This window comes from Elgaria multicarinata, chromosome 1 (assembly GCF_023053635.1).
Source record: "Elgaria multicarinata webbii isolate HBS135686 ecotype San Diego chromosome 1, rElgMul1.1.pri, whole genome shotgun sequence".
Classification (NCBI taxonomy): Eukaryota; Metazoa; Chordata; class Lepidosauria; order Squamata; family Anguidae; genus Elgaria; species Elgaria multicarinata.
In genome coordinates, this window is record NC_086171.1 from 180,958,440 (window position 1) to 181,082,828 (window position 124,389).

The 124,389-nt window shown below is 41.3% G+C and overlaps 2 protein-coding genes across 4 annotated transcripts; one reads left to right on the top strand and one right to left on the bottom strand.

Annotated features, from left to right (window-relative positions):
• The first annotated feature begins 9,136 nt into the window (after positions 1-9,136).
• On the top strand, positions 9,137-87,490 carry ACSS2 (acyl-CoA synthetase short chain family member 2). 2 transcript variants are annotated; one of them, XM_063144988.1, is made up of 19 exons: positions 9,137-9,362; positions 13,395-13,590; positions 42,366-42,457; positions 45,939-46,042; positions 46,721-46,793; positions 47,657-47,732; positions 49,118-49,232; positions 55,307-55,345; positions 61,686-61,823; positions 62,688-62,858; positions 63,622-63,755; positions 65,735-65,867; positions 66,980-67,036; positions 67,591-67,671; positions 69,807-69,915; positions 71,901-71,969; positions 77,163-77,339; positions 84,682-84,756; positions 85,386-87,490. In XM_063144988.1, the coding sequence occupies exons 1-19, from the start codon at positions 9,233-9,235 to the stop codon at positions 85,511-85,513; spliced, it is 2,097 nt and encodes a 698-aa protein (XP_063001058.1). In that variant the 5' UTR covers positions 9,137-9,232; the 3' UTR covers positions 85,514-87,490. The 2 variants fall into 2 exon arrangements, with proteins under 2 accessions (XP_063001058.1, XP_063001066.1); XM_063144996.1 differs by lacking the exon at positions 55,307-55,345 and having other exon boundaries at positions 9,138-9,362.
• GSS (glutathione synthetase) lies at positions 87,481-109,991 on the bottom strand. Of its 2 annotated transcripts, none has more exons than XM_063145016.1 (13): positions 109,940-109,991; positions 105,782-105,941; positions 104,389-104,534; positions 100,105-100,180; positions 99,437-99,576; positions 97,502-97,618; positions 96,683-96,763; positions 95,033-95,110; positions 94,315-94,381; positions 93,143-93,337; positions 92,786-92,867; positions 91,324-91,513; positions 87,481-89,963 (listed from the first exon to the last, which is right to left on the bottom strand). In XM_063145016.1, the coding sequence occupies exons 2-13, from the start codon at positions 105,908-105,910 to the stop codon at positions 89,840-89,842; spliced, it is 1,425 nt and encodes a 474-aa protein (XP_063001086.1). In that variant the 5' UTR covers positions 105,911-105,941; positions 109,940-109,991; the 3' UTR covers positions 87,481-89,839. The 2 variants fall into 2 exon arrangements, with proteins under 2 accessions (XP_063001086.1, XP_063001077.1); XM_063145007.1 differs by lacking the exon at positions 109,940-109,991 and adding an exon at positions 109,546-109,567.
• Positions 109,992-124,389: the final 14,398 nt, after the last annotated feature.

Genomic DNA, 124,389 nt, shown 5'->3' on the forward strand with positions numbered 1-124,389 from the left:
GAAGATACCTGAATCATGGGAACATTCAGTGATAATTCTGATCCCAAAACCAGATAAAGATTTGACTAATCCCGATTCTTATAGACCTATTTCTTTAATAAATCAGGATGCTAAAATTTTTACATCTATTATGGCCAAACGACTAAATAAATTTTTGGCAGAATATATAGGAGCAGATCAATGTGGGTTTGTGGTAGGAAGACATATGCATAATTTAGTGGGTAGAGTTTTAAATGTAATAAATGTAATAAAAAAAGCAAATATTAAGGCAGGTATTATGGCATTAGATATTTTTAAAGCTTTTGATTGTGTGAGCTGGCAGGCACTAAAGAGTATTATAGATAAATTGGGATTTGGAAATAAATTTAAAAATGTAATAGAACAGCTATATTCCCAAAATACGGCGGTAGTGGTGGTAAATGACGGACTTACTGAAAAGATACGACTAGCCAGAGGAACAAGACAAGGATGTCCGCTCTCGCCGGTCCTTTTTGTAATGGTTATGGAAGTTTTGGCGAAGGCACTAAGGGAGGATAAAGAATTAGAAGGAATTGGAGAGGTAAGGGAAATAAAGCTAAACATGTTTGCGGATGATACTTTATTGACCATTAAGAATCCATTAAGAAAATTAGAAAGAATTAAATATCAGTTGAGGGAATTTGAGGAAATTACAGGGTTAAAAATAAATTGGTCTAAATCAGAGATGATGTTGTTTAACTATACTAAGAAGGAAGAAAAGGATTGGGAATTTAAGGGAATGGAATTGAAAGTTAAGAATGAGATTAAATATTTGGGAATTAAAATTACAAAAAATCTAGAGAATTTAGAAAGGGAAAATTTAACGAGGTTAAAGAAGGAGGTACTAGAGAAATTGGAGAAATATAAAAGATTAAATTTATCTTGGTTTGGGAGAATAGCTTTGATAAAAATGAAGATATTAGCTAAAATTAATTTTGTATTTAGGATGCTACCTATAAAAATATCAGAAACCGAGATAAAAAGTTGGCAAAATATTATTAATAAATATTGTAATGGAGAAAAGAGAGCAAGAGTGAATAAAAATAATTGGTACCTAAGCCAAAAAAAGGGGGGAATGGGTCTCCCAAACATAAAATTATACTACGTAGCAAATAGATTAAGACATGTTGTAGAAGCAATTATGGGAGTAGGAGATTTATATTGGATGGAAGAAAAAATCATAAGTAAGGTAGAGATGAATCTGGAGAATGTTTTTTTTAAAGATGGAGGAAGAAAGTGGGTTGGAAGTATAGATAATCCACTCCTGAGGACTCAATGGGAAATTTGGAGTAAATTTAAAGGGAAGCTGCTTCCGAGCAACTCTCCCTTAGCACCGATAATAATGTTAAAGAATTTCCCAGAGGATCTAAAGGGCAGATTATGTAAAATATTAAAAGAGAAAAATAAAATTAAATTAAAGGATTGGGTAAGAGATATTAAAACAAGAGAAGATATGGAAAATTTGTTAAAGGAGAAGAAGCTATCTTGGCTAGAATATGGTCAATTAGAACAATGGAATAAAAAGTGGATTAAAGATAATAGAATGTGCAGAAAGATGACGAGGTTTGAAGAATTAGTAGTAAGTAAGGAGAAAGGAAAAGGAGGTAGTATAGTTTCAAAAGGATTAATGAGTGAAATATATAAAATATTGTTAGAGAAGGAGTTTAGAGAGAATACAGAGAAAATGATTTGGGAATCAGATTTGAAGATACAAATAGGGCGACAGAGCTGGGAGGGACTATGGAAACAAAGAGTGTTGAGAAGTTTATCAGTAAGAATAAAGGAGAATTATTTTAAAATTTTATGGAGGTGGTACCTAACCCCGGTTAGATTGAATAAGATAAGTGATCAACATTCAGCAAATTGTTGGAGAGGATGTGGGGAAAAAGGAACGTATTTACATATGTGGTGGCAATGCAAATATGTACAAAGATTATGGAAGATGGTGTTCTCAGAAATTGAAGAAATAGTGGGAATGAAAATAGAACAAACACCAAAAATAGCATTGCTGTCACTATTTGAAGATATAAAGTGTGGAAAAGGAACTATAGAGCTGATATCGAGTTTGTTGGTTGCAGCACGATTGATGATAGCTAGGAACTGGAAGATCCAAGGGGAATATTCTATTGAGGAATGGTATAAAGTAGTATGGGACATAGCCATTAATGATAAACTGACATGCAATATTAAGTGGAGAAAAGGCGTAACTAAAATAAATGAGTTCGAAGGAATCTGGAAACAGTTCCTAGTGTTCGTGTTTACTAAGGGAAGTGGGAAACCACCAGCAGAAGAAATGATTAGATTTTGGACTCAAGAATGATCCCGAGGTGGGGGGTGCACTTTTATGTTAAGAATGAAGATGTTGTAGTGTGATAAGGCATATGTAATAGTTTTTGATATTTGTACTCAACAATTATTCAATATGTATGCAGCAGATATTTGATGTATTTTTTTTCTTATTGTGTTTGTTTCAGTTATATTTTGGAAATGTTTATCTATGTTTATATAGTGTTGAAAATGAATAAAAATTATTATTAAAAAAAAAAAAGTATGATATGGACAGTTTTGTTTTGATTCCTTTCCTAATGATCATAGAATCATAGAATAGCTGCGTTGGAAGGGGCCTATAAGGCCATCGGGTCCAACCCCCTGCTCAATGCAGGAATCCACCTTAAAGCATACCTGACAGATGGTTGATCCCCAACATGGAATGGTTGATGGCTATTAAAATGAAGTTTAATCTGGATAAGACAAAAGTACTATAGGTTGGGCAATCTGCACATCTGGATGGAGGTACAGATCTGACTCTGGATGGGGTCACATTCCCCCTGCAGGGCTAGGTATGCAGTCTGGGAGTGCTCCTGGATGCAGCGCTTTCTAGGGAGGTGCAAGTGATACCAAGTGCCAGGAATGCTTCTTGTCAGTTTAGGCTGGTTTGGCACTTATGGTCCTATCTAGAAAAAGCTGATCTAGTCAGTGACACATACCTTGGTTACATCCAGATTAAATTAGTGTGATGTACTCTATGTGGGGCTGTCTATGAAGTTGATTCAGAAACTGGTACAGAATGGCACTGGTACAGAATGCAGCACTTAGTACACTTGTAGGAGCTAGATGCCCAGATCATATTACTCCTATTCTGTATCATTTATATTGGCTGTCTGTTAGTTTCCAGGTCCAATACTGGTTTTGGCCTTTAAAGCCATACATGGCTTGGGATCACATTATCTGAAGGGTAGACACCTGAATGAGTCTACCCAAGCATTAAGATCAGCATCAGAGACCCTACTTTCAGGACCACCAGCAAGAGTCATTACGCTGGTGGGTACTGTGATAGGACTTTCTCAGTGGTGGCCCCACACATTTGGAACTTCCACATCAGAGATGTATGTATGACTTCATCACTGCTGGCTTTAAAACAAAAAACTGCAACAATCCCTGAAGACTAATTTATTCCAGTTTGCTTAAAAGCATTAGCTGGGGCTATTACTGGTGTGTAATTGTATGTTCATATTTTTGTAATATTATAAGCTGCCCCTTAAATAAATATAAATAAATAAACTCCCACATCTCTTTCCTGCTCAGTCACTGCCAGCCAATCTTAAAAAGAGGTTCAGGAAGTCAAATTACATGGCAGACCTGGAGGTGTGGCCTATACACTGCCATGGTTACAGACTACCTCACTTACGACACTGCTGTCACCAGTGTTGTGCCGTGCTGTGCCTCCCCACTCACATTGAGTATGCCAGGAGACATCCTTTAGTAGACTGAACCTGTATCTAAACTGATGTTGAGTAAACATGCAGTTATTTTGGGCTGAGAAGTCAAGTGGACATAGGAGAGTTTGGCTCAGATTTTTGTGAAGCAAATGATCTCAACCTCATAGCATCTACTACCAATTCTCCTTCTTCTTGTATGTCTGTTATTTTGTGAACTATTGCCACAGAGTAAGAAATAATCCCTTGAAGGTGGCATAAATTCACAAGATCGAAGTAAGAAAGCATTATTTGAATCACTATCACACAGCTTGTGCTCAGAATGACAAAGAGAGGCTGCTACGAACTCTTGCATTTGAGAACTGAGTACCTATTACACTTGTCCAACTCACAGTTCCTTCAATTCCAACCTAAATAGTAGCAATACCAGAAAAAATATTGGGGGTGGGGTATTTCAGGGGGTATTTCAGCTTTTTCCCATGTATAATATTTCTGAAAAATAAATAATGGTATATCTTGCTTTAACACTTCCTTCCTAAACAAATTTTCTCTTAAACAAGTCCTGTTGATTTTGATGGTGTTAACTTTCAAGTAAGCATGCTTAGGTTTTCAACTTTATTTTAACTTCTAGTTTATAATTCAGTTATAATTTGTATGTAAAATGTACCTTTCCTTCAAGTAAATACAGGCATCCAGCAATGGGGGGGGGGGGGGGAGAGAAGGAAGGGTACAAACTACTTTTTGCACCACCTCTGAACCTAACTAGCATTTCCTGTGCATTAATATTTCCCAGGTTTCACCAGGCTGAAATCTAATTTGCTCCAGCAGGTGGCAGATGCTTAGCATTGTGTTGATGTGTCAAAGTTTATCAGGGAAGCTGACTTTGGCCATGCTGTTCTGGAGATGGCTTTTGAGCATGTGTATGTGGTCACTGGGTTTGACAGACATACAGAAAAAGGTAAAGGAAAACAGTGGAGTTACTTTCCCTGTTTCAAATACAGAGTGAGTGATTGACTAGTCAGACAAATACATGAGAGACAACATTCTTCTTTGGCTTGCCAGAGTATTTCTGGCAGCGTTTGGTTTCTGACAGATGATGGATAATAGATGGTGCTGCTACCATTATCTCTAAGAGGCTGATGCGACTGGCCTAAAAATGGAAGTAATTGCAGAGACACCCCCCCCCCTGTTTCTTGGCATATGTTGCTTTGGAAAGTGCCATGTAGAAACCAATGGTGTTAATTAAATGGGACTGGAATGACGAATCTGCTCCATCATAACCAACAGGCAAATCAAGGACTGAACAGGAGAGCTAGCCCAATAACCTGTATTTTTTGAAATTCTCGTAACTGATATCCAACCATTATGGAGAAGCTTTGTAACCCATACTGTTGAAATGTACAGCTATGATAAATAGTACACAACCATCAAGAAAAAGCACAGAGAACAATTAACAGGATTAAAATATTGTTCTACTGGCTTGATTCCTAAGCAAGAAAGAGTGTCACAAAACATTTATCTCTAATCCTAGCATGATTCCATTCCCTATGAATAATTTGAGGGCAGCATATCACAAAATGAGGTGTGATATTAGACAGAGCCTATGTAGCCAAATGTTATCTCCAGGCAAAGACTTCTCTGGGTCTAAATATATTTACCTTGGAAGACGTCCCACTGATTTCAGTGCAATGTGCTACCACAAAATAAGCTAGATCCAAATATAGTCTAACCTACATATGGTAGAAATGAAAATATAAATAATAAATGTCCCATTGATTCCAGTGGATCTGCTCTAAGTATGACTAAGTCTGGATCCAATCCAATGTGGGTTTTTTTTTAGGTTCATGGTGTAAGTCTGCTAAAATCCTAGACAATGCCAGATTGATAGGCTGGTTTGAAATTCACACAGGCAAGTTCATATCCTGGTGACTGCAACATCAAGTGATAATTTGCATGTGTGAACATTACAGCTCTAATCTCTTTCAGATCATATGATACAATCTCAGATGCAATGCTTGCCAACTGAGCCAGCTTCATGTGTAGAGTAATTTAACTTGACAGAAATCAAGCAATATACTCAGGAGGCTGATTTACCAACGCATGTACCACACTTACTTAATTCTAGCAAAGGTCATTTGGAGAAATGTTTCAGAACTCCTTCCATCTTATTACTTGCCCCACCCTTCTCCCTCTGCCACTTTTAACAATTCCACACAGTAACAGTTGCAGACATTTTTTTTGTGAACCGCCCAGAGAGCTTCGACTATTGGGTGGTATAAAAATATAATAAATAAATAATCACACAGTGGTACATTCTGCAATTTATTCTGCTGCTCAGATAAATCTAGAGCATTTTTCAAGAAAGCAGCCTGGTATTTAATATGTTAAAACCACTAGAAAGTGTTAGCTAGCACTGTAGTACAGGAGGATAGGGAGGGCATCAAGAGAAGCCAAAATAAAATTCCTCTGACTGAAGTCAGCATTTTGTGATACGATTCTGTATGCCCAAGTAGGGGATGTTGAAACTTGCCAATATCTTCTCTTATCCAGTTATTTCTGCCCAACTTCAACCTGGCTTTGATTGCAAGGAAGTTGATGCCAGAGTCTCTATTGTGGGAAGAAATTTCAAATCCTGTTCTTTGTAGGTAGCAATATTGGGATGTCCCTCCCACAAATTATTCATACTGTTGCTGAGTCATAGTTCATAGAAGATTAACTGTGAGAGTTCCTGGGAGAAGGCATTAGTGTCATGTGAATTCTTGAGTGCAGCTGCATGGGTATGCTAGCTACAGTGAAAGAGGCAATTTCCATAGGTGGTGCATTGGAATAAGTTAGTTGTCAGACTAAGTTAGTTGCAGTTAGATCCCATTGGAACCCATGTGAAAAGTTAGTCATCCCTTTAAGTCCCATTTATTTCAGTGGGAACTAAATACAATTAACTTAGCCTGGATCTAACTTATGCTTGGTGTGGAGAATGTGCATAAGGAGACATTTTTCTCCTTTTCCCATAATACTAGAACCCAGAGTCATCCCATGAAGCTGATTGGTGGGAAATTCAGGACAGATAAAATGAAGTATTTCTTCACACAGTGCATAATTGAACTATGGAATCCCCTACCACAATATGTGGTGATGGCCACCAGATTGGATGGCTTTAAAAGGGGGGTGGATGAATTCCTTGAGGAGAAGGCTATCAATGATTACTAGTCCTGGTGGCTAAGTGCAACCTCCAATATCAGAGGCAGCAAGCCTGTATACACTAGTTGCTGGGGAACAAGGGTGGGAGCATGCTGTTGCCCTGTGTCCTGCTTGTGGGACCCTGGTCACAGCTGTTTGGCCACTGTGTGAACAGAGTGCTGGACTAGATGGACACATGGTCTGATTTAGCATGGCTCTTCGTATGTTCTTAGTTTCAACTTTTCTTGTCTATAATGGTGTTTGTTTTTATGTGAGTCTTAAATCTTATGTTATTGATTGCGTGTGTGTGTGTTATGAACATAAAACCCATCTCTGTTGGTTAAAATGGATGTCCAACTTAAAAATGGCTCTCTTCTATGTTTTATCATGCATTCATAACATCCAAAATTGACACAAATAACAGGAGAGGTTCAAACTAAAAGGCACTTCAAGAGAGTATCCATGTTAGTATGTTGCAGTGAAAAAAAAAAATATAATCCTGAGGCAATCTAACAACTGCATTTTTCTCTCTGCACCTATCTATATATTTGCTAACTGAACTCTACTCCACACAATTTTATAGCATAATAATAACTGCAATCCTATACATGTTTATGCAGAAGAAAGTCCAACTGAGTTGAATGGGGCATACTTATGAGTAAGTGGGTATAGGATTGTAGTCGTACTGTGCAATTCTACACATATCTGCTCAAAAGTAAGACCCATAGAGTCCTGTGGGGCTTATTCCTAGGTAAGTGTGTATGGAATTGATATTCTAACTTTCTAAGCCCTAAAGGTGCCACAAGACTAATTTGTTGTTGTTTACCCTTTTAAAGGGACTAGTGTGAGTACCTGTATGTTTTGCTCCATGGAGCAAAGAGCAGTTTATGGGCCCATGGTCAGTTGGGACACTCATGTCTCCTCTCACATCTTCATTTCTCCTTTCAGGCAAATTAAAGGTACAAGATCAAATGTGTCCACAGACACCTCTCTTGGAGCCCACCAGGCTCCTTACCCCTCCTGATTTTTATTTTATTTTAAAAGGTTTTATTAAAACCATGTTTGTTTTTAACTGGGAAGCTGACTTACTCCAAAACAGAGGGCTGCCCTCCTGTGCCATCTTTATTTGGGTTCAATTTTGGCAGTCAGTTTCAATTTTGACACTTCTGCTTTGTACTTAAGTTCTTGCATAAGTTACTTTTCTTCTAGATTTGACTTCTGGGAAATCAGTTTTATGATCAGCCGTGCCCAACATGGCAGCTATTTTATGAATGGGCAAGGACCTCCATGGCAGCCATTTTGTGAGAGCACCCATGACACTCAAAATTCAAAATGCGCCCACGGATCCAAAAAGATGGGAGAACCCTGATTATTAATTCAAAGGAAACAGCTGTGGATACCTGGGGGTACCAGTGTAACAAATCCAAAGTAAACGTGTCCGGGGGCTCATCTACACCAAGCAGGATATTCCATTATGAAAGCGCTATATAAAAGGCAGGATCTACACTACTGCTTTATAGTGGTATTGAAGTGCACTGCAGGATCTACACTACTGCTTTATAGTGGTACTGAAGTGTACTGGCAACCGTTGGGGCCCATGACACATCTACACCAAGCAGGATATAACGCTATGAAAGTGGTATGAAAACAGTATAATATGGTATATGTCAAGTGCTAACAGCTGTCAGTGCACCAATACCGCTAAAAAGCAGTAGTGTGGCTCCTGCCTTTCATATACCGCTTTCATAGTGGAATATCCTGCTCGCTGTACATGAGCCCCGTATCTTTTTATTTATATCGGGACAGTGGAGCCTTTGGACAGGACTTTGGGGATGAAGTCCAGCACCCCACTCACCGAATAAGCACTAAGAACGCCGAGATCAGGGCTGGTTGAGTACACACTGAAGTAAATGAAGTAATACCCATTACCATCTAAACAGGAGGGGCCACCTAGGACTATCAAATCCAGAGTCTAAAATTACCTCACTACTCCACCGTATGGGGAGAGCAAGCGGCTGCTGACGCGCAGCGCGGCTGCGCTACTTGCGGGGTGTGAATAAAAAGCGGCGGCGGCGGCGGCCGCGGATGCCAAGCGCGTCCCTCTCGGGCCAAACCACCGAGCCGCGGCTTCAGGCCTGGGCGGCGCTTGGTTTAGCTGGGCTCCCTCCCCCTTCCCGCCGGTGCCTCCCCCGCTCCGCCCCACAGCCGGAGCCTGACGGAGGCGGCTCCGCCGGGGTGTTTCCCAGCTCAGTGCCCCGCAACTGGTTCGCAGGGCGCCAGCCGCAGCCTTCCGTTCCTCTCGCTCGGCTGGAGCACGGAGGATGGTGCTGCCCGACGAAGAGCCCGCCGCCGGGGTCTACCGGGCGCCCCCGGAACTAGTGCGGGAGGCGCATGTGCCTTCCTTGGAAAAGTACCGGGAGCTTTACCGCCGCTCGGTGGAGGAGCCGCAGGGTGAGTGCCAGGCCACTCTCGTCGGCCGTGGCGGGCTGGGCGGCGCGCGTTTCCCGGAGCTTCCAGGCCCGCAACAGCCTGGGCTTCCTGGCCGTGCCAAGGGCGGGGAACAGCCCTCCTTTGCAGGACACAGCCTGGGGCTGGCCAGGGCAGCAGCGCTAAAGAATAAAGTCGCGGAGCATGGGACATGTTGTGCGACTCAAGGGCGTGGGACCCGCCCGGCTCCACATCTTTTCCTTTGCTCTGCCATGTGCTTGTATGGCGCTGGCTCTCTCCTTCCCCCGTGCAGGGTTGGTGCCAATTCCTTGTCTACGTTCAACAGTGGCCCTAAAGGCAAATCCGCCGCCTTTCTAAACCCCACAGGGCTTGTTTTAGGCGGTGTGCATTTTATCAGCTTCAAGTCGAGGCTTTTGCAGCTGTGTGCACACAGTCCTTCGCTTCGCCTTAGTTATCGGCTCTGTCAAAATACGGGGTAGATCCCTCTTCTGTTATTGGCATGCAAATGGAGAATGTGAAGCAAGCGGTGTGTCTAAGCTACTGTTGACAGTCCAGCAGCCCGGTATAGTAAAAAGGTACTGGGTAACTAGGTTATACCAGAGTTGGAAGCGGTACTAAGCAGTTTGGAGTTGCCAAGTTGTGCACAGGACTTTTCCTTGTAAATGCATATGCTTTTTTGGACACTGTTTTTCCAGCATGCCATGCTTAGCAGAGACTTCCCTAAATTTACAGCCAAAAGTACTGTGATAACATGCAGTTCTGACCTAACATTGCTTGCTTTTTATCCAGATAATACGCATGTTAGCACAAGTGCTGAGTATTTAAGCACAACACCCCAGATATCTGATCAAGGGCTGAGATGTCTTTGCATATGAAAGTAAACGCTCGTGTACAGTGGAAGAAGGTGGCAACACCCTAGCAATTCTGCACCAGTTTCAAGGCAGGATCTTCTGTGAGACCTAGAGTATATTCTTGGCCTGTATTGTGCTGGTGTTTGGTTTCTAGTTTTCAACACGGTTCTCATTGCCATCAGTCGTGAGGCAAGGTTAGCTAGCAACAGCACCTGGGTCACATTTTGCTTGTTCTGGGGCTGCCAGAGAGTTGCCCAGGATTAGTGGCACTATCCCAGTGTTTTCTAGGGACCAGTGGGTGGATGGGTCAGCCAAGCAACCAGGGTTTTATGTCTGCAGGAGAAATTCCTAGGACAGCAATAATGTTCCCAGCATGTCATCCATGTAGGGAAGGATGCAGGTCTTTAAGCCAGGGGCTAAATACAGCATTCCTCAGGTGATCACAGCCCCTTCCTTTGGCCATGGTTCTAAAGGGTAGAAATGCTTCTCCTAAGTCTTGGTTACTGGTAGTAAGAGCTTTAAGCTAAAATATTCTAGTATTTTTGGCCCCACCATTTTTGCCTTCAGTCTCGCTCCCTACTGGAGTGCAGACCCCAATAACTTCTCCCAAATGGAACTCGGTTCTTGAGCTGAAGGAGATTCAGCAACCCAAACAGGAGCAATAACTTCTGCAATGCCTACTCAGTTCACTTGCTAAAACATTCTGGCAGTACAGAAGGAAAGTGCTGGAATAGACTATTTTTCTTTGGTAGCATAGTACAAATGCATGATTAGGGCCGGTTCCACTCTGTGTAGTGCTTCTGCCTTATCAAGTGGCTTTTAGACCAATCCAAGAGGGTGCACACACATAAAAGTCTGACAAAACATTTTTATCAGTTATACAGCTTGTTCAAAGACAGTCCTGTCAATTTGGTTGTGAGTAGAGGCCATCTATAGGATTGCCTCTGAGAAGACCTAATGAGTGGTGCATCCTCTTCTTCTCCAGATCTTTTGTTTGAATGCTTATTATCAAACTTCCTACTTCAAGCTCCAAGAAATTCTTGGTGTTTCTTTGAGACCTATGGATAAAAAGTTGCCAGTGTACTTTAAGAGGAAGATGGCCTTCTCTTACTTAATGGGAAACTGATAATTTTTTCTGCACTGAAGTTTTACAGAGAAATGAAAGAGATCAAGTAGTGCTGATTTAGTGAAGAACAGGTGAGCCCATGGAGAGGCATTATAGGAAAAATAATAGATGTGGTGTATTTTTCTGTAGTTTGAGAATTTGGCGCTAACTGTACCAGGAAGTGCTCTAAATAAATGGCTGCTGTCCTTTTCTTGATTTATGCAAATACAACAGTAATGCTTTCTTTAAGGAGATAACAAAAATGAGGAAGTTAACTGTATATGTTTCAGCCGTGTATCTTTTAAAAAATAAAGAGGGACTGAAAGACTATGATATAAACTGATTAGCATGGGTAAGCATTCCTGGATGCATCCCAATAGACCCAGAAGTAACTGTGCTGTCCATTTGCTAATGCCTCAAGCATCCAGGTATATTAAGAAGAGAAAATGCTTTTAGAAGATTTCCATATGCAACATTTCTCTTCATTTCACCATTAGAAAATATCAATGGCTCTTTGTGTGGTATAATCTAGTATAGAAGTTGTAGTGTCCTGTGACAGTGTTCTATCAATTGTATCAACGCTTCTGTAAATGGTTGTCTTTCTCAAGCTGGCACTGACAGTGATGTTTCCAGTGTGTTTCCAGTGACCATGAAAGGCATTTTATAAATCAGGTTTTATTGGGCACAATTTCTGGTCACAAATACACTTAGGAATTTTCAAACACAAAAACTGGTCTTCCAGCATCGTAAATTAAACTAGAATTTGCTTTACTCACATTTGTTAGCCTTTAAGTTTCCAAAATGCTCTTTTTGTCTGTGCATTAAATCAAAGGAACCCTTCTGGATATGGGGAAATATCCACATCTCAAAGCCTTTCTGCATTAAAATAGAAGTCTTCTCTTAAGCATGGTCATGCTTTAGCTTATTTATTTATTACATTTATATACTCAACATCTAAGTTCCTACTCTGAGTGCCTACTCCGAGGGACGCTCAGAGGATGGCAACAAGGGAGAGGGCCTTTTCGGTGGTGGCCCCCCGACTGTGGAATGATCTCCCCGATGAAGCTCACCTGGCACCAACACTGTTATCTTTCAGGCGCCAGGTCAAGACTTTTCTTTTCTCCCAGGCATTTAATAGCATTTAACAACGCTAAGTTTGTTTTTTAACGGACCCCAGAACTGTTGTTTAAATGGATACTGTTGTTTTTATATTGTTGTTTTTATGATTTTGATGGTTTTAAATTTTGTATATTTTTAATGTTTACTGTTTTTAACTTTTGTAAACTGCCCAGAGAGCTTTGGCTATGGGGTGGTATATAAATGTAATAAATAAATAAATACTGCCTCATAGCCGAAGCTCTCTGGGCAGTTTACAAAAGTTGAATCCATTAAATAAGTGTGTGTGTATGTGTGTGTTTTAAAGCACAGCCTTGCAAGTTTGAAATTTGAAAGAAGCCAGATAATTGAAAATGAATATATCTACCTACTATACATACTAGGATGTAAGTTCTACTGAATGTATGAACCTGGTTGTATGCACCTTCCAGGCATAAAAGTAGTATGCATCTGAAGATCATAGTTGCTGGGGAACAAGAATGGGAGACGACCATTGCTTTTCTGTGCTGCTTGTGAATTTCCTAGAAGCACCTGGTGGGTTACTGTGGGGAAAAGGATGCTAGAGTAGATGGGCTTTGGTCTGACTTTGCAGGGCTCTTATGAGCTTTTCTCTAAATAAATATAGTTAGGATGGGAATGTAAGTCCACCATCATGAAATAATCATTTTTGTGCCATTGTCTGCTGGCTTTAAGATATTCCTAAGAACATGCCCAGTGCATAAGCATGGCAAAATGTTCATATTTTCATCACTAATTTCTTCTCTTATTAACAATGTAATCCTAAACATGTTTACTGAGAAGTCCCACTGTCTTTAGTGGGCCTTACTCATGTGCATAGGATTGTATTCTAGGTTTCTTTCTTTAAATAAGTCTAACTTAGGTTTTGCATTGTTTTGATGTCATCTTGTGTCATTTCACATGGTCTTAAGTCTGAATATATTCTCCCCCCTTTTTTTTGTGCAGAATTTTGGGGTGATATTGCCAAAGAATTTTACTGGAGGAGCCAACACACTGGACCATTTCTGCAATACAACTTTGATGTCACGAAAGGGAAAATCTTTATTGAATGGATGAAAGGGGCTACAACGAACATTTGCTACAATCTGTTGGATAGAAATGTCTATGAGAATAAACTTGGGGACAAAATAGCTTTTTACTGGTAATGTTCTGCTTTTTTCTACACTGTTTAGAAACCTCTGATATCAATTTAGAATTAAAGAAATTGTTGTGGCGTTAGATTATTCTGTTCTGGCAACAGTGTAAGGAGACCTGAAAAGTGAATGATAGAGATTAAGTATCATGTCATTAGAGCTGGCGTTCATTTGAACTTCTGAGAAACCATCTGCAAGGCACACTATTTAAAAAGGGAAATTGCCTTCAAATGCTTCCAGCTTCTCAGGTTCCATACAATATTAAGACTCAAGTCAGCAATGCCCTCTCAAATAATTTTGTAAACATTTCTGGTGCTGCTCTTACTTTGGCCTTATCAGAAATTTGTGTACTTCAAAAAGTCGCAACAAGCACTGAACAGTTTTCTAAATAGATGCCTCAATAGAAGGATCCTGTCTTTAGAGGCAAGTACTAGGTTGCTAGCCAGGGCATGGATGACATTTTTCAGCATGGTGCCTTTGAAATGCCACCTCTCTCCCACTCATAAACTGATTCTTCAAATGGTCTCAACTTCAAGTGAAGTTTAGATATCTGATCACAGTGCAAGAACTTCAATGGAAGGTTTGGCAGTATGTGGTAGTCCAGGGTAATACTCGTAACCTCCAGATATTGTTGACTACAACTTCATAATCTCTGATGATTAGCTATGCTGGCTGGGGTGTATGCAAATTTCATCCAAAACATGTGTTTAGTCCAAACATTAGTTTGCTTGCAGTGATCTATATAGGAAGGATCAGTTGTATAACAGCTGCCTGCTGCAGCTTCTCCTATGATCAACTTCATTAGCATTCATTACAGCTCCTGTCCTTATTTTTGATCCTTTTTCAAGGAGACCCATAAATATGATATCATTGTTCTTCTTTTGCATGCAATTCCTTAGTCTTCTGTGTGTGTGCGTGTATGCCAAGGGACACTCATATAATTTATTTCCTTTTCCTGCCAGTTCTAGTTCCCTTATCTTTCATTAGTGCTTAACACTTTACAGAGCAAAAGAAGAATCAGGAAATGCGGTCTGAATCCTATCTCTGTTCACTAGGAAGCGAGTCCCACTGGTTTCACTGGGACTGTGTTTTAACTGAGTGTGCCTGGATTTGCAACTGTAGCAAAATTTCTTGTTTCAGATGCAAGCCTTTATCTCCTAAACATGCTTCTGGGTTTAAGTAGTCGCCTGTTGTTAACGACTTCAGTTTGGTCGTAGAATTTTCTGACTCTTTGGAATCAGTATGGGAAATATAAATGGGCTGCAAAAAATATCTTGTTTAAAGAAGCAGATGAAGCCGAATCTGGATTTCATATTTGTTCCAATGCTGGACTTATTGCAACTTGCTAGGCTCTTATTTTTGAGGCTTTATGGCATATCTGGTGCTGGACATTGAGATAGGTTGCAGAAAGTGGGTCTGTATTAGCCATTCCGGTGTTTTAGAGTTTCTTTCGGGGTGTGTGTTATAGTAGGTTCTGCACCATTCTGTGTTGCCTCATGAATATTTGTGCATGGATTTGATGGTGTAAATTCTGTAGCAGTTCTTAGGTCTGAGGACTGCCGCCAGCGTTGGGAATTTTGACATGCTGTAAGCAATGGTCTCAGGTACTGAACTGAAAATAATATTCTAGTTTTCGGGATGCTGAAAATCTCCTTTTACCCTTTTGTAGAAGCTAGCATAATCTAGTTAAGCAAATATTGGTTAACTAAAAGTTCTCTGAACCAGAAATAAAGGGTGAAGAAGAGAAGCACACTGTGAATTCATGAAGCTAGCGAGATGCATAGGAGATTGGCTTTCCAATGACAGGAGACGACGGATGAGTTTTGAGAAGGCAAAAGTTTGTGTCTGACAGCTGAAAGATGCACCCCCACCCCCAAATTTAGTATGTTTCCACCTTGACCAAGAAAAGAGAGACCTGCATTGGAAAACACATAGCTCCTTGCTTCTGAAATGTTTCTTTTTGTTGCCACTAACTGCTTTTCCAGCTATAAAAATTAGAACATAAAAAGGCTGTGCTAGATCATACCAGGAGTTTAATGATCCCAGAATCTTGTTTTCAGTCGTAGTCAGCTGGACATTCTCTGAAGGCCCACAGCCCTAGCGCTGAAGTGACAGACATGGCCTGTGGCTTGCTCCCCAACAACTGGTGTTCAGCTGTACCTTGCCTTCTGAACCCAGATATTCCATTTAGCTGTCATGGCTAATAGTTGTTGGCAGGTCCATTAATTTGTCCAAGCCAGTGGCAATCACCATTGCTTCTGGCAACAAATTTCACAAGTTAAATTATGCTTTGTGTAAAGAAGTGTTTTCTTTGGTTCTTTGTCCTAAATTACCTGCCAATCAGTTTGATTGAATGACGTGGAATTCTAGTGTTGTGGGATTCTCTCTCTCTCGCTCTCTCCTTTTTCAATACCATACATAAATTCCCTCAATCTCTATCTTGTGGAGCCGGGGGCAGGAATGTATGGCCCTCCGGATGTTGCTGGACTGCAACTCCCATCTGCCTTAGCCAGTCATAGATAATGGTGGAAGAGGATGGGAGTTCCAGTCCAACAACTTCAGAAGGCCCACATGTTACTCATCCCTGCTCTGACATGTTTCCCTTGTCATCTTTTTTCCCTCAATTAAGAAGCCCCAAATGCTTCTGCCTTTCCTCATAGGGAAAGTATTCCAGGTTGAAAAACACCAGTTTAAGGCTTATTCCAAGTCTTTTAAGCAAATCATAAACATGTCAATCATAATCTGAGGTGCATCATCTAAGGTCGTCCAGATGACATACTGATAGGAATCAGAGTCCAAAAATATCTGGGGTCACAGGTAACCCACCCCTGATCGAAATTTAGATGTTCTATTCCATAGGAAGTACTTGCAATCAGATTGCATCACAGCACATCAAGAACCCATTTTCAGCTGAAATACATTTAAACACTGCGTAAGTGCACAAATGTTTACTTAGGGCACAATCCTGTGCATCTTTACACAAAAAGTCCTACAACTCCCAGCCAGCATAGCTGGTCTAAACATGCATTTTTCTGTCTAAGCATGCATAGGATTGCACACTTAACACTTCCATTCAGGTCCAGATCCTCCTCCATTTTGGGGTGAGTGGACAGCTTTGAGGGAGCCTAGCAGAATTTGGCCAAGAACACCTCTCCTCTTGCTTTCAGTTTTGATTCTTCATTTTCGTACTCCATTTTTGTGTTACCTACTATTACAACAGAGGCATTGCAGGCAGTTCCAGGCTTTCAGCAGGACAGAAGTTGCAACTAGTGGTTGCTGCTGCTTGATGGTAAAATTCATTGGGGAAATCACAAAAAGGTTTGCAGCTATTTTAGTTTCCAGTGGCTACAGGCAATAAACTCCACTAAGTACTTTTAGTTAGTACTTGAGATGGATTTACTATGAAATGATGTATTGAAATGAGGTATCCTCTGGGATATGGCACTTCATTAGGGATGTGGAACTTCTGGCCCCTGGAGCTTGGCTAGCAAGCCCCACCCCCTGGAGGAATCGCTGCTGTTATCTCTGATCTCATAATTGGTGATAACAACAGGGATGTGGCCGGTACTGGGAGGAGTTTCAGGGTTACCAAGTCAGGGACGTGGCGCACTGTGATTCTCTTAGCAAGGGAAAAGCAATGGGGGCAGGGTGATAACATCAGCGGATGTGACCAGGACCCACTGATGTCATTCTGGTCTATGGACAGCCCAGCTGGGCAATTCGGCCTTATACCTCAAAATGAACTTCAGAATGCTAATTTTGTGTTTCTGTGTCTTTTAACACAACCTTTTGTTGAGAAGGTTGGTCAGTTCTGAGTTGCTCAGTATATCCTTCCTGTTTTGTGTTTATTCTTGAGACTGTGGCCTTCAACAGGCTTTGAAAATAAAATAAAAAATGTGTCCTGCTACCCAAGGCAGACTTCATGTGCAACAATGGCATCCAGTGAAAGCAATTTGACATCGACTTTCATTGTAGCTGGAGAATTAATGCCTGTCTCGGCTGCTAGTGTAAGCAAGTATTTACTAATGAGGCCAAGGAAATGCTTCAATTTTGGGATTAGTAAGGCGCTCCCGCAACTACAACAAGTTCATTTGCCATATCAGCCAGGATATGTTTGTGTTTGTTCTTCTTTATTGTGAACCGCCCAGAGAGCTTCAGCTGTGGTGTGGTATATAAATGTAATAAATAAATAAATAAATAAATAAATATTTATATAGTACCATCTTTTTCAGGGTTAGGCAGCCTTGTGCTCGCCACATATTTTGGAATACAACTCCCATAAGTCATCATCAATGGTCAGGAATTATGGGGATGTAGTCCAAATTATCTAGAGGTTACTGGGTTGTCTACCCTTGATCTATGTATATGGCAGTTTAGGGAGAACAGGTGTGATAAGTTCCTTCAACCAAGGGGTTTGCAATCTTAAATAGACACAGAGAAATGGAGGAGAGTGGAAATGGAGGCATGGGTAAGAAGGGGGGCCATATGGGATTACCTTAATTATGCAGGGGTTGGCAGCCTGGTGCCCTCCAGATATTTTGGACTATAGCTTCCATCATCCCTTACTATTGGCCATGCTGGCTTGGTTTTATGGACACTGTGGCCCAAAACTTCTCCTGGAGGGCACCAAACTGCCTACTCCTGGACAAGGGTAATGATCTAAAGGTTTACCAGGAAAGGTGAGTTTTGAGAAAGAACTTAAAGGAAACAAAGGATGTGATTGCATGGAGGCTTAAGAAGAAGAAAGGGAAGGTAGGTGGAGTCATTCAGGGCGTAGTTTCAGATTCTCAAAAGGCTTGGTAATTCACTATTTTACTTATACATGTTTTGATATTACATAATATACTAGGGCAGAATATCCTCTACCTTTTGGTAAAGTTGTAAAGAGATGAGCTGAAAGCCTTGATGATGATATGGGACATGTTGGGACATGTTGGTACTGAGTTTGTGGATGTGCGTGCATGTTCACATCTGTCATATGGCTGCATAAAATCAAAATGCATACAGGTAAGGATTAGCATTTGCTACCATGAATTGTTAGCCAGACTAAAGCTTTTTTTTACTCTTGTAAGGAGATAAGATGCCTTTAACTTTAGCTGGAAGGAAAATTGTCTGTTGAAAGGAATGCTGTTGAGGTGCAATATGAAATCTGGGAATTTATATCAGAGCAAAACAAACTTGGAGCCCAGCCAGAAAACAGCTTCTATTCTTCTACAAAACTGAAAGTGCCCTGATAACAGTTCTTCTGTTTGTAAACTGGATTGCTGTATCCCAGTTCCACAAAGTGACTTGCAGACCTTATCGCTTTCCTAGATCCAGTTTTAGGGCTTGTTAGTTTTGCAAACACATGAAGATTCTGCAAGTTTGTAGAGAAGGTGTTTCTTAGTTTCAAAGTAGGTCATAACTGAAAAACTGTGCGTGAACAGTTCCCCACCACCACCACTACTGTGTTCCTAACTGGGTTGTGTGTGTTTTTTATCATTGAAAAGCAGCATTGAAGGTGGAGCGTAGGCATTTATACACTTAAAACTGCTCTCTCTAAATTGCTTTCCTAACTGTGGAAGAAAATATATGTTTTACCTTGTAGAGGGAAAAGCAGATTGGGGAGGGTGATTTTGAATGGATAAGTGGAAGGAGGGGAAAGTGTTTCTCAACTCCTCTTCCCCCCCCCCCCCCCCCCCGCCCGCTCCCACCAGTCCTCTGCTTAAAAGTAGCACCCTCCCACTACCAGGAGTCTGTTCACATGTATAGTATTATAGCCATTAGTGATTCTGTTTACTGTACTTAAAGAGGCCCAGCGACAGGGTGTTTTGAAGGAGAAAAATAGTTTTGTTGCCTACTAGTAATGTAGAATCAACTCATTGTTATTAAATAAATGCTCCTCTTTCTCAGTCCTGCTCATGTGGCAATATAGGGAGGGTAGAACTTGCAACCGGTTTGTGAACCGCCCAGAGAGCACTGGCTATTGGGCAGTATAGAAATGTAATAAATAAATAAATAAATAAATAAATAAATAAACAAACCATTCTACTCTGGGTTCCACCCTGTATATTTGAAGCTCTTTTGTGTAAGGATGAGCATTAAACCCATGTAGGATTTTGTTGTGTGGCCATCTACTTGTAGAGAGGTGGGGTTTTTTGGGGTCAGCTACGTATACATGCTGGTTTCCCTGCATGTATACACAAGCTGTATTCATAGCTAAAACGTGCATAGAATTGCCACACATTACAATATATAAGTTTGTTTCATATTGCTAATTCTTGAAACAGTCATTAGTTGAGACTTTACATTGATTAGACCCTTAAGCAATGTATAAAGGCAAATTTCAATATTCTTCCCATTTTTGCAGATATGTTTTAAGTTTTTATTTTAGCCTGAAAAGGAAACATTGTTTCCCATAGTGTTTGAGCCACAGATTTATTAAATACTGCTTCCTGAGGATTCTGCATGTGCCAGAGAGTTGCCATTTAAGCCAGACTTCCCTAACCTTGTGCCTTCCAGATATGTTGAACTACAGTTCCCATCCTCCTCATCCATCATGGCCAACAATGACTGTACTGGCTGGGGATAATGGCATTTGCAGTCCATCATATTTGGAGGGCACCAGTTTAGGAAAGGCTGATTTAAGCAGTCAGGAATTCTGGCTCAGTTACTTATATTTATTCAGCTCTCACTTTTATGCATGTGCTTTGAGCACTAACAATAATTTGACGTTTAACTTGGTTTATAATGGGATGTTCCTGATGCCTTGGGTTGCTACAATGTTATAGGCATAAGAATTATGAGCAGTTACAGTAGATGAATCTGGCACAAAGATGTCTTCAAATATAGATCTGGCACATGGGTGTCTTCAAATCTAGATGTTCTCCATTATCAATTTTTGTTGTTTGCTAGGCAATGTAAATGTGAGTTTCTTTTACCATTTTTTTTCAATTGGCAAAGATCTCAATGTCCATCTGCATTCTGTTCATACAGTGGCCAACCAGCTGCCTGTGGGAAACCCACAGTATGACATGAGTGCAAGAGTATCCTCCTGTCCATGTTCCCCAGTAACTGGTACACATAGACACATTGCCTGTGATATTGGAGGTAACATATGGCCATCAGTAACCACTGATAGCCTTCTCCTCCATGAATTTGTCTAATCCCTCTTTAAATCCACCCAGATTGGTGTCCATCACTACATCTTGCAGTAACAAATTCCATAGTTTAACTATGTGCAGTGTGAAGGTGCTTCCTTTTATCTGTCTGGAGTCTCCCACCAGTCAGCTTCATAGGATGACCCCAGTTATATATATATATATGAGAGAGAGAGAGAGAGAGAGAGAGAGAGAGATGTAATTTTGTACACCTCTAGCATCTTTCCCCTTACTTGCTTTTTCTCTAAGCTAAATAATCCCAGATGTTGTAATCTTTCCTCATGGAGGAGTTGCTACAGCTCCTTGATCATTTTAGTTGTCCTTTTCTGCACTTTTTCCAACTCAACAATATCTTTTCAGGTGTGGTGACCAAAATCACACCGAAACTCCATGCTTTAAATAGAAACAGTCTTGAGTGAGATCAGAGTATGGAACCATACTCTGATCTTAAACCCACTGTTTACTGTCACTAAGGCCTGTCATGTGAAACTAGACGTTGCCTAAAAACTATCAATGGTTACTAGTCACAGAGGCAATATGCTACCTCTTGGATAAGAGGTAGTATGCCTCTGTATACTAGTTGCTGGGTAACATGAGCAAGTGGGTGCTACTGCACTCATGCCCTACTTGTGGGCTTCCCACAGACATTTGATTGGCCACTGTGACAACATAGCTCTAGACAAGACGAGCCGTTGGTCTTATCCAGCATGGCTTGTCTTATGTTTTTATGAATAGGCGAGCCTAAATGAGAAAGTTTCCTTCTGTTTGCTATTTTGTACTGTCTTATGATTTTAGTAGCGGTACAATGTTTTTGCCATCAAGCTAGGACCAATATAAGTCAAAGAGTGGTCGATTGCAGACTTATGACACTTTCAGATGTTACGGTTCTTATCAGTCAGGAGTGCAAGGCTAATTGCTACACTCTTTATGCTGGACATTTCATGCTTACTCTCCAGCCACCTGATCTGCAAGTCAAATAGTGGCTGTGTTCTCCTTCTTTGCCACAGGATATTGCAGAAGTGCATTGGTAAACTGTCAATTGACTTTCCCCCCATCTTTCTTGTCCCTTTGAATCCTTTTCATATACTTATCATTAATAAATGTAATAAATAGAACGGTAATGTTTTTTCTTATCCAGGAGTTTGCAGCCTAAAGCTCTAGATTGCTGTCTTTTAGTTATGCTTTATAAAATGTCTGGGTTTGTTTTTGTATGTTTTTGTGGTTTTAAATTGTATGTTTTTGTGATTTTAAACTTTTGTATATTGTTTTTAAGTGTTTTTATCCTATGTAAACCTCCCAGAGAGCCTCGGCTATAGGCCGGTATACAAATGTAAATAATAATAATAATAATAATAATAATAATAATAATAATAATAATGCCTTCTCCCAAAGGAATGATTTTCATGTGTGACTGTGGCACAAATGGGGCATTGGATGTATAACACATGATCTGGATAATATGTTGACTGTTCCGAAGTACAAATATTGCCTGCAACTTTTATGTGTTTGGCATACATTTGCTCCCTCTTTCTCTTCCTGATGGCTGTGTTAGAGTCATAGTTTTGCAAGATTTAATTTCATAAATTGCATTTCATCACTGGTGATATCTGCCAAGATGGTAATTGAGTAAGAAAACCAGACAGACTATGCAATAGGCTCAGGAAAGTAGATTTGTTCATAGTCTGATTAAATTGGAGATCCAATTCAATTAGTAGAAGCATGCACTGGATGCAGAAACTTTCCTATTAGACAATCTTTCTTTTACGGTCACATAGCTAATTAACTGAATATGAGATAGCTGTGTGATGCTCTGATAATGGATGTAACATCAAGCATGAGGAGTTGAACTTCTATGGCACTGGTAAAATCTTTATCATAATGCTAAAACCAACTTAAGTGGGCAGCATGCTAAGAATTATGAGTTCTGATGCACTTGATTCCAATGTCTAAAAAATCGCGGATTTGCAGAAATTATAGAAGGACCAAAACTTGTGCCAGCACTTGAACATTATAACATCAGTTCCATCAAACGCGTTCTTAATCCAGCTGTTGGAGTTTCAGTGCGTGGAATCTGTAAATAATAACTACAGGACAAAATTGTAATCTTTATGCTTTGATGTAGAGTTCATTTAGCTTGTGTCTTTTGCAGTGTACGATTCTTATTCCTCTAACAGTTCTCAGTCTAGTTTTACATGTACTCCATTCATCCTGTCCTATAGAACTCTTCTTACTATATGTTTGGCACCTACGTTGTGCTTTTACCAATGCCAGGTAAAGACCTTTTTATTTTCCCAGGCATCGTAGGGCTTTGCTAGACCTACCTGTTAATCCGGTTGGGAGTAGGGGCAAGCCCGCGCTGCAGCTAGCACGGGCCGTTGCCACAGTCTACATGTGACATGCGACGGGGTAAGGGAGAGCCCCGTCGCATTGGCCATTTCTTTTTTTAGGTTAAAGGGACCATGTGCGCAGGAGTGCACCAATGATAAAGGTAGGTTTTGTTTTTTAAAAAAAAGGGCTCCGCGCTCCCCCTGCCCCCAATTCCCCCCCTGTGATCCCCCCCGCCCGCCATGTCCAATCCCCCTGCACGCCCCCGCCATGTCTGATCCCCCCCATCGCCCCTGGGCTGCGATTCCCCCCCCCGATGTCCCCTGGCTCTGCTCTTCCCCCCCCATCTCTCCTGTCGGGTCTGCTCATCCCGACCCGGCCCCTATCTCCCTCCCCTCCGCGATTCCCCCCCCCCCGGCCCGATGGGCACAGCTTCTCCCAGCTACTCGCAAGTAAGCTGCGTAGCTGGGAAAAGCCGTGGAACCGGCTAGACTTTCCGCAGCCCCAGGGCTGTGGAGGGTTTAGCCGGGCTGACCCCGGGGATCCCCTGTGCGTCATCTGGACACACAGGGGTGAACCCAGGTATCAGCCCTGGCTAAACCCTCATCTAGCAATGGCCTTTGACTTTCAGTTCTGTTGTATTAAAGCTACTATTGCATTTTAAATATCTACATTGCTGCTAGGTTTTGTTGTGGTTGTTCTTTTTTACTGTAGTTTTAAGCTTTTATATTTTATATTGTATTTTATGCTTTATTTTGTAATTTTAGTTTTTGTAAACTGCCTAGAGAGCTTTGGCTATTGGATGGTATAGAAATGTAATAAATAGAACAATGGTTTTTCTTATCCAGGATTTTGCAGCCTAAAGCTATAGATTTCTGTCTTTTAGTTATGCTTTATAAAATGCTTTTATGCATTCTTATGAGTCCTAAAGATAGACTCCAGAAAGATCTTTGGGGAATCTGGCAATGTTGCCCTAAGAATGTGAAATATTTATCCAGTGCTGTCTGTGATTGTCTTATTGTCCATACATTTCAAAGTATGCTTAAGGAATCTGCATCTGACATAAGGGCTATGATAAGTGGCAGCATATAGAGATTGCATAAACCCCATTTACTTTCATAATAAAAATCTGCAGAGCATGGGAACATGCACAATCGCAGTGCTTCTATTAATAACTGCTTTAAAACAGTTTTCAGAAAGCCTGTATTTTGAGGTCAACGCTTGAGCACCCCTTTTGCTGCTATTGCTTTTGCATTAAAAGGTAGATCTGGCAGCTGAGGGCTGGGTATTGCTGACATACTCTATGTGTTTTGGCCTGTGCACCAGAGAGCTGGACTAGATGGACCCTTGGTCTGATCAGGCATGGCACTTCTGATGTTCTTTTCATCATAACCCTTATTTGTGACTTATGTGTCTGGTTTACTGATTAGAGGTTTTCAAGTTTTACTCTTAAGTTATTGTTGTAGATAAATTCATAGGAAGAATTTCTTCCTTGCACCTGACCATCAGTCAGTCTGCTAACATGACTGTGTGTGTAACCACAACTCACAGGAAATTTATGGGGTGGGGGAGAAATCTTTTCTTTATTCTTAGGGTGCTTAATCCATAGTAAACTCTATTTGCTCAAGCCATGTTGAAATGAATGGGAGTTGCCCAAGAGTGCAACTATGTGCTTGGGCAATTTCCATTCATTTTTAGATAGCTTGCATAAGATAAGTTCTCAGTAGGTTCTCTATGTGCAAAGAATTTTTCAGTGTTAAAAAATGATTAATGTTTAAGTGTCTAAAAATAAAGTAAGGTTTTTGTGGATTTTTTTTTTGCTTCCCATTTTATAGAGTAAAGACTAGTAACATGCCTTTGAAGTTAGGAGATCTATTTTTCAGTTCAATCAGTGCTTTCTTAGATGTTTAGTCTGTGCTAAACAACTATAGTGCTTAGGATGTAGGAAACCTTTAAATCAGGGCAGGGAACCTGTTGCACTTCAAATATTGTTGAACTCCAAATCCCATCAGCCCCAGCCAGCATGGCCATGTTGTAATCCAACAGTGGGAATTATAGTCCAACAACATCTGGAGGGCCATAGATTCCCTGCTCTTCCTGTAGATAATGCTTGCAGTAATTCATTCTATATGCATTATTGTTCTTTACCAATATCAAATTTGCAGGTAGTAATATGGGTTTTCCAAGGAAGTTTGAATCAGATGTTCTGATGCCCAAAATGGATTGGGATCTGATCAAACATGTTTGGATTATGTGTACTTCTGGTTTTAATTGACTCCCTAGTTTTAATTTAGCACACACCCACGTTACAGATAAACATTATGTAATACATATATAAAATCTCCCCAGGGATAGAGACCTAAACATGTTATTTTGGTTTTACATTGGACATTGTTCCCCCATGATTTTCATGGAAAGCCCAAATTTCAAGATTGGTTTACTAAGGCAGGGCATTGCATGGACTGTTGTGTGGTTGAGAAATCTGAACCCTGTTACAGGAGTAGTTAAGGGTATTTCACATCCCTTTTTAATCATTAAATTTAGATGTAAAATGGTTGAAATGTGGGCGAAATGCCATCTTCTCATTTGATCTAGCTTATTTTTTAGTCTTTTTCAGTTTAGGGTTTTTCAGTTTCTTTTGCTCCATCTGCAGCGCAAAACAAGCTTCAAATTGCAGATGGAAGTTGTATTCAGATGGAATTCTGCAAAACACTTGGAAGGCCCTGTACAGCTGAGATAGAGCATATGGGTCACTGTCCAAAGGGGAATTGTACTTACAAAGGTGATATTTAGGTTACCTGATGATGGGTAAGGGCTGAAGAGAGAGACATCTTGGTCTGCAGTGCATTGTTTAGGTGGTATGACCTTTTTGAGCACTGTCTTTTCAGCATATAAAGTATATTCAGGATTCCTCATGGTACACCCCATTTAAAAATCGATATGATGGGGGCACTTGGGGGAGTTGAAAACAGGGTTTTCTTGTCCTGCAGGAGAAATGTCAGGCTCTGTGGCAAGGAGGCAGCATATAGAGAAAGTGTCCTATACATTCCATCTGGGTTGTGTGCATGAGAGGGTCTACTAGTGATATGTGAACTTGACTTGCAGTATACTTCTAGTAGCTAGAAGTGAAATAGTTCGATCCTACTTGGTGCTAAGCTCCTGTACTACCAGCAGAATTGTAATGTCTGGGGAGAGCACTCTAGATGAATTAATCCTGATGACTGCATTGCTTTTGTTGCCATATCTCACATGAGAGACTTCTCCCTTGCTGAATACTTTCCTTGTGCCCTTGTATACGTTTTTGGAAAGGAACTGCAAGAATCCTTGAGAAGGCTTTGTGTTCTATCTTAGGGCCTTGCTAGACCTACCGGATAATCCGTCTGGGAGGAGGGGTGACGGTGCGCTACAGCTAGCGCGCCCCGTCGCCCTTTTCCAGACGTCAACACGCGACGGGGCAAGGGAAAGCCCCGTTGCGTGCTCCGCGTTTCCCCCCCTTAAAGGGCCATGTGCGCAGGAGCGCACCGCCAAAACAGGTAAGTCTTTTTTTAAAAAAATAAAGGGTTCCCCACCTCCCCTGCCCCTGATTCCCCTCCCACAATGTCTGATGCCCCCTGCCCGCTCACTCGCTCACCCGTCCTCCCCCCGTCCGCCATGCCTTGTCCCCCGTCCCCCTTCTTCTCCCCCGTCCCTGCTTGCCATGCCTTGTCCCCTGCCCGATCGCCCGTGCCCACTTGCCATTCCCGTCCCCGGCCCGCTCGCCATGCCCTGGCTCCGCTCTCCCCCCCATCTCTCCTGCCGGGTCGGCTCTTTCCCCTGGCCCCCATCTCCTCCCCCCTGTGATTCCCCCCCCCCCGGGTCCGATGGGCACAGCGCTCCTATGGAATGCTGTGCCCAGTCCGTGGCGTCTCCCGGCTACTCGCGAGTAAGCAAGCAGCTGAGAAAAGCCACGGACCCTGCTAGACTGGGTCAGGCCGGGGCTGCGGAAAAGCTGGGCCATAAGCAAATCCACTTATCCCGGGTTAAGGGAGGTCTTAACCCGGCCTGACCCCGGAATCCCCTGTGCGTCAACTGGATGCATAGGAGGGAGACCGGACCGCGCTAACACCTCATGTAGCAACGGCCTTAGTGGCCAAGTTCATTTTTTTCCTGTAGAAGTTTGTTCTGGAATTATGGATTAATGAGAATTTTGTTTTGGGGGTGGGGGGAACAAATGCAATTTGCTTAAAAGCTTTGAGCAGCTCTTTGGGTTGTAAACTCTCACAGTGGCCCAGAATTTATGGAATTGCTTTTAATTAAAGTAATTGTTTGGAACCTATTGTGATGAGCTAAACCTTGATGTAGAAGGTGGATGCTAATTTATGTGGTGAAACAGCGGCTGCTTTAAAATTTAACCTTGAGGATGCTGCTCAATTTTGTAAAGTGTCCCTGAAAAGTGAAGACCTATTGCCATCCTCTTCCAAACTCCACACAAAAGTGTGGAAATCTCTGGAACTGTGTCTTGAGCTTGCCTCTTGAAGCACTCTCAATATGGTTGTATTTCAAGTAGTTACATCAGCTGCATTCCTATTTAATGCCAAGCCTTGATTTATATTAACTGTTGTTTCTTTCTTTAGTCATTAATTTTCTTGTAGACAAGGAAACAAACCATAGCCTGGTATCTCTATTTCTGGTTTGTTTCTGTCATGTCCATTTTGCCAATCTTCATAGCAATTTTGTTTTTAGGCTGCTCTTGCCAGACATCTCTGGGTGGACAGTAGCGCAAGCAAACAAGGGATAAGCAACAGTTAGTGTTCAGACATCATGGCAAGGCATGGATTAAACAAGCTAGACTTTGTAAGCCAAATAGAAACCATAACTTCTATTTGTAGCTTCTGGCCCCATTAACAAAACCATTGTTTGTTTGTGGGGACTGGTTCAGAGAATGACAAGCCAAGTTTCAACAAACCATACCATGGCTTAGCATTATGTGCAAACCAGGCCTGTGCCTCTGCTTGTGAACCTTGGGTCTTGTCAGTGCTAAATAAAAAATCATTCACTTCTTCTCTCTTGTCTGCTACCTTTGACTAATTCATCAGAATGGTGCAGTTCTCACCTAAGTCAGGTTGTGACCCATCAATGGGCCAAGACTGCATCAGTTGAAGACCAATGCATTAGTATGTAGGCCTTAGCTAGACCTACCTGTTGTCCCGCGATGGAGAAGGGAAGATCTTGCGTTGTGTTTGACATGAAATCCTTCTTCTGTTTTCACGCGACGACCTCAGAAGGAGAGGTGTCGCGCCTGCCATTTTTTTAAAAAAGGGGCAGCAACACACAAACGCTTGTGCGCAAAAGGTAGGTAATTTTAAAAATTTAAATTATTTTCCCCGCTCCCCCCACCCTACCCCCGATGGGCGCAGTGCTCCAACCCACGGCACCCGGCCACATGTTCCACAGTCTCGGGCTCAGCCCGGGACCGCGGAAAAACCGGGGCCAAAGGGGAGGGCGAGATCCTGGGGCAAGGGAGGGATCATCCCTCCCTGATCCCGGGATCCCCCGTGCATCATGTTGGACACACAGGGACGATCCCGGGAATCGCCCCAGGATTTAGCCCTGTCTAGCTAAGGCCATAGTTTGGGAACTGTCAGGCTGGATCCAGCCCACCAGGCCTTTTCTCCCAACCCAGTGTGCCCTCTCCAAGGCCCTGCCCCCTCGACGGTACAGTTTGCCGCAATCAAAGTGGTTCACTTGCTGTCTTTCTTTCTTTCTTTCTTTCTTTCTTTCTTTCATTCATTCATTCATTCATTCATTTATACACCGCCCCTCAGCCGAAGCTCTCTGGGTGGTTTACAACAGTTAAAAATAGTAAACATTAAAAAGTATACAAGATTTAAAAAACTATCAGAAACATAAAAACAGTATCCATTTAAAAAACAACAATTCTGGGGTCCATTAAAAACAAACTTAATGTTGTTAAATGCTGTTAAAATGCTGTTAAAATGTTAAAATACCTGGGAGAAGAGAAAAGTCTTGACCTGGTACTGAAAAGATAACAATGTTGGTGCCAGGTGAGCCTCATCGGGGAGATCATTCCACAGTCGGGGGGCCATCACCGAGAAGGCCCTCTCCCTTGTTGCCATCCTCTGAGCTTCCCTCAGAGTAGGCACTCAGAGGAGGACCTTAGATGTTGAGCGCAGTGTACGGGTAGGTTCATGTTGGGAGAGGTGTTTCGTCAGGTATTGCGGTCCCAAGCCATGTAGGGCTTTATAGGTTAAAATCAGCACCTTGAATTGGGCTCGGAAATGTATAGGCAGCCAATGCAAGCGGGCCAGAATCGGTGTTATATGCTCAAACCTCCCTGTTCCAGCTATCAATCTTTCTACTGTTTTCTACTGCTACTTTGACTTTCTCTACTGCACTTGGAAGCACTCATGAATTTTCAGGGAGCACTGGGGAATTTGTGGCACTACTCAGCCTTCTTCAGAAGCACTCGGGCTTTTTTGGAGGTGTTCATCTATAATTGGCACCTCTTACATTTGCCAAAGTTGTTTTGGATGTACTGCTTGGCTAGTGAGAAGGTCACACTCCATTTTCCATTGAGATGTTGCCGAAAATTTGTCTTTCCCCTTAATGCAAAGCAGCAGGATCAAATTACTAAGAGATTAAATGCGTTAGTTCAAAGCTTATTTTGGGGTGCATATAAACATGAGTTTTCAGGCTGCTCATGCAGCTCTGTTTTGAATTGTTGAATAAGGAACTGAGAATTAGGAATAAGAAACTGGGAACTAATAACCAACTTCAAATTTGATTCAGATGGCCAATCCTAAATTGGAAGGAAGCACCTGTAGGGGTTTGCCTTTTATTCCCCCCTTATGGCACTTCGATGCTTGTATGGGATAGCAGGCAGGATTATGCTAATATTGGGGAGACTAGTTAAAGGCTTCTCCCTAATTTCCTTTAAATTTAGGCCTTAGCTAGACCTATTGGTCTAGGGCGATGGAGGGGTGAGGAACTCACGATATTGTTATCGCGAGATCTCCCCCTCTGTTTACATGTAGCGTGCGATGGCCTCGGAGGAACAGGATGTCGCGCCCGCCATTTTGGTTTTTATTTTCTTAAAGGAGAAGAGCACGTTAGTGCTCATGCGCAAAAGGTTAGTTTTTTTATTTTAAACTATTTTTCCCGCTCCCCCTACCCCACCGCCGATGGGTGCAGAGCTCTTGAGGAGCTCTGTGCCCTCTGTGCTGTCCCCGGCTCCTTGCGAGTAACTGGGACGCCTGCCCACACGTTCCACAGTCTCGGGATCAGCCTGAGACCACAGAAAAAGTGGGCTACAACTGTAGGGCCATATCCCGGGGAAAGGGAGGGATCATCCCTCCCTGCTCTTGGGATACCCTGTGCGTCATGTGAATGCACAGGGGTGATCCCCAGGATATTGCCCCATCTAGCTATGGCCCAAGATATCCCAAGGCAATTCTTCTTTATTTCCACAGTACTGTGTAAGAACTGCAATTCTGTAGTAAAAAAAAAAAAAAAAAAAAAAGCCGGGCTGGGTGGGGGGAGGGAAGAAATCTAATTATTTAAGCAATTTTTCTTAGTTTGCTCCTACCGGCATTTGTATTAAAAGGTGTGGTTTCTTCAAAACTTTAAGTCAACTAAACATTCTGCAGGTGGGCTGTAAAACCAATACACTACTGTTTTCAAAGCCAACTAAGCATCTTGTTAGTTGGGGGATTGCAGGGGGATTGCATGGATGACGCTTATATTAGGCTGCGAAGGAAAGTAATGTGTACTGGAAAAGTTCTGCTGAGGTCCCAGCAGGACTGAAGCGAAAACAAAAGCCACTTCCCTATCAGTTGCAAATTTGTGTCTATTAGTGGGAGTGCCAAGAGCCAAGGGAGTGCTGTAAGGTATATTTTATAATCACTTGCTAGTTGTGCCAGTGCTGCATCTTAAGCAATTACAGGCAGTTGTGCAATGGTGTTCTTTTGGCACATTGTGGTATGCAGTTTGTGACATTTAAATATGCAATGTTCTGCCTTGCTTAAGTGAGTCAATATAACTTCAGGCATTTGCAGATGTTACCTACTACCACTTTGGTCCTCTCATTAATCCAATTTCTGTCCTGGTTTTGAGACATATAGCTTTGAATTGGTTTGGTCTTGAGATCAACAGATCATCTCAAGATTCTTGATGTTATTGGACCATTACATTTTGATGGTCTACCTCCACAACTTGGTGAGATTAGCCCTGGAATAGATTAGTGCTTGGCACATTCTCAGAAGATTATGTGGGGAGAGAAAGCATGTTTCATAACCCTTGAAGTTACCCTGTGACATTTCCCCCTCAGTCCATTCTCTTTACACTTCAGCTTAACAACTGAGCAGAATCAGCCAGAGTTGTGGTTGAAGGTGTTATTAGTAAGCTGGTGGCAACCACCTCTATTTTTCACTTCTGACCAGACCTGGAGCATCGGTTTCTGTTTTGGAGTCTCAGTACTGTAGGTACCAGGCAAACATTTCTTGTGAGATTATTCCACAGCTGAGGTACCACTACAAAACAGGCCCTATCTCCATTTGCCACCCACCTGACCTCTCTTAAGATGGGGACAATGAGCGGTAAAGCAGCAGTTTCTGCAGCTGAAACTCTCCCCACGGCCTGAGTTCGATCCCAGCGAAAGCTGGTTTCAGGCAGCCGGCTCGGGTCGACTCAGCCTTCCATCCTTGCGAGGTCAGTAAAATGAGTACCCAGCTAGCTGGGGGAAAGGTAATCATGGCCGGGGAAGGCAACGGCAAACCACCCCGCTATAAGGCCTGCCAAGAAAACGTCAGCGAAAGCTGGCGTCCCTCCAAGAGTCAGTAATGACTCAGTGCTTGCACGAGAGGTTCTTTTCCTTTCTTTCAGGATCCTACTATCCCATTTTCTATGTATGTGTGTGTGCATTTTTTCTTTCAAAATCATATCAGGCCTGAAATAAATTCCTTTTCTAGCATTTAACCTTTTCTAGCCTTTATTTTTGCTTGCTATCCCAGCTTTGTGTTTGTTTCGTGTGCTATGACTGACCACATAGTTTTTTTTACCCGCTGACGTACAACAGTCCAATAGCGATGATGATTTTTAGAGTCAAAGTACACATGACCTTAATTGCATGACATGTAGATGAGCTTGATAGTTTACTTTAGTGTAACTGTGTGTGGCCCTGATTTATATTGGGACCAGCATACACTAGGAGGAGAGGATTAAAACTCCTCCCCCCATTTTTCTCCAACCCCTGCCCTTAAGCGATGTTGTTTTTGTTTTTAAGAAAAAAAGCAGGAGGAGGTTTATTTCACCCCTCCTGGTGTGCACTCATCTAAATCTGAATTGAGATTATGCACAGTTATACTAAAATAAAGAAAACTATTGGGCTCAGTTATTTATTTATTGCATTTATATACAGCCCCATAGCCGAAGCTCTCTGGGTGGTTTACAAAAGCTAAAAACAGTGGTACAAAATTCATGTAAGGTGTAGTTTGGCCCTTAGGCACTGGCCAATTAATGATGGTCCTTGTGGAGTTGATGTTATGATGATTGGATTACAGGTGGTCTCCACTCTGTCTGGTGCAATGTCATGATGTAATGGTAACATGCCTACACTATTGAATGGCTTTAGCAAGGAAGAGTGTGTGCAATACTATTTAAGAAAGTATAATAGATGTAAGTGTATTTGCTCAATGTACATATGACAGAGAGGTTTTTTTCCCCAAGTATACATACTGAAACAGCCTTATCTCCTCCCAGTTACTTGTTATAGCCTGCAGGTTTGACAACAAGAGTTCGTGCCATCCTGAAGGTGGAAAACCGGTCTTTCCTCCACAACTGAATGGGGATGGAGTTCCCCTAGAAATACTTTGCCAACACTTTAATCCCTCCTATAAAGAGATTGTAGTCTGTAGGATATGCTGCTGGCATCTTATCATATTTATTTAGTAGGCGCATATATATATTAGTGTGATTGAATTGCTGTCTCTACACAAATATAAATTAAAGATAAATAAAATACTATATATATTCCATTACGGAACTCACAGTGAGTTCCCAAGTGATCTCCCATCTGGGGACTAACTAAACCCAACTCAGTTACAGAAAGGTGGCCTGCATCATGTGCTCTCTGTCTATGTTCTGGGACTGTGGCAACATTTATGCTTGGGACTCAGACATTCTGGACTTGCTGAGTAGTTGCCAAGTCTATTCAACTAGATATCTATTCAACTAGATATTGAAGTCTATTCAACTATTCAACTAGATATCTATTCAACTAGATATTGAATAGCAAGCATCTATCTATCTATCTATCTATCTATCTATCTATCTTTCTTTCTCAATATATCAGTACAGTCAATAGTGTTAGGTAATTTCCCCCTTACTTACACTCAATATGGACATTCATTGAGCACCATTTAGCATTTATGAATAGTTTGAGGGAATTCATATTCAACTAACAATGTTGTCTTGGCATAAAGATCTATCTCACTTCTATTTGTTACTATTTTTACCCCATGTGTTTTGACAGCCTTTGTGTTTGCTGAGTTCCGTTGTTTGCTCTGTATCATTAGGTTCACCTTTCAATTGGGGGAAATACTATCAGTATTTTTTCACCAAAGTGTAGATGTTTTAATCATTTGTTTGAAGGTGTGAAATTGAATCTTATGACTTATCTTCTATCTTGACCCTCAGCCTTTGATAAATCAGGATCTTATCTTATGTGTTCAGATAACTACTTCAAGAAGAACGTGGAGTGTTCTTACGTTCAACATTTAATTTTTAGCTGGTTGGCATCATTTTTTTAAGCTTCACTTACAGAAAGGAGACCTGTCTTTGTTAGATGGTGTGTACATTAGAATTTTCTCTGCTAATAAGGGCCTGAAACCCAAACAATTTGTCTGAGCCTCTTTCACGTTCTTTATTCTTACTTTGTTCACTTTCAGTTTAAAAAATAACAATTCTTTTGCTTTTATTTTCTTAGATATTGTATTTATTGTGGAAACGTTTTTCTTTCTCCAACGCCACTTTCCTACCCTTGTCACAGAATTAATTTAATGTTGTCTTTTGAAAACGCAAGGTACTTTAAAAATTTCACCATCACGATTTAGGGAATGCCTATATATTTTTGATAGCTCTCCCAATGAAGTAGAGAAAATGAATAATGTTGGCTGAGTTTTGAAGGAACAAAATGGAAAAATGCTAAGCTGCACACAACTGTTAAATAATATCAAAGCAACTGGGGTGGTAAACAAACATTTTATATACAGTTATCATAAATGAGAAAACATTTTATATAATAATGATCAAACATACATTTTTAACAAAACTGAACAAATTGTTAACAGAACCAAAATCAAACAGTTATCACACAAAGTGATAACTGAATACTTGAGCTGCAGGCCTCCAGTTTTATTTCTACCTGTTTCACAACAACTGCTTCGTCTGGATCAGAATATCACAAACTGAAAAACATAATTTGAAAATGAAATAAAATGAGAATTACATAAAAAACACGAAGTGGAGGTTACACATCCGTAATGTTAATATATGTCAGCTATAATGTCCATCTAACTCAGCAGTTTAATGTTGCTTATGGTTGGGAAAAGAAGAGGATTTGCTGAGTTATATTCCTCAGGTTTCAACAACGTTTTTAACTCCTCCAAACAAAGATTGACTGTAAAAAGAGATATTCATTTTCAAGAATATTGTCATAAGTAAAAGGAATAGCAAATCCCCAAACCTTGGTTCCCCAGTCAAAAAGACGCGAATCTCCAGGAGTGGTGTGTTCTTGACCAGCTGTAATCATTAAAGACTCAAGGACACTTTAGGTGGATTACTTTCTACATCCCTCTGTAATCAAAATGTTAATTCCAGCTGCTGCCTTCTGCATTGTTGTACTGAGTTTTGAAGGATACATATTTCTTTCTAGAAGTTTACAAACTCCTTTACCATATACCATACTGCCTTGAGCACTGGAGTGTAGAAGTAAGTGCCCTCTTCTGTTTGAGCTTTCAGTTTCTATTAGTTCTGAATAAAGGAGAGCCAGGTGCACAAGTTTTTGTAGTGTTCTGAGAATAGCTGATGGCAATTCTAAACAAAGACCCAAATGTGTCCCAGCTAGTAAAGTAGGGTTTGAAAGGTTTTTTTGCAAAAGGTAGCATGAGCTAGATATCCTTTCCATATCCCTTTCATTATTAATTGAGATTCCTCATTATTGGCTCAAAAAGAAGAAGAAGAAGAAAGCAAAGGCATTAGTATCCAAAATTTCAGACTTCATTGCTTTTTTGTATTTCCAGACCTAGTATACAAAAATATGTATGAATGCATTATGTATGGCCATGATAATGTGCATGCATTGTTTGGGGAAAAGACTATTTGATGTATGCATATTATAGCAGAGATCTTTGAATATCTTGTTAGTATTGTTTGGCAAGGAACATCTTAAAATGGACATATCAGCAAAAGGCAAAATTGCTTCCTCTTTAAGGATGCAATCCTATAGATTCTTAACTGGGAATAAGTCCCACTGACCTTAGTGGGCTTAGTTCTTAGTAAACAGGTATAGGGTTTCAGTGTTAGTGAACTAGCAAGAACAATTCATACTAGCACATGTCCTCTTCTAATTTTTGTTACGCCAGCTCAGTTTCTTGGTCGTTACACTGATGGCTCTCTGCAGAAGGATTGGGTAGAACCCATTTCTCATTGGATGTTTTGCTCTGCCAGGCTCATCCCATCTTACACCATCATCCTTCACCCCAGCCTTGAGCAAATAGGCTTCTTCGGAGAATGTGTGCCTAAGGGAGGGAATGGGTATGCAGTTTGCTGCTATTGTTGTGTAACAGAACATAAATTAAACATAAAACCAGCTTGTGCTTCAATTGGAGGCCAAGCTATCCTTGAATATTCCAACTGCCGCTGTAGCCAGTAATAGAGATTGAGCATTTTCTGGGTTTCAACATGTGTCCTCTAACCAGTAATCCACTTGGCAAGGAAGAATATAATGACCCTTACTGTGAGGGGAAGAGTAATTAATGCTTGTTCTGTTCATTGTGCCATAGTGTTCTGCAACAGATGACTATAAAGGCCTCAATGAAAAGCTCTTGGTTTATGGTAATTGAACCATTTACAAGAACTTTCAAGTCATTTTGGATAGACCTGTCATTAGGGATGCCTAGAGCTAAATGGCCAGTTCAAAATGAAAAACAATTCAGATTTGGCCAAAGTACTGCTTTTTCTTATTTGCGTTTATTTTATTTTGACGGACTATTTGTTTTGGACTCCTTTGAAGAAATGTTGTTATTATTGTGGTCTCAGCAAGTCCTTCAGTGTCATAAATAAAAAGACCCAAAATTGGTACGATGGATGGTCACTTTGTTTGGACAGCTGCTAAAATTGGGATGCAATTTGTTTTTATGTAAAGGTTTGTTACTAATGATGGTTTGTCCATTTCTTTGTACAACTGTCTTCCTAGTAGTACATTAGTTCAGATCACGAACTTCTTATTGCACAATTTAGAATCAAACAAAAGAGAATAGGGAAGACCCACAGATCAGTTAGATATGAGCTCACTAATATTCCTAATGAATATGCAGTGGAAGTGAAGAATAGATTTAAGGGACTAGATTTAGTAGATAGGGTCCCGGAAGAACTATGGACAGAAGTTCGCAACATTGTCCAAGAGGTGGCAACAAAAAACGTCCCAAAGAAAAAGAAAACCAAGAAGGCAAGATGGCTGTCTGCTGAGACACTGGAAGTAGCCCAAGAAAGAAGAAAAGCAAAAGGCAACAGTGATAGGGGGAGATTTGCCCAATTAAATGCAAAATTCCAGAGGTTAGCCAGAAGAGATAAGGAATTATTTTTAAACAAGCAATGTGCGGAAGTGGAAGAAGACAATAGAATAGGAAGGACAAGAGACCTCTTCCAGAAAATTAGAAACATCGGAGGTAAATTCCAGGCAAAAATGGGTATGATCAAAAACAAAGATGGCAAGGACCTAACAGAAACAGAAGAGATCAAGAAAAGGTGGTAAGAATATACGGAAGATCTGTATAGGAAGGATAATAATATCGGGGATAGCTCAGACGGTGTGGTCAGTGAGTTAGAGCCAGACATCCTGAAGAGTGAGGTTGAATGGACCTTAAGAATAATTGCTAATAACAAGGCAGCAGGAGACGACGATATCCCAGCTGAACTGTTTAAAATATTGCAAGATGATGCTGTCAAGGTGATGCATGCCATATGCCAGCAAATTTGGAAAACACAAGAATGGCCATCAGACTGGAAAAAATCAACTTATATCCCCATACCAAAAAGGGAAACACTAAAGAATGTTCCAACTATCGTACAGTGGCACTTATTTCACATGTCAGCAAGGTAATGCTCAAGATCCTGCAAGGTAGACTCCAGCAATTCATGGAGCGAGAATTGCCAGATGTACAAGCTGGGTTTAGAAAAGGCAGAGGAACTAGAGACCAAATTGCCAATATCCGCTGGATAATGGAGAAAGCCAGGGAGTTCCAGAAAAACATCTATTTCTGTTTTATTGACTATTCTAAAGCCTTTGACTGTGTGGATCATAACAAACTGTGGCAAGTTCTTGGTGGTATGGGGATACCAAGTCATCTTGTCTGCCTCCTGAGGAATCTGTATAATGAATAAGTAGCAACGGTAAGAACAAACCACAGAACAACGGACTGGTTTAAGATTGGGAAAGGAGTACGGCCGAGTTGTATACTCTCACCTTACCTATTCAACTTGTATGCAGAACACATCATGCGACGTGCTGGGCTTGACGAATCCAAGGCTGAAGTTAAAATCGCAGGAAGAAACATTAACAATCTCAGATATGCAGATGACACCACTTTGATGGCTGAAAGCGAAGAGGAGCTGAGGAGCCTTATGACAAAGGTGAAAGAAGAAAGTGCAAAAGCTGGGTTGCAGTTAAACCTCAAAAAAACCAACATTATGGCAACCAGCTTGATTGATAACTGGCAAATAGAGGGAGAAAACGTGGAGGCAGTGACAGACTTTGTATTTCTGGGCGCAAAGATTACTGCAGACGCTGACTGCAGCCAGGAAATCAGAAGACGTTTACTTCTTGGGAGGAATGACAAATCTTGATAAAATAGTTAAGAGCAGAGAACCACACTGACAACAAAGGTCCGCATAGTTAAAGCAATGGTATTCCCCGTAGTAACCTATGGCTGCGAGAGCTGGACCATAAGGAAAGCTGAGCGAAGGAAGATAGATGCTTTTGAACTGTGGTGTTGGAGGAAAATTCTGAGAGTGCCTTGGACTGCAAGGAGATCAAACCAGTCCATACTCCAGGAAATAAAGCCAGACAGCTCACTTGAGGGAATGGTATTAAAGGCAAAACTGAAGTACTTTGGCCACATAATGAAAAGACAGGATACCCTGGAGAAGAGGCTGATGCTAGGGAAAGTGGAAGGCAAAAGGAAGAGGGGCCGACCAAGGGCAAGATGGATGGATGATATTCTGGAGGTGACAGACTTGACCTTGGGGGAGCTAGGGGTGGTGACAGCCGACAGAAAGCTCTGGCGTGGGCTGGTCCATGAAGTCACGAAGAGTCGGAAACGACTGAACGAATAAACAACAAAGTACATTAGAACAGAAGTATCATGTTCTTACCTTTCTTTAATGTTTATTTATTATTTATTTGTAACATTTTTATACCGCTGATTATAATAGAATCTCTCAGTGGTTTACAACATTAGATTATAATATTAAAACACAATAATAAAATATACCATAAAAACGCAGCATTTCTAACAACAATAAAAGAGCACTAAAATAAGACAGTAAAATGGAGTGGCATAGTTAACTTATTTAAGGCCCAGGGAAGGCCTGGGTAACACTATTCACTAAGTTGTGACACAATTCCTTATGTCCACTTTATGCTTGCTTTGGCGGATAGCTTTCTGCAATAATCCTGAAGTTGGAAATTGATATGTCATGGAAAAAATGGATTAAAACTGGTGGGACATGTTTTTATAGACTAAAGTTACAATCCTATGCATATATAACTGGGAGTAAGACCCATAGAATGGTTTTATTTTCTCAGTGGTCTTACTTCCTAGTAGACATGAATAAGATTGCATGATAGCGCTAGTTTAAGCTTATGTAGCCAATAGTCCATTACGACCATCAGTGAACTTTCACCCTTGATTTGAGTTACTATATAAAAAGTTCCAATAATTCCTTTTAGTTATTGTTGGTTAGCTAGTGTTAGCTGGTGTAGGCCATGCATTGGGTTCACCTTTCATTTTTAAAAAACGTTTATTTTGTGTTCCGTACTCCATGGCTACTTTCTTCTTCCCTCTCCCAACAACTATGTCTTTGTAAGGCCCACACTGTACACCTGAGTGCAAATAAAATGGAAACTGGCCAAAATATTTGATGTAAAAGCTTCAAAACTTGCTAAGCAGCATTTGATTAGCATATCTCATGCAGCAGCTGGCTACTGCGTGACTTTCATGGTGACCTTTTGTCGCACTCAGGCTGGAACTGTGCATAATATGTAGTAATAGTCTACTTTTTAAGACCACAGCTGAGTGGATTTTGTGGTTTCTTCAGTTGTAACTCTTTAGTTCCCACAACAATTCTAGACACCATAGTGCAACTGGATCACTAGCAGTGGATCACTAGCAGTTACACATGTTTGAAACGGGTTTATTATGATCAAAGATTGTTCTTTGGCCCCTGATACTAGAAGTAATAACATGCAAGGGAACTTCTTCCAAAAAGCCCTAAGTACTTGCACTAATTAATTACCTTGCTGTGTTCTTATAGTTCCATCACTTGAGCCTCAGTGAGACCTAGCAGTCCAGCGGGATGCAGAGGTGAAGATCTCGTGATATTTTTATCACGAGATCTCCCCCTCTGTTAACACGTGGCGTGGGACAACGTCAAAGGGCAAGGACGTTGCGGCCGCCATTTTAAAATTATTCTTAAAGAGGAAGAACGCACGAACGCTTGTGCACCGAAAGGTAGTTTTTTTTAAAAAAATTAAACTTAATTCACCCCCTCCCCCCACTTCACCCCCAATGGGCACAGAGCTCCTGAGGAGCTCTGCACTCTGTGTGTGAATCCCAGCTCCTCACAAGGAACTGAGATAACCCGCGATGCCCGCCCACACATTCTGTGGTCTTGGGATCATCTGAAGACTGCGGAAAAAGCGGGCTCAATGGCGAGGGCGAGATCCTGGGGCAAGGGAGGTATCATCTCTCCCTGATCCCTGTGTCCCCTGTGTGTCATGTGGACACACAGGGACGATTCTGGGGATTGCCCTGGGATTTTGCCTCATCTAGCTAAGGCCTTGGTATGTTCTTGCCTGGAACTGCAGAGAATAAATGCATTCTAATTACTGTTATTGACTGAGTGCTTATTCACCCTCAACAGACCTTTGTGCACTCAATAAGTACACACATTTCTGCTCAAGTTAATGCAGTTACATTCATACTTTCAGGTGTAGCTTGATATCCATACCTGTCATATGTCTTGTTAGAGAGACAAATGTAGCCCTGCAAATAAGTTTATAGAATTCACTAGCTCTCAAGTTTTTGCTAGTCTGCCTGTCATTTGTGGTACGTAAATGGCCTGAAAGAAGAAAAAAATTCAACTCACTTCCAAAATAAAAAGGCTCCCCTGCCTGGTTACCTAGAAGTCAAATGCTTACTTGCCACAGAAAACTAGACAGGAGGTTATTTGGAAGCCTGCCACTTTTTAATGAACACTATGAAGCTTTCACATTATTTAAGCTGCCAACTTCCTACTCCTACGTTAGGGCATGTCTTTTCACAAGATGACACATCCATTTTTACATCTCTTCTTCAGATCCCTGTAGGACTATTTCCTTCCTTAAGCCATGTGGTATAATCCTATACATCCCTACTCAGCTGTAAGTCCCACTAAATTCCATTGGTCTTACTTCTAGGTAAGTGTGCATAAGATTGCAGCCTTAGGGCACAATCCTATGCATGTTTAGACAGAAGAAAAGGCCTGCAACTCCCTGCATTTCCCAGCCAGAGTGTTTTTAAAAAACACCTGAATATCTCGTTGTTCAGGAACCGAAGCTAAAAACCGGCACCAAATCCTATTTTTTAAAGGTGAAAACAAAACAAAAATGAGCCCAATCTGTCCGGTACACAAATAAAACAGCAAAGGTGAAAACAACAAAAAAGAAGATGTTCTCTTTAAAGAGATCATTTAGCATTTCTTTAAGTTTGAGGTTGAAATCATTTGATGTCAGACTCGGTGCTGTTCAGCGCATTCTTTTTTTAAAAAAAAAAACATTTACCATTTTTTAAAGTTTCAGGTTGGAAACATGTGATGGCACTGTTTGGTGTGGAGCAAATAAACCAGCACTGAGCCATAGAGCAATAGGAGTCTGTGAGTGTCTTCAAGCGAGCGTTTTATCGCATGCTCATGACTGGCCACTCACTGATCTTCGCGGGTCGTTTTGATGACGCAGCAATCCTCCTGCGTGCCTCCTGCTTCTTCTCTTGTTTTTTTCCACTTCAAAGTAATACCCGGAAAATCCGTTTCTTCTTGGCCTTGACAATAATTGATGCCATTTCCTGCTGTGTACAGGAGAAGCTGCGCTACAAAAACGCCCACTGAATGGGCCATGTGGTCGCTACTTGCTTCCTCTTTCTTCCCCATGTGAAGAAAGAGGAAGCTGCTCATCCCTATTGTGGTTCAGAAGCAAGAGGGAAATGTGACTCCCCACCCTTGTCTGAAATGCTCTGTGGTGGCAAGCAAATAAACAGTGGAGGCTGGTGGCTCTGATTTCAGTGTGGCTGTGAATCCATTCTAGATTTTAGTCAGAACCAGATAGAACTTCAAGGAGCTATCCAAGGTGTTGAAATCTATCCCCAAAATAGGTTGAACACCTTGAATAGCTCCTTTGGAATTCTGGCTGATTCTAACTGAAACCCAGAATGGATTCATTACTCCACCAAAATCGAAGCCACCACCCTCCACTGCAAATCAATGTACTGTTTTGATATTGAATCTTGAGTGTTGAACTTTTTCAAAATGTTAAATTTTTCACTTTTTAAAAACTGAGCAAAATAATCTGGTGGTACTTTAGTAGTAAGTGTTACAGTAATGTATTTTTATATAGATTCTATTCTATTCTATTTCTTATCTATCTTTGAAGACCACAGTCTTTTCTGCCAGCTCAGCTTTCTCTTTCCATAAAGGTTAGAAATATGACAGTTAAGAAAACTTCCTTGTTATGCTTTATCCTTGAGTGCTTGTATTCATAATTAATCTTTTTATTTATTTATTTTTAATAGGGAGGGAAATGAACCAGGAGAGTCTATGAAAATCACCTACCATGAGTTGCTGAGTAAAGTCTGCCAGTTTGCCAATGTTCTTAAGGAACAAGGTAATTGCCTTAACTAAAATGGTAATACTGAAAGGTGTTTGTTTGGTAGGCTTGGAAATGTAAGAACATAAGCAGTGCCCTGATGCTGGATCAGACCAAGGGTCCATCTACTCCAGTACTCTGTTCACACAGTGGCCAACCAGCCATCGGCCAGGGATGAACAAGCAGGACATGGTGCAACAGCACCCTCCCACCCATGTTCCTGAGCAACTGGTGCACACAGGCTTATTGCCTCGAATACTGGACATGTGCTAAACTAGAGGTTCGCAAACTTTTCAGATCTTCGGGAGTTTGCGAAACGGCTGTGGGCACTACCCCAAACTGGCTCCCATGGAGGATGTGAGGAGTCACATAATGGCTGCCGTGAGGGCCTGGCTATCAAGAGGTGGGGGTGGGGAGAGAAATAGTGAGGCTGGGAGGGAGAGAGAGAGAAACGAAAAGAATTGCTTCCTGGCCCACCCAATCTTCTGTCCACACAGACCTTTCCTCTTCATTTCCAGCCTCTATCCTTGCTATTTCTCTTCTGCATCCCCTTTCCTTGCTATTTCTCTTCCATCCCTGTCCTGAGTTGCCTTCTTTCTCTCCTTTCCTATCCTTACACTTTCTTTCCCTCTCATTCCTTTATTTTGCTGTTTCTCTTCTCTCTCCTAGCCGCTAGACTCACTCTTTCTCTACCCCTTTGCCTTGTCTTCTGTTCCTGCCTGCTAAATAGCTGATTAGTGGCAGGTTCAGGAAGAGGAAGGAGAACCTGGTCTTAATGTTCTTTTTTCTTTTCTTTTTTTGAAGAGGGCAGGAGGTAAAGAGCTATGCAGACACGATTGGAGGTGCTTGCGGGTGCCATGTTGGGGACCATCCAGATCATTGGGACTTCTAAAACTAATATACTATCAGTAGCCCTGTAAGAGTTGCACATTGATTCCAGCATTTGTTTGAACTAAAAATAAAGCTTCATCTTCTTAATCCTAATGTTGCCACCTTCCTTAGCAAAGTTCTTGATTCCTTCCAATTTAGCTCTTATTTTTATTTATTTAATTCATATCCCACCCTTCCTCATAAGCAGCTCAAGGTAGCTAATACCCTACATGAAACACCATACAACACATAAACACCATTAAAATCACAAATCACGAATATAATAATATACAATAAAACTATCAGCACAATCAACAGAAATTTAAACAGAGCACTTGCTTATATCAGCAAAACCTGCACAGATAAAGACGTCTTTATTTTATACCTAAATTACAGCAGAATTAGGGATAGCCAAATTTCTACTAGAAAGGAGTTCTGCAGCCAGGGTCCTGAGAACACCGAGAAGGCCTTGCCATGTGTGGTTGCCCTATTGGACATTTCCTCAAGGACTCCTCAAGCAAAGCCTGCATAGCCCAGGTTATTTGGTACTGAGGAAGTCAGTCCTTTAAGTACTTGATTCTTGAGCTGTTTGGGGCTTTGTAAAGTAGTACTAACATCTTGAATTGGGCCTGTTAGCTTACTGGCAGCCATTGCAGAGATTTCAAAACATTTTACAGTGAGTCAAGTGTATTGTCAGCAGCACCAGCCAGCAGCACCAAATTCCCCAGAACTTTCAGGAATTCTTTGGTTTCCACACATCTCTAGGGGTGGATTAACCTAATCAGTCCCCCACCCCTACATGGGAGGTTAGTCACAGCCAGTCTAAACGTCACAAGACCATCCATGACAATACATTCAACCTCTCTACCAGTGGTTGTCCCAGCCCACTATAGAGCAAACACCAGATTGAGAGTATTACCTGCAATATATATTGAGTCAGTGATGTATTGAGACAGCCCCGTGGTGTTCATGGTGGCCATGAAGTCCTCAGCTAGCCCAGGCAAGGATTAAACAGGCTTTACAGAATTTATTTCAAATTGGATCAGATATTATCTACATCTTTGCTAAATGTACAGATATACAGAATAAAAAGGTTAAAATCGTTGAATGTGTGAAGTCCTTCCCTCTTTATTGTTTACTACAACTTATTAGATTGTAAGCCTATGCGGCAGGGTCTTGCTATTTACTGTGTTATCTGTACAGCACTATGTACATTGATGGTGCTATATAAATAAATAATAATAATAATAATAATAATTTAAAATATACTTGTTTTTTTTTTAAGCGTTCTAGTTTTATTCAGGTGTTATCCTTAAAGTCAACATGTATATAATGGGGCTGAGTGTTTAGTCCCATCCCTGAGGTCATGTGGTTCTGCTTGGTTCCTCATATGTTAAAGGCAAACTTTTGCAGTGGGGAACATTTTGTATCCATGGCAGCTACTTTTGTGATTCAGAATCTTTTCCAGGCCTTTGTCCTGAATGTATGAGGGTTGGGAGTAGTTGTGTGACCTTGGGGCATAGCTAATTGGGTGGCCCCCACTATATCCATGTTGACTTTAAGGGTATCTTTATGGAAATATACAGAATATTCTTCTCAGAAGGGCTAGTTCAGTTATTATAGTGGACCAAAGTTTATATGTGATTATAACAAAGATTTTTTTTTTAAACCCACAAAGTTTCTGACATATGGCATAATGTCCTGGGGACAAAAGATTTAGAATTTAACAAACTTTCTCATCCTAAAGAGATTTTCCCAAGTAGTTCAAATCAGCCCCAGGTAGAGCTTTGCTGTTGTTTAATTTAGTGATATGCATTCAGTAAAAAATGCAATAAGATAGAAATATACAAATGGGAGAATGCAATATCACTGAAAGCAATGAGTACATTGAGAATTAATGCCTTTGTGTGTACTTTAGCAGGTCTTGTTGCATGGCTACTGGAAATATGGGAAGGGAAAGATATGTGTGGCCAAAACAATGTTGTTTTCAGCCATTTAAAAATATATCACAGATAAGGAAAGTAATTTTTTGGTAGTATCGATAAATAATGCTTAAAGTATAGTTATTGCTATGAAATAAAATGATTCTTGAAAAGAAAAATGAGGACATGTAACAATGGCTTGCATATAACATCTCATGTTGGATACATATCCAACATGAGAGAAACCTTAGATATATCTTCTAAAATGTTTAAACAAAAAAAAAATACTTTAGAAACATCTAAATCCAAAATTATGACTGGTTCCACTGCAGGGATAATCATATTTACTTATTACTGGAGCTATTTGAGAATCTACTCATTAGTGTTTGCAAAGCAACAGAGATGAAAAATTACAGTTTGCTTACTCATTACTGTGACTTAAACAAAACCAGAGTGAAGATGTTCTCTACATGCAGGTGCTTCCTGCTTTCCCATCATTGCTAACACCAGGGCAGAGGCTATGGCTTTTACCTAAGTTTCATTTGCCATCTGATCTGTTTATTAGCTTGTATTTTTGAGCCTCACACTTGCTTTCTGCAGTTTTGGCTTTATTCCTTCTCTTGGAATATGGGGCACAAGACACAGGGGTTGAATGGTGAAACTGTTCCAGCTGACTGACATGAGAGACACCTCTTTTTCTTCCACAGGTGTGAAGAAAGGAGACAGAGTTTCTATCTACATGCCAATGATCATTGAGCTGGTGGTAGCCATGCTAGCCTGTGCCAGAATTGGAGCACTTCATTCCATTGTGGTAGGAAGGAGCAATTACTCTTGGAGTGAATTATGTTCTTGTATGTCACAGGCTGCAGACTGAAACAAACAGTGATCATAATAGATAGCGGTTTGAATTAAGCTGGCTTCTTTGCCTTGTGACCTTGAATTGCTTGCGGGGTGGGGGTGGGGGCATGGAATGTCCCTTTTGACTGACCAGATTCTGGAGCAACATTTTCAGAGAGACTCTCAAGCTTCTGAATATTGTAGTGGTTTTTAAACTGTCGGGATCCTTTTCAGGTAAACATTTTTCACACTGACTTGCCTGTTTCTCTTTATATTTGTTACAACACCCCCACCCCCACCCCCGCAATGCAGAGGATTCTGTAGAGTATTCCAAGTTGTCTATTGTGAGCATGTGCGGTGTTAAAAGACAGTTATGGGCAAATTGGCTTTCAGTGACATTTGTATGCAATTCGTGATCTTTTCATTACGCAACCCATAGTAAACTTCTTTTTTAATAATAATAATAATAATAATAATAATAATAATAATAATAATAATAATAGTATCTCTAGGGGTCCCTGGAACAGAATTTTTGAAAACCACTGGGCTAATCCTTTAGAAAACTATCATTGAGTATGTCTCTATTCACATTTGCAAGTGTAATTGAAAATGCTCCAAGCTGAATGATCCTATGTGTATGTATTTTTATTAGTTTGCAGGTTTTTCAGCAGAATCCCTTTGTGAGAGGATCCTTGATTCCCACTGCTCACTTCTCATTACGGCAGGTAAAAAGGCCCTTCCTTAAACTGCAGGCCCTTTGACCTATATATCAAAATAGTTCACGCAAAAGGATGAACAATTAATGGCAACTTTTTATACTCTTCCTCTTTTTGAGAAGAGGAAGGAGTTGATACTGGGTTGAATTACAGTTCAGGAATATGTTCTGTTATTGCATAATCAGCTGGTAATATGCCAACATAATTTCTTGATAAGGTAGAGTTATATTAAAAGAGCTGCTCCATTTGGTGGCTTCTGCTACTATGAGCTGTTCTACTGTTATAAGCAATGCATTTTCAAAGATGCTAATTGGCTTTCCTGGGTACCATTTTTAAGCTGAAATCCTCTGCATATTTGCCTGAGAGCAAGCCTCACTGAAGAAGTACTTCTGAATAGTCATGCAAAGAATTGCATGGTTAATGCTGCTTCCTTAGTGTGTGATTTCAGTTTTAAAATCTCACTTGAAAACGTTTCTTTTTTCAAAAGCTTATCAACCGTAGCATGATGATACCAGCCTATATTTTAATTTCAAGGTCCCCCACCACTGCTGGCTTTTCTCCTCCCTGTCCTGTCTGTTACTGTGTTTTTAGAATGTAAGCCATAACCATGTTCTTTGTAGTACAGTTCTTTCTGATTGTTCCCTAAAGGATGCTTTTGAAAATATAAATTTGTGCCCTTTCCAAGGAGGGGGTTTCAGTGAATTATGTAGTGACTGCTGCTGTTACCCTAATTGGTCTTTGCTCTAGCAAACTTTCCCTTAATTCAGTTCCATTATTCCCAGTCCTTTTACTTTCAACCATTCCGTCCCTTTCTTCTGATGACCTTCAAGTGCTTGCAGGCTCAGTTTAATGATTCACTTACTGTTTTGCAGACGCCTTTTATAGAGGTGATAAGCTGATTAATCTGAAGCAGATAGCAGATGAAGCCTTGCAGAAATGTAAAGACAAGTAAGTCCAGTCTCATGGAATGAAGGGAATTCCCTTTGGAAGCTTTTGTTTCTTTGGGAATGTAACACATATAATTGCGGTTTCACAAATACCATAGCATTCTTGGCATAGAATTGTGGATGCATGTAAAACTCGTGAAATTATGTGCAATGTAGACCCATTCCAATGCTCCTTTTGCTAAAGTATTTAGTCTGGAACTATAATTATCAGTAGGCTATGAAGTTAAATATACCCTCAATTCAAAAGAACTGTGGAAAAGTAAGTTTCTTCTTGCATGCCAACATAATAAAATTATCTTGAATGGAAGTACTCCAGGTGATACAATGGGTTATAAGTAATAATATGAAAGATCCCGCCTGAGAAAACGCATTGCACACTTTTGATGGATTTCTCAGAAAGAAGATTGGCCAGTGCTGCAATTTTGGAATAGCTCTTTCTTCACATTGATGTGGCAATTTTGAAGAAGACCATTACATTTTGACATCTCTTTGATACAAAACATATGGATGGAAGATGTATCTCATGTGATCAGGATTTTATGCATCTCGTTCCTGGCCCAGTTCTATGTATAACTTATTTTCAAGTGCTAGCGTTTGGTAGTTATATGGAAAGGTATTTTGCTGAATATTTTCGGATTTTATGCCTTTACCAGAGATAGCTCTATGTCCTTGTGAAATATGATTAAGAGGTTTTGATGTGTCCATGACAGATTCTTGGCTACTTGTAAATACTTAGAGATGTTCTTTGGAGTACATTTTAATACTCTAATATATTAGGTTTGTCACAAATGTCCATACCATTTATCGTAGATTACAGTTATATTATATAGGCAATTGTGTCTAATATTAACCATGAAACATTGCCTGATGCCCTCTAATATAGGTACCTAGGTATTCTCTCATTGCTGTTACTCCTTTGGTAAGATAACAGGAAACTGAATAGTTGGGTGTGTGGATATGTGTATTGATCTCTGCAATCTGGTGGAATATCTGATGGTTTCGCAGTAGCAGTACAAAACAAGTGAAGAATTGGAAAGTGAGAATTTGGGGGCATTGAACCTAACAGAGGGATAAGGACTCCTGAGTATCCAGTGATGCTCTCTTCCCTTTAGTTGAGCACACCAGTGTGTCCTGCAGTGTCTGCTGAATGGAACCAGAAGTATTCATAGAATAGTAGAGTTGGAAGAGGCCATCGAGTCCAACCCCCTGCTCAATGCAGGAATGCTATGTTTTAGATACAATGTACCTTACATGCCTAATACTTTCTTGTCATCCTCAGAGGCTAAAGTTTATTGAATCAAATGAACCAAAATCTCTGGAAATGTTGTTCTTAGTTTTCATTTAAGTGGTTCCAAGTTCTTGGATTCATCTTTCCTCTCCTTGTAGGGATACCCCTCTGAAAAGGTGCATTGTGGTCAAGCATTTAGGAAGGGAAGAACTGGTGCTAGATGGGCCAAGCAGCAAATCTCCACCTCTGAAGAGAATCTGCCAGAGTGTTCAGGTAAGTTACCTGTGTAAACATGAGGAGAATTTGTTTTAGGTTTTGAGTAATTTTTGTAAAGAGAGAGAGATGATGATGATGACTGCAAGTTTCTAACTCTTCTATTGTAGAATATTGCCTCTCAAGGTTGTGCCTTCATTGTACTGGGCAATCAAGAAAAAAAATCAATATTACTAGGGGTGAGGAATCCTATTTCTTTCCCAGGTAGTCCTTGCATTGCAGTTGAGCTTTTAAATGTGCAATATGGCTGTATAACCATCACAACCACCAATTGGATAGTGCCCATGATATCACTGATGACAGGAGATATGTGCTCCTTTATCAGATAGCAGAAAAGGGGCAGGAATGAATCAACCTACTCTTCTTCCTTCCCTCTCTCCATCCCTTAGCAGCTTTCTACCATTTCAGAAACATTTCTTCTTTAGAATCTGTGTGTAGTTGAAAACATCTGGGCTTCACTTACCTGGGTAGTAAAATTAAGTTACTTCCACAACGGATACTAATCTAAAAGTGAGTGTGGGTGTTGTTCTCCAAGATGTACTGATTATTAGAGTACTGAAAACAGGACACTTTTACATCTTTTCTTGAAACTTGGGGCATGAGTTCTGCTTCCTGGAAGCAGGAAGCACTCCAGCCAAGAGCTAGTCAGGGCACCTGTCTGATGAAATAGAGGGGTGTGGGATTCCCCCATCATATTCTCAGATTGGGGCACAGGAAGTTTCCAGAAATGCACCAGTAGATGCAGAATGTGAGCTGTGTTTATTGTTCTATAGACTTTCAGCTCCATCCGACGAGAGTTTTACCGCACGCTCATTACTGGGCACTCACGAATTACTCACATGATGTTGTCTGCCTCTTGTCCATCTTCCACCTCTTCCGGCCATTATCACGTCGCAAAAAACCCCAACTCATTAAGTTCGGTTGCTGCTCTCTCCTATCGGACTGAACGGGGCTAATTACTTCCTGTTTTCAGGAAGCGACGTGGGATCGGTGACAGAAGAAGCAACAGGAGCCACACATTTGACTAGATGTGATGGGCCTTTTTATTTTCTCTTCGCTGGATGTGTTTCCCCCCCCTTTCTAATTCCTCCCATTAAACAAATAAAGAAAAGAAGTTTATGAGTGGGAAATAAACTACTGAAAGGCTCCCTATCCCTCCCCTTATGTTTATATGGATCTCCAGCTACTGTTGCAGAATGGGTCGCTCATTTGAGCGCAGCTGTGAGAGACTTCCTCCTTTACTGTAGAATTGTCCTCTGGAAAGCCCTTCTCACCGTAATGCTCTTCATTGCTGTTCAGAGTTTGCAGATCACATGCTGCTTGCACCCATCTCATTTATCATATAAATATGTTATAATCTCTGTTGTCATTACCTCCTGTATGCGAATTAGTTTATCTGTCCATTACCCTTGTTGACTTTGTGCTGCTTCATTAACACCCAGTGCTAACTAGTTTCCCTTATCACAGTTTCAGGGGAATAAAGGGGATGTATTCATCCTGGAAGGTTTCCATGAGCTCAGAGGTCCCTGGAGCTGGGCTTCTGTGTTGGAGACATTTCCTGTACAGCTAAATAACCACAATCCTGTTAAAAACTACTGACTCTTATGTACAGATTATTCGCTATCTTATCTATCTGTCTGAATTTTAATGGCCAGTGTGAGCAATATTTGGACTGGAAATTAAGTGGGAGCTTTTGTTGCTTTGGCCATGTTCTCATTGAGGTGGTAAACCTGTCTGTACGGTACTGCTTCAGACTGCAGCGATGCTCCTCAATATGAAAACAATTCCCAGGACATAGATGTCACAGAGCAGAGCTCTAGCACAGCTTTCTTCCCAACATGCTATTTTCTATATGTAAGAATGGAAAGAGAATTCCATCGTGGGAGCCCGCATCAATATACTGAAGCAAAACAGTCTAGATTAGCCTTTTCCAATGTGGTGCCCTCCAGATGTTTAAGACTACAGCTCCCATAACCCTGGACATTGACCATTCAGGTTGAGGCAGATGGGAGTTGCAGTCCACCATTTTGGGGAAGGGTAGTCTAGACAGAGGTGTACCACCTCATTGAGAACAAGGTTTCTGGTGTCAGTCAAAGCTAAAGCTTTTTATGATTTGATTACATGCCTCATATAGGTATCCTTTTTGTGTTAACAACAGCAGTGTATTGTTGACCAGGTATGATCAGGGTTGTCAACTAGTTGGGAAAGACTTGTGTAGTTGACTGTGCCCACCTAGTGTTGAGTTTTGAAATGCTGCAGCAGTGCCGTGAGACGGATCCCTAGAAAAGCAGCTCTGTAACTTATAAAGAGCACAGAGATGCAACTATGTTACATTACCTTCTTCAAATCCAGCTGTCAACCACATTTAGCTCTTTGCCGATGTCCTTCATGCAATGCATCTGTAGGGCAGAGTGGATAAAACTTTTTTTGGTAAATAAATTAGCTGCCTTTGAAGTCTGTTTTCAGATATTGGTGGTATTTTTCCTATCTCCCCCCCCCCCCCCGGTCAATTTTACAGTCTCCTCCATGGACACTTTAGTAGGGGTTGGAATTTAAGATCTTGCTTGGACTGTAAAATGACACTTAAAACAATGCAGTTTTCTTGCAAATGAGGAGTGCTGGTGGTGGGGAATCTTTTATCCTTTTTGCAAAAATACAGTTTGTGATGTAGGAGATAGTTGCATGAGGATGCGTAGTATTGTTGTTCATCTCTTCAGTACCATTTGTGATAACTGACACAGACATTTTCAAATGGCACTCATTTCTTGGGGCTTACAGAGGAGAGTATGTATCTCAAGTCTGTACTACTAGGAAGTGATATGCCTCAACATGTTTAATGTGTGTTTAAAGTGTGTGTATGTGTACACTGTTTACCCAGGCAGCCCATCCTAGTCAAGAGATAAGCCTCTGCCATTCTACGTCCATTTCAGCTCTTTGTAGAGTTGCTATTGCATCAAAGTCTTCCAGTAACAAGATGCAAATGAAGGATGCAAGATGTGAATTGAAGACAGATGCTTGCAATCTTCTCACCAGGTGTTGTTGTTCCTAACTGTTATTGCAGAATTATCTTTCGAGGCCTAGTGATGTTTCCTGGTGCTTACCAGCAGGGCTGTTAAGCAGAGTGATTTAGGTTTGTAGGAACCTGTGGTCTAGTGTCCCCCATTCCTCTAGCACAGTGGTTCCCAAACGTTTTCAGGTCACCGCCCCCTTGGTTCCACAAACTCATGCCCAGCACCCCCCTACCCTACCCTATAAAAATCATTATTCAGAATAGTGGTTTTCAACGACCCACCAAGGAAGATAATAACAATAAAATTCAAAACACTAACAATTAATTGAATACTTTATTCAAAATCCAATTGGTGTGCCCTGCCATGCTGGCTGCAAACAGAGGCATTCGCTCCCTTTTCCCTCCCTCCCTCGGCAAGCCTGGGGCAGGTGCTTCCCATTTAGAGGGGATTCTAGGAGTTGAAGGACTTTTTTCTGTCTAAACATGCATAAAATTGTGCCTTTAACTTATCATGTCAAACTGGCATGAATACAGGAATCAAATAGGATTTCCTTCTTCAGTGGAACACACTTACTTAGGAGTAAGCACCATTTTATTATAGGAAAGGATAATGTATTTTAATTAAAATTTTAAAATAATTATCTGGACCTGGTACAGTGTTTTCCTATGGAAAATCTGGCTGCGACTGAAGTAGAGGGGCACTAATTTTACTGTACTTATTGTCTTTAAATATGGTTAAATATCCCACAGTTACCTTGCTAGTCTATTTCTACAATTCATTTTCTCCTGTCTTTTCTTCAACCTCTCTTCGTTTTCAGGCTGAATCCTATGCACATTTACCTCAGAGTAAGTTCTATTGATCTCAGTGGGGCTTACTTCTGAGTAGACATACTTAGGATTGTGTTGCAGCTCTGTTTTTATGGTGATACAAGATACACACATACCATGTTTACCAAAAGAACGCTTGAAAAAAGGGGGTTGGACACCCTGAAACAAGCAAGGGTAGATAGGAATGGTTTCAGCAAGCATTCTGGAAAAAGGTGATGCTGAATCTTCTTTAGCCAGGAAGGACCTGGGGAATTGCCATTCTCTCTCCCTCCCCCTTTTCTTTTCTCTCCCAATCCTGTTGTAGTCCAGATTTTTTGGGGGGTGGGAGCACACACAGACACACAGCATCTCTCTCTCTCTCTCTCTCTCTCTCTCTCTCTCTCTCTCTCTCCAACCCCCCCTCCCTCCAAGCCCCACCCTCTCTCCAACCCCCCTTCCCCCAAGCCTCACCCCAATCTGCAACTCTTGACAGGCGAAGGGAGCCTGGTGATAACTTGCAGCAGCACAAGCAGTCCTGCTCCCCACCCAGCCTGCCGGCTGACTGCTGTTCTTAGCAGCTGTCTGCCACCTGCCGTCCTCCACATGCTCCTTCCTCTCCGCCACATGGCTGCTGCTCCCGCCTTGTGCAGCAACTATCTCGAGAGGTCTGCTGGGGCAGCTTGTAGAGGGAGCAGCTCTGGCCGAGGGAGCGAGCGAGCGAGCAGGCGGCGGTGGCTCCAGCAGGAAAGAAGCCCTGGGCCCTCCTAGGCAGGAGAAGAGTAGGCAGAGCAGCTGAATTTGCCGCTGTTTCCTGCTCTGCTGCCTCCTGTGGGCGCTTCCCCACCCCCTACTTTTGGTGGGGCTGCTGTGGGCTTGAGATAGGAGGAGAGAGCGGCTGCATGAGCAAGAAAGTCCTTCCTCAGCAGGAGCGGTGTGGGGAGAGCGGCTGAATTTGCCGCTCTTTCCTGCTCGGTCCCTGGGTTTTAGGACCTTCTAGAGAGACTACCTCGAGCGCCCCCCGCCGCCCCTTTGCCTGTTAGCGCCCCCTGCCAGCGCCCCCCTGCCGTCCCTTTGCCTCTTAACGCCCCCTATGCAATCCCACCGCCCCCAAGGGGGCGATACCGCCCACTTTGGGAACCACTGCTCTAGCATGTTGCGGTCAGACTTCAGCATTGCAGGATCTACTTACCTTTGTACTAGAACCCTGAGATTCACCAACCCGAATCAGGTGGGAAATAGTGGGGAATGGACATACTATTAGAATTAATGAATAGAAGTTTCTAAGTACATGCTTAGTCCAGGAATTCGTTTTCAGTTCTAGCACTAAGCTCACTGCCCTTTCACATACCAACCCACTCCTGATTTCCCTTGAGCTTTCTTTGTTTCAGCCGTCTAATTTAGTAAGTGGAATGGGGGTGGGTGGGGGGAGAGAGAAAAAGCCTTGTGGATCTACTGCAGATCACCCAGAAATCTACCAGTAGATCTGCTCTACCTTCTGCCCACCCTTTAGGACATGAGGTCTGCCTGCTGGTGTGTGTGTGTGTTTCTTATCTGGATTCAGTCAAGATCCACAGATTGGTAGCAAAGAGGGATATGTCAGAAGAGACAGTAAAGGTGTAGCAACAGATAGGTTTGCTGTTCGAGCCTATGTTACAGTTTTGATTAAAAAAATGGCAGGAAGTTCTATGGCACATAGATGGAAAGTGTATGAGGGTAAGTCTCTTACAGCTTTTGGGTTTGACCTGGCTGATGGAAGTTTCTTCATAATTGGGGTTCTTTATAAAGCCTGCAGTATTCATAACCAATATTGTGATCATGGATCATGAATAATTATTAGCATCACTATGAATATTATTTCTTAGGCCTTTAATTCCTTGCTACCTATGCTTTTGGTCTTGAACAAGAATCTCCATTCAAAAGCTAACTGACCGGGTAATTTTTTAGGCAAGAACACAGTCTGTGGATTCATGCATTCACACATGCAGGTGTCCCTGGGTTCTGTATGTAGGAAGAAAATCTCTGGAATGGAGCCAGCTGAGAAGAATAGTGAGACACTGATCTGTTGCCTGAGCCTTTGCTTTGCAGTTCTTCTTTTGCGTCCTAGAAGAAGGGCTTTTTCAACCACGACGCACACTGTGTTGGTCTCTCGTAGTGCATATCCCCCATCTTTGCCAGCATGGCATTTTAAAACACGCAGGAGCCCAGTTCAACTTTTCTTCTTCTCAAATCTTATATCCTCTTTGTGGATTTTTAACAGGAAAAAAAGACCGAGAGCTCAAAGAAAATCCATCCCAAGGTATTTACTGTGTAACAGACGTTTTCTCTCGGCGTTCCTTTGCTCTGCTTTCCCCTTCCAGCACTCCTCCTCTCTTTATCTGCTCTTTCACTCTCACTGCACGGCAACGTGTGGCCTCCTAACCCCATTTCCAGCACTTGCATGTTAGTCATAGACATCACTGTCCCAAGGGGTGGAAAGGAACGTCGTGCTACATGCCACTGGCCTGAGACTACTGAGGAGGGACAGTGACTCTGTTGTAGTGCTAACACTTTTTAGCATCTCCTATATTTACCTAGAATTTAAATGTTTTTTTTTTTTAAAAAAAGGTGTGTCTGGCTCTTTAAATTATTACCGTATTTCTTCGATTGTAAGACACCATCGATTGTAAGACGCACACTAATTTCAGTACCACCAACAGAACCCCCCAAGACACACCCGTGATTCTAAGATGCACCCCATTTTTAGAGATGTTTATATGGGAAAAAAAGTGTGTCTTAGAATTGAAGAAATAGGGTAGATCCCTTAGGAAATATCTATTGCTGGAGCTGCCTGCTGGAGTCCTAAAATGAGGTTGATAATACACAGCATATTCATGCTGAATGGCTTGATGCCACTTTCAGGAGTTCAATGTGCTTTGACCTATATCTTCAATTGAGACAGGTTTTTTGGCTTGGGAACTAGCCTGTCTTGTGCTTCCATCCTGGTAATTGAGCCAGCTCTACAGGCATCATACAAATAGCCCATGCTTGATTGTAAGAGGTTGAAATGTGCATTATTGTACTCCTTCCCTGTTATTAATGCAGTTGAAATGATTGCAGGTACTAGTTCCTCTGGTAGTCATGTTTTGGATTCTGTGCTTTCCTGTTCCCTCTTGTTGAGGATAGTCTTATGATGCTTGCACAACATAACAGTACACTGAAAAGCTGGTATTGGGGAAAAAATTGCAGCAAGATCAATGCTAAATAGCACCCAACTGCACAAAATCTGAATAACAGACAAGACAGCAGGGTAGAATATGATAGGAATTATAATATGAAAGAAATTATAACAAGATTGAACTATACAACAATGTCAGTATACATATCAGAGTAACAGTTACAGAAAACAGGTTAAGAACATAAGAGCCATGCTGGATCAGACCAAGGGTCCACCTAGTCCAGCACTCTGTTCACACAGTGGCCAACCAGCTGTTGACCAAGGACCAACAAGGCAGGACATGGTGCAACAGTACCCTCCCACCCATGTTCCCCCAGCAACTGGTGCACACAGGCTTATGAATTGGCAATGAATCGCTGAGCGAGAACAAACTTTGCAGGACTCTGGATTTTACACCACTAATAAGCTTGTGCTGACCATGAGAGAAAGGTGAGGCAATTCTTAAATTGTTTCTTGGTGCCAAAACATCTTTAAATGTCCTCCAGGTTGGATTGACTCAAATCCCAGGCAAATTTCCGGAAAGCTTCAGGGGTGGTGAGTTTTTTGAGCAGCTTTCTCCCATGGCACAAGCTTATTGGTAGTGTAACTATACCAAGGTTCTGAGGAAGCTGCGGCAAAACAGGTGTAAAATCCAGAGTCCTGTAAAGTTTTCTCTCACTCAGCAAATCATTGCTAATTAATGAACCTGTTTTCTGTAACTATTACTCTGATATGTATACTGATGTTGCTGTTCCATATAGCTTGTTGCATAGTTCAGTCTTGTTTTAATTTCTTTCATATTACATTAGTCCTTTTACCCCACTGTGGCCGTAGCTAGACCTAAGGTTTATTCCAGGATCATCCCGGGTTCATCCCTGCCTGAGCGCTGGATGCCCTGTGTGGCACTTAGATGAACAGGTTTGACCCCAGGACAATCCTGGGATAAACCTTAGGTCTAGATACGGCCACAGTGGGGTAAAAGGACTAATGTAATATGAAAGAAATGAGGTCTTGCCTGTTATTCAGATTTTGTGCAGTTGTGTGCTGTTTAGCCTTGCTCTTGCTGTGTTCTTGCAACTGCTGCCTCTGTTTCGTATTTCCATTGGGGAAAAAACTTGTTAAGTATTTGTTTATAGGCATCAATCAACATTGTATATTGCACTGGTACTATGGCAAATCTGAATATTAACTTTTCAAAACTGATGTACTTTGGAAGGAGGGTTGTTTGGTGGGACAGGATGTTGCAATTCACAAGTTAACTGTTAAAGAGAGATTTTTTTTAAAAAAAACACCCAACATGCACTGTATGGGTAAGTTGCTACCTTTTCATAGAGGTGGTTTTGTGCCTCCTTTCCAAAGTTTTATAAGCTTTGGCATTAAATGTTCAAAGGGGGTGGGAGAATCCGACGGAGACTTTCATGCGGATATCCTGTTCCTGGTAGCACAAGTACTGCTGCTCCTTGTACAAACTTTCCATGCAAGCACTTTGGAATGACCCAAGTTTTGTGTGTTCTCTGCTACCTAGATAAGAATGTTCAAAGATGATTCCGTAAATTAAATGGGAATTGAGTCAATAATTCTGTGCTTGTTTCCTTGTTCTGCCTTGTAACTCTCAAAATAAACTTGGTTTGTTCAGACCAACCAACTTCAAACCGATGTTTACGATACTGACTTGTTTGGGTGTAAATAATATTTAGATGTAATAATACTGTGGCTAAACCAGATGTAACTAGGAGAGAAACTGTGGAAAAAATGTTTAATTTACATGTTATATTATGTGCATACTCAAGGATCCACACTCATTGCTCCTTTAGCACTGGCTCTTGCATTAATGTCTGCCAGAGCATAGTAGTGCCACGAGTTAATACATTTGTTAAATAATTAGCAGGACTGTAAGCTCGAAGCATTTGCCCAAATAGAGGCTTCCTGCTGCATCTCTGCCTGATTTACTTCTCTAGCCTGGACTCCTTGCAACCAGTTTCTGCAAGGGAAGCTAATTCTGATGTTTCTCAGTATTAGGTACAATTCAGTTTTGCATCTTTGCATGAGTCTTTGCTCAGGTTTGCACCCTTTTAGTGAAATGGCAAAACTGATGTAAGGGGCTCATGCAGAAATATGAGAGGAGGGGTCCTCTAGAACTGTGTAATTCCTATTCTTGTAGCCAGCCAACTTTACTTTCTCAGCAATAGGAGCAATGTGTGCCTTCAGTTTTAATTCAGAAAAAAAGTGTGCCTCAATGAGCACTCCAGAAAACAGTGGCCTGATGCTTATGCTGAATGGTGCCGCATGAGGTGTTGCCTATGATTGCTTGGCTGCTAAACAGTGACAGCAGAGGTTCCATTGTAATGGGCTTTTTGCTTAGCTTCTAGCTGTCTGCTCTCCTGGCATGTCCATCTCAAAGCTTCAGATGAAAGCTTCATGTGGAAGTCGGCTCCATAGGAATTAATGGCACTTCATTCAGAGTAATTATATTTAGGAATAGGACACTAATGTGCAGAATACTCCACATAAGATAATATCTGGTGCTTTTGGATTTCCATTGGATAGCAAAGTTGCTGTCCCTATATGACTTGGAAGGGGTTGATGATCGGAAAGGCTTTTGATGGTACTGAAGGCAAATGGCTGCATGCCAGTGGACTTTGCAATGGCCTTAAGTCACGGATAAGCACCCTGGGGCTATTCAGATGTTTTTGATTACAACTCCCATCAGACTACCCAATTTAGCCAGTGGTCAAGGATTATAGGAGTTGTAATCCAACACCTTTGGTGGGCACTGGGTTGTCTACGCTCTTAGGCATAAGATTCTCTTCAAGGCCTTATGCAAGAGGAAATTTGTCTCAGGGTGGGACAGCTTATTTGACCACAAAGAGCCAGAGTGGCTCAGTTCAGACAACACATTAGTCAACGCAGTGTGAAAACTCCACTCAGCAGTTGAGTTTTTAGGGGATACTCACCACACAACATGTTCTAACTGCACCATTGTGTGACTGTGGGCTACCATGGAGTTGAGTAAAATTCAACATGATGTTTGAGCGACAGTTCCTCCACCCTCTCTCCTCCTATGGTCCTCCCTATGGCATCCCATCAGCCAATGATGCAAAAAACAATACCGGTGGCTCTCCTAGAGCAGCATACGGTCCTTTCACCGCTCTTGCCAGAGAACTCTGTAGCTAGTGGGAAAAGTCAACTCAACACAACAGAAAACTCCATGGAGCCCAACACGCAACACAACAGTTATGCAGAAACTCTCCTCTGCACAGCGTGGATATCTGCGTGGAGGGTTTTCCAAGAAACAACAACCCTGCACCGTTGTGTGGAGTTTTCATGCCAGACAATACATTTCTCAATTGTGGTGTAAAAACTCCACTGTGGAGTTCTAAAACCACCATTGAGAAATGTGTTGTCTGAACTGAGCCAATGAATGCAAAGCAAGAATGTTTAATTTCTCTATGATATATAATATCATTAAAATGTGCATGCATTTGCATACGAGTGTTAAGGACCAGAATTAGTAATGGACTTGCTGCATGCACTGGTCTTGGAGTGGTTGTTTCCGTTTGGGTTGTAAAACTACTGGGTGACAGTTCTCAGTATGGCTGGAAGCTGATCGTTGAAGAGAACCGTTGTGGTGCGATGGCTCAGAGACTGATCTCCCAGCCTGGACGAATTTTGCGTCTTCCATGAACTGTCTAAGTTATCCATCTCCAACATGCGGTCTTCCAGCTAGGTCAGACTTCAAATCCCATCATTCTCATTGGCATGGCCATTGGCCATGAAGGCTGGGAATGATGGGAGTTGCAGTTCAACTGATCTGAAGGGCACCAGGTTGGGGGAAACTGCTCTGAGTGATAGCCAAACTATTCTCTCTGGGGCTCAGCGCAGTTTCTCTGGGGATGATAATAATACTGCTCTCCTTCATAAGAGTTTGTTTTATTTATTCAAAATATGATATCCTGGTTTTCTATCACAGTTGGCTGCAAGGTGGCCAGCAGGAACAAAAGCGCCACAAATCCAAACAAGTGACAAAAATGCAGCCAATTGAGTTGTTGCAAGGACGACAAAAAGTTATTATGCAGGAAATGTTTTGGACAGTAGATAGTGATTGATACACACACACAGAGAGAGTCTGATTCCTATTGACCTTCATGGGTGAGGTTTTTTTGCTTGCTAAAACTGCACTCTGCTAAAGAGAGGAGTTAAAAGGCATGTTGTGTCTCATTTGCATGTTTCAGAAGAATTTGATTTTCCAAGTCTTTCTTGACTGCCATGTGTAAGCTTCCTTTCCTGAACTAACTGTGTGTCGTATGACCACAGTTGTATTTACGGAAAAATCAAACCAAAGTGGTGTGAGTAATGCTAAATTTGGCAGAGATTGCTTGAGGCGCTCATCTTGAAGATACTGAAACCATTTTTTAAAAACAACAACACAGTCTTCATCTGTTGCTATTTCTATCAATTTTGAAATAAATATTTGTGCATTGAACATTGGATTGGATCCAGATTTAGTCATGCTTTAAGTAGTCCAATTGAAATCAATAGAGCTTAAGTTAACCATGACTAATTTGTCCCATAGATTTCAGTGGGCCTATTAGAAGCATAGCTAAATTTGGATCCAAACCATTGTTGAGAGGAAAATGTAGTTATAGATGGGTGGGGGAGAGGGGGACAAACAATTTAAAATGCTTTAAAATTATGTGAACAGAAAACGAACAGGACAAAAGTAAGAATGCAATAGCATATGAATGCAGGTATAACTATGACATTTTTCTAGTACTAGCCCTAAATATTTACCTTTTACATTCACTAAAGCCAAGTGTGCTGACCTGGTGAAGATTATTGCTGATCCATAGGACTGTTGGTTGACAGAATTCTAGTTTTTTTTAAAAAAAACTTTTGTCACAGACCTTCTTTTGATCTTGGGCAGCCTAGTTCCACATTTGTAAAATCCCTACTTCACTGGATTGTTGTGATGGTAGACACACAGGTTGTGTAGAACTTGCAAATTAAATTTATATGTAAATGATAAACAACAGTTGTAGCAAATACATTTTCCCTATGTTCCTTATATGCACCTCTCAAGCTCTGTCAATTATTCTATAGCTTTATATGTAAGGAAAAAATGCTGCTTTTAAGAACAGGAATATTACTATCAAGGCAAACCCTAGGATACTTAAATTAATGGCATCACAGCTGTAAGTTATGAGATAAAGCAGGTTTAAGCAGATGCCACTGTGTGTTACTCTTTGGTAATCCTTCTGCAGCCAATAAAGAGGGAAAATACTCAAAAATAACCAGAAATGGTGAAATAGAGCTTTGCTTCAAAAAGCAAAATGGGTTAGGGGTTCTGTGACTGTGAAACTGTCTTCAGTTAAAGTGAAGCGATTGCCCCACCCCCTCCAGTCTCTCTCTCTCTATCATGCCTCTTACTGTGTGGTTTCTTCAGATTCCTTGGAATTCAGAAGTTGACCTTTGGTGGCATGACATTATGAAAAACGCTAGCAAGGAGTGTGAGCCTGTCTGGTGTGATGCAGAAGACGAATTGTTTGTTCTCTATACCAGTGGGTCAACTGGGAAGCCCAAGGTATGTTGCTTTATTCTGGGCTAATACCAAAGTGGAGAGTTATTGCTTATTGTCAAATTGCACTCTGTTACCACACTGCTATGTTTTCAGCATTTGTGTATTGCTCAATGGCCTTTATTGTATCAGAATGCAGGAACAGGTTTGGTGAGGGAGTAAGGGTACTGCTCTTGCTTATCTTTGCTATCAGCTTCATCTTTGCACACTCACTCAGGAGCAGCATAGTGAGAATGACGTCTAAGTAAGCATGCATAGGATTGCACTGCGTGTCTCCCAACAAGCTGACAGTTCTCTTATCATCCACCATCTTGAAAGTGTGCCTAAGTATTCTAAGCCAAAATGAAAATGATGATAATTTCATATTGTTTAATAACTATATGTTGTTATTAATTCATTCGTTCATTTGTTTATTGCATTTCTGTACGACCCAGTAGCTGAAGCTCTCTAGGTTGTTCACAAAACAAAAAGCCATAAAATACAATAACAACAGAAGTGTGTGTGTGTGTTTGTGTTTGTATACACATCATTGTATAATGATGTTGTCTAATTTTTGGTTGAACCTGGGGTAGGTGCTGCTATTTCCACATCTTAATTATGAAACTGCAAGTAAACATTACAGAGAAATATCACTTTGTGCTGGTGTTTCCCTGTAAAACATCACCATACTGATTTCCTCTTGTGTCCATGAACTACAATGTAATTAATTATCAATCTAAAGATAGATATTTCTTGCTCTCATTCTGAAGTCTTACAGATGTATATGGCTAGTCCCGTAGTACTTAGGAAAATTAGTGTGGGTGTATGCCTCCCCACCCACATCGGTTTAAACACTGGCTCTTTGTAGACATTGTGTGTTCTGTATTTCAGGGTGTTGTACATACAATAGGTGGATATATGATCTTCACTGCCGCTACCTTTAAGTATGTGTTCGATTACCATCCTGAGGACATTTACTGGTGCACAGCTGACATTGGATGGATAACAGGCCATTCCTACCTCACATACGGACCCTTGGCAAATGGGGCAACCAGCATCTTAGTAAGTTCTGTGATAAGGTGTAGCTGCATGGCAGGCATGGGAAACTCTTTCAGCTTGGGGGTCAAATTCAATTTTGAAGACATTCCCAAGAGCTGCGTTCCAGTGGTGGGCGGGGCAAAAAGGTTGGGGCTGAAAATACAGAAAAGATTAGGATGTTCTAGTTCGAAACTCTTACTACCAGTAACTAAACCTCAGGAGAGCATTTCAGTCTTTTATAATGGAGAAGAAACTGCATAAAAGCCAGAAAATCAGCAGACACTTGGTGGTTGGAAGAAAGGGGATGAAGCCAGGGGAAGGGCCATCTGGGAACCATGGAGGACTGGATTGGGACTTCAGGAGGGCTGGATTGGGGCCTAAGTCCCCCAACCCTGCTATATGGGAAGGGGGTAGCTAGAGGCCTTTCCAGACCTACAAACACCAGGCTTGAATGTCTTGATGGACATTAAAGGCATTTGTCAATCACATAGTATCTTGGTTAGCAATGGGTGAGGGAGCAGCTGAACGGTGTGGATGACTAAAGGTAAGTGTGGCTCCCAGAAACGCATTTTGCACTGAGGTCCAGTGCTGATCAGAACAAAGGAGAATCTTTCCTTGAACTGAAAGGTGGAAGATGGAGTCCCAGGGTGCCTCTCCTCTTCTTTCTGCAATAGGGGTCCTCTGGGCTGAGCCCTCTTATGTGGGTTATAGGAACACTGTAGGGCTGCAAACATATGCTGAAAGCACAACAGTGGAGGCCATGCTAATGACTATGTCTTCTGCTCAGTTTGAAGGGCTCCCTATTTACCCAGATGTTGACCGTATGTGGAGCATCATTGATAAGTACAAGGTGACCAAGTTCTACACAGCACCTACTGCCATTCGCCTCCTCATGAAGTATGGAGATGAACCTGTCAAGAAGTAAGCATGACTCTTGGTAACAGGGGTTGCTGTTTGCTAATAAACTCCCAGAATGTGCATTAGAAGGTGTGAAGTACTGGACCAGGACTGTAGGGCAAAGCAAACAATCCCAGCCCTTTCCCCCAGGCACCTAGTTTTGGGGTACATGTTTATTCCTAACTTGCATTTGCTCTAGATGATGTGGATCCAGGGAAAAGGGGAAAGGAATAAAATTTGGCTGGAACTTACTGCTTAGTTGGAGCAGGGAATGTCTGTTTGAATCTCATCCAAATTACTATACTCGCCATTGCTAGCTCTTGAGATTGGCAACTGCAGTGCCTTAGTGAAGATCTATGGCTCACTGGAAGAGCATGTATTTTTAGTGCAGAAGGTTCCAGGTTCAATTCCCAACATCTTTGCTAGCAGGGCTAGAAAAGGCCTATGATATTAAACAGCTGTTGACAGACACTCCGGGCTTTATCCATCAATAGTCTGTCTCATAGAATCATAGAATAACAGAGTTGAAAGGGGCCTACAAGGCCATCGAGTCCAACCCCCTGCTCAATGCAGGAATCCACCCTAAAGCATCCCTGACAGATGGTTGTCCAGCTGCCTCTTGAAGGCCTCTAGTGTGGGAGAGCCCACAACCTCCCTAGGTAACTGATTCCATTGTCGTACTGCTCTAACAGTCAGGAGGTTTTTCCTGATGTCCAGCTGGAATCTGGCTTCCTTTAACTTGACCCCGTTATTCTGTGTCCTGCACTCTGGGAGGATCGAGAAGAGATCCTGGCCCTCCTCTGTGTGGCACCCTTTTAAGTATTTGAAGAGTGCTATCATGTCTCCCCTCAATCTCCAGGCTAAACATGCCCAGTTCTTTCAGTCTCTCTTCATAGGGCTTTGTTTCCAGACCCCTGATCATCCCGGTTGCCCTCCTCTGAACACACTCCAGCTTGTCTGCGTCCTTCTTGAATTGTGGAGCCCAGAACTGGACGCAATACTCTAGATGAGGCCTAACTAGGGCCGAATAGAGAGGAACCAGTACCTCATGTGATTTGGAAGCTATACTTCTATTAATGCAGCCCAAAATAGCATTGGCCTTTCTTGCAGCCATATCGCACTGTTGGCTCATATTCAGCTTGTGATCTACAACAATTCCAAGATCTTTCTAGTTTGTAGTATTGCTGAGCCAAGTATCCCCCATCTTGTAACTGTGCCTTTGGTTTCTATTTCCGAAATGTAGAACTTGGCATTTATCCCTATTAAATTTCGTTCTGTTGTTTTCAGCCCAGCACTACAGCCTATCAAGATCACTTTGAAGTTTGCTTCTGTCTTCCAGGGTATTAGCTATCCCACCCAATTTTGTGTCATCTGCAAATTTGATAAGCGTTCCCTGCACCTCCTCGTCCAAATCATTAATAAAAATGTTGAAGAGCGCTGGGCCCAGGACGATATAAGGCAGTTCATAAGCATCATCAGATGAGCATTTTATGGCATATTTGTTACTGGCCACTCACGGATGTTCGTGGATCCTTTTAACAATGGCGTCTGTCTCCAGTGCATCTCTCGCTCCTTTACTCAGTTTTAGAGTCACAAAATAAACCTCTTTTAATCTAACTCTTCTGCGGTTGTGCTATAAAATGCCCACTAGAGAGCGCCGTCCCCATTGAAATTTACAGGCCACCTGGCCGCTGGTCTCTTCTCCGTGAAAAGTGCTCGTTTCAAATGTGGAAGAGAACCAGAAAGAGAGCCTGCGGCAAGGAAACATGATCCCCCACATCCATCTAATGATCCTCCATGTGACACTAGTCTCCTTAAATTCCCCATTTGACCACATAAAAGAGTTGTGGATTTCTGGAAATATTGTCCTCATCTGTCTAGCAAGTGTTGCCTATGGTGTATCACATCCTTTTTCAAGGGCTACCTCTGGAACAGGGCTACAAATCAATTTAGTTTTAATGTAGAGGATTTTGCTTTTTCAACCTATTTGCTTCTTATGGCAGGCACAGCAGGAAGTCCCTGAAGGTGCTAGGGACAGTCGGAGAGCCCATAAACCCAGAAGCTTGGCTATGGTACTATAGGGTGGTTGGTGAAGAACGATGCCCAATAGTGGATACCTTCTGGCAGACAGAGACTGTAAGTTCTTTGCCACTAGCCCACCTCATTTATTCCCAAGGTACAAAGGGAGGTGTTTGTTTGTGGGGGTGCTGGGGGTCCCCTACTCGCCGAGCACTGGTTTTCAAGCTTTAACCTGCGAACTTGCTATGGCCAATCTGATACTATGTAAGTGCTGTTGCTGGAGTTTGCATTGGTGCCACCTAATAAGGCATTTTGCTGCCTGAGGCAAAGAACAAGATGGTGCCCTCTCCTATTCCATGTTCAAAAGTTGACCAATCTTTCTTCAACACTGGTGACAGGACAGTGTCGTTCACCACACCTCACAGCAGCAGGCTAGTTTAGAGGGCAGAGGAAAGGCCACTTGGCATACAGCTCTGTCCTCCAACACCTTGCTGCTGCCACCCCCCAGCATATGTTACCTGAGGTGACTGCCTCAAGGAAGGGTCAGGCCTGTGTGTCAGAACCACTTTGATCTCAGCTCTTCCTTGTCTATCTTATCCAACATGCTACTGATAAGGGTATTCCAAACCCCTCACTAGTATTCAGCCTCTTATACCTTAAAAAATGTTTTTTACTTTATATTTCCAGAAAGGGGGATCTAAAATTTTAACCTTTCTGGTTCCCAGGACAGGGACAGCTGCAGGTCCAATCTGTAACCATCACATGATCTGCAGAATCTCATTTGAATGTCTGCAGACCCCTCCTGCCCCACTTCATCTTGGGACCCTGAACACATAGAGAATGTAATTTCATCATCAAGTCAGATTATTTCTCTCCCGCCCCCCAACAACACCCCCAACCTGCTTTTTCTTAACACCTTGCCTGATGAAGGAATCTGGAGATCCCTTTGGTTGGCCTAAAAAAGGCATTATAATACAGATTCTGGATTTTTGCTTATGGTAAACATGGCTACCTTCAGATTTGTTCCCTTTGCTTCTGTTTCTTTTTCTCCTCCTCAATCCTGTTCCCATTGTGCCAGCCAATTAACTGTCTCCACTCCATAGCCTTCATTTCTCCTGTGTTTGAGAGCAAATCCCTCTCCTCAAGTTGGGTTGTGAAATCATCTAGGTGGGTCCATTTCAGTGGCGCAACTTAGTATTTTCATGACTGTTTCGGGTTTGCTCTTACAGGGTGGCCACGTGTTAACACCTCTCCCTTCTGCCATACCGATGAAGCCGGGCTCTGCTGTAAGTATAGTTCTTGCTTGTTCACTTCTGTTTGTGCAGATATGCTTTTTCTTGCCAATGAATCTGTGATTCTGGGATTGATGCTTGACTTTGGAGCAGCAGTTCTACCAACACCTCTTACAATATGCAGATGGACACAAACAGCAACTAGTGTTATGGACGCACGTGCACTTTCAAGCTTGTCTGAAGACGGTTGAGGAGCCTGTGGTTTTTCAGATTAGACTACAACTCCCACTACCATGGCCAATGGTCAGTGAAGATGGGAGCTGTAGTCCACAACATCTGGAGGGCCACAGTTCCCCATCCTACTTCTAAGATACCACCGTGTGGAGTAATAATCTCTAAAATGAAGAGAGTTTCCATCCTCAAAACTAGCTTGAATGCTGACCAGAAAAATCGAGTGCAGTCTTAAAGTTAAAGAAGATTCTGAGCTGAATTCCCGGCCTACCCAAGAACCTGGGGGTTACTTTCACTTCCGGGCTGTGCCTGCTTTTCTGGGATTTAGTTTGCATTTTCCAGTTCTTCAAAATCCTACTATGAATGTTCCTTGGCAGACATTTCCTTTCTTCGGGGTGGTCCCTGCAGTGCTGGATGAGTCTGGAGAGGAATTGGAAGGAGAAGCAGAAGGATACCTGGTAAGAGAAAGCTAAGTTTATTGCCCGTTGAAACAATCAGTGTCTGGAGTTCCATGTCCCATATACAAGGATTCCCATGGAATATCTGCACCTTAGTTGGCTCTCTCTGCTGCAAGGGCTTTTATCTGGCTTGTGTAATTTGTTTGCACTTTAAGGACCAAAATGCATGGCGATGTGAGAAATCTGTGATTGCAACAAATTGGGGTGTTGTTGTTGTTTCTGGTTTTGATTAGTGCAGATATTTAACCCTTGCTGATTTCCCAGTTGGAATTGTCCCCCAACACTCATGAGCCCTCCTGGAAAGAAAAGACAGGTACTTACCTCCCCTCCTCCTCCAAGCAGGCTTAATTCAGGGACTAACTTGGAAATGGGGAATTTCAATTGGGAAAAGAGTACAGAAGGGAAAATGTCACATGCTGCTGATCCGATCAAAACCTGAGCCACTCCTTGCTGCTTTTCTTTTTTAAAAAACAACAACAACACACAAATGTTATGAGATCCAATTACAGATCTTCCATGTCTTAGCTGTGGGCTCTGATTGGATCAATTTTTCCTCCAGAAGTGGAGAAGGTTTTTAGGCTATTTGAGTTGACTTGATTTTGCACAGGAACTTGCGAGTAGCTCCTATTGGGAGCAAAGGCTCATAGACTATAACTGTGGAATGGACCACTGCCCAGAACACAGTCAGTGACTGTGGAAAAGAATTTGTGTAGGGTGGTGATGGTGTGGGGGAGAGGTGACGGGGTCGCTTGGATGCTATCCAGCTTCTGGGTCTTATTGCTACACTTCGGTTTATGAAACATGATGCCATTCTGTCTCTTAATTTAATGGTTACATTGCAGAGGGTAAAGCAAAGGGCAAATGGGACACTGGTGTTTCAGAGCTTGGGATACAAATACAGTGATGTAACATTGCCTTCTATACACCCTCATGATGTAGAAAAAAATTATCGGGATTTTTTTCCTGCAGCCCTGAATTGAGATCTGATTTAACATGTTTAGTGTACTCCTATTTAGTTAACCCACCCCCTGCCCCACAAAAAGTATGCCATGGTTAATTTTATGTGCTGTATAAATATTTTGGGAGTTTATTCCTAGTAGCTGAAAGTATTCGAACTGAAATATCTGATTAGGGGAAATGTCAATAAAGTGCATGGTTTAAATGTTGGTACAAATTCAAAGCTTTACTTAGGAATTATTTTTATTAGAATACTTGTAAAAATTTAAGGCATGACAACCCAATACCATACCACTGCCATTAGATTTTAAGAGGGAAATGCAGGCACTGAGAACTGTTACCCTACTAGTTTTGGCATGCCTGAACATCTGTGTACATAAATTTATGCCCCCCCCTAGCGATAGCCACCTGAAAAGAAGTTAATTACAACTTTTTTTTTTTAGATTTGACTGGTATTGTTGCTCAATTTGACTTGCTTTGTACTCATTCACTAGGTTGCTAATTCATTCTGTAAAACAATGCATGTCTAAAAATGGGGAAATGTTTTGCAGAAAAATATAGCAATGGAAAACTTTCCACCCAACATCACTGCTGCACTTCATTTTGCATGCAGTTACCCAGTGAGATAGATTAGGTTGTGAGAGAGTGACTTGGCCAATCAAGCTTCATGATTGAGTGGGGATTTGAACTATTTATTTATTTATTTATTTATTTATTACATTTCTATACTGCCCAATAGCCGGAGCTCTCTGGGCGGTTCACAAAAATTAAAAACCATTCAAAGTGTAAAACAACAGTATAAAACCATAATATAAAATACAATATAAAAACTCAACCAGATAAAAACAGCAGCAATGCAAAATTACAAATTTAAAACACCAAGTTAAAATTTATTTATAGACTGTTAAAATGCTGGGAGAATAAAAAGGTCTTCAGCTGGTATAATTTTGCCTCCTTGGCCCTATTATACCACTCTGTCTACCACCCCGAATTAACTTAATATCAATATCTCACAAGAAGGTCCAGAAGCAAAATAATACAGGAGCTGCACATAGGCATGTTTAGTCCTGAGTTCCAAACAGCAGACTACAGCAATACATGATACAAAATATTTGAAGCAAGTTGTGTTCTCTTCTCTTTCACATTTGATCTAACCTCTTACCTATCATCTCCTTTAGGTTTTTAAGCAACCTTGGCCAGGGATAATGCGCACAGTGTACAAAAACCACCAGCGGTTTGAGACCACTTACTTCAAAAAGTTCCCTGGTTACTACGTGACAGGAGATGGTAAGGCTTCATACAACATCCTGGACTCGGGGAAATTGGCATCTGATAGAACTCGTTTTGGCATCTTGTAGAACTTGTTTACTGTTGAATTTGGAAGGGCTTTAACATGGCAGCCACAAGAGGCTTACTTCTTTGCCATGACTTGAGCCATTTCCAATCCTTACATCTGGGTTTCTTCTAATATGGACATGGAACTATTTTTACATGTGTATTGGCTACCATGATAGATTTGGGTTTTGAGAGGGTTTAATTTGCAGCCCTGGAATTTATACTCAAATATTTTGGGAAGGGCCTATAAGTCCCACTGCCAACAATCATGGCTGCGGGGGTGGGGGAGCGACATCACAAAGGGTTAGTGAGATGGTCCCCTCTGCCCAACCCACTGTGATTCAAGCACTGCCTAGAATTTGTTTTGAGTACTGGAGTTCAGACCCGAAACATGCATCATAAAGGGGAGAGTCTTTGAGTCAATGTTCCTTTCCCTCCCCACTCATTCACCTTTATTGGCTCTCCCACAATTATTATTTATTTATTTGATTATTTATTTATTTATTTATTACATGTCTATACTGCCCCACGGCTGCAGCTGTCTGGCCAGTTTACAAAGATTAAAACATTGAACATTTAAGAAAACAGATACACAAAATTTAAAAAAACATAAAAACATAAAATAGATAATATACAAAAGCCAATATCCATTTAAACGGATAGTGTTAGGGAGTGTTAGGGAGCAGGACTTTTGGGTAAGAAAATGTGGCTTCCAGTTATAAGTTCCCTAGCAGCTCTAGTGTTATAAATTAGCTACATACTTCCATTTTAAACTGTTGTATTCTCTTTACCATCTGGGTTTTTAAATATGTATTATTCATTTATTTATTTTTACTACTTTAGAGCACAGTGCTATGCTTGTTTAGTAGGGGTGTGCACTCCACCCCGGAATTATCTGGTAACCACGAACATCTGTGGAGTATTCGATCTTCTAGTTTAGATTGGCCGCTGCCAAACCCATCGATTAATATCAGAGCAGAAATGTGCCCAATCAGAGCTACTAAAGTCTCCAGAATTATCCTGCTCTCTCTCTCTCTCTGTGTGTATCTAAAGTGAATATCTCCATATTTGGAAGATGCTGAGTGGGGTGAGGGGTAGCTTTGATGTTGACTTCTGTGGCTAACCAATTAGAAATTGTCACAGTGCTGTCCCTGACCGTGTTCTCCAATCGCGTGTTCAGGGAAGTGGGAAACACTAACTGGCTGCTGATTCTGGCTGTGGAGGGGAGGGAGCGCATTTCTGCTTGGACTCATAGAAGTCAATCATCCACATTTCCACAGTGTGAAAGTGCTGCTAGGCTGGCTGGTGAGTGAGAAAAATTCTACACCTGAGTCAGGCAGAGGCAGGCTCTTTATTTCAGTAGCTGGGTGCGGGGGCAGGGGACTCTCCATCCAATAGATCTGGAGGGCACCAGCTTGAAGAAGGCTGGAGTGGGGATTTTTTGAAAAAAATCCTAAAAAATCAAGGCATGAACAGATCTGATTCAAATTTGGTGGGGCTAAAGCCCTCCTAAGAGCTACCATTGTGCCAAGTTTTATCTCTTTATCTTTAAAAATGAGGGACCAGTAAGCATTTCTGTTAATACCGGTTACCCGAATACAGAATGGTTCTTCGAGGTTCTTCAAGGGTAATTCGACAAGTTGGAGAGAGGGGAAGGGGTTGCAAAATCAAGGCATAGAATCACCTCTACAGAGCTCCAGATTGAATTTCAAGACAGAGAAGACCCACTTTGCACACCCCTAATGTTTAGTCCAGTTGTAGGACTTTTTTCTGTCTAAACATGCCTAGGATTGCGCCCATAGATTATTTTCTTTTTTTTAATGCTTAAAGCAATGTGGACAAATGCCATTGTGTCCCCCTCCCTCCCTTAGTTTGACGGAATTCCAAATTCCTACCTAGATCCCTTACAGTGGCTGATTTGTTGGTCTTTTTTCCAGGCTGTAAAAGAGATAAAGATGGTTATTACTGGATCACGGGTCGAATTGATGACATGCTGAATGTTTCTGGTAAGAGGAAAATCTTTATGGAAGATTGGAAGTTGCCTGTTAAATCCTCTCCATAAAATAGTAGGATTTTTAACTTCCTGAAACCTTAGTCTTTGGGATGAAATGTCCCCCCCTCACAATAATGTTTGGAGCTGTGCTCAGCTAATGTTGGACAATATAAACCAAGAGAAATGGGAAGACCATCCAATAGCAGAATTTGGTCTGCCGGTGCTTCTAAATAAGAACATGATCCATCAAGCAATGTTGTGTTACTACTTTTGAGGGTTAGTGTATGCCTAAGAATCCTTAAAAGTGTTTAAGATTCCAACAAGCAAATGCTCAAATCCCTGTAGGTCGTTTCAGTGCTTCTAGTAGGGGAGAGGTTTAAAACAGTCGCTTTCTATTCCCAAAAGCTAATTTTGTATATCTAGTGGAATCTAATTTAGAGTTAGAAATTTTTAATTTGTAAAAATGCTAGATACTCCTTTCCTATAATAATGAGTTTTTGTTGCCTAGCTGCAGAAATGTCTGCTGCAGGATGGCTTTGATCAGTCAGACAAGCCTCAGCTTTCTAAGCGCCTTCTTTAGCCTATGGAAAGAACTTGTTTGGAAGTAAGAACTGCCTGCTTCTCTTCTCCCTCCCTTTCTCCTGTTTTGGGGCCCACCTTATGTCCAATAAGAGGAAACACGTTCCTTGTCCTTTGGTATCTTGTGCAAAAGAAATATTTAACTCTGGTATCCACAAACCCCAGACTCTGGAGTAACTCTTATACTGAATTCAGACAACATGATTGTCAACGGTGGGGTAATAATCAACTTGATAGCTGTTTATCTAGGAGGTACTCCCCACACAAGATGATAATACAGTCAGCCATGGTGTGGATTACGATCAGAGTTGCTTTGATTATTAGTTTACGCTGAGTTGACTCATTCCTCTCCAGACCTCTCCCCCGCACCCTCAGTCCTCCTGCTAGTATCCCATTGAAAATGTATCCTGCTGGCTGGACTAGAGTGGCAGCCACCGCTTTGAACGTTGTTGCCTTGCAACTTTGTAGCTGATGAAATAACAAACGGTGCCCACGATAAACAATGGTGGTTCAAATAGCCAACTCTGCACAGTGTTGGTTATTTGCTTCGGTTATTTCGACCAAATAACCAACTGTTGGTTAAAAAACTGTCTCCACACAACATCATAACCCATGGTGGGTTAAATAACCAACTGTCAACAGTTTAAACTACCATTGGTTATTGTGTTGTCTGAACCCAGTCTTTGCCTTTTCATTGGCAGGTTAAGCAGTGTATTTCTTCTTTGATGCCATGGGGGGATGTGGCTTGTACTTCATGGGCTTCTGCTGAGTCTCTCTTTTGTTGAGGAACAGAGACAGGAGATGGGTGCAAAAGCATTGGGAGGGACAAGCGCTGAGTCAAGAAACACTGGGGGTTCTTTTGCTCATTTAACATGAACGGGGTTTAAGCAAAAACATGGAAGCCTTTTGGGGAAATTGGCTATTTGTTGTCAAAAGAAAGCTCAAATGTGCAGAGTCTTTTGTGCTAGTTCAGTAGATTTGACATTAAATGCTATGGTGAGGATCCAGATAGACCTTGTGTGAGTCTAATTTGATTCCTTGCGTGCTTGAAAAGGGTTGCCAATTTCCATTTTTGGCTGCAGTCTTTGCGTGCCATCAGATGCTGCTCTGGAGGCTTCTCTGGGCTTAAAGAATAGTTTTCCACACTGTGGAGTATTCCAGTGGGAATAGGAAGGGGGAACCTAAAAACTCCCAGCGCATGTATCCCTTTGAATCCTGGGCCAGGTTCTTAGCTCGGTAGAATGATTTTGATTTTTCTTGTTTCCAGATCTGTGAATGCAAAAATAAGCTGTCTAGAAGAATCATCCCCTTGAGAGAGCTTTTCAACCATATAACCTTCATTCATTACCCCCAATTTTTCTTACTGGTTTTAAGTATGGCACAATGTACACACCATGTTATTGACTGCTGCATAAACACAAGGCTTTCAGTTAGAAGGAAACATTTGCCACAATGTGACCTCTGGTTTGCTTACATGCAGGGCCTGTTCAGATGACATTTCAGGGTCTTTGGTTAGTGAAACTGTGGTTCTCTGGGGTTAGCACTAACCACAAGCTCTGCTGTCACACAAGACGCTCTAAACCCTTTCCGTTTCCCAGTTTCCTAAACCACACACTAACCACAAACCTTTTTTTTAAATGTTTTTATTTAACGACACAAATAAATCATATACATACATAACAATAACATTCATCTTCATTTCTTAGCTATACATTCTACTTCTTAAACTAACTCACCTTAATAAGTGCTCCCCACCCTCAGGATCTTATTCTACTTTCCAAAAATGCATTGAGTCTTCTGGAGGTGTTCTTCCTCTCCCTTTTGACAATACATGTTCTAGGAACAATTTCCATATCTCTTCAAAATCATTGCTTTTATTATTCCCCTTCTAAATCTAATATTACTTGTTAATTTATCATTTATAGCAATATCCCATATTTCTTTATACCAATCTTCTATGTCATAATCTCCTTGAACCTTCCAATTTCTGGGTATCGTTAACCTTGCTGCTGTTAACAGGTTCGTTATTAATTATTTTTCCATCTGGTTACATTTAAGATTTCCATACATTGATAACAATGCTACACTTGGTGTTTCTTCTAAATCCATTCCAGTTATTTCCTTTATCTCTTTATACACCATTTTCCATAATTTTTGTACATGTTCACAATTCTACCACATATGTATATATGTTCCTTTCTCCTGACATCCTCTCCAACAAAGTATCGAGTTCCCTTTATTTATTAAGTTTAATTTTATTGGAGTTAGATACCACCTCCAAATTATCTTGTAATAATTTTCTTTTATCTTTACAGACATATTTTTCAACACTCTTTGTTTCCGTATCCTCCCCCAGTCCTGTTGCTCTATTTTCTCCTTCAAATCTGTTTCCCATACCATCCTAACAGAATCTTCTTGAGTTTTCATTTCCAATATCTTCTATATTTCACTCATTAATCCTTTTATCAATTTATTTTCTTCTTTTTCTTTCTCTTTTTGTAAGATCAAGTCCTCAAATTTAGTGTTCTTTCTGCAATCTCTATTATCGTTTAGCCATTTTTTGGTCCATTGTTCCATTTGGATACGATTGAACTATGATATATTTCCCCCTTTTAATTTTTCTTTTATTTCTTCCTTAGTTCCCATCTTCTCCATCCAATCTCTTATTTTAAATACTTTCTCATCTTTTAATTTCTTTACCAACCCTTTTTTAAAATTTTCTGGTAACTCCCTCATTACCACCATCGGTGTTATTGGGGAAATGGCTGGAGCCAATTTCCTTTTATATATTCGCCATATTTCTAACACATTCTTTAAATGAGGGTTCTCTATTCCCCTCCTCCACTTTGGATTGTGGTCCTTGAAAAATATATTTTCTAACTTCCAATCTAACTCTTTCCCCTTTTGTTCCTCTAACCAATTTAATTCTCCTATTCCTGTTATACTCTCTATTACATAGCTCAACTGATTTGCTACATAATATACCACAAACCTTTCTACTGAGCTCCTGAGTCCTCTGAATGGTCCACCCAGTATCCCAGCATCCCTTGTGGTACAAGCCTCATAGCGCCCGCCACTTTAGGTCTGTTTCTTCCATCCTCAGCCATTCATTTTATGCTGAGTGCTTTGAAGCTGATGATCTCCGCCTCCATCACCGGAGAGGACACTCGCCATTCAGGAATATGCATTCCCCCCCCCCTCTCACTGGCCAGGATGGTCACCAGCAAATTCAAAGTCATTTGTGGTGCTGTGGCGCCATCCTGTTCACGCTGCCAATTTGAGAGGGCCACCCACTATACTTTACGCTGGTGGCCATTTTGAGTGCCTGCATCAGCATGGCAGCAATTGGCAGTAGAGATCAAGCTTGCTGGCTAGAGCAGCGTAGGTGATTTAGGCCACTTTTGCTGGCAAGCTCTATGATTCTGGCCCATTAACCCTGGCAGGATCGCATAAGATATTTTAAGCCAGGTTTAGTGCCGCTAGCCCTGCTGTAGAACAGGATTAGTGAAGATAGTCCTAATGTGGTTACAAAGTGACCAGGGTTTAGCAAAATACATTGAACAAGACACCCTAAACGGTGCTGCTTAACCAGCAGGGCTTAGGGTGTCATCTGAACAGGGCCAATACAGTATAGAAACTTCATCACTGTGTGAAATATCAGAGTGTCTGAAAGCTGTCTTCCTTTATAGAGATTAACTTCTCTAACTAGCCTCCCCCAACCTAGTGCCTTCCAGATCTTTTGGATGACAGCTCCCCACATTCCTGACCATTGGCCAGTGCTGATGGGAGTTGAAGTTCAAAACAACTGGAAGGCAGCACATTGGGGAAGGCTGCTCTGACATTTACATAACTCTTTGTTTTTGTTTTCATTTGTAACGGGGCACAGTGCTAGCAGCATGGCTCAAGGAGAGTTCAGCACAGGCAAGGCTATCTAAGGAATAATTCCACAAAACCTTCTCAGCCAAATATTGACGGCCATGATTTCCATCATTATTTCTTTTTAAAATCTAATCATAGTTTTGAAATACAATCCTAACAAAACAAAGCCCTAAACCACAAAACTGTGTACTGTACCAACAGAAGAGTACTTATGTCATTGAGAAAACATGTCTTGAAGGCTTGCATGCCTATTGAAACGAATGCCCTATTACTGTTAATGCTTCTCAGCTCCCATAAAATGCACTTGGATCCACTCTTCTTTCCCATACTATCTTCATAGAAAGTTATATTGTACCATCTACAACAGCCTTCCTCAAACTGGCACCCTTGAGATGTGTTGGACTACATCTCCCATAGTCCACAACCAGCATGCCCTCCAGCTGGGACTGATATGAGTTGTAATCCAACAATGCGGAGGGCGCCAGATTAAGAAAGGCTGATCTGTAGTTCAACCAAGATGTTAGTGCAAGGGCTTCCTTTATATTTTACAGTGATGGTTATTTGGCAATATGCAGTTGGAACCAGAGGAATGAGTGGGGACCTTGCTGGCCTCCACAAAGATTGTGATATTGCCTTGAGCTCCCCACTCCCCCCACCCCGGGGCTTGACTCTACAGTCCTTCTCCTTTTGTGTGATATCTGGGCAACAAGGCCAATCCAAGAAAAGCCCTGTTTCTTTCTGCTTGCAGGGCATTTGCTGAGCACAGCAGAGGTTGAATCGGCTCTGGTGGAGCACTCGGCCATCTCGGAGGCAGCAGTTGTGAGCCACCCACACCCAGTGAAGGGAGAGTGCCTCTACTGTTTTGTGACCTTGAGGGATGGTCATGATTTCACGAAGAACTTGATCGATGAACTGAAGAAACAAGGTAACTGCGGTAGACCTTCTTCTGTTGCTTGACTGGAGGTTCAGAGCCAGGCAGAAAGGGAAAACAACAGAGTCTTGTGGCACCTTAAAAACAAACACATTTATTCTGGCATAAGCTTTTGTGGACACTGTTGTCAGCTTCATCGGATGCAGCGGACCACTGCAAGTGATGAACACAGCTGCTGCTCTGAAAATCATTACTGAAGGGAGTGCATGAAACAGGAGGGGGTGAAAAGTTTTATGAGAAGATGGTTGGTGGGCAGGACAGGGTGCCACATGTGGAACATAGGAAGCTGACTTATACCCAACTAGAGTATTTGCCCATCTTGTGCTCTCTCTGGTGCAGGGGTGTAGAACCTCAGGCATAGGGGCCAAATCTAGCCTGCCTGGGGTCCCAATCCGCCACTCTGAAGTTTGTTTGTTTATTTATTTATTACAAGATGGCCCCACTTCCTTCCCCCAACCGCTGATCTTTTGGTGATTTCCTGGCTTTTATGCAGTTTCCCCCCCTGTATTCTAAAATGTTAAAACGTCTCTCCTAAGGCTTGGTTAAGCCATGGATAGACCGCTAACCCTTTTGCAGCAAATGGTTATGGAGTGTTTAAACTGTGGTTATGCAACTACCATGATTAGGAACAGTTCACACAACATGCTAAGCCATAATGTTTACCTCAATATGCTTAATCACTGTGGCTTAGCATGTTGTCTGAGCAGTTTCAATAAGTGCTTGGTGGGAACATGGGACAGGGCCTTCTCGGTGGCTGCTCCAGTGCTTTGGAACTCTCTTCCCGGGGAAGCTAGGCTGGCTTCCTACTTGATGGGCTTTCGGAAGCAGGCTAAAACTTTTTTGTTCCAGCAGGCCTTTGGAGAATAATCTGGCCTTCCATCTATGTTAATGTCTTATAATTTTGTTGTGCATTTTAAATGTTTATGGTTCCCCCAATGTATGTTTTAAACTTTGTAAGGCTGCCTTGAGGCCCAGCATTGGTCAAAAGGCGGGATACAAATAAATTAGGGATGTGCTCCGCTCCGATTAGGAGCGTAGAAGCAGTAGCGGATTGGCCTGCTCCGCCTTACCCAGAGGCGGAGTAGGAGCGGACCGCGGACCCCCTAGAAGCAAGGCGAAGAGAAGCGACCATTTTTCGGAGCTCCGAGTTCAGGCGGAGCGCTCCGGTCGCCATCTTGAAAACATTTCGCCATAGGATTGCATTGCGGCAAATAATCGCGCATAACTACGTTGTTTTTGAAGCTATCGTTCTGGAAATTCTTGTGCACAGAGAGTCGTGGATGGGGGTCATTTTGAGACCACTCTCACCTCTATGCGTGCTGTGGTTCACGTGCAATATTTTTTTAAAAATCGGGTCAACCGCGCGGCTCAAACTGCGTTTCGGTTTTTCACCCATAGGATTGCATTGAGGGAAAGAATCGGGGATAACTGGGGGGGGGGTTTAAGCTATCGTTCTGAAAATTCTTGTGCACAGAGAGTCGTGGATGGGGGTCATTTTGAGACCACTCTCAACTTTCTGCGTGCTGTGGTTCACGTGCAATATTTTTTTAAAAATCGGGTCAACCGCGCGGCTCAAACTGCGTTTCGGCTTTTCGCCCATAGGATTGCATTGAGGGAAAGAATCGGGGATAACTGGGGGGGGGGGTTTAAGCTATCGTTCTGAAAATTCTTGTGCACAGAGAGTCGTGGATGGGGGTCATTTTGAGACCACTCTCAACTTTCTGCGTGCTGTGGTTCACGTGCAATATTTTTTTAAAAATCGGGGTTTGGGTTTTTTTTATTTATTTTTTTATTTTTTTGGAAGCGATGACAGGCACATTCAACTCCCAATCCTGATGAGAATTGATCTCCTCAGAAAGCATCCTCCTCCAATCCCAGCGTTGGAGGGGGGACTAAGGCAGACCCACCCTGAGAACTTTCTGTTTTGTGTCTCTTTGTGGGTTGGCGTTCGTGGAGGGAACACTTAGTTAGTTAGTGCTCCTGCTTTGGACTTTGGAGATAGATTAGGATAGGTTTAGTTTGGCGCGTGTGTGTGTTTGTTTGCTTCTTTCTGACTTGTAGCTTAGTTTGCCCTGTGTTTTCCCCTTACTTTGATTTAATATAAACTTTATTTTTGAATTTTGGAGTGTGTGGTTGGGTTGGTTGCCCCCCCCCTTCCCTGTATTAAAGCCTGACTGTTCTGCTTTTGTGAAAGCTTTCTTTTGAAAGCATACACACACTTTTTGTCCCATTTCCCTACATTTATATTCTTAAACATATTTTATTATATTCTTTCACATAGTCCATTAGTATATATTCTCATACATATTATATTAGTATTCATATTTTGTTCTTCTTATAGTAGTGGTTGGTTCTTTTCCCCCCTCCCCTCTCTTAAATCCTGATTGTGTTTCCTTCTATCTTCTATATACCAAATATACCAAAAAAATTGGATTCTCTTTTTCTTCTCTGTGTAACTTGGACAGAGTGGGCTGCTTTTGTCAAGTTCAACAGGCAGCCACAGATTGAGCATTTTGGGGAAAGCATACGCACACCATTTCCCTATTCTTAAACATATTATATTATATTCTTTGACATAGTCTTAGTAGTCTATTAGTATACATTCTCATACATATTAGTAGTAGTATTCATATTTTGTTCTTGTTATAGTAGTGGTTGTCCCATTTCTTGTCCCATTTCCCTACATTTATTAGTAATATTCTTAAACATATTATTATATTCTTGTAGATATTCTTAGTAGTATATATATATATATATATATATATATATATATATATATTAGTATATTCTCATACATATTAGTAGTAGTATATTTTATTGTTCTTGTCCCATTTCCCTACATTTAAACATATTATATTCTTCTTATACATATTCTTAGTAGTACCTTATACATAGTATTAGTAGTATTAATATTTTGTTAGTCATCATGAAAAGAGGAAGCAGGCGTGCTGAAAGCAGCAAGGCTCAGTCTGCCAGCAGTAAGCAGGCTTCCTCTCCTCCTGTGAAACTCAAACGGGCAACTCCTTGGCTGACTGCTCCAAAACAGAAGCAGGACAAGCAGCAGGCAGAGCCACTCTCTTCTGCAACTTGTGCCCGGCGTTCTCTTTTTGAGGGTGGGAATGGGAAAAGTGCCCGTTTGCCAGAGGCACGTGGCAGCAGTGCCATTAGAGGAGGAGGAGTATCCCCAACTCCTTCATTCTCCTTTCAGCCCACGAGCCCGCTGATGGACCTAGACGAGGTCCTCAGCACAGTGGAGGGGGGGGAGGAGGAGGAGGCGGTGGGCCTCCAGGATGTGGGGGCTGAGGAGGAGCAGCAGCAGGCCGAGGCTCTCTCCCCAGTCTCATCCCACACCCCTGTTTCTGTGGCAACACCAGAGAGCTCAGGCGGGCAATTGGTGGTGTCACCACGGAAACGAAAGACAAGCATCGTGTGGGACCACTTTGAGTTGGGAGCGGATCCCCGCTTTGCTGTCTGTCGCCACTGCAAACTCAGCCTAAGCAGGGGTTCATCGACAGGGCATTATGGAACCAGCAGCATGAAGATGCATCTTCATAGGCAGCACCAGGCGATCTTGCTGGGTAAAGAGGCGGGCAAGGCGACTGGTTCCAGGGGAAAGCCGAAGGCTGCTGCTGGCACTGCCACTCTAAGCTCTCCATCTCCCATCCCCACAAGGGTTAGGCAGGCAACCCTGCAGGACATGGGGTGGGGGAAGTATTGACCCACAAGATGGCGTTTTCCAATGCCCACCCAGGGTGCTACTGTGTTGGGGCATCTGCCGGGACTGACTCCTCCCCAATACTAGATCTATGACATGTCACTCTGCCTGCCCCTCTGCTAGCCTGTCCTCCTCGGTGACCGACTCGCTGGGATGGTTTGCGTTTGCAATGCGTGACTAACTGCAATGCTGGCTTAGAAACCAGCCATCACTTCCTTGTGCCCCCAGAAATGCCCGCAGCCTGCCTGCCTGCCTGCCCGCCTGCCCGCCTCCCCCGGGGTGCTGCTGTGGTGGGGCATCTGCCAGGACTGACTCCTCGCCTACTCTGCCTGCCTCTCTGCCCGCCTGGTGCCTGGTTTGCTCCCAATCGTCCTCCTCTGTGCCCCTCAAGGCGTAACTGCTGGCTTAGAAAGAAATAACCAGCCATCTTTGCCTCACTTTGCGCCCACTTATGGGTTGGTTTGCTATGCGTTAGTGCTCAAGCCATCCTTGCGGCACTACAATGCATGCTGCCTGCCTGCTTTCCCTCCCTTCTCCCCTTCCCGCCTTGCAGCGATGGTGTATGTGTCTTGCTTTGACTCAGGGGAGAAGTCCTTCCTGCGCTCACTTAGACTTTATCAAGTTCAATAATCCCTTTTTCAAATGTGCCAGAAGATTTAGGGTTATCTCGTGGCATGTTGGGATTGCCTTGGAACTGGCCCCATTGAGCTGTCTGCAATTGCAACTTTAAATCCCTGACATACTGGAGTGTTCAAATTTCAAAAGTTCCCCTAACATCAGGGGATGATGGGATTGCCTTGAAACTTGGTGTCCATGGGGACACATGGGTAAGCTGTCATGGGACCAAAGGATAGGTTTCTAACGTGCAAATTGACGTAGTTGTAGAATGGGACTTGATTTGGGGTGAGTTAAAAAGTTTAAGCCGCGCCAAAAATCAGGGGATGATGGGATTTGCTTGCAACTTGGCATGCATGTGGACACATGGATAAGCTCTCATGGTGCCGAGTTTGAGGTTTCTAACATGCAAATTGACGGAGCTATCCCAAGGGGTGTGAATGGGGTGCCCGATTTTCATAAATTCCCCAAAAATCAGGGGATGATGGGATTGCCTTGAAACTTGGCGTCCATGTGGACACGTGGATAAGCTATCATGGTGCCGACTTTGGGGTTTCAAACATGCAAATTGACGTAGTTGTAGAATGGGACAATTTGGGGTGAGTTAAGCCATGCCAAAAATCAGGGGATGATGGGATTTGCTTGCAACTTGGCGTGCATGTGGACACATGGATAAGCTCTCATGGTGCCGAGTTTGAGGTTTCTAACATGCAAATTGACGGAGCTATCCCAAGGGGTGTGAATGGGGTGCCCGATTTTCAAAAATTCCCCAAAAATCAGGGGATGATGGGATTGCCTTGAAACTTGGCGTGCATGTGGACACGTGGATAAGCTATCATGGTGCTGAGTTTGAGGTTTCTAACGTGCAAATTGACGGAGCTATCTAAAGGGGTGTGAATTAGGGTTATGGGTGGTGCGTTAGAGGGTAGAGCCGCGCCAAAAATCAGGGGATGATGGGATTTGCTTGCAACTTGGCGTGCATGTGGACACATGGATAAGCTGCCCTGGTGCCGAGTTTGAGGTTTCTAACATGCAAATTGACGGAGCTATCCCAAGGGGTGTGAATGGGGTGCCCGATTTTCAAAAATTCGCCAAAAATCAGGGGATGATGGGATTGCCTTGAAACTTGGCGTGTGTGTGTATACGCCCATGAGGTGTCATGGTGCCAAACGTGAGGTTTCTAACTTCAACGGAAAAAAAGTTGTTTACTTTTTTAGCTTTCAATGCAACCCTATGGGGGGCAAAAACGGAGCTCCGGATCCGGATCCGGAGCTCCGAGCGGAGCGGAGCGGAAGTGGGCGGAGCGGGGGCGGAGCGGAGCGACCCGCTCCGGAAAATGGCGGATCTGCAAGTGAAGCGGAGCGGGGGGTCCGTGCACACCCCTAAAATAAATATAATGATGATGATGATAATAATAATAGCTTTAAGCTAAAATATGCTGGCCTGTTGGCCCCACTACTTTTGCCTTTGGACCCACCTGCCACTGAAATGAGGATTCCCAAGAGCTGTTCCAAAGCGGGGAGGGGCTGTACCTCAGTGGTAGAGCATCTGCTTTGCATGTAAAAGGTCCCAGGTTCGATCCAGGAAGAACTTCTGCCTGAAACCCTGGAGAACTGCTGCCAATACTGGGCTAGATGGACCAATGGTCTGACTTAGTATAAGGCAGCTTCCTATGAATTAGGCCCTTGGGTTGATAAAGGTTCAATGTGCTCTGCCATTGAACTGTGGCCCCTGCACATCAGTGGAGCTGATGTGGTGTTAGCCTATTCAACAAATAGCCTTTTGGTGTTAGCTATTCCTGGGCAGCCTCTTTGCAGTTGTCAAACAGTGGGTTCCGAGGAAATGGGTTGTTTGGAATCTTACCAGGCATTGACCAAGGAAAACATCTTCCTCAAGGTGAAGATTCTGCCAGACAGACAGCTTGTCTGCCACTGCCAACTGCCCTTGCGTTGTGCAGCTTGTAGTAGCATGTGGGAGGTGTGGGTCCAGGTTCATTCTTGCAGTTTAAGCCCGGCCAGTGCCCACGTGAACTGAATGCAGATCTAGAATTTGCCACCGATCGCTCTGCAATACACAGGGGGTTTCATGGCAGGCACAGATAAGTCGGTGGGGAAGGGTATCCTTAAAAGTAGAAATTCAGGGAAGCACTGCTTTTTAGATCATGAAAAGAGTGGGTGAAACAAAACCATGGCATTCCTTTAGAAAGTGAACTATTGTTGGCTAGAAATGGGAATTGAGTGAAGAATCTGAAGGACAAGCCTGAATTGGAAACAACAAAGGAAGAATTTGAATCTCATTCTAGACAATGTTTTTGTTTTCCATCCCTACGTGTGCAAGTGGGATCTGCAACAAAACCTTGTACTGTGGAGTGGCCCTGTTCCAGCCACTCCTGCCCCTTTTCAGGATGCTCCCTTTAATTCACCCACCCCAGTGTGTGTGTGCGCGCGCAGGTGCGCTCTGTCTCCCTGCTTCCAGCAGTCAGCATTCTATGGCTACTGAGTATGGTCAGTCCTCGTTTACTAAAGATTTTTTTGTATTTCTGCAAACCTTGGCTTTTCCCCAAGCCTGCTGATACCTCTGTCTTATATGTGGATGAAACTGCTTTGATTACATAAGGATTAGCTCTCAAGAATTGTGTGTGTGTGTGTGTGTATATGGATGGCTGTTCATATTCAAAGATGGAATGTTACTACTCCTTTAAAAAACAGCTTGCTCAGATTCTAAATCCTCCAGTGGTGGTTGCTGGGGCAAGTGTTCAATAGCATCCCTTAGTGAGATATCAGTCCCTACTTTAGTTACTGTTGTCAGCTGAGTCAAAGAGACAAGGGTTTATAGCTCTTCCTGTTCACGTGTTTTTTTATTTCCTCATATAAACCACCCAGAGAGCTCTGGCTATGGGAGCGGTATATAAGTTTAATAAATAAATAAAAATAAATAAATAATATCACTTTTCCCATGAACTGTGCTGATTTATCACAGCTAAAATTGTCATTCTCTCACTTGCAGTAAGAGAAAAGATTGGACCCATTGCAACCCCAGATTATATTCAGAATGCTCCTGGCCTGCCCAAAACCCGCTCAGGTATGATTTGAATTTCGATGTTCTACATATAGAGGAAGCATAGCTCCTGTACCATGAATTATCTTTGTCCTAAGTTACTAGCGTATGTTCTATTCTCTATTTTCGTTTTGTAATTGGTTGCTCCTCACCAAGGCCAGGTTAGGTGCTTTTGAAAAACAGTAGCTAAGCAAATTCCCCTGCTTCTACTTTTGGAGCACAAGACAGTTGGTTTTGATTAGCAGAAGGATTTCTAAGCCATCCATAAGGCTTATATTCACATATAGGTTAGAGCTTGAGGCTGTAAATGTATCCACTCCAGGACAATAGTTCTTGCTTTGGATAGCATTTATCTTCATAAAACAGTGATCTATGGTTTTTTTTGACAAACATAAACATTTACTCGAAGCTGTGAGTAGTGGGTGAAATTTATAGTATTTTATCCTTGTGGAATTGCCAAGCCAGAGAGAACTAACAAATTCTCGGGTTAGAATCTAGAGTCTAGAATCCCACTATGTATACCTTTTGTGAGTCGAGTTCCTATTGGGAATGTTGTTAAATAGTTCAAATCCTAAAATCCTGCATAACTCCCGGAACACTACTCCTAATGATTTCTTCCTCGTATTGAAAATTGTGCTACCCTTTCTTTGCAGGTAAAATTATGCGGCGGGTGTTAAGAAAGATTGCCAAAAATGACCGGGAGCTGGGAGATACCTCGACTGTGGCAGATCCAGCAGTTATAAACCACCTTTTCAACAACAGGTGTGAGACAATACTGTAGCAGAACTATCCTAAGGGAAATAGCAGTAGTGCAGGAATTTGGTGAGAAGATGACCCCATCCAGACATGACTGTTCCTTAAGATGGAAAACCACCTTATGCTGAGCTGAATGTAAAATGCTGTAAATGAAGAGAATAAACTGGCGCTCCAAGATGCAGTCCTCGTGTTGTAGATTTAGCTGTCTGTGCCTCTGGAGAACTGTGTGCGTTATTTTGTAGACCAATACTGCATATCTGAAATTCCAGCCTCATTCACTTCATACAGAATGACGTTATGATTTTCATTAGTTTGTTTTATGCATTTTTTTTACTTTTTGCGTACAGCAATGGGCAGAGTTTAGAATGGGCAGATATTGATGAGAAAAGTAGCTCTGCTCCTGAGCTGTAGTTACAAGCCTTCAAAATGTTTTGAGAATCAACAGATTTCAGCACTAATCCTCATGTTGAGGCAAAATTATTGGAACATTTTTTTTTAGCAATTCAGAATTCATCAGTTTTAAAAATATGTATGTTCTACATAATACTTTGGCTGCATGTCATAGGAAATGGAACATTTTTTTATGAAAATTGTCAGCTATGAAGCTGCATAAAATTATTTTCCAGTGTTATGTCCACTGAATTTTAGGATGGAAATGGCTGTTCGTGGTCATAATTTACTTTCAAAACAGGAGTAAAAAATACTCCCTATGTTTTGATTTTATTAATGCATCTCTCTGTATGTGCATGCACAGATGAATACTTACAGCACATTGGAGAATTCTTCGATGAATACAGATTCAAATTCAGGGAACAGGTAGTCATGAAAAGTTGTGTTCAGTGCCTGGATATTCCATAGACAAGAGGTTCTTAAATTTTGCTATTGTTTGGTGCAATGCCACTACCAGTTAAATCTGGTTAGGGAGAGGGGCCTTTTGACTTGCTTTGATGGATGAGAAGTGGATGCTGTAGATACCAAAGGAACAGTGACGTGAGGCAATTCAGTTACTTGCTTCTGTAGCTGATGATCACATGAAGGAAGTGGATTCTTGAACACTGCCAGTGATTCTGAGTGATGCTTGTGGTAGCTGGAAAATAAAGCTACAATTGTGGAAATCGCTTCCAGGTATGTATTTAATGCAGTTAATACTGCTTTCTCCGTGTGATCATGGGCTTACTTGTGATAAAAAAAAGAGCTGTTGCTCTCATGGAGGACAAAAGATAACAGCATAAATAGCCTCCAGGCAACTCTGCAGAGGTTTCCTTTAGAGTCAGATGAATATATGCATAGTTCACAACCCATCAAAGTCATTGTGAAGATTGGCAGAACCTGATTTTTCCAGGGCATGCATCGAGGCAGCAAAGGAAAAATGATCAAATCAAGTATAGATTGAGACGGTGTGGGCATGTAATCATGGGGAAAACTTTTAATACACTTGTTCCTACAACCCAAAGTCCCTAATAAAAGTAGGTAACAGGAACAGGCTTCTTGTTTCGATAACTTTTATCAAGGTATGTAATTCCAGCACCTACCTCAGTGTTGCTGGCCTGGGAATGCCTTTCCTCTGTGATTTCTATTAAAAAATGACTTTTATTTAACTTTCACTACAATATTTTAAATTTTTTTGGCTGTGGTGGCCATGTTGTGTTAGCTCAATACAGTCTCCTTTGCCCCTATAACTGTTTGCAGATTGGAACTGCTTAAAAGCAGTGTCCTTCAAACCATATCCTTGATGAATAAAGTTGGCCTGACCTTGTCTCATGGTTATACATCTCTCAATTCTTACCTGCTGTTAAGTCCTAAATGCACTTGTTTTGTGGTCTACAACATTGGTGTATATTTAACCTAATGTCCTACAGCATTAAAGGTAGGCCAGTGGCTTGCTATGTGCTGCTAATAATACATCTTTTTAATCTTGGTCTGACATAATTTTGGTTGAGAAATGACTAGAAGTTTGTTTTTAATTGGAATAAATCAAAGAAATAAACCTATAAACCAGTAACAGTTGGTTGTCACTTTTTTATATATGTTTGCTATCTGGTTTTCATTTGAAACCTAGACCAGGATTCTACATTCTTTGAATTGCATGTTTCTGTCATCTATTGCCTCTGTCTCCTCTACTAAATAATGATGAATGTTACAGGTCAAAGAATCCAACAGGGATTTCCCAATAAGAATTGGTCCTACAACAGAAGAACTACAGAATCCTTAAATCAAATTTGGGACTAGTTTAAATAAATACTGTTTGGCTACAGTAAACCACCCCTGGGTGGATGGTAGATTTGGTTCGTATACTCAGTTTCTTTCAAGTCTAATGTAGATGTGGACAAGAGGCTTGCAATGGAAGACATTGAACTATAAAACTAAAGGGAGATGTGTTGGATGCATTAATACAGCAAAAATCTTATTACAGAAGATAGGGATTATTCCTGGACAAAGTTTTTAACAACTCATGAGTTTAGATTTCTATTTTTCTCATTCTTTTTCATGGTCATGATCACATTTTGGCTTTAGAATTCTGCTTCTGTCCTTCATGAAATTTACATTTAACTGAGGCCATCTGCTGGTTTTAATAACACACAGCAGTTCATTTTCTTCTAAACATCTATGTGTTAAACAATGTTGTGAAATGGCCTCTGCCAGTTGTGTAACTGTAGAGGAATTAACATACAGCAGGTGCTGAGTGTCACAAGCACCATCCACACAGCTTTAGAAATACTTGGACTAAAAAGCCTAGGAACATCCATTTGATAAAACTGTTCAGGCACAGGTGATACAAGATTAGAGCATTAAGTACATATAGGAAGAAAAAAGGAGAGCAAAGAACTTAAATATCCTTTTTAAAAAACGGTCTTCCAATAAGTATCAAGGCATTTTATTTAGAAAACTCATTTAGGCTATTGAAAAAAGACGTTCTGATATAACTCAAGTTTCTGTTGGTCCTTAAAGTTGTTCTCTCAATTGAACCACATTAATATTCTAAGCCTCTCCTCTAAAGGCATATGTTTTCTATGTATGATATCAGGTTTGTACTATTTATTTTTACTATAATGGCCATGATGAAGTATGATCTATATATAGGGTGAGATAATTGTTCAGAAAACAAAAGCCAATGTCATTCAACTTGCAAAACACATATTTTAAAAGCATGTGATGACATGGGAGGCTACTGTTTCAAAATAGCATCATTTGAATTTAAAAAAATCTTCCCTGTTCTTAAAATGGCACATGACTTGGTACTACAGGTGAATATATTCTTTCTATCTTTCACTCACCAAAATAAATTAATCGATTGTTTCAAAATGTTTAGAAATTAACGGGAATGATTTTTGGTGCTTTTAAAAGATTATCTGTTTGCATGTTGAGCTTCATATTTGACCATTTTCAGTTTCTGAACATGATACTACATATTTCAGTCCTACTACTTTTATGTGAAGTTGTTCACGATCATGTGTTACTGACCAAAGTAGCACAGGACAGAACACTTCAACCACTAATTTCAACTCAAACTAAAGCTGAGATCATTCCAGTCTGGGCTACTACAGAACAATGCCTATTACCCAAGTTTAGCCTCTAAAGTGTTTCCCAAAAGTTCACCTTTTGGGAAACAGATTTTCTTTCTTTAGGATACATATGCTGCTTATATATATATATAGAGAGAGAGAGAGAGAGAGAGTATTTGGAGAGCATTAAGACAGAAATAGAAATATGACTTTTGCTTTTATGTCTTTCATCTCATTCCTTCTGTGCCTCTTTCTTTTGCCACATGCTAGTTGTTCATTCATCTGCATGCAGCTAAAAGGAGCCTCCTGAAAAATGCATCCTGTGATGTGTCCTTCTCAGACAAGAATCTATCAAAAAACAAAGTATTGCAAAGCAGCATAATCCAAGAAGAATTATCCTCCTGCCCCTCTACAGCAGGATAAAACGCACCTTGGAAATGTAGAAGAGGTGTGACCAAAGTACTATACTCTTCTGCTACTAGGCACTTGAAGGTGCATCTGTAGTGGCTCGTGGCCTTATAAGAACATCAATAGGCTGTCTATGAACACAGTACAATAAAAGGACACTAGGTCCATGAGAGGCATGTTTGATTTAAGGGTACTTCAAGTAGGAAGAAGTTGTCAATGAACCTCAATTGGAATCCAGCATTTTCTGAGGCCAGGAAGAAGCAGTTACTGGGGGCGCCGGGGGAGGGAGGGAATCAGTGCAACTCTGTCACTTTGTATCTTGGGACCATATATGAGGAAGGCTTCCAGTATCGATCTGATTATCAAGTCTGCCATTTGGCAATCATGCCTTAAAAGAACATCTCCCACTTAGGGCACAGTGAGGAAGAGGTATTTTGTTTTCATATCACATAGGGAGTATCCAGAACAGCTACTCCAGCTGCTACTCCACCATCTGCATGTTCTACAGCCTTCGTTCGTAAGAGGTGGCCAACATGTCTGTTCACCACAAAATCCTGACCTTGTCTGCAAGGGAAAAAAATTAAAATGAATTTTAGAACTGAAGCTATCTACATATTTTAATTGTATAATAAGATGATTTAATTCTGCTTTGCAACTTCATCAGTGAGCTATGAATAACATACAAAGTCCTGTTGTGGGTGTAACCTTCTCTCCCTGATGTAAGCAGTTCACTAATGTTTATATATGCACATTGGTTTAACAATTGTGCAATGGCAGGTCCTAGCATTTCACTGCTGTTATGGCATTACTGCTAAACAATAACCATTTCAGCTAGAACAACAGAAGGTTGTGTGTACTTGTTACTGACAGAGAAATTAGCTTTGCTGCTCCATCTCATTGTTGAATGCTCAGATGAGTTTAGGTGAAGCTATTGAATATATTTAATTTTCTGAGTGGTTTCAGCAATGTAACACTGCTAGTAGGCTGCATCAACTGTATTCTTGTGTATAATGATAAGCGCCTGTGTATGCCAAGGCTAAAGCAGAGCTACATGGCGGCTCAGCATTTCCCCCCTAGAGCTCTAGAATTGTGAAATGCCTTCAGAATACAACTGAAACATGCTTCTATCTCAATTTTTTTTTTGCATATTCAGTAAACATAGCATGGCAGCATATTAAATTAGCAACAGGGTAATAAAGGTTTGACAAAAAATGGAGAACTATTTACATGCCTACATGCATCGGATACAAGTTATTTCAACCTGTAAGAACCTTAGTATTCTAATCCATCCCACCATATAGTCATAGGAAGATGCCTTATACAGTCAGACCATTGGTCCATCTAGCCCAGTACTGTCTACACTGAGTGGCAGCAGCTTTGCATGGTTCCACACACCCATGTAGAGATGCCAGTGATTGAACCTGGAACCCTCTCCATGCAAAGCATGTGCTCTACAAATAAGCTATGGCCCTTCTATTGATAGACCCAGTCCACTGACAGATTCTAGCTTTTATTCAGCTTAGTACTAATACTGTGCTTTATGCATGTAAGGGTAGACCAGAGTTTTTATTTTACCAGTGGGAACAGCCTCGACCAGAGTTCCCCCCCAGAATGCTCCTGCTTATAGAAGGGGGGAGCGATTTGCAGCTCCCAGTGCAACCTCTTCTACCATTCCAGAGAATCCCTCAACACTCAAAACTTTTTCAGGGAACAGAGGGAATACAAAGGGAGGGGAGAGTTGGTGAAAATCATCACCTCCACTGATTATAGAGAGCAGAAAAACTCCATTGGATCAAAAGCCACCTCCTGACAGCAGGAGACCTATCAATTGAAGGCATTTGTTGAATCCAACCATAGTCTGTGTAAAGTACAGGGAAATAGTTTTAAAAAAAAGACAAGCAAAGGCATAAAGCCAGCTTCTCACCTGACATAGACTCCGAAGATTCCTAATTCAGACACACATTCTGATACTTTCAGCGGACTGTGAGCCCTCAGTAAGTAATTCAGTGCAGGGAGAGGTTTTATCTTGTCCATAAGAATATAGGAGGTCCTCTCAGGACTGTCTTTAATTTTCTCCAAAATCTGCTTTAGCTCATCACCATAGAGATTGTTCCCTGCCAACACAGTAGCAGTTCAAATGAATTCAAGTCACCTGAAGCAGCTGGTGGATAAGCAGTGAGTCTGTCCCCGGAAACCACTCCAACACGTGCAAAACATGAAGAATGCAATTTCTCACCACTGGTGGGAGACCACAGTTTTATTATGGGAACCTCATCCTATATTAAGGAGCGTTTCCAGGTAGACAACAATCCTCCTGTCCAGGTAACATTTGGCTATGTTTCTATGAGTGCATTTGGCTCATTTTGGTATTTTCACCAGCACAGTATGCACATGAGAATCACGTTTGCAGAATTTGGGAAGGTGAACAACAGCACAAGCTTTCCTCTGCCAAAGTGAACAACGTACTTGCTGCATTTGCACAGTACAATATTATGGTAGTGTACATTTTTGTGTGGATAGCAGAGCATGGGGAGGGCAATGATTGTGGAATGACTAAAAGTCCCCAATGTTCTTTAAAGTTCTTGGTTACTTAAGAACAGCCATAGTGGATCATACCATCTAGTCTAGCATTCTGTTCACACAGTGGCTGACCAGCTGATTCTGGGGAAACCCACAAGTAGTAGGACATGAGTACAACAGCACCCTCCCACTCATGTTCCCCAGCAATGGTGTACATAGGCATACTGCCTCTGATGCAGGAGATGCTTATGCTGATACCATCTGGAGGGCCACAAGCTGCCTACCTCTGATCCACTTACAATTCATTTTCCTTTACTTAAGAAGTGCAAGTACTTTGCATTTTTTTCATCAGGGCAGATAAAATAAAGTTAGGCAGTCTTAACTCTTTTCTTTCTATCACTATTCTGCCAGATAACATATCTGTTTCTGAGAAATTCTGTTTCAGAATGGAAAATGTCAAATTTTAAAACAGACACCCCATGTTGCAAACACAGTTAGAGCACAATTCTATGCATTACTCAGAAATAAGTCCGAAAGTGTTCAGTGAGACTTTCTCAATAGTAAGCATGTTTAGGATTGCAACCTTGCTTGCAAAAAATGCTTGTGGAACTTCAGTATGCTTAGAAGTGGAGTATAATGCTCCCATAACATTCTTATCAGCTAAATCTTTTGTATCATTCACATACTAAACATATGTTTTATTTGGATACTTAGTTATATAGGAATACTATTTCTGTCACTAATAAATCACTTCTACTCTAATAAATAAAAAAGGAATGATAAAGTAGTCATGTTCAAATCAACAGTCTTGAACTTTCATGGAAGCCAGATTGTTGGGTTCATAATATATTAAGAGAACCAATTACCTCCTCCCTCCCGTTGTGGTTTTAACACAAACCGATCTGGGTCAGCAATAGCCATGGCAACCATCTTATCACCTTCTTCATCCTGCAGGAACGAGGAGAGAAAATAGTATTTGCTTTTTGCATAATAGTTATACGAAATTGTCAGCTTTGGCTTCTAATAAAATTCTACTGTATAACAAAAAAATTTTTGGAGACAAACCAGTCAGCTTTCACAATGCCCAAAAAGACTTCATTAAAATGCATTTAATAGTTTTAAAATGCATTTAAAAGAGTGCCCTCTAATTTTGTACTGTATTGCATCTTTGTATACATCAGGTACAAGGCAGGGTATATTTCCCACAATGCATCGCTACTTACCATCTCCAGAGAATAGAGGCCAGTGAATGTTGCTCTTAATCGAGCCACTGCTTCTGGTCTATTTGGCAAAAATCTTTCCAGTATTCCTGGTCGGCTCAGCTCCTGCTGAACTTTTTTGGTCCCAGCAAGTTGTGTGGCAATATTAGGACACTTAACTGCTCTAGACTTTTCCAGCAATAGCCGTGCTTCCCAGTTCTTCGAAAAAACACAGAAATATCATCTCAGTCTACATTCCCATGTAAGACATATTATTTAGGATTGTAACATCATGTTGTTGTATACTGTACAACTGCACTATGGAAGTGCAGTAATTAACAGTGGCTGTGATGCAAAGTGCTATCTTTTGCTCATACACAGCAACTTTTCAGTATTTCCCTTGCAGTGGCAGCCTCCACAGCCCCTTTCCAAGGCCAGAAAGTCCTTCAGTGCATCACCCCATTAAGATCACAGTGGAGAGGCCAAAATTGGCAATGTGGGCTCAGCACCTCTCTCCATAAACCCTTGGAAGAGCAGAATGGGAAGGTAGTATGATATAACTGGAGTGCAAACATGCATGCTTATTGCTGTTTCACTCAAGACAAAAGGAAAAATAGCAAAAATCTCTAGAGTATCAACTGCAAAAGTGGGACTAAGACATCATATCACTAGTGCTCGCCCACCATCAGCCTACATGTTGCAAAATCAGCTAAAAGCACCATTAAGCTCTGGAAGTAACCCCTTCTCCCATCCCAACAGGCATTAATAAAATAAAGAGGCTTTCAATCAGAAGCAGTCTGTACCAGATGGATGTTTTAGGGAATAGGCTGAACTACTTCTGGTAATTAGTGAAGCGTCAGCATGCTGCTAGAATTCGCCCAGGGAAAGTTGTCCAATTGTCAACAAACTGTCATGGGAATTCTGAATAGAATGAAACAACTGAAGAATTTTCAATCAACTGAATTAATATTGGGGAACCAAATTCTGCACAGCATTATTTAATTTTCAATGTATGTAATACCTTTGTGTTGTCTGAGGTTTTATTTGCTGCCTCTCATTATTTTATGAACTTGAATTTATTATACACTACCCTGAAATTGAAATTTGATGGTGGTACAAAAATGTTTTAATAAAATAAATAAAGTATACATATACCCAGTATCTTGCAGTAAATATTTCAAGGTGGTAGTACCAACCTGTTTGTTATAATTCTTTGGCACATAGCCTTCTCTATAGTACACCACTGCAATTTCCTCTCCATCTCTGGAATAAAGAGCATAAACAATCAGCCCTTCTTTCCACTCTTTCACACACATTCTAAAGAGTCAAAGATTCAAAATATTAACTAATACAGATGCTGGGTTCTTGTCTATTAGCTTTTGAACTTTTTGGTTGCATTTGAAAAACACTTTCCAATGTTATTAGAAGAGACTATGAGTTATGAAATGTAACATCTTCACAAAAGCTACATACAATCATTACATATTGGATGAAAATAGTTCTTTGAACCAATGTTCTGCTGATGAATACACATATTAATTCCTTCCTCTAATTCTTCAGTAAATCCCATAAGCAACTTGCCATGATATCAGCGCACAACTGGAAGTTTAGGAATGAAAACTGCTTTAAAGATAGCAGCAAGTTTCGAAACAGGACACATGGATTGCATCTTACAGTTACTCAACATTTGTATATCCATCTGAGTAAAGTTTTCAATACATACGAAGGTGGACACATGAACACTCCCAAACATCCAACACTAAAGTTAGGTGGTAGTCTTATTTTTGACAAAGATGCCAATACCACAAATGGCAGAAATATGGAAGCATCCTCGAAGCCACACATTGGCTACCCATCCATTAAGCTAGGATTTGTATGCAGTATTCAATAGACGGTCTATGGAAAAATACCTACATATGCAATCTCTTGTCATTATCCAAAGATGCTTTTTCAAACACATCTTTAAATCTTCTTCGGATCACCCGTATATTCCTTTTGGAAATGAGAGACAAAAGGTATTGTACTTTTCAAAAAGAGATCAACACTTTCAAGTAAAATTGGGCATGCACTGTATATGGGGATTTCCTTAAGACTATTCAGAAACTTTAGCTTGTTCAAAATGTTGACTAGAACAGAGTAGTTGAAACAGATCTTGCCAGTATTAAAGAGGCTTTCAGTTTGTTTTGAGGCACAAGATAAGGTACTGGTTTTTATCAACAGAGTCCTATTTAGCTTGAGATCAGTTTCTGAAGATACTTTGTCAGAGGTTTTCCTCTGGGTTTCCCCATGTTCAGAAAGTGGGTTTTGCCCAGAGACAAGGCCTTTTCAGTGGTGTCACAGGTTTGGAATTTTCTCCACAGAGGTACTAATTTGCCACCTACATTGCTAGCTTTTAGGTGCTAGGTAGAGACTGTATTTGGATGATTAACTTTACTTTCGTCTTCACTGTTTGTTTTTATTGCATTTTTGAATGGTCTCATATTTTATAACTCGTTAGCCATCTTCAAAGTTTTAAAAGATTGGCCTCTGTAGCAGAGTATTGGAAATTGGGTGAGCAACACTAATTGTAAAAAAGGAATGCGGGGGGGGGGTCCAGGAAACTAGAGGCTGGTTCACCTAATGCCTCTTCCACACAAATTTGTGGAAAGCATTATTAAAGATAAAATGGTCAAGCATATAGAAGGACAAGTCCTGCTGAAGAAGAATCAACATGGCTTCCTCAAAGAGAAGTCCTGTCTCATTAACGTTTTAGAGTTCTTTGAGAGTGTAAAGAAGAATGTGGGTAGGGGTGATCCAGGAGACATTGGACTTTCAAAAGGCTTTTGACAGAGTCCCTCACCACAGACTCCTGAGCAAACATAGCAGTCACAGGATAAGAGAAGTACCCTTAAGGATCAGTATTTGGCTGAAGAACAGGAAGAGAGTAGAAACAATGGATAGTTCCTGCAATGGAGGGAAGGAAACAGGGAGATCCCCCAAGGATCAGTGCTGTTTAAATTGTTCATAAGTGGATCTGGACTTAGGGCTGAGCAGTGAGGTGGCCAAGTTTGCCAATGGCACCACATTATTTAGGTTAAAATGAAAGTAATTGTGAAGAGCTCCAAAATGATCTCTCAAAACTGAAAGAATGGGCATTAAAATGTCAAATGCAGTTCAATGTAAGCAAGTACTAAGTGATACACATTAGAAAGTGTGGTGAGAGAATGGGGAAAACTGAGTGGGGTAACAGGGGAGGGGGCCAGGGGAGGGGGGAATGATCATCTGAGGAACCCTAGAAGGGCAGATTGGGACTCAAAGAGGGCCAGATTGGCTTCTGCTCTTCTAATTCATACAAAACTACAGTGCAGCTACCCCTGGAATACTGTGTACAATTCTAGTCACCACACCTCAATAAGCATACTGTGGAGGTAGAAACAATGCAGAAAAGGGCAACCAAAATGATCAATGGGGTAGAGCAGCTATGAGGAAAGGTTACAATGTCTGGGGCTTTTTAGCTTAGAAAAAAGGAAGACTAATTAAATAATATTGCATGAAACACATCATCTGATTATGTGACTCAGTTACCTCATCCAAAGTTCATTTTCTACACAGCGTTGGTCAAAAATATTCCTCTGAGCCTCTTCAACCAGGAACATTACCACTGCCCTGGAACAAATATATGACATTAATACATGAGCTCTTGTAGCTGTCTTATTTTAAAATACATTTTAATGCATAGCACTTGCTATCCTTTGTGGTACATGTTTTGCAAGCTTCTAGACCAGGGGTGCAGAATCAGGCCCTGGATTCCCCAGACTGCTGCGCTCCTTTCCACTGGCCCCACTTCCAACAATCACTTGGTGATTTCCCCACTTTTGAGCTATTTTTCCCCATTCAAAAAGATTGAAATGCCTCTTCTTAGGGTTAGGAAGAGTTCAGAAGATTTTGGGGTATTTTGGTCCCACACGCCACTGAGAAGCTTCTCTAAAATGAAATTCGGCCCTGGGCTGAAAAAGGTTCTGCACTCCTGTTCTAGACCATGTCAAAACTACAGTGCCAGATCATCCATTATTAAATCTGCAGTTTTTCTTGATTGGCCTCTTCCTACCATCTGATTCCCTCAACAGTTTATAAGTCACAGATAGCAAGCCTCTTGATAGTTTCAGGTATATATACAACAACAATATAAATAGAGATGCAAGAAGCAATGAAGAAAGTCAAAACTAATAAAATTATTAATATTAAGTAAGAAAAAACATGCAATAAAGAGAACTATTGTATATATACTCCTCATGACTCCTCTGAAAATGTTCACATTAGACAAATGTATCCTCAAGAGCATCTTTCATGTAGATAAATAACACACATAGATATGCATATTTTCTGGCAGACCTCCTCCCTTACCTGTCTGAGCCATAGAGTTCCCAAGCTTTTGCAATGCCCATGGCAATCCCTTTAGATGGATTATTTGTCAGTAATTTTGAGGCTTCCTTGGATTTCCCCAAAACATTCAACACATGCCTGTGATTAGGATGCATATAAAGAAGTCACACAACAATTCAGAATATACAGCAGCCAATGAAAAGACATCAAGGCTGAAGAACCACTTTTTGACTTACAAAATATACATATGCCAATCATTCCTTACGAATGGTGCACATGTGTGTAAATTGCTTTTGCTTGCAAAGTAAATGCAAGCAGGGCCAAATTACCACTCTCATATTTTTTGCAGTTAAAGCCACAATTTATATGCATGTAACATTAATAAATGGAATTACAATTTACACGTTGCACTTGACAATAGGTTTCAGAGCTCAATATAACAGATGAAGATTCAACAGGTTATAGATGTGGCTGCACAGCTTCTGTAATTGCACTGCACAATTTCAGACACTAGAATCATGGATAGAATTCAGAATTCTGAGCAGATCAGCTACCCTGCCCCTCCACTGCCCCAGATGTTGGTGGCTGTAGACATTTAGGATGGTGTGTTAGTGCCATTCTAACAGCAGAGGGAAGTGCTGCCAGAGGCCAGCCTTGGAGAGGGGGCTTCCACCATGGCTGAGGCCTCCACTCGACCTGTGTGGTCTATAAGCTGCTACTGGCAGTTGGCTCATCAGCAGCTGCAGGAGAAAAATCCCCAGATCTGGCATTCTGTGGGCAGGAGCAGCTGGATCCAAAACTGCTCTGTCCCTCCACATGGGCCTGATTCAGGCATGTCATCTCCAACAACCAAGGAGCTGGCATAATGAATTTCCCCCCACCCTCCCATCACTGCTGTGAATAGTGAGATTATAATTACACAGATCCACCAAGCTAAGTAGCCTATCAATCACACCCTCTCTACCTGCTGCCCTGGCTTGTATTGAGCTAGCAGGGTTGGGGATAACACGGTAGATCCAACTAGTCGCTGCCCACCAGCTCCACTCAGGATTACTCTGCCTAGCTCCACTGGGTTTTAAAATAAAGCTTAAAAGTGCAGTCATTGCCAGATCAAGTTTTGAAAGCTAGAGCACAGACTGAGCGTAAAGGAAATCTACAGGAAGACTATTGTAATATCGGGGAAATAGATGTGACATGCTACAATTGCTTCTTTCGTGCCTGAATCTTCATAATCAGGTCTCTCAAAGGGTTAAAAGCCTTCAAACTACTTGGCTTAATATTCTGTTCCTCGAGGTCAGATTGCAACTCTGGATGGTGTGACTCTGGAATGCAGGAGGGTCTCTTGATTTATTAGGTTGGTTACTGTCCACTTAGTTTAGCTTATCTTTTGGGAGAGATGATCATCATGAGATTGAGGTTTCAACCATCACCGCAGGTGTGATCAATTAAGGTGCTGTAAAGAACAGCACATAGTCCCAGGAGAAATCATGTATAAAAACCCTTCCAAAGTCCCACTTGGTTTGAGCTTCGGCACAGACCAGGACCGTAGCCAGCAACTAGCTGGCTGGAGTCTCTTTGCTGTCATTTCCTGGGGCTCCCAACAACAGATTGGGGACATAGGCTATCTTGTTCAGTCTTCTTATTAATCTTGTATGTTAGCTGTAATCTTTAGCTGCTAGTTAATACATCTTTAGTCTTCTACCCACTTGTGTTGCTTCAGAAATCCTAAAAGGACTCTCTTGCAGTTTCCAAAACACTAAGCAAGATTTTCAGTAGGCATAGGGCATCCTGCAGTTATTTGCTCCTCCCTATGAGAGAAGACTTATACACAGCCCTGACTAAAGGTTCAGACACCCAGAGTAAGTACAGGGCAGGACTGTCTGAAAACCAACTATAAGCTTCTTTGCTATAAGGCACAGACAGACTGAGAGTCCCCCAATTTCCTGGCACCCTTACCGATGCACTGCAGTGGTTCGAGATGTGAGGCCTCCAAAACTGGCAGCAATGGTGTTTATTTCTACTTGCTTCAGAGCTGGAGAGCCATCTGCACCATAGTCAAACATGTAATCAGAGCGATTGATTCCTAAAGACACTGACTAAATAAAACAGGAAGATAGCAAGAGGTGTAGCAACCATCATTCCAAAAAGAGGCGTACTATTGTATCAGTCAACTTATTTCACGACCAGCATGGAACACTGAGTCACCTGCTGATTCACATGTCCACATTTAAGCTATTTTTAAAACATTAATAGTGTTTCTGCAGATTCAACTTAAAATGGCATTGGAGTTTGATACATTACTTATGACAAGTGCCAAATTAACTAAAAAAATATCTTATAAGTTGTTCAAACAGTTAAGAAAAACCCTTTTAAATGGCTGTGCAACTTCCATACAATATTTAAATTGCTTCCAGCAATAGCCACAAATAATAGTTAAAGAGAATTGTATAGCTAAGTAGCTTCCCACAGGAGAACCTCTGTCTTGGTTTATGCTTTAAGAATTCAGAATATGATAATCTGCAAAACCATATAAATTTTACCTATACCAATTAAAGAATTCAGATATTAATAAAGGGAAAGACTCTTATAGAGTACAGAATAATACAATTTTCTTCATGAAATACCTGAGTCACACCTTCTTTCAAAACTTGCTTGTAGATTTTAAAAAGTTGGGCTGTAAAGTCATCCACTTTGACAGTACTGGAAAGAATAGGAAAGAAAGATCTTACTTAGCATTCAATGTTGCTGTGACAAGACATCCAAATCTTATTTTAATCTAAAATCACTTGAAATAGTATTTCTTGCCAAACCTCAGTGCTATGGCTCACCAATAATGGCAAGATGATTTAGGGAGCAATCCTATGTCCCCTAGTCAATGTCTTGGGGGACATAAGGTTGTTCAGTTTCCTGGCACCAAGCTTGTAGACAGGGCTCTGAGCTGGAAACTAGGAAGCTGCACTGCCTGCCTCTTCCATCTTGTAGCTGGTGGAGAGAGAACTGCGCTGGCTACTTCTACATACTTGCAAAATGGAGTGCGGAGATGAGGAAATGGAGGCGTTCTGTGAGTGGGAAGAGCAGGAGACTAGGGTAGGTGTTATATTGTTGCCAGTGGGCCACCCCAGTCTCCTTCCCTCCCTCTCCAAGGCGCTGCTGCTAGACAGACAAAATCGCTTGTGTAGGAGAAATGCAGGGCGGGCTGGAACACAGAAGTGAAAATTGCCTCTGCACTACTCCTTCTCTGCATAGGATTCCAGTCAGCTCCTGAGTTCAGAGGCTGCCAGGAAACACAATGCCTTTGGTCTTATGCCCCAATAGTTAGTTAGTTATGTGCCTTCAAGTTGCCTGTGACTTATGGTGACCCTATGAATCAGCAACCTCCAGTTGCATCTGTTGTAAACCACTCTATTCAGATCTTGTAACTTCATGTCCCTATCTTCTTTTATGGAGTCAACAACGAACATTTATACCACTATAGGAAAAGATACAAAATTGATATTTGATTATATCACTTTTATTTTACAAAAGAGAGAATTATACAGTACATTTTTCTATTGTAAGTTAGTAATTTACTGTGATATAAATCAAATCAATTTTTGTAATAATTGTCCTTTTGCATACCTTTTTTTAAACTTGTCTGCAGTATGTTAATTAAGCCAGTGTACTTGTTTAAATTAGCAATGCAGTCAGCTATTTCAACTGAAAAGCAATACTTATTGAACTTGGACTTAACCTAAGCTTATCTAAGCTTTTGATGTTAACAAGCTACTAGTTCAAGATCATCATCTAAAATATCCACGATAACCAAGAAGTACTATTTTTAGGCAATAGGAAATATTGGACATTTTCTACAAGTTCTCCACAGGCATTGAAATCCAGATTATATGTAGCAAGTCATTTTTGGTAAATGATATACTGTATCTACTAGCAAATATATAGGATTGGTCCAGACTTGCCTTTCTTGCAAATGGAAGGACTCCTTCCATTCATGGAAAGGACTCAGATCCAGCAGAGCCTTCTGAAGGAAGAAAAGTTGTGGAACAACTTTTCAAGAGGAAGGAGGAAATCTGAAAATTACCTCATTCACTCCCCACCCTTCCATTTCATGAGCAGGTGCATTCCATGAGCAGAACTCTGCTCACAAGTCTGGAACTAATCCATTGTAATTTATATCAGTCATTGGGGGTTAAATACACACACACACCTGTATTTTATACAAATTATAGTATATAGTAACATTAATAGTTCGCCTAACAACATTTTTACAAATCCAAAACCAATCTTCCCCTTTAATAATTTCTCTAATATCAGTATGCTCATACTGTGTAATGTTATAGTGAAGGACAAATGGATCAGTTTTACTTGTGAAAATTGTTATCTTAAGAATCTTGTGCTCATATAAAAGGTTAAATTTATTCTGGTTTGGAAGAATAGCATTAATAAAAATGAAGATTTTAGCAAAGATAAATTTTGTGTTTAGGATGCTACCAATAAAAAATTCAGAATTAGAGTTAAAAAGTTGGCAAAGGATTATAAATAATTATTGTAATGGAGATAAGAAAGCGAGGGTAAATAAAAGTAAATGGTATTTGAGTCAAAAAAAGGGAGGATTGGGTCTCCCGAATATTAAATTATATTATGTAGCTAATAGATTAAGATATATAGTGGAGGCAATTTTAGGTTTAGGGGAATTAGATTGGATGAAAGAAAAAACTATGAGTAACTTAGAGACTAAATTAGAAAAATTTTTTTTATGGAAGGAAAAAAAAATGGGTGGAAAGTATAAATAACCCGCTTTTGAGGCTTCACTGGGAAATTTGGAGTAAATATAAAGGGGCGCTGCTTCCGAGCAGCTCTCCCTTGTCACCGGTAATATTGTTGAAGAATTTCCCGGAGGAATTAAAGAGTAGATTAAGTAAAGCTTTAATAGAAAAAAATAAAATGAAATTAAGAGATTGGTTAAGAGGAATGAGTACAAGAGAGGATATGGAGGAGGTTTTGAAGGATAAAAAGTTATCTTGGTTAAATTATAGGCAATTAGAACAATGGACTAAAAAGTGGGTAAGAGATAATGGAGAGTGTAGAGAATTAACAAAGTTTGAAGAATTAATAGATAAGAAAGATAAGGAAAGGGGGAAAAGAACAGTGTTAAAAGGGTTGATGAGTGAAATATATAGAATATTGGTGGAGAAAGGGACGGTGGATAATTCGGGTAAAATGGTTTGGGAGACAGATTTGAAGGTACAAATAGGACAACAGGGTTGGGAGGGAATATGGAAACAAAGAGCGTTGAGAAATATGTCAGTAAGGATAAAAGAGAATTATTATAAAATTGTATGGAGGTGGTACCTAACTCCGGTTAGATTGAATAAGATAAATAATCAGCAATCAGAAAATTGTTGGAGAGGTTGTGGGGTTAAAGGAACGTATTTGCATATGTGGTGGGAATGTAACTATGTTCAGAAATTCTGGAAGATGGTGTTTTTGGAGATTGAAGAAATTGTGGAAATGAAGATAAGAAGAACACCAAAAGTTGCATTGCTATCACTATTTGAAGAAGATTTTAAATGTAAAAAGGAAATTAAGGAACTGATAACAAACCTGTTGATTGCAGCAAGATTAATGGTAGCTAGGAACTGGAAGATTCAAGGGGAATATTCTATTGAAGAATGGTATAAAGAAGTATGGGATATAGCTATTAATGATAAATTAACAAGTAATATTAAATGGAGAAGAGGTATAGCTAAATTAAATGATTTTGAAGGAATTTGGAAACAGTTCCTAATATTTGTGTTTTCTAAAGGAAGTGGGAAACCACCAGCAGAAGAAAGTATGAGATTCTGGAATCAGGAATGAGATCCCGAGGTGGGGGGTGCACTTGTATGTTATTTTGATTATGTTATTAAGATAAGATATTTTGTATTCAAATTGAATATTATGTAGTATGTTGTTGTTGTTTTTATGTGGATGTAATGTGTATGTTTAAGTATTGTAGAAAATAAAAAATTTATTAAAAAAAAAAAAGAATCTTGTGCTCAGTTTCAACAAGAATTGGTACATTCTTCCTATTAAACATTTTGGGATAGACCAAACTAAATAGTCAAACTCTGCTTTTTCACAAATAGATGCATACTTACATAATGAGGAACAATATCTGTAATCCAAAAACACTGGAACATGGGCAGTATTTTCCTGCCCATTCTATTGACCTCTTCTACTAAGTCTGTAGAACACAGCTGTTTATTATAAAACATTTAAGTCAACAGGGAGAAATCTTGACTGAGCCTACATTTGAATTCATACAATACTATCAATATGTTAACTATCTGGATTATTATAACTTTACTTTTTCTAACATTCCACCATCAATGGAGCCTTCCCTTCCAAATTTAATAGTAGATCCAAGAAAGAGGAGAGGGTAGGATTTTTTTTTAAATCAGGACTGCAGCAGGGTGGAGCGTTATTAAAAAAAACCACCACCACAGACCCAATCCTGCTTGCACCCTTGTGGCAAGTATTTACATTTTTAAACAATAAACAAACATGTTAATTCTTTTCAGGCTAATAATAGCAAGTCTAGTTTGGCCCAAAACTTCTAGTAAAAGACAGACTTAGTTCTCCTTGGTTTTGTCATGTGTTCTTCTCCTTAATAAGCCTATAAGCAATTGTTAATTTAGAAGATTTGTAATATACTGCAATGTTAAGCAGAACAATTTCCCTGTCAAAGTGAAATGTATACAAAGTGTTTGCAACAGTCCTAAGGAGTTTACCTTGCCATTGCAATGCATGCATCAGAACCTTTTCAGTATTATAAGAGTGAGATCGACCCTGAGCAAAATACTATGATGCATTTTAAGTCTTAAGTCAAAGTATTTTTTTTTTAAAAAAATAACTCAATATGATATACATACCTGGCAAGAGTACTCTCCAGGAATTCTGTATCCTGGCTAACTTTATCCACCAGCAGGTTAAAGTCTTGCTGAACTGAATAAGCTTGTTCAAGTAGACTGCTTGGTACTGCAGATGGGAGCAGTGTAAAGGGAGCATAATTCACCACCTGTTGATAAGAGTGCAGCAATGAATATGTCAAATATGTCAAAGCCCTTTTAAAACTTCAATACAGGATAGATATAAGGAAGGCAACACAACAGCACTATAGTGGAATTACACCTGTAATAATCTGCTCCTTGAAGTGCGGGATAGCAGGGGATGACAACAACACTCTTCCATATGTGACATAACCCACAAAGAGAGGGTGAAGGAAATGCGAGTGAAAGATTTCCAATCATGCTGTACCACACTGGCCTGCATGCTCATGCGGAGAAAAAGCTAGCACTTTGCTGTACACACACAGAGATGTCAGCCGTCTCCATAGGCCAGTTCATGCTACTGAATTTCTTCATGCAATGTTCACAGATAGATGATTACATGAAGAACGATTGGTGTGAACTGGCAGTAAACCTGATGAACAGTAGTGAAATGGTCATGGCTTGGAGGCAAATGTGGACAGAGCTATAAATGTTTAAAACAAACACATGTGAAAATCAGCACAGGAATATTAGAGGGCATAAGACACAATGAGGGAAAATGTGTTAACGGACAATATTCAGTTTATTCACATAAACTGCATCCACAACAATGTGGAGAATGGTTGATGTGAACTGAATGGTACATGAAGTGAGCCAGTATGTCCTGCCAGTTGACACTAATCTTTCACAACCTATATCTGCCAACATGTCCTGCTCATACAGCATAAAACTCCACTGAAAGACAGAATGGGCCAGTTTTGTGAAACTGGACTCTTTTTGATGGCCTTGCAACAACATGCAAAATCCTTTTTTTAAAAAAAAGTTTTGGCCTAGAATTGATTGATCTTTTGTGCTACTCTGTGTTTTAGCAAGTATTTTTATTATGGTAACAGTGTTTTACCTGGCTATTTTTATAATTTTATGCTCTTATTTGAATTTAGATGGTTTCATAGTATTTGTTGTTTTTTAATTGTGGATTTTATTGCTCTTAGCAGTCTTGGCATATTTTATGGAAAGGCAGAGCATAAATGCACTAAAATAAATAAACACACAGCATTGCTGCAGCAGCATAATACTAAGATGTTACTAAGAAGTCCAGTTAAAGCCACCAAAATATGGGGCAACCTGGACGGAACTCCAGCTTTCCCACAATATTCTTGCTTCTGGGTTTTGAGTTCTGACCTATCTTCTTCAACAGATTTGTAAGGCTACACCTGGCTAGATATGTAAGGAGTTGAAAAAAAACTTGCGTCATGAAGTCTAGTTTTAATCTTACATCAGATGCATTGGGCTCATCTTTGGTCCTCATTAGAACACCTTCAAGTAGTGCTGCATCCACTGCAATTGGGGCCACGTACTGAATGAGCTGGACATTACGCAAAATATCTTTCCAAAGGGCAGTCATTGCAAAGATTAGGGAAGTAGTCACAATAAGGCTGAAAACAATGAAGAAAAAATATTTATTTTTTTAAAGTATTTATAGGCTGGCTTTTAGGGCATAGCTCCCACAAGTTAGTGTACAGAATAAAAATAAAATACATTAATATTCATTTAAAATATCAAATCATAATACACTATTATAAGGTAGCAGTTTAAAAATAGACTTAACAGATACCATCAAAAGTTCATTAAAACACATTAAAACAGCTCAAAATCTTAAAAACCACCAGCACAAAAACACTGTTAGGGAAAGACAGTCTGAATGTTTTAGGGCCTGCTTAAAGGCCTCCACTATAGGAGATGTGGCTCCACCACTGAGGAGACCCTATCTTTCATACCTGCTGGCTTAATTGATTGTACACACAAGCAGAGCTTACCAAACTGATCTTAACAAATGGGCAGGATTATACAGGTTATCCGTTAGATAACCTTTAAAGACCTAAACAGTTTACGGTCAAGTTTACACCAACAATTTTACCAAGGTCAGAAATACACTGGTAGCCAGAGCAACTGGTACAAAATTGGGAGTTAAGTGTTCCAATATCCACATCAAGGCAGCCATATTTTAAACCAGCTGAAGTGCAGCTCAAGACATGACAACATTTGAAGGAGAGAGAAAAGCTTCTTCGAATTAGATGCAGGGCAATGAAATATCAAAGAGAGAAACAATACCAGCCCAAGACATTTTCTGCCTGAAGCAGAGCCCCCTGCTAGGGCCAGAAGTCTTGCTGTACTATTTGGTCACCAAAGTGTGCCTTCACTTATCTCCCTTTTAGGTAATACCTAAAGCAGGTTACTTCACTATGCTGCACAGCAGAGCTGGCCCAGAAGACAGGCTAAACCAGGGATACACATGTCCCCAGCCCTGCAGCTGTAGGTTGTGCACCACCACCTCACTTTCCCCTACAGTCCATATTATTAGCTGGGCTGTGAAAAAAGACCACAGAAAGGAAGACCTCAGAAAGACTTAAGAAAGGAGGCTTTCTTCAGTGGCAAGCAAGGAAACCCATTCCTATCAGCAATTGGTGCTAAAAGCGATTTAAAGACATTAAAACTTGAAATACTTTGCTGGTAAGTATGATTAAATTTTGGCATTGAGCTATGCTTTGCATGCCTAGAAACTCTTGCACTAGAATTTTCCTCTGAGTAGGGATGGATAGGATAGAGCTATGTTTTACACGCTTGGTGGGGAAATGTCCAAATTGGTAAGAACTATATTTGTGTGCGTGCGCATGCACAGCTCCCAGCTGCCCAGTATTTCCCTTGGGCCAAAAAGCTAAACATAAATTGTATTTTTCTTTGTCTCCAACAAATTTGTGTCTTAACACTCAATTTGTTGAGGTACAAACCCTATAGTAATTTTGGTCAATTGTTTCAACAGATAAATAATGGAAGAGCTCATTATTTTATTTCATTCATAAGACTTCATTATCAGATAAATAATGCAAGACTTGAAATTCAGTTCAAGTCTTTATCCATTTTCTTCGAACGTCTAGAAGAGCTAATAAGTATTTATTGCATATATTTATATGCTACTCTTCAATACCTCCAGGTGCTATTTCATCCTCATAAAAACGACATAGGGTGGGTTAGTTCAAGAGATACCAAAGCTGTAATCCTATGTATTCTTCCTTGGGGGTAAACTCCATTGAACATAGTGGGATTTACATGAAAGTAAACATTGTAGTGCGAATGAAGGTCACCCAGGGAGCTTAACAGTTGAATAGGGAGATGAACTTGGACTTCCACATAATCTGTCCTCTACACCTGCCACACTATATCACTGCAGGTAAATTCCTATTCTCTCTGCAAGATTCTCATCAACATAACATTTGAACTGGAGAATTCATGGTTCACCAGCTAGAACAGGTGGAGTGTCTTTGAAAATCAATTATACTACCCCAGTTCTATCACTCATTACAATGAGTGTGGGGTGGGGAGATGAGACACTGCGCTTAGAGAACTGAAAGACACCTATAGCAGTATCCAACATTCCCACTCAGCTTACACAATTGACATAGTACTAGTACAAGTGACCTCCTCTAGCACAATGCCAATATGTATGTTAGCATGATGGGTTTGCTGAAGATTAAAAAAAGCTTATAAAAGTTTTAGAAAGATAAAATCACATGGTACTGACAGAAAAATTAGATTTTTATGATCACAACAGAACCAAGAGAGTGGGCAGGCCATGATCCTATATCCAAGCAACAAATTTAGTAGCTCTAAATTTGAACTTCCAAAAGTCAGAAGTTTTAGTGTGCATGTGTGAGAGAAATGTGTACTTTTCTATTGTAAGCCACCCTAAAAACTAGGGAATTAGACAGGCCAATAATTTAAATTATGAAAATATCATTTTCTTCCACCCCCAGCTTCTCTCTCTGCTGTTTGTGTGAATAAAGCAGCAATGAAAATGTCACAGTCATCAGTTTTTTACACTGTCCTTTTGTAACAACTGCCTGACTATGTCTGCATAACCTGCAACCAACAGTCAATGTTGTGTGAGGATGAGCTCCCAGAATTCAACGAGATACCTATTTTTGTACATAGGTTAATAGTCATACTAGGGAAAAACGAGATACCTATTTTTGTACATCGGTTAATAGTCATACTAGGGAAAAATGCATTGATGCAAGGATCTAATTGTATCAAGGAGTCTACCTATTTATTATTATTTTAATGTAATTCTAATGCCAGGCAGTTATACCTCTGGGGCAGGGCTGTGGCAATGAGGAATGCCAGTGTATGTTCATGTGCCAAAAGTAGAATAATTGCTCCCTAAGGATACAGTTCTTGACTATTCATGTCAGAACAGCACTCTTATTCTTTTTTAAAAAATCCATGCAAACCAAGTATTGGGAAAAAGACATAATAATAATAACAATAATAATAATGACAGCTACACACAAAATTGTTTTTTTAAAAAGGGCTTTTTACCTAACAGCTAGATTAAGAAGGTTTTCATCCAAGTCAGAAGAACCCCTAGGTCATGTACATTCATCACATTTTGTTTTCACTTTAAACCTGAAAGGAGTGGCTCTTTTTCCAAGTATACATATTTAGGATTTCAGCCCCAGCCCTTCACAAGGTGTGCTGGGAGAAACATGTATACACATCCCCAGAATGCAAGTTTTTTTTAGCATCAGAAAGACTGTCTCAAGAAAGAATAATATCAAGCACACTTCTAATTGCTAAGGAATATCTTGTACTTCTGGATGAAATTAATGCAGCCAGAGAACAATGTTAACTTTCTTCTAAAAACATTACGTTTTTGTGACATTGATTCAAACAAATATGATCAAAACAGAAGTTGGAGGGCAGGGCGGGTGGAGACTTTATGGAAGATCCTCGTCAGATCAAGGAAATAAAAGCTGAGTCACTTCCAGCACAAACAATGCATGCTTGTACTGGTAATGAAGGATTATGCAAGTAGTTTCTCGCTATGTGTGTAAATAAAGATCCCAAGTTCGTCAGTCGTTCTCCATCAGGAGCTTGGTAATAAATGCCTCCCACCGCCCCGCCTTTCTAAAACATGTTGACAGCTTGGTTCTCGCAGCCTTTCAGGGAAACTATGGCCCACGCTCGCCTCTCAGCACCGACCTTTGCCTCCTGGACATTGCCCATCATTAGTCGCGGTCCACTCCCGCCGCTCCAAATCCCTCAGTCGGGCTTAGCCCCCCTCAGAATTTCACTCGCCCTCACCCCACCATTATCAAACAGCTATTCTGCCCTCAATATCCTCCTCGCCTACTTCTCGCCATTTGGGGAGGAGGTTGGGCCGGTTGGCACCGTTTGCCCTCAATGCTCCCCCGTTCTCAGCCCCGCTGTGCCAGGGAAGGCGCGGGCTGGTACCGGGACCACCACCGGCTCCCCTCAGCATACGGTCTCCGCTCTTCACGCCCCCTTCCACACATTCAAACGGCCCATACAACCGCTGGAGGTAGGTTGATAACAGATGTCCTCCCATTGCCCCCATTTTTAAATATCCGGGTACCTGGAGCCAGTCGCGTGAAAATCCCCAACCGTAACCGCTCTACTCAGCAGGCGTTAAGAATCAGATACCTTCTCACAGATTGGCTATCCCCTCAGCCTATCGACGTGCAGAGGCGGCTTTCTCCGTTGAATGACAGGAGGCTGGCATAATCACATTAGGAAACCGCAATACGTTAGGAATGGGGGCGGAGCCAATGTAAATTAAAGGGCGTCTCGCGCCATTGCTTCGCTTCTCTCTAGCGCGTGTATAGTTCGCTATTGAGATTGTCTCGCGTGCTTGGGGGCTGGCGCCATATTTGAACGTGGGGATAGGGGAGGGAGAATATGGGCATAACGGCGCGGGTAGAGAGTTACGCGAGCCGTCTCTCCGCTATTGAGAGGTCCAGTTCTAAGCTGCTGCCTGTCGGTGGAGCTGGGCGGATGCTCCCTGAGAAGAAGGAAGGCGGGGTGGGGGGTCAGAATTGGAGCTGGTGATTGCAGGTGGCCCCCTCGACACCAATGCTTGTCACAGAGATATGTTGACGTCACCCAGCGGTGTTATGAGGGCCTTTGACGTCATGCGTGCCTCCGCGAGGGCCAAGTAAAGTCGCGAGGGCCAGGGGGCTAGCTGAGGAGCTATAATATCCGCGTGGGTGAAAGCCTCTGGGTGAGAAGAGAAGCGCCTCTGGCGGAACAAGAAGGCGATAGGGCTGGTGATCAAAGGTGGGCAGGTTGTGGCCCTCTCTATATTGGACTACAGCTTAGGGTGACCATATGAAAAGGAGGACGGGGCTCCTGTATTTTTAACAGTTGCTTAGAAAAGGGAATTTCAGCAGGTGTCATTTGCATGTATGCAGGGCTGGTGCCAGACTATTTTGTGCCCTAGGCAAGGTGAGCTACTTTCACACACACCCACACACCCCAAAAAATGCCAACTTTGATTTTTAAGAATATGTTTCCTGGAAAAAATAAGCACAAAACTTGAAACTGCTAAATTTATTTTAAAGTGCAAGAAATACATCATGCCAATTATAGCAAACAAATTGGAAAGGAACGTCTATGGGTCTAAAATGCATTATTTAATAGGAATATCACCTCCAAATCATCCCAACTCACACGCACGCGCACACTCACACAGCATCATTGACTCCAAACAAACGCGCATGAACACTTTTATTATTATTATTATTATTATTATTATTATTATTATTATTATTTATATAGCACCATCAGTGTACATGGTGCTGTACAGAGTAAAACAGTAAATAGCAAGACCCTGCCGCATAGGCTTACAATCTAATAAAATCATAATAAAACAATAAGGAGGGGAAGAGAATGCAAACAGGTACAGGGTAGGGTAAGCAGGCACAGGGTAGGGTAAAACTAACAGTAGAAAGTAACAGTAGAAGTCTGCACAACATCAAGTTTTAAAAGCTTTAGGAAAAAGAAAAGTTTTTAGTTGAGCTTTAAAAGCTGCGGTTGAACTTGTAGTTCTCAAATGTTCTGGAAGAGCGTTCCAGGCGTAAGGGGCAGCAGAAGAGAATGGACGAAGCCGAGCAAGGGAAGTAGAGGCCCTTGGGCAGGCGAGAAACATGGCATCAGAGGAGCGAAGAGCACGAGCGGGGCAATAGTGTGAGATGAGAGAGGAGAGATAGGAAGGAGCTAGACCGTGAAAAGCTTTGAAGGTTAACAGGAGAAGTTTATATTGGATTCTGTAGTGAATTGGAAGCCAATGAAGAGATTTCAGAAGCGGAGTAACATGGTCGGAGCGGCGAGCCAAGAAGATGATCTTTGCGGCAGAGTGGTGAACAGAAACCAACGGACTGATGTGAGAAGAAGGAAGGCCAGAGAGAAGAAGTTTGCAGTAGTCCAACCGTGAAATAACCAGCGCATGAACAAGTGTTTTGGCAGAAGAGACAGACAAAAATGATCGAATCCTGGCAATATTATACAGGAAAAATCGACAAGATTTAGCTACTGCCTCAATATGAGGAATAAAGGAGAGCGAGGAGTCAAAGATAAAGCCAAGGCTACGAGCTTCCTTGACCGGAGTAAGCGTAACATCATTGACAGTAAGAGAGAATGAGAGATGAGGAGAAAGTTTAGGAGGAAAAACAAGCAATTCAGTCTTTGCCATGTTAAGTTTCAAGCGACGATGAAGCAGCCAAGCTGAGATATCTGAAAGACATGCCGAGATACGATCGTGAACATCAGGAGAAAGTTCCGGAGATGACAGATATAGTTGTGTATCATCGGCGTACAGATGATATTGGAGGCCATGAGATTGAATAAGCTTGCCCAAGGGCAACATGTATAAGGAAAACAACAACGGGCCAAGCACCGAGCCTTGCGGAACCCCTACTGAAAGGGGAAAGGAGGAAGACGAGCTGCCATTAGTCAACACGCTGAAAGAGCGACCCGCTAGATAGGAGGCAAACCAGTTATAGACAGAGCCACAAAATCCAAGGTCATGAAGGGAATCTAAGAGAAGATCATGATCAACCGTGTCAAAGGCTGCAGTTAGATCAAGGAGAATAAGAACGGAATAATGGCCTTTAGACTTGGCAGTAAGGAGATCATTGGTGATCTTAGTAAGGGCTGTTTCGGTGGAATGCAGAGGACGGAATCCAGATTGAAATGGATCCAAAGCAGAGTTACTAGAAAGAAAGTCAAGACAGCGAGAGTAGACCGCACGCTCCAGGATCTTTGAAACAAACGGCAACAAAGAGACAGGTCGGTAGTTAGACAGAGATAGCCTATCAAGAGTAGGTTTCTTGAGAATGGGAGAGACTGTAGCATGTTTAAAAGCAGAAGGAAATGAACCAGAGGACAGAGAGAGATTAATAATATGTAGCAAGGAAGGGAGGACAGCAGGAGTAAGATTAATAAAGACGTGAGAAGGAATCGGATCACGAGAACAAGTGGAAGGCTTCGAAGAGCGCAGTATTGTAGACAGTTCATCCGCAGAGACTGAAGGAAACGCAGAAAAATTTGCAGGAGGAGCTGACAAATGAGGAACAGGAACTGGAAGAGGAGCAGAGCTGGCCAGATCAGAGCGGATAGTTTGGATTTTAGCATTGAAAAAAGAGGCAAAGTTATTAGCAGACAGAGAGGTGGGGAGAGATGGCGGATTAGGCTTCAGAAGAGAATTGAAGGACGCAAAGAGCCGCTGAGGATGCCTAGCATTTGACTGGATCAGCGTTGAGTAGTACTGCTGTTTGGCCAGTGAGATGGCAGAAGAGAAAGAGGAGAGTACAAATTTGTAATGGACAAAGTCTGCTCGGTCCCTGGTCTTACGCCAAAGGCGTTCAGCTGCCCGGGAACAAGAGCGAAGGTAGCGGAGGGAAGAGGTGAGCCACGGTTGGGGTTGAGAAGGGCGAACTATCCGAGTTGTAGATGGAGCAAGATTATCAAGAGTTGAAGATAAGGAGGAATTAAAGAAGGAGACAGCTGAGTCCAAGGAGACAGCCGAACAGACAGAAGGAAGGGAGGAGGCTAGAGACTGGGAAAAAGCCTCATAATTGATAGATTGCAAGTCACGACAAGAGCGAGAAGCAGGACGTGAAGGAGGAGGATTATGAGTAATATTGAAAGAAACTAGGTGATGATCTGACAACGGAAAGTGAGCAGTAGAAAAGTCCAACACAGAGCAATTCCGAGTGAGAACAAGATCCAGACAGTGTCCAAGGGAATGTGTGGGTGCATCAGACCAAAGCTTAAGATCATAAGAGGAAGATAATGAGCGAAATCGTAGAGCTGCAGCATCTTGAGGGTCATCCACATGAATATTGAAATCACCCAAGATAAGAGTAGGACAGTTATCAGAGAGGAAAAAGGACAGCCACGAATTTGCTCAAAGACCCCATTCACCCATACATTCTCTCTCTCTCTTCCGGGTGCGTTCCGGAAGTCCAAACATGGAGCCGCCCCACCCCCACCCCAGTGTCCCTGGCTTTGCTTCAGCTGGGTGGGCGCGGGGCGCCATCTCGCCTGCCCAGGCCCAGCTGAATCCTTGGGCCGGGCCGGCTCACAGCCAATGTGCATGAGTGCTGCGCTGTGCCCAGCGCCCCTTTTAGCTTGGCACTCTAGGCGGCCGCCTGAGTGGCCTCTATGGTAGCACTGGCCCTGTATGTATGGAGAACCTGGTGAAATTCCCTCTTCATCACAACAGTTAAAGTGCAGGAGTTATACTAGAGTGACCAGATTTAAAAGAGGGCAGGGCACCTGCAGCTTTAACTGTTGTGATGAAGAGGAAATTTCACCAGGTTCTCCATATATACAAATGACACCTGCTGAAATTCCCTTTTCAATACAACTGCTAAAGATATAGGAGCCCTGTCCAGGTTTTCATATGGTCACCCTACTACAGCTCCCATCAACCATCACCACTGACTGACTAAGGCTGCAGTCCAATAACATCTGGAGGACCACAAGTTGCCCATCTAGGTTGAAGGGAGGTGGAGAGTGGTGGAAAGTCTCTTCTCTCTTAAAGGGTGTGATTTCAAAAAGCATCTCCCTTCTAAGATTGAAGTGCCTGTCCCCTCTACTGTCTTTTCACAGCCATCCCTGTACCTGATCTTCCCTCCTCCAGCTCTACCTTCCAAAGCTAGCTCTAAAAACAAACCAACACCCCCTACCCTTGCTGCTTGGATGGGCATCCCCATAAGTGGTGCAGTGTCATCTCTTCTAATCAGTTCTCAAAGCCTTTGTGAAACCTTTGACATAGTCCTAGTTCTTTCTGTAATTCAGCCTGAATGTTGAACAAGTGACATTGTGTTTTGTGAACCGCCCAGAGAGCTCCGGCTATTGGGCGGTATAGAAATGTAATAAATAAATAAATAAATAAACAAGTGCAAATGAAACTGCATTTTACTTCCATTTTGCCTCTGCATCTCTTCCCTTCCTCTGTGTAGAATTTTGAATTCTAAGCTCTTCAGAGTAGGGGACCAGTTGTCTTGTACTCTAAAGCACCATGCACACTGATGGTCTTTTTAAAATAATGATGGTAATAATAATATCAGAGCTAGAAAAGATTATTAGGACTTCTTTAATGTAAGCAACAGATGCTAATCTAATGGAAGAAGCAAAAGATCAGTATAATTCTAAGAATGTTTGCTCATAAGTAATGCCTGTTGATCTCATTGGAGCTTACTTCCCAGTAAGTATGTTTAGGATTGCATTCTCTGCATGTTGAGGGAGCTTGACTCTTTAGCAAATTGGGCCAACAGAAAAGCTACCAATATTTTAAACCAATTTCCATAAACTTTTGGGTGTAATTTCAGTGGTGCTGCAAAAGGAGAATAGGTACCGCAGTAGGATAAACTTATGTTGGACCAACACAGGAATGCTGTTAAACTGGAAATATTGCATACTAGTATATCCTAATTTGGTCCAGTAAAACTTACTTTTATCTACTTTGTTTTAAATCTTGAAGTCTATGCTTCACTTTCATTATGAGAAGTAATATATTTAACCTTTTGTGGAATGAAGGCATTGCTGCTTTTTGCTGCCTCCCAAAGACAAGATTTTTGCCATTTAATATGAATACATGCAAGAATGTACTCATAGGATTTTTATTAGCTATTAGTTATAAATTGGCAAATATTCTCACACACATTTTGAGATAAAAATTAAACAATGTGTCGTGTGAACCATTCCTAACGATGGTGGCTATATAACCATGGTTTAAACACGCTCATTAACCATTTGCTGCAAAAGGGTTTGCAGCCTAACTGGCTTAGCGTGTTGTTTGAACATACCCTATGTGGGAGTTCAGGTTTCTCTGATCTGTTATTTTCAACTTCTGAAGGGGAAAAAAATCAGTGTTTTTTGAGGTACTGGGTCATTTAACTTCTTTGCCAACCCATAACAAGACAATTTTTTAGACTGGGTGACAGGCAAGTTTCCCTTCTGATTCTGAGTTTTTTGAAGGATGGGGATGCAAATTCACTAAAGCAGTAACTCTGGTGTATCAGCTGAAGCTGACAGTAGGCACTCCTTGGTACCTTCCTTTCAAAGGTGCCACTTGTGAGAACTCTAAAAAGCCACACTGCTAGTTTTGTGTGCCTTGGGTTGATTTTCTCAAACAAATAGTGTATTCTGCTACCACCACTGCCCCTTGCCCTACAAAATTCATAGCAAATCATTTTTGAAGCAGACTTTCACAATCAACATGTGATATTTCGTGTGGGTTTTGTTCAAGGAAGGGTAACAAATTACACTTTGGGCCTGCCTGAAGTCACTCTATGGATTCAACCCATAGTTGCAGCCCTGGATTAACCTTTAAGCAATATAAGCACGTGCTTAAGGCACCCAGGGAAGGGGATGCCACAGAGTACCGGTACCGTATTTGCAGCCATCTAATTTTAAGGAATTCCAGATTAAAAATCATTTTCAATATTTTTTTGGATTTGTATTTTTCCCCTTATTACAGTTTCATTAAAAAATGCATAAAACAGTGATGAAAATTTGTATTTTTTTCTGTTGACCTAGTTATAAGTAATTGGCTTATATTGCTTGCTGCTATTTAGTGTTAAATATATTAAAAAACAGTTTATATTTTATATAGTTGTGTGTTCTGGCATGGCCTTGAAGAAAACTGAGTTTTTAATGTCTTATTTCACCTTCAGCACTTATTGAGTCTTAATGTCTTGCCAGCTAAGCAATGGAAGGGCCAAGGGGGCATCATTATTGGGCTGTGCTTAGGGCATCAGCTGGCCTTAATCCGGCCCTGCATAGTTGCTAGAGGTGGGATAAATAGGATTAGTGAGAGAGAAAAGGAAAGATAAAAAATACAGCATGTGAGAGAAAGGTAAAGATAAAAGGAAAGAATCCTTTAGGGGTGGGGGCAGATTCCTAAATTTCTATTTTGTATAGACAGGGTTGGGGAACCCTTTTTCTGTTGAGGGCCAGATTCCCTCAAGGATGACCTGTTGGAAGATGAATGCTATTTGTGGGTGGGTGGCAGCAGTGGGCAGGACCAGAGCCAAAATTGGGCAGGAATACCACTTTCTGCCACCGTTCTCCCTCTTCCTCCCTGCCCAGCAGGCTGCCAGAACAAATAATTTTGCCTAAAGAAATAATTTATTTCTTCTTTTGCACTGTGAGCAAAAGATGTACATTAGTTAGAAAAGGTCCACTGATTTCTGAAAATCTTAAGGACAAAAATGCATTTGAGATCCCAGTCTCTGAAGTTAATTCTTTGTTATCTGTGCAGTACTAAGGCTTTTGTTTTTACACAGGAATATATTGTGGCAGCTACATTTTAAAATACGTTGTCATTTCAAATAACTATGCATGCTATATTTGTGTTTTAGGTGATATGTCCAACCAGACCTCAGCAGTGTCTGACACAGAATGTGAATGTGGTTTTTATTCTGAGTGTTGGGAAGAAAGTGTTATACCCATCAACAAAGGTAAATTGGATACCAGACAATAAAGGAATACTTTGGTACTTTCATTAATTGTTTTGAATTACTAAAGAAATCATTATTAATATACTCTACAGTGGTGATTTTTGTGTGTGTTATAATGGTAGATTCTGTAAACCATTTTTAGACAATTTTAATCAGTGCTCTTTTAAAATGTTTGAGTTGTTGAGTTGATGGTAATTTTCCCCTTCTTTTCCCTAGAACTGGTTGACTTTTATAGTGAAAGTGATCTCTATCTTCATCCAAAAAGTCCATGCAGCTTGTTTGAAAAAGAGGAACAAAAAAGCAAATTCAGCAGAATTGTACTGATCTCTGAAAACAACCAAACCAACTTTAGAAATTGTTGCAAAGACCTTCCCCTTCTCCAAGCACAAAAATTAGACACAACTAGAGAGTTTCAAGTAGAATTATTGCCAGAATCTATATTGCATTTCAACTTTAAGAACTATCATACATGTAGTCATCCATCAAAAACGTATTCCTCAAAAGAAAAATCATCCACGTGTCATGGGTCTTGTAGAGATCATTTGTGTTTAAAGAGTAAGATCCCTCATGTCATTGTTACTGAGAATTTAGTAAAAGAACAAATCTTAAAGGAAGCTTATGCACTTGATAAGCTACATCAGAAGCAGTCATCAGTTGATTCCCTCCCAACTTCGAAGCACAACAAAGCCGTGCAAGTTTTCTTTCCTTGTAGAGAAACCAAAGCTGGGGAAAATATTGTCTGTCAGTGTTTCAAACAATCAGCAATACCTGCTGAGGTAAATAAAGCACCAGTACAAAACCTTATAATATCTAGCAGTAATGAAAGTCAGCTGGTAAAGGACAATTTAGATTATTCTTCAGAACTTTCTCATAAAATTGACAATCCCCAGACAGCTGAGCAAATCCATTTTCATACCAGTTCTGGAGAACTTGTTATTTCTTTGACATTAGAAGCAGCTTACGTAGATCCAGCTGATTCATTAGCAAGCAAAATTAGTTCTTCAAAGGATAGGGTGGGCAAAGAAGATTCACAGAAGCATTGTTTAGCGTTTCAGTTTAAAGGCCCTGAACATAACCAACTGTTTAAGAAGCTGCACATTTCTATTGTTCCAAGATTTGTGCACTTAGGAACAGAAAAGCAAAAACAGACCACACCTTTAACAAAGGAGGGAGGACTTTCACAGATCCTAGTTGGTGAAACGAGCCAGCCTCTAGGAACCGATACTGAAACATCTGAAGCTAGCCATCCTCTAGCAACCAATACAGAATCGTCTGAATCAAGTAGTTCTGATATTCATTCTGATCAAGTGCTATCTACACTGAAACCTTTGTCCCCCAGTTGGCTATATCCACCCTCGAAACATACAGATAAAAATCAGTCTCCCCACTTCTTTGTCAGCTCATGGCCCCATTACAAAGTTGCACCTGCTTATAGGAATATTGAAATTGAGAAAGGTCAGCCAAAGTCCTCCAGGTTTGTAAAATCTGTTGTGTTTACTCCCCGGAAAGTGCAAAAAAATCAAAAATATAGAAGCAAAACTCTTGTCTCCTCCAAATTTCATTGTCCCAAGGCTTTGGATGTTGAAGCTATAAACAAAAATAGTCATAAAAGGGAAGAAATAAATGATCTGTATTATGTGCCTCTAACACAGACTACTAAATGTTGCTGCAGCCCATTGCTTGACTTGACTGTTGACCTGTATTCTGCAGAGAGAGATTCTGAAAAGCTCTTCGGTGTTCACAGAAGACCCCACAAACGAACTGGAGGAGGCAAAATAACTCGTAGATTTTCCTCCCGTTACCTGCTAAATCCTAAAAGTAAATTTGAGAGGTTCAAATACATTTCTCCAATAAGAAAGACAAACAATCTGAAGATGCAAAATATATTGAACTATTGTTTAGGATGGGCTGGAGGACAGAACACACGCAAAAACTGTAAAGGAGAGGTTTGCCACACTCCAAATAGTTCAAATATACAAGGGAATGAGATTTTCACTCCATGTTCCCTCACTAATGGAAGGAGTTCAACTGCCCCACTTCTCCCAAGTCCAAGGCATAGCCCAGTTCCACTTCCTACTGCATTGCCTCTTTCAAATGAGAGGAGGCATTCACCTGTTCCCTGTTCACAACCTGAGAGGGGGAGTCCTGCAGCACTGTATCTTCTTCCAAATGAGCAGAGGCATTCACATGCACCATGTATGCAAACTGAGAAAGACACTTGGAGTCCTGCAACATCTTATTCTGATTGCAAATGTAGCATCTTTCATTCTCCTTGTGCCAATATTGTTAAAGTAGTGCAGCTACCAAAGGAAAGGAACAAGTTTAACAATATATGTATGGAAAAATTGGATTATGGAGCTGACCAGGTAGCTTGTGGAGGCTTAGCCCTGAAGAAGCTCTCAGTCTGCCCATGTGGAAATATGCCACAATGTGGCTTGTTTCCTAGTGGAGATATTTTAGAGACAGTTAAGAAGAAAACAAGAGCAAGTCCTGATATTAATCGGAGAGCAAGTATGACTGAACCAAACCAGGTGAATTCCTCTATAGGAACCTTCAACACAGAAGAAGCTTGCTGTGCTAGTTGTACTCATGGCTTCCCATGCTGCTGTTTGTATAACACAGGTAGACACGCTTCAAGAAACCAGTTCATTAAATTAGCATCTTTCTTTGAAAATGGGCTTTCCACAAAAACCCAGAAAGAGGATGTTGTAGAAAAAAGCAAAGCAACGAAAACAGGTGAAAGGAAAAATGTCAGTTTCCATGTAGGGTCTGGTGCAAAAGATTTCCAAGAGATTGGTCCATCAGGCATACACAGTGCACCACCTAATGAATGCTGTCAAACACCAAAACATTTTGTTTATTACCCTGAATGTTCATGCTGCCAGAATGCTGTTAAAGAACAACTTGGCACATCAAGGAAAGTGCATAACTGCTTTGCCTCGGAATGCAAAGTACTAAGGAATTGCCTAAATAGAGAAAGTGTTTTTCTGGTGGATCCTGGCCAAAGAACTAGAAGCCAGTGCAAATGTTGCCGAGAAATCCCCCTTTTCAATATCAACCCAACTAATATATATAAAGGAAACAGAGAGGCAATTTCCAAGAGAAAGGAATGTGACCTTATTCAGGTTTGTACCATTTCATATGTATGTTGATATAGAATCATAGAATAGTAGAGTTGGAAGGGGCCTATAAGGCCATCAAGTCCAACCCCCTATTTGACTGTATCTGTCCAGCAGCAGAATAAAATTGCTGGTGGAACAGATTCCCCCTTCTCTGTTTGTGCCTCCCAAATCTGCTTTAGGGGGTTGGGGAATCGTCTGAAGCAGATTTGGGGCAGTGCAGGGGAGGAGAGAAAGGAGAAGGCCCATTCTGCAAGCCGAAGTCCACTTGCGTGATGTTGAATGTCACCCAAAAGCTGCCGTCCTGTCCACACTTATTTTGGAATAAGGCCTTTTAAACTTGGTAAATCTGAGGAAAATTGCTTTGGATTGAACTTGACATATTTTGCTTCTCCCTTGCCCACCTGCCTGGTCACTGAGGTCATTGGAGGGTATGCTCCTGGAGGTTCCACATGAACCTTTTGCTTAATTGGAGTCCACCAGGAGAGGAGACTTTAGTGTGGTGGCCCTTTCTCTTTGGAACTCCCTGCCCCTGCGGGTCAGGCAGGCAGGTACCAGTACTATGCTGCTTCCAGTGTCTCCTGAAAACAACTCTTCCTGGAAGCAGTCCTCAACTGACCAGCTACTGTTTTTATTGCTCCTTTGTTTTAAATTGAACAATTTTAATTTGCTGTTTTAATCTTCTTCTATTTTCCCCCTATGTGCACCTCTCCCTGTAGGCTGTGTCAAGAATACACTAAATCCCAGTTTCTGTACAACTATTTCTTCTAATTTAAGTCTTTAAAATGTTGGGATTTTCTACCACTTTTGATTATTAGGCCAGGGAGGGGCAGACTTTGGGCTAAGGACCTACTTTGCTTTCCACTAGAAACCTGAGCTTCACCGACTGGAGCAAGATGTAAAATAGTGGCTCAGGAAGACAGATATCGTATTGTTGAACCAGGACCTCTGGGCACTTACTCAGTCCAGGAATTTGTTTTCAGAACCACAATTGGAGCTTACAAGCAAATCTACTTCTGTTCCCCCCCCCCCAAACTTTCTCGATCTCAAAAGCAAGGGAAAAAACAACCTTGCTGACCCTAGTGCGAATCACCTAAAGATCAGCGAGTAGATCCTGATCTGCCTATTCCTAGGTTAGGCAGTTTTTATATTAGGAAAAGTCTATGATGGGCATGTATACATAAAGAAGAAACAAACTCCTTAATTTCTTCAGATTCAGAAAAGACAGACAGTGCTATTAAATACTTTTGAACAGCTGAACATTGTCAAGAAGGTCAAGAACTATTTTCCATTGCCACAGAAATTAGGACCCAAAAATAATGAGTATAAGTTACAGCTACCTAGATTTTGATTTAATATAAGGAAAAACTTCCTGACTGTAAGACCTTTACAACAGTGGAAAGGTCTACCTACGGAGGTTGTGGGTTCTCCATCTCTGGAGGTTTTTAAGAACAGGCTAGACAGCCTCCTCTCCTAGATGGTTTAATTGGTTTTCCTGCACACTGCAGAGAGTTGGACTAGATGATCCTTGTGGTCCCTTCCAACTCCAAAATTCTATGACAGCCTATACATTAAAATCACTGATAGGGATTAAAGCAAAGGAAATGCAAGGTTATGTTTAGCTGTCTTTAGCATATAGATCTGAATTGCTGCTTCCCTGTGTTTTGATCATTCATATACTATGTAGGGGATGCTGCAATACTTTGATTATTATCTTTGGGAATGATTTACACAAATGATATGTTCATTTTGCATAAGAACAGAGACAGAACTAAGGCTTGCTTTGTTCTTTGTTTGCCTTCTGACCAGTGTCGTGAAACAAAACATTCTAGCAAGTCATGTAATCAATAGTACAATAAATATTAATGGTTACAGTATTTGGGCAAAAGGCAGGATACAAATAAATATAATAATAATAATAATAATTCCTATGCTATCCATTAACAATCTAGGTAATTTACATAACGTTAATAATATACACCATAGTCACATTAAAATCCATAGCTATACTGTGCATAATAATAATGACAAAATTGCCTTAAAGGTACAGTAGGACTCATTAGTATAGTAACCTCTAGCTTTGAACGTACTTTCTGATACATACTGTTAAAAATGGCACAAAATAGCATTCCTTTCTATAACCTGTAATGAAAAAGGCCGTTAGTGTTTTAAGAAGGCAGATATTTTTTCATCACTCACTTGTGCTTTTATTTTTATTAGGATTCTTCACAGATTAATCATGGCAGGAAAATCTTTGATGGGAACCACAGGTGCGGCTAAGACAAAGTTCAGTGCAGTCACAATAAGACAGCAGTGATTTAAAAGTGATGAAATGTTTGTGTATGTTGGTGCCTGTTTCAGAGAAAATCTCAATAAATCGAGCACCATACAACGGGCAATTATGTGCTGTAGTCAAACAGGGACACTCACTCCTTATAATGAGACCAAATAGAACATTGTTAATTTAAAGTGATGGATTATTAATACTATATCACTGATGAAGAATGTCGGTTTCCCCAACGAAGAAGAATAAAATATTCTGTATCAAGGTGAAAAAAATTAAAGCTTCAATCCTTTACTCACTTACCTGGGAGTAAGTCCCGTTGAACTCACATAAATAGGATTGCTTTGTTAGTTTCATAATAATAAATACTAGCTTGACTCATGCAGACCATCTGCAGGCTAGTAATTGTTCAATATTATACTTTTGCAGCTTTTCTGCAGGTGCAGAAAAGCCAAGCGTGAGGCTGTCTGGAAGTCCATTGGACTTTCTCTCCCTCCCCCCAGCCACTGACACCCACTCTCCTGCTTACCTGCCCACCAACCCCCAGGACTTACCTGAGGCCTCCGCACGTGCAGGCAAGCCGACTGGCTTCCTCTTTGGACTCCCCCCCCCCCCCAGCTGCTGCCTCCCTGCTCACTCCCAGCCACTGCACCCCCACTTGCCTGCTGACTCGCAGGACTTACCTGAAGCCGCCACGTGAACCATCTCGGTAACAATTTGCTTCAATGTTGTGCTCCCAGCAATGATATGTTTCTATGTCAGCTATATCAGGTGTTTTATATCCTATTGCTTACCAACACAAAGTTCTTCTCATCTCTTGTTTAGCAAGAAAAAGTTATTCCTCGGAATTGTGCCACATGTTGCCATGCATGCCTTAGCGTTTTATATAATATAGATTATAGACATGATGGCCCCTCTTTGTGCTGCTACTATAGAGAAGTTCTGCTATAGGTAGCTCAGAGGAATAATTTCACCTTGACTGCATGTACTCCCTAAACATGACTATAGGATCAAAAACATCTTAACTTCAACGACCAGCTAGTAAAACATTAAAATGCAACAGTTTGGATGTTGCCACTCCCTTCTACTGTCAGCAGTGCTCTCTGCCAATTTGTGCACAAAAATCATGACTTTCAGTACATAAGTACCAGAGCCCAGTTCGAGAATATCTGATCAATTTTTGTAAATCCAAGTTTGATGTATATTTTAGGGCTGTGCACGGACCCCCCGATCCGCTCCGCACCCGATCCGCAAATTCCGGATCGGACCCGCACCTCCCCGCGTTGATCCGCCTACGGGCTGCTCCGCTGCAAAGCTCCGGCTCCGAATTGGAGCTCCGCAGCGGCGCCAGGAAAGGCCCACTCCCTCCTCCCCCCTTACCTGCATCCGTTGCGGTCCGGCAACTGCTTCAACTGAACCCGAGGACTTAAACAGGAAGACCAGGCCACAGCTGTGCCACATGTTGCCTGTGGCCTGGTCTTCCGGTTTGAGCCTCAGCCTCAGGTGAAGCCGCTGCCAGAATGCGACGGATTCAGGTAAGACCCTGTCCCCTTATCTGGCTCTGCCGCTGTCGCTGCATGGACTGCAGTGGCGGTGCCGGCGCCAGGTAAGGCCCTCCTCCCCCCATACCTGTGTCCGTCGCGTTCTGGCAGCG

Coding starts and splice junctions, on each gene's coding strand:
- ACSS2 (XM_063144988.1), top strand. CDS start 9,233: ATGGTGCTGCCCGACGAAGAGCCCGCCGCCGGGGTCTACCGGGCGCCC. Junction 47,733..49,117: donor TTGCAGAAATGTAAAGACAA/GTAAGTCCAGTC, acceptor CTCTCCTTGTAG/GGATACCCCTCTGAAAAGGT. Junction 55,346..61,685: donor CAAAGAAAATCCATCCCAAG/GTATTTACTGTG, acceptor TGGTTTCTTCAG/ATTCCTTGGAATTCAGAAGT.
- GSS (XM_063145007.1), bottom strand. Junction 99,577..100,104: donor TGAAAGAAGGTGTGACTCAG/GTATTTCATGAA, acceptor TGTTTTATTTAG/TCAGTGTCTTTAGGAATCAA. Junction 89,964..91,323: donor ATCTTCGGAGTCTATGTCAG/GTGAGAAGCTGG, acceptor TTTCCCTTGCAG/ACAAGGTCAGGATTTTGTGG.